Here is a 144,179-nt window from a genome sequence, read left to right as displayed (position 1 = left end):
TTCATTATCACACCCCAGTATCTTGAGGATAGAGGAGTATCTCATGCACTGAAGGATTGCCATTGGTCAGATACGGGTTTCATCCCATCAGCTGAGGATTGAGGCAGGGAGAGCAGCGGGTAGACCTAGAGAGCAACGGATCTGCATGCCATGTATGCTGGGGGCGGTTCAGACAAAGGAGCATATCCTTTGTATTTGCCCAGCCTACTATGAGATTCAAGGACGCTACCACTGTCTCTAACTAGAGGAGAATGGCTTCGGTCCTTTGTCACGACTGATCCATTTCCATGACTAGGTCTGTATCGGACTCTATCTGATGGAGATGCGGCAGCACAGGGAGGCTTCTCTACAACAGATCAGAGAGCAACAGGGGTTAGTAAGACCACTACAGGACATAGAGGCTGACCAGGCACAGCAACACGTCACAGACTTCTATACATTTGAGTCAGCCCCCGGACACAATGGAGTGGAGGAAGAGGAGCTAGCCGATATGAGAGCAGTCTAGATGAGCAGCCGGCACAGTACTGCCAAGAGAGGGACGCAAAGGCCACATGTGCGACAGAGAGCCCCCAGAGTACACTCTATTGAGGTCCGACATATCACAGCTTTACTCAAAGGAGACCGACAGAGACGAGGGATCACTCTAGACATAGCCCAGAGAGTCCAGAGAGCAAGGAGACCGTGCCCCCCGCCACAGCTCGACAGACGCAGATACGAGATATTTTCGCAGCCCAGGCTTCGGTTTTGTCCCAACGCCTGGATAGATTGATTGATATGATATGATATGATTATGATTATGTTTATGTTTATGTTTATGATTATGCTAGCATAGATTAGTACTCAGCAAGGGTCCTAGTGTACCCTTTGCTTCAGCCCACCAAGGCTTGTATGAGTTTGCTTTTCTGTGCGCTTTGTCCCATAGGCCCGCGAGGTCTCCCGTGGACGTTAATATATCTTTCTTTCTTTCTTTCTTTCTTTCTTTCTTCCTCCTCCTCCCTCACTTCTAACTCCTCCACCTTCCTATCTCTTCCTCCTCCAATCTGCCCCTACCTCTTTCATTGCACTTTCAAAGCTTCCCTCTTGCTCATGATTGTAGACCTGTCCATTGCTGTCCCGAATTTCATCACTAGTGGTCTTGTAGGCAGCTCCATCTTACCAACTCTCCAGGCTGTTTCACATGTAAGGTTGACACCCATTTTAGTGAATGAGGCTTGGGCATCTGCAATAGGGGTATCTCCCACTATCATGCCTCTTACTAAGACCTTCAAAGCCTTGCTGGTCCTCCTTTTCTCTTCTTCTAGAGTCTTGAGATGACCTCTTTTTCGGGGCTGTAGTTCCCTTTTTCACTTCTGCTGTCCATTCAAGCATCTCTTGTTTCCTCTTCGTGAGCTGTTGTGTAAATTCAGCATGTTTCCCTGTTCATGGTGGCCTGCATGGCAGCCATTCTGGCTTGTATCTTGTCCTAGAGCTTGGTTTTCTCGCTTGCTCATCCTGCCTTCTCCTTTTCCCAATCCTCTCTTTTGGCCTTCTCTTTCCTCCATTTTTCTTGTATCTTCCCTCCTGCCTCTTCATTTCAGATAGTACCTTGTATACTTGTGACTTTTCAGCTAACAGGGTCACATTTATAGCTTCCAGTTTCTCAATCAATACCAAGCAGATGTTATTGAGGTGTGTGATGACTTCAGAGCTATTTTTAGGTGGCCCTCCTGCCAAGTATACTGTCACGACTCACAGCATTTTTCAGAGCAAGTTTCTTCAGTACAGCTTCGTGTAAGCATCATGTGAGACAGATCAATTGAAATCCCCTTTGCCTTCCTGTGTTTTCAGAGCATGTACCTTGATTTGACAGGTTCTTGATGGCATGGTTCTTTGCAGCTTCCAAGAGATTTGCAGGTCTTTGGGATGTGCCAGCAGGTAAGGTTCTTGCCTTTCTTGATTGCTGGGTGGTTGTTTTTGCAGGTGTAGGTGACATTGACTGTTTGCAGCAGCTCCTAGGGCCTGGAGTGGCCCATGTTGTCGAAGGGGGAGAGGGGGGGGGGGATGTGTTTGAGGGCCAAGAAGGCCCTTGCGCTTCCATGGTAGGCCTTAGCAGGCCTGGGGATTCTCCAGCAGCTGGGGCTTGGCCTGGCCAAGCTTATGGGCAGCCAAGGGGTGCCATAGGCTGCTGAGCAGCCTGACTCACTGCCCCTAGCTCTGAGGACACATAGCAGAGGCACAGGATCGCGGGGGCACAGGATTGAGAGAGAGAGAGAGAGAGAGAGAGAGAGAGGAAATCATGATTTATGCTACCTACAATCTCCATTCATTTCTGTTGGGACTGGCAATCACCAGTAATACCCCACTGTACATCTGTTGTCCTCCTCATTAAAGGCATGTCTAAGTCCCACAGAAGGGCTATGTTGAAATAGCTTCAATCCTTTTTAACACATCATTGTAGCGCTTTGCGCACCACTTGTGCCACCAAGTAACGGCTTCACTTGTCACGTGCATGGAAGCCAAGATGCACTTCTCGTGGTCCTAGTCTGTACAACAAAAAAGTAGCTATTGAATTGGTTGAGCCAAAACAAGAGAACTAATGGTCCTGTCGTTCCGTTGTAAAGTTTCCCTGGAAAAGAAGGCCTGATCAGATATGGAACTGATCTGTCAGGCTCTCTTGCTTTGGCCTAGAGCATTGAAAATAGCAAAGGTTGATCCCAGTCCTCCTTTTCTGCTTGCGCTGCCCGGATGCCGTCTTCTTTGGCCTCCTGGGCAGCTTCGTGTTCTTTCTATTTTGCTCAGAGATGGTCTTCTCTAGCCTCCTGGACAGCTTCTCTTGCTCTGCTCGAAACATCCTTCCCTCAACTCCTGAAGTTGTAACCTGCAAGCAAAGCAGTTTTCTGTCTACTAGGCATGCATCTGCATCATAGAAACCATGTCTACAGGAGATGCCTGTGGAGTGTTGTTGCTAGAGATACTAGAAGGGCAGACTGGTCTCCGAGACCCATGGTTTTCTTGCCAAAAGCGGGTCATCACAATGTACTAGCTGTGCTATCTGCTGGATCCTAGGAAGCATGCATCTGCATCATGGAAACCATGTCTACAGGAGATGCCTGTGGAGTATTGTTGCTAGAGATACTAGTGGTGGGGCATCCACCTGAGTTAAATCTACCTCTTCCTCCATGCCAAGGGAAGACTGGTCTCCGAGACACATGGTTTTCTTGCCAAAAGCGGGTCATCACAATGTACTGGCTGTGCTAGCTGCTGGATCCTAGGAATCTCCTATCGGGACTGAAGGAAGGGAAGTCATGGAGAGGCTACCTGATGTAGAAAACACCTAGGATGTCTTGCTTCCACTCCCTTCCCCTGCTGCTCCTTACAACATCAAGGAAATTTTTGAAGCTCTGATACCAATGTAATGGGCAAGGGGCCTGGAATACTCTCTTACTAGAGAGAGAGAGAGAGAGCTGTGGACATCATGATTTATGCTAGCTACTATCTTTTGTTGGGGCCTGGCAATCCCTACTTATATCCCTCTGTACATCTGTTATCTTCCTCATTAAAGAGGGCATGTGGGCAAGTAAGTCCCACTGAAGTGGAAAGGCTATGCTATAGAGGCTATGGCTGATCGATCCCCATGAGAGAAAGGATCCTCTAGAGGCTACCATGTGTGCTGCTAAAGTTGTTGCTGCGTCTACCGCTGTGGCAAGAGCTGCGTGGGCTCTTAGAGATGCTGCATCTACAATGGTTGTTGGACTGTGCAGACTGTTGCGGGGGCTGCTGCATACTGCTGGAGGTCCTTCTGTTGGTGCTGATGCTGGAGATGGAGGTGGAGCCACTACTAGAGATCCTGGAGAGGCTGCTACTGCACTGGGGGAAGCTGGAATGAAAAGGGAGCACATGTACACATAGGGATAGGACTGGAACAGGGCCGAGTCAGTCTGTGGCCTGCAGGATCCCACAGACTGAGCGGATTGGGTCTGCTGACTGCTGAACTGACATGTCATACGACCACTGTTGCTGACCCCTGCCAAGAGGCATCCTACACCTGCTCCTATCTACCTACGCCTGTCTGCAGGCTTCCGAACAGCTTGTAAAGCTTCTGTACAGAGAGTATATATATATACCTTTGTAAGACTAAAATATATCCAATCGTACAAATTAAGATTTTTGTTGTTACAAAGAAGAATTTTTGATTGTTGGGGCTTCTGCACCCGCATAAGATAAGCTGATCACCACTTGGACAAAATTACGGAATACTCTCGTACTGATTTGAAGGTCAACCTTGGCAAGACCAAGGTTATGATCTTCAACACATGTCAAGCAGTCATGCATAGAGAGCACTTCACATTCGATGGATCACCGGCCGAGATTGTCTCCTCATATACCTACCTAGGTATCATCTTCTCTTGCCTGATTTTCACGATGAGACCAGCGATGCAGGCCGGGGTATGCCTCACTTGCTCGCCTGGAAAGACAGTGCTTCCACTCACACTTTCAGGACCTTTGGACCAAGGATCTTCTCTTTGATTCCTTAATACTCTCTCTCTCGTTAGCATTCCTTGCTTCTGCACTCAATAATTAGGGCAATCATGGTTAGTGACAGTATTCCAAGCCCATTGGCCATTCATTGTGAACTCTGATACAACCCGTAGTTCGAAGAAGACTTTATGAAGTTCATCTATTCTAAAATGTATCCCAGTTCTAGTATGTTGAAAGCTTTGCAATAGTTTGGGTTTGTGGCGTTGCAGTTCTAACATAAGTAGTTGGGTAGCTTGTGATCTCCCAACTCGTAAACCTTATTATATTTTCTTTATATCTTAGAGTTGGAATCAAAGCCATAGATGCAACACCAGCGACTGTTGCTTGGTAAAGTTCAATGGTAAAAATGTTCATACTTGGTAGGTGTTGCTTCACATGCATTTGATGGAAAAAGGCGTTTGGGAACAGATACTGTTGAAAATAGATGTAAGGAATATGTAGAGCAATGCTTGGTTAATTTTTATGCATTATCTCTTGCACACAAGAATTTTGGAGGCTTATTCTTTTCATTAGGTCTTATTTGAAGAGAGGCAATACCTTAGCCCATAAATGATTCTCCTACTTTGTCAGAATGTATTTGATTTCTATGTTGCACTTGATGTTGTGAGGAAGAAAGAATTGAGCTAATCAAGTGTGGATGTTGAGAAGTGGAGCCTTGCAAAACAAACTGAACGTTGACAATTGCAAATAATGGGAGTGTACAACCTTGTTTTTTATACTGATTCCAGAGGCTAATAACATTACCCATATTATTGCAAAATCAACTTAGAATTGAAACACCAGAATATCTTCACAATGACATAAAAGAGGACAACTTAACAATGCAATAGAGAAACTAAACCAAAAAAGTAAAATAGGGTTCAAAGGAGGATGGATCGAGCAAGGTAAGGTGTGGACGAGGGTCCATGTCACCATCAAGGATAAGTCCATGGTGTATGTTCTTTTATAAAAAGCAAGAGATACAAAGTGAAAAGACTAGAATGGGACAACTAATGACCTAACTCATGGCTTAAACTACTCCAAATTTACAAAAGAGACTCCTATGTAGGAATCAATAGATATGTACAAAATCGACTTCAAGATGTGTAGAACATGAAGAGGTCTCTAAAGACACCCAATTGCATCGAAAGGCAGTTCTCCAATTAAGCTATGGCAATAGCCATTCTCAATCAAAATAGTTACTGGGTACCATGGATTGATCCTTGTAAATAAAGACTTGTGTTGCACCTAATTGCATCGAAAGGCAGTTCTCCAATTAAGCTATGGCAGCAACCATTCTCAACCAAAATGGTTATTGGGTACCATGGACTGATCCTTATAAACAAAGACTTGTGTTGCAAAGAAAACTTCAAGATCAATCCTTATAAACAAAGACTTATATTTCCAAGGAAGCTTTAAAATCGTTGGCGGGGCTCATGTAGATATTGTAATAGTAGCTTGCATTTTTTATCTTCCCTTTTTGATCATGTAGATAGTGTGGGCTAATCATGCCAACTTGCCTTTTCAACCTTTTGAGATGGTGCATCATCTAGGAGAGCGCTTGGTAACATGTTGAATATTCATCTCAATATTACGTGATATAATGTGGATAGCTAAAAAGGGAAAAAAGGGTTGAAAACTCTAACCCTAATCATAAAGAGTTTGTATATATAGATTCTTCATAATTTATCTAAGTTGTATGGTCTCTCTTCATCTCCACTCTTCTCCTCTTCCTCTTCATATTAAATCATAGTATTAGAGTCGCTCTTGCCTTCCAATGAGGAATTATGTATGCATGCAAGGTGGGAGAGAGAAGGCGGATGAATGCAACGTGGTAGAGAGAATGCTACGTGAGATTCACAATGAAGGGTGATACCCTTTCATTAATGTCCCTTGAGATTACTCAAGTTCCATCTTCCCATTTACACAACCCTTATCCTATGACCCATGCACCTACCATTCAATGCACTCTAATGCACCCTTCCCTTTCCTATTGCCCCTAGGACCTAGACACGTGTGTGCACATCTTTATTACTAATCATTGGTCAATGTTACATAGTTTGGCAGTACTATTTACACCACTTGATCGATCATAAATACAAACATATAACCGCACCATCAAATTGGAGAACCTAGAACTCCCACAAACAAAAGAACAATGACCAAAACCAAAATCCTCACAAGAGATCTCAGGAACTCAAAATGACATCCTAAAGCTCCCTAACAAAAAATCCATCTTATTTCGGACCTTCTAGATTGCCTTCACAACCTTGAGGATCTTTCTTCTTCTTTTCCTTTTTTGATCTCTTATGCTCGGCTGGGGAACCAAGCGTGAGATAAGAGACATAGGCAAACATTGAGGTTATATGCAAAAACGTAGGAACGTATTCGTCCTAATACAAGTATATTCGTACGAATACTTTATTCAGTCCCCAAAGTTCATATCATCACAAACTTGCTTAACTAGCCGGCGCTCTTCCCCTTTGGAGGGCCAATTGGCATTCAAATTCTGCATGCATTGCACACATTTGCATTCTCAAGAAGTCTGGTTCTTCACATTTGGTATCAGAGCGGTGGCAATCCATGACCCGTACGGGAAGAGAGTGAGGGAGCAGTGGGGGCGGACAGAGGTCGTTGCGAATCGCGAAGAAGTGAGTAGCATGCAAAATTGTGGCGGTCGTGACGACGGAAGCACTCGTGCACGACGGAAAGAACGAACGAAGTGACGGGCCGACGCTCCAAACCAAGCAGCGGACGACGCGCAAGAGCAAGAAGCAACAATATGGGAGTGCGAAGCAGAGAAATCGAGCGGCGAAACCCTTCTTTGGCACGTTTTTGCTGCGAACAGTGTTTTCTGTACATACTCCTAATATCGGGCTGCAAACAAACTTCTTCCCCCCCTCAAACCCTGAATTCTTGAGGGCCCGAGACAAAGCGTGTGAATGTACCCTTAAAATCCTTAAACTGTAAGGAAAAGAGACACCCCCCCCTGTTCTCCCCAACGGAAAGTCGGATCAGAACAAGATTTTAGGGGGGTGATCCACCCACCAAGTACCCCCTATAACAGTATCTAGAGCTCCAATCCACACAGTTCAATAGTAAGAGAAATGCAGATTTAACAGCCAGGTTTTGGAAACTCTCTCTAGAGTTACCCGAAAAGAGTGAGGAAGATAGGAGAAAGAAGTATTTAGCAGCCTTAAGCCCAAAAGTAAGATACGAGGTCGAAATGCTTAACCCGACCACGCTTAAAGACCTCACTAAGCTAGCTGAAATAGCTGAATCCTCGTGAAACCTTCAATAAGGAGGGTGGGTCAACATCTAAGACCAACAACAGACCCACTTTTAGGAAACCAAACCGGTTTAAGAATAATAAAGAGAAGGGTAAAGCTCTTTTAAGGAATGTGAACAACCAATCACGTCTTGGATGGGTGCCATTTCCTTCTATGATGGACGAAGAGAAGAAGAAGTTGATTAAGGAAGGAAAATGTTTCGGGTGTAAGAAACATAAGCCAGGGCACGTATGGCATACGTGTCCCGTTCTCTTGGCTAAAATTGCCAAGACGAATTCAAGAAAAGGGAAAGCCAAGGCATCCAAGCAAGAGGGTGAGGCTTCTACCTTGTCACCCTCGAAATCTACCATGACTATTGAGCCAATAGTGAATGTTGTCCATTTGGCCAATACCTTTGGGCCTCATGATCTTTTTAAAGTGTAGGGATTCGTGAATGGATAGAGAATAGTGGTTCTCCTAGATGATGGATGTAGTTATGACTTAGTGAGTGATAGATTGGTAAAATTACTCCATCTTAAACCAAAACCTGCAAAAAACATGTCACTCTCAAGATCTTTTAGGGGACATAATGAAGAAGACATATCCATAGTATGGAATATCCCTTTTTGTATACAAAAATATAGAGATCGAAGGGATTTTCTAGTGGCTCCGTTACAAGACATTGACATAATTCTAGGTAAACCATGGCGGTATGATTTTATCCCTGCTATTCATCCTCATACTCATCATTGTTGCTTTGTACATAAGGATGAAAACATTAGGATCATAGGGGATCGAGAGTCGAGACGTGTATACAATTCCATTGATTACTCCTACCCAAGCGAAAAGATTAGTAAAAAGAGGAATAGATTGTAATCTTGTGTATATACTGGATTCACAAGATCTTCATATCTCAAAAGAAGATCAGGAGAGAAATGAGTTCCTTAGAGCTTATGAGGATCGATTTTCAAGAGATGACTCATTCGAATTACCTATGGAGAGAGAAGATAATCATGCCATAGACTTAGAGCCAGGAGCTTCTCCTCCATGTAGAGCCACATACAGGATGAACACGATAGAAATAAAAGTAGAAAAACAAATTGAAGATCTATTGCAAAAAGAATTGATTCGACCAAGCAGTTCTCCATTTGGAGCACCTGTATTATTGGTCACGAAGAAGGATGGATCATATCGTATGTGTATAGACTACCGTGCTTTCAATAAACTTACGATTCAGAACCAGTATCCGATTCCAAGAGTGGATAATTTATTGGATATGCTTAAAGGTACTAAAGTTTTAGCAAATTGGATTTGAAATCTGGTTATCATCAACTTCAAATGAAAGCTGGAGATGAACATAAGACTGCTTTTCGCACTCTCACTAGACATCATGAGTTTTTGGTCATGCCTTTTGGCCTAACTAATGCTCCAGCCACTTTTAGTAGGCTGATGAGGAGGGTTTTGCGACCCTACTTGGGAAAGTTTGTCATAGTCTTCTTGGATGACATTTTAGTTTTCAGTCAGACTGAGGGAGAGCATAAGAATCATCTTGCTAACGTGATGGAGCTCCTGAGGAAGGATCGATTAAATACCAAGAAGAGTGACTTCTTCAAAACAGAAATAGAATATTTGGAACACATTGTATCTGCTAAGGGAATTTGGGTTGACCCAAAAAGGTCAAGGCCATAATTGAATGGCCAATACCCAGAAATATACATCAGCTGAGATCCTTCCTATGGATGTGTAGTTATTATCACAGATTCATTAAGAATTTTGCACGTCTTGCTTCTCCTCAAAAGCTACTTGGTGAACCTCTCCCCACTCACGTCTTGCACGTGGTGGGGAGAGGTTCACCAAGTAGCTTTTGAGGAGCTTAAGTGAACACTTTTGAGTAGCTTTTGGTCACTGCACCAATGTTAACACCTTCGGATATGGACAAAGAGTTATTTGTTGTATGTACAGATGCAAGTGATACCTCAATTGGGATAGTGTTGATGCAAGGAGGGCATCCCATTGGTTATGAGAGTAGAAAGCTTCAAGGGGCTGAATTGAAATATATCACGTATGAGAAGGAGTTACTAGCAGTCATTCATGCTTTGAAGTTATGGAAGAATTATCTATATGGTTCTGGTTTCAAGATTAAGACTGACCATCAAAGTATCAAGCACTTGTCTTCTCAACCCATTGTTTCTTCAAGGCAAATTAAATGGGCTGAATATATTCAATCCTTTGGACAGCTAAGAAAGGAGAATTTAGTAGCTGATTCTTTGAGTAGACAGCCCCAAGTTAATCACATTTTTGAGATTAAGGAGAAATCATTAGGATCGATGGTTGAAGCTTATCCTTTACATAAGAACTTCGCTGAAATTTATGGAAAAATTCATCGTAACGAGGTCAGGGGTTTAGAGGCCTATTCCATCGTGGATGGATACTTATTGTTGGGATGTGTACCCAAAACATTTCGGTATCTAGTCATGAGTGAGTTACATGCGCTCCCATATTCTGGACGTAGAAGCATTAGAGGGACCATTGATATATTGAGAGGTACTTCCATTGGCCTAAACTTCGCAAAGAAGTTTCAGCCTTCGTTCAACAATGTGACGTATGTCAACGCATTAAATCTGACACAAGTAAGACTGCTGGTCTTTTGCAGCCTTTGCCTATTTCCTCTGAAAGGTGGGGACACATTACAATGGATTTTGTGTCAAGTTTTCCCAAGGTTGGTCAGTTTGAGCAGATTTTCACTGTTACATAGATAGGCAGAGTAAACAGACTCATTTTATTCCTTGTAAAAAGGAGTTGTCTACTCCTGAAACAACAAGCTTATTCATTAGGGAAACCTTACGAGATTCTATTGTATCCGATAATGATGGCCGTTTCATTAGCAACTTTTGGACAGCTCTATTAGAGAATCCCGGAACCAAACTGGAATTTACGACAACCTTCCATCCTCAAGAAGATGGACAAAGTGAGAATGCCAATCAAACCATAATTACTTTACTTCGAGCTTATGTCCATGACCAACCTAGAAGGTGGCCAGAATTCTTACCCATGTTAGAGTTTGCTTATAATAACACTGTACATACTTCCACCAAGAAAGCCCCATTTGAAATTATGTATGGGCAATGTTTACCCACTCCAATAACACACTTGGGGGAACGAATGTTTGCTGCTGACCAGTTTACTGAGGATACGTCACAAGTTATTGAGTAGGTAAAAGAACATATTAAGAAGGCCCAGGTTCAACGATCCAAGACAGCCAATAAGAAAAGAAAAGAAGTTTATTATAAGGAGGATGATTGGGTTTTACTGAAGATTGATAAAAGAAGAATCAAGTCAATGAGAGGAAGTAAACAAAACATGTCAAGTTAGCACCGAAGTTTTATGGTCCATTTCAAATTTCAACAGCTTTATATCCAGAAGAAGGATCCAGAGCGTATGAGCTGAAATTACCAGCCCACTAGCGTATGAAGAATATCTTTCATGTGAGCAATTTGAAAAGATACCATGGCGATACTTCTGCGTTTTTGGATACTCAATATCAAGAAGAACCTGAACTTGAAGATGGGACTGAAGTTCTTACTCCGGAATAGATCGTGTACCATAAAGAGAAGAATACTCGTGGAAAGAAGAGATATATATATTTATTGAAGTTGAACAACCAATCAACTAGTGATGCACAATGGATGGAAGAAGAGTTCTTTACAGATTTTCCACATATACTTGTAGATTATAAAGAGGCGATGCAATTGCAAAAGTCACGAGAGAAAGTGCACATAAGGAGACAAGCAGTAATCCAGAAGAGGATTTCAAGCAAGAGGGAGTGTCATGACAAGAGAAATGATTATTTAGTTAATTAATAGTCATTAGAATCTTATTATTGTTAGGTGCCAATTTGATGGTGCGGTTATATGTTTGTATTTATGATCAATCAAGCGGTGTAAACAGTATTGCCAAACTATGTAACATTGGCCAATGATTAGTAATAAAGATGTGCACACACGTGTCTAGGTCCTAGGGGCAATAGGAAATGAAAGGGTGCTTTAGAGTGCATTGAATGGTAGGTGCATGGGTCATAGGATAAGCGTAGGTGTAAACGGGAAGATGGAACTTGAGTGATCTCAAGGGACATTAATGAAAGGGTATCACCCTTCATTGTGAATCTCACGTAGCATTCTCTCTACCACATTGCATTCATCCGCCTTCTCTCTCCCACCTTGCATGTAGGTCGAAATAGAAACAAGTACTCTCACCAGGGCGCTCTTCCCCATTGGAGGACCAATTGGCATTCAAATTCTGCATGCATTGCACACATTTGCATTTTCGAGAAGTTTGGTTCTTCACATTTGGATCTAACCTTGATCTATGGACTAGACTGAAGTACCTTTTGCACTCATCCCCTCCCTTGGATCCACACCTTGATCTATGGCCCAAATTGGAGAGCATTTTACTCTCATCTCCTCCCTTGGACCACCCCTTGATCCATGGACCAGATTGAAGCACCTTTTTCCCTCATCCCCTCCCTTGGATCTACCCATTGATATAATGGCTGGGAGTGCTCTATCATAAATTTGAATGTGACCCTTGGATTGGAGATCAGATCAATGGCTAGGAGTGAGGACCATGGGTCTAAACCATGGGTGAAAGGTCTCCCCAACCATAAATGCTCAACATGTCCTTTTGTGCAACACAATATATCAGTGTCCCACACAAAGAAGCACTCTCATTGGTACACCCCAAATCCCTCTCTAATCCCTTGAAATTAGGAAACACTAATTAGACGCCCTTTTGAGATCCCATTTCTCCCCTAATGCAGCAACTACTAATCAGTCCGGTAGGAGATAGGGGTGGTCCTGGACAATGCTTTCAGGCTGCCATGAATTCTCATCCTTAGGGAGTCCCCACCATTTGATAAGATACTCTATGTAGACCTTTTTTCAGAGTACATGGTCTCTGAAACCCATGATGCGCTCTAGAACATAGAGGATGTGGCCCTCCTCATCCATAGGTGGCAACTCACGAAGAACATGGTCATGCTGTCCCACGTGGTTTCGGCGAAGGCACATGGAAAACATCATGGATCTTGGAGGTACTGGGTAGCTGCAGCTGATATGCTGCTCTCCAACCTTCCGGATGATCCTGTAAGGACCGTAATACCTATGAGCAAGCTTTGTGTTAGTATTACCTTTCAGCGAGGAAAAACGGTTCTTATGGAGATGCAAATGCACATAATCTCCCTCCTTGAAAGACAAATATCTCCTGCGTTCGTCCACATATTTCTTTTTCTTGGCTTGGGCATCCTGCATATTATTTTTAAGAATTCCAGATGACCTCCACTAGAAGGCTTCTTTAAATCTGAAAATATGGGAGCTGCCTTAGAATTCTGCATATACTCTTCCTGAATGCCATGAATTCACTCTTGATATATGGTAGAGATAGCAGACAAATTGCAAGCCCACACATCCTAGACAACGCATCTGCAACCACATGTCTCGACCACATCCAGCGTGCATAGCATATTGCTCTCTGCAGCTCTCCCTGCCTCAATCCTCAGCTGGTGGCATGAGACCCGCATCTATCTAATGGTGATCCTCAGTGCATGTGAGACTCCTCTGTTCGAAATGTATGGAGTTGGAGGAGATCTAACCATCTGATACAGTTAATCTCGTCTCGTGGGATCAACTCAGGTGGCGCATGCATGATGTACTTAAAAGGGGGGAAGCCTATCCATTTGAATACCGTGCCTACTAAACCATGTGGATATGTGTGCATACCATGTGTCTACCCCGCTCTCTACTAGCAATCCGGATGACTGTAAAGCCAACCTCGGTAGTCTCTAGAGAGGTAGGACCCAACTCTGTAAATGAATGTCATTGCTTGAAAGATGGGATCAGTCTGGAGAGGTGTCATGACGAACTCTGCGTATACTACCTCATGTGGGACTGAGGGATTACTTTGGATCATCCTAGACCCCATAGTCACCTGTAGCCGCTCAAATCTCCTCCACTCTGTCACCGTGAGATCACAACCCCAGAAGGATGTTGCATACATGGCAGTCAGCTGCATTAAAGTGTCAAAGAGCTATCCTTTCCTTGGATCCTTGATGTGTGCATGGAAGAACTGTCTCTCTTGTTGGGCCAAAGCACTTTGCCCTGTGTGAGTCGTGCCTTGGCTGCCTGGGTCATCGTGAAGATGGGCCTTGTGAAGACTGTCCCAAAATATGTGTAGAACTGCACTAGCTCCATTGGCTCAGCACAGTAAGTGAAGCTATGTCGGCAAAGCGCTGCACGTGAAGTGTTGAAGATCATTACCTTGGTCTTCCCAAGGTTGATTGTCAAGTCTCTCTCTCTGCAAAACAACTTTGTCCTATCACTCAACTTGGTCCACAGGGGTAGAGCTGTAGCATTGCATGGCATTGCCACTCCTAAATTGCAGGTCATTTCAGCAAGGCAGTTGGCCAAAGAGCTCAAGAAGGAGAATGCCCTCCATGCATTGAATGTGTTAGTATGCCAGGGGGGTAGCATTCCTTGTGTTGAGGATTGTGATATGCAACACTTGCTCTCGGACTTTGCTGATGTATTTGTTGATATGCCATCCCAATTGCCTCCCAAGAGGGATGTGGATCATGTCATTGTTCTAGAGCCTTGACAGTAAGCCCATAAACAAAGCCCCGTATTGTCTTTCTAAGGTTGAGCGGGAGGAAGTGGCAATACGAGTTCGAGAATTGCTTGAGAAGGACTTCACCTCTCATAGCACTTCTCCTTTTGCTTCCGCGATGCTTTTGGTGAAGAAGAAAGATGGATCGCATGTGCATTGATTACATGGATCTAAACAAGGCCACTATCAAGAACAGGTTTCCAATCTCCAAGATAGATCACCTGTTGGATGAACTCAAGATAGATCACCTGTTGGATGAACTCAAGGGTGCTTAGTTTTTCACGAAGATAGATTTAAGGTTTGGTTACCATCAAATCAGGGTGAAAGAAGGAGATGAGCACAAGACGGACTTCTGCACAGAACGGGGCTTGTATGAATTCAAGGTGATGCCTTTTGGATTGACTAATGCACTAGCCACCTTCCGGGCGCTGATGAAAAAGATATTGTAGCCACGTCTTTTCATACGCGTGCTGATGTTCTTTGATGATACCCTCATTTACAGCAAGGATAAGCAGAAGCGCATTAAGCATGTGAAGCAGGTGCTAGAAATTTTGAGGATGCATCAGCTTTATGCAAAATCCAGCAAATGCACTTTAATGACAGAGGAGGTTGAGTGCCTGGGGCATATTGTGAGTAGACATGACATTCAGATGGATCGTGCAAAGGTGAAATGCATCAAATATTGACCACAACCACAAAATCCCACTCAGTTGAGAGGATTTTTAGGTCTTGCCTCCTTCTATTGCAGAGGGCAGCTCCTCTTACTGACCTCTTGAATAAGGATGCTTTTCTATGGTCAAAGGAAGCAAAACACAATTTTAAAGACTTGAAATTTGCTCTCATTCATGCACCTGCCTTGGTATGCCCTGATTTTTCACGTCCTTTCATTGTGGATGCAGATGCCGATGGCATTGAGGCAGGAACACGAGGTAATAGCCTTTGAAAGCAAGAAGTTTGATACCAAAGAACTCAATTACCATGTTTATGATCAGGAGATATTGGCTATCTTGCATGCTTTCAAGAAATGGCACCACTATCTGTACGGGAGTAAAATTAAGGTGAAAACAGATCATAGGACACTCAGATTCTTCCTCACCCAGCCAAATTTGTCATAAAAGTAGAAGATGTGGTTGGATGCAGTCCAATCCTATGATTTTGACATTGAGTACAGAAAAGGGGGAGGAGCATTTTCTATGCATCTACCCAGCCTACTATGAGATCCGGGGATGATACCACCGCCTCTATCAAAAGAGGAGTGGCTTCGGTCCACTCTCATGATTAATCCACTTCCACGATCAGGTCTACATCGGGCTCTATCTAATGGAGATGCGCCGACACATGGAGATTGTTGCGACAGATCAGAGAGCAACATGAGGTGACAAGGCCATAGGACATAGAGGTAGACCGAGCATAGCGGCCGTCATGTTTTAATGCATTTGAGTCAGCCCCGGGACGTAGTAGAGTGGAGAAGGAGCTAGTTGATATGAGGACATCTTGGATCAGCAAGGAGAGAGTGATGCAGAGACCACACGTGACACAGAGAGCAACCAGAGCACACATTGTTGAGGTCCAACCTATCTCATATCTCGTCAGGGGAGGCCGCCAAAGACGAGGAGTCACTTCGGACATAGCTCAACGGGTTCAGAGATCGAGGAGACTGCATCCTCCACCACAACGTGAGACAGCTCGACAGACGCAGATCGTGATATCTTCACAGCTTACCAGGAAGCCACCACAATGCTGAGCTTTGGCTTCAGAGTCCCAGCTCTTAGTCTTTCGTCTAGCATGTATTTGATTTTGTTTGAGCGCTTGAGCTCTTTAGCTTAGCATAGATTAGTACTGAGCAAGGACCTTCGTGTGCCTTTTGCTCCACCCCACTAAGGCTTGTATGAGTGTTCTTCTTTGTGTGCTTTGTCCCATAGGCCCGCGAGGCCTCTCGAGGACATTCTCTCTCTCTCTCTCTCTCTCTCTCTCTCTCTCTCTCTCTCAAGTTTCAACTTGTAGCTCTTGGAAGGAAGGTGCAGAACATGGAGAGCAATGGAAAACAAGAAATTATGGCATAATTATTACACAAATGCAGTGTATCTCCACCATCACCACAGTTGCTCTCCACGGTTAAGGAGACGATTACAAATCAAGCAAGTCCTATCAAAGCAGAGATGACTTTGCTAATGCTAGCAACAAAGTAAATAAATTTGACCTTTATATGGAAGTAAAAGAGCACGAATCTAGATTGAAAAATAAAACAATCTTACATGTTGGGGTTTGAAAGATGGTTGCCTTCATGATGATGATAAGAAAGACACAGATGATGTAATCATATGCCTTAAGAAGAAAGTTTTGCAGAGTGGGATGAAAATAAATATGCAATGTTACTATCTGGTTGATGTTACTATCTGGTTGATCTAGATGTAGTAAGTCACTCTTTGGTTGTCTATACTTTGTCTCATACACCTGTGAGGTCTTTTGTAGATGTTAATAGACACCTCTCTCTCTCTCTCTCTCTCTCTCTCTCTCCCGTAGCCTCTCCGCTCCCCCTCCCGTAGCCTCTCCGCTCCCCCTCCCCCGTAGCCTCTCCGCTCCCCCTCCCTCAGCCTCCCTCACCCGCTCAGCCCCCCCGCTCACCCCTCCCTCACCCGCTCAGCCCCCCCGCTCACCCCTCGCTCAGCCTCCCTCACCCACTCAGCCTCTCCAGCTCACCCCTCGCTCAGCCCCCCGCTGCCTTTCTCTCTTTCTTTTCGTCTCTCTCTCTCCGTCCCTCCCCCGCTCAGCCCCCCGCTCAGCCCCCCCGCTCACCCCTCGCTCAGCCTCCCTCACCCGCTCAGCCTCTCCCTCACCCGCTCAGCCCCTCCTCTCACCCCTTGCACCCCTCCTCTCACCCCTCCGCTGCCCCCCCGCTCACCCCTTGGAACCCCCCCCCTTCACCCCTCCGCTCAACCCCCGCAGCCCCCCCGCTCGCCCCCCCTCCCTCAACCCTCCCGCTCACCCCCTCGGTCAACCCCCCCGCCCACCCCCCCGCGCCCCTCCTCTCACCCCCCCGCCCCCCCTCGCACTTGCAGCCCCGACCCCCCCCTTTTTTTTTTTAATATAAATAAAAATAAAAACTTTTCTTTTTTAATTTTAAATCTCTCTTCTCTTTGTCCCTCTCTCTCTCTCTCTCTCTCTCTCTCTCTCTCTCTCTCTCTCTCATCGCACATTGGCAGCGCTCGCCATCTCCCGCTTTTCAATGTTGCCAGTTTCCCGTAATTAAACATGGCCGACACCATCGAGCATGTTACAGAAGCTGCAACAGCAGCAACATCAATGGCCGCCACGACCGATATGCTGCACTATAGTAGAAGAGGACTTGCATCTTCTTCAAAGGACAGCGCAGTGCCTGCACTTGCCGCACTCCCAGTCGCAGGTACACCGGTTTCAGCTCCACTATCTCATCTTCCGCCCAGCGCAGTGCCCGCACTTGCCGTACTCCCAGTCGCAGGTACACCGGTTTCAGCTCCATTATCTCATCTTCCGCCCATAGCCACTTTGTACCCGCAGTTTTTTTCACCCCTCCCCTCTCAGGTTCCTTCTTCTCCTACCCCTTCTCCACCCTTTTTGCTCCCCCTCTCACAGCCCTCTGTCACCTCTTCCCCCCCCTTTGTTGCCTATTTTACCTACTTTGCCAGAGGCTCCCTCCTCCTCATCCTCTCTACAGACTTTACCCATCCCCTCCTCTCCATCCCCGGTACCCGCTTTCTCTCCCCCTTTCCAGCCTTCTCCTTCATCCCCGCTACCCACCTTACCGGTTTCCCCCCTTTCTCCCACTCTTTCTCCTTCCATGCCTTGTGCTGTTTGTCCTTGCCGCCACATCCTACCAGAGCTTCAACACTTTGAGACCCACCTCCGAGCTGCCCTTCAGATGCTTCACAGGAAGGACGAGACCATTTCTCTACTTACAGCTCAGGTTGCATCTCTTGCTGATCGAGTGACACAGCAGGATCGGGAGATCTTGTCTATTAGGACAGATCTTCAGGGCTTACAGGCGACTCATAGGACTCTTGCTGGAGAGATTCATGGACACACAGAGCGAGTGCAGCAGATCGAGACTCGCATTCAGCACATAGACACATCTCCCACTACAGCAGTAGCAGCGGTTGAGGAGCATTTGACCTCCCTTCAGACAGAGGTACTAAAAACTGAATATCAGGTCGTGTATTGCAGAGATAAATGAGGCATCCAATAGCCTGACTATAGAGTGTGACATCAATTGATTCACCCGCATCATGCATTGCAAGCTTCAGCCCCGGCTCCATGGGAGTGGACATAGGCTTGCAATCATGCATGTTGAATCTGTCCAAGAGCTTTTGAACATACTTGGATTGAGACATAACAATGCCACGTTTTTCTTGAATAAACTGGATCCCCAAAAAGAAATGTAACAAGCCCAAGTCTGACATATCAAATGTAGCTTTAAATTGGGCCTTGAAATCTGCAATTACTTCCTCATTTGATCCGGTGAGCAGCATGTCATCTACATAAAGAATGATGACCAGAATATCCCCCCTATCCTTCTTGATGTAGAGGGTGCTCTCAGTTGGACTATTGTGCAGCCCCTTGCTGGTCAGAAAGGCATCAATTTCGGCATACCATGCACGTGGGGCTTGTTTCAGTCCATACATAGCTTTATTCAGCTTGCATACCTGAAGTGCATTTACTGAAACTTCAAAGCTCGGAGGTTGTTTGACATAAACCTCTTCCAACAAGTCTCCATTAAGGAAAGCTGTTTTAATGTCCAACTGATGAACATTCCATTCAAAATTTGCAGCCATGGCTATAACTGACCTGATGGTTGTCATCCTGGATGTAGGAGCAAAAGTCTCCTCATAATCTATGCCCTTTTTCTGAGCATATCCTCTTGCAACCAGCCTTGCCTTGTACCGATCAATGTAGCCATCTGGCTTTCTTTTGACTTTGAAAACCCACCGTGTACCTATGGCATTCTTACCTGGTGGCAAATCCACAACATCCCAAGTCTGATTTTTATGAATGGACTGCAACTCATCGTGCATGGCATTCATCCAATGCACATTATCTTTTGCTTCTTCAAATGTCTCAGGCTCCTCCTCATCAAGAAGAGTACCTGCATAAGCTGATTCAACTGAATGAGCTCCCCCCATGTGCCTTACTGCACTACGAGTTCTGCCAGGCAATGGAGCTTCAAGCCTACTCTCCCTGAGAGTCTGAAGCAACCAATGCGGGACTGTTTTGGCTGCGTGTATCTCTTGAATTTCTTGCCTGACAACTTCATCCACACCCTGAGGTTGTACCAATTCAGCTGGGGGCTGAATTTGTACTTGTGGAGCTGGCAGAGGTTGCTGTAAATTCTGATTTTCAGCGGGGGAACCAAATACTATAGGAAGCATCCCCTCAAACACATCATCTGAAGAGGCCGGAATCTGAAACTCAGCATTTGTATATGCAGAATTTTCAGAGAATATGACATCGCTACTGACAAAAATCTTGCGTGTAGCACGATTGTAGAGACGATAGCCTTTGCTTTGTGAACTATATCCCACAAAAATGCAGTTTAGTGCCTTATCTGACAACTTGTGTATGAACTCCCCAGACACGTGGGCATATGCTACACAACCAAAAACTCTGAAGTGGTCCACTCAAGGCTTTCTCCCATGCCATGCCTCATAGGGAGTGATTGTCTTCAAAGCCTTTGTAGGAGCCCGATTTAAAATATAGTTGGCACACATGAGGCCTTCCAGCCAAAACCTGTGAGGCAACTTCTTACTTGTGAGCATGCATCTATCCATTTCCATGGGGGTGCGATTCTTCCGCTCAGCTTTGCCATTCTGTTGAGGTGTAAACCTCACTGTTAGCTGATGCATAATGCCTTTTTCTTTCAGAATTGTCTCAAATTCATGAGACATGTACTCCCCTTGTCACCACAATGTAAATATCCTAAGTCAAAGTACAGTTGACCATTTATTTGATCATAATTAAAGAGTTTTATATGTGTTAATTACGGTCAAAGAGTTATTTTAATGGTCAAAGGATTGACTACGGTCAAAGATACTTGACTCTAGTCAAGTAAACCTGACTACGGTCAGAGAGTGTTGACTTCGGTCAACAAGACTTGGCATGCGCCAAGAGGGGTTAACCCCGGTTAACCAAGATGTGCCAACCTCGGTTGGAGAGACTTGGCTATAATTAAGGCGCCTTGACCTTGGGTCGAAGCTCTTTAATTATAATCAAGAGTGTTGACTCCGGTCAACCAGAGAAAATATATATATATATTTATTAATATATATATATATATATTTGTTTAGATGTGTACATGTGTTCAGTGGGGACGCCCACCGTGACTAGGATTAGTCCACAGTGTGTTATTTGCATGCAAAGCGCTAACAATTAATGGGTACCATGGTGGTGCGCTTTAATTAATTGTTGCAGGTACTGGCAAGGATTATTTTTCCTACGCGAAATGGGAGCCTGACAAGCACCTAGGAAGCGGTTCGTGTGACCGAGAGCTTTGAAGACTCCAGAATGGCCCTAAGTGGCTTGTAATAAGAGTTAGTCTAGATTGTAGACAAGTGGCATGTTGCCAATTTGAATGGGGTTTGAAGCCCTTGTAAAGAAGGATTTCTTTTCACGTAGAAAGAGGGGGAGAGACTTACGAGACAGCTTCATGCTGAACTTTTGTAACAGATTTTCTGAAATGAATAAATACCTTCGGGGGGGTCCAGCCCGACAATTTGTCCTGGGCCCTAGTGTATGTTCAGAGAGAGAGAGAGAGGGAGAGCTTTTGGAGAGTTAATTTCCGTCGTGGAAATAAAGTCAAAGCTGTTTCGTCAGTTTGGATTGTATAAGCCATAGCTGTTGTATCACCCTTCGTCGAATACGGGTTGTATTGCTGGTTGTATTGGTATCAGAGCGAAGGTTCATAACCTTCTCAGGTTGTGACGATTCAGCAAGAGAGAGAAGATCCAACGTTGACCCCGAAGAAAGGATGGCGTTGCCCAGAGAGGTGGCAGTTGGAAGGCTTGGGGCTTCAAATTGGACGGGGCAAGAACATTAACTTTGAAGCCTAGGTGATAAATCGATGAACGTACTACAGGGAATGACCTCTGTACATCGAATTTCAAGCAAAGCACGAAGGTGTGGACACGCCTTCGCGATGGAGGATTCCGAGTTTGTGATGAATGTGTACGCCTCTGTTGCGCCAATATTTGGGGTCCCGTGAATATCAGACGGACGGACAAACTATGGAAATTGGGAAGGCAATGCGCGGTGAGTTATTCCGCTGTCTAACAGAGATGCCGACGAAGACTTTCAGCGAATATTCGTGAAGGCTTAGATCGATGGTCAACAAGGTGCAGGCGCGACGCGCGATGATTCCTGCATAGCCAAGGTTTGAAACCTTTGGCTGAGCTGACGTGGCCAGGGTGCCACCTAGGCAGACACGTGGCATACACAGAGCTGACGTGGCAGGCACGCGTGGGTGCTGACGTGGCAGCATGTGCAGGCTGATGACGTGGCAGTACACGTGGCATCCAGCTCAGAACTGACGTGGCACTCTGACACGTGGCAGCCAGGCTGGCAGACCTGTGGTTAGTGTGACCTTATTCAAACTAACTGCAGTTAGCTGACCCTGGTTAGGGATTTGGTCAGAAGACAGCCTGACCAGACTGGACTGGTGTAGTTAACCAGTTTGCTTCAGTTAGGGGCCAAGTTACAATCATCTAACCAGACCAGAACAGGACTGATCTGGTTAATGTAACCACTAGTTACCCATCTGGTTACTGTTCTTTCAAAAAAAAAAAAAAAAAAAAGAGACAGTTGCAGAGACAGTTTTGGCTATCAATTTTCTCCTGCCTGTCAGACTTTTACTGTCAGAAAAGTAGCAGAAAACCAGAGAAAAGCAGAGAAAACAGAGATTTGCAGAAAAAGGAGTATGCATGCCTTTGAGCAGTAAAAAGAGGGAAAAACAGATGCCTTTTGAAGCCATCTGCAGCAGCCAGAAAAGGGCAACATAGTTGATGATGCTTTGGCAGTTGTGTGGGTACATGCCTTGAACTGACAGCCCGTACTGGCCTAGATTGTGAATGCAAAACACCTCTTGTTGAGGTACCTTTTCTGTTGGAAAAGCAAAGGTAGTGTGCATTAGTTACTTGCACAGTGTGAGAAAAATCTGCAGATCTCAGAATATGGATCAATCACCTATCCAGTGGGATTCTCAAGATAGGGATGTGCATCCAAGACAGAGGAATGTGCCACAATCTCAACAAGAATTTGAACAAATGGTACGCACTCGTATACAAGAACTGGAAAATCTTAAAAGGGATCCCAGGGCTCAGCATTTGTTTCCAGCAGAGGCTATGCCTAATCCAGTATATGACGTGCCAATGCCAGAGGCACACTCTCGTGTACAGTCTGAGAGAGAGAGATCTCATAGATCTCATAGGAGACGGTCCCATAGTAAAAAGAGATCGAGGCGTCATCACCGATCTCCTAGTCCATCACCGTCTACCTCGAGTTCGACTTCTATGTCTTCTTCTTCCTTATCAGATAAACCATCCAGGAAAAGAAGGAAACACGAGAAGTCTGGGAAGAGAAAATCTTCCAAAGCGACCAGGGAATTTAAAGAGGGAGGAAAATCTGTTAAGTTTATGACCTACAATGGACAGTATGGTCATACAGACAAAGCATTGCAGTTTATTAGACAGTTTGATGCTGCATTCGGTACTGAGAAATTTTCAGAATCCTCCAAGTTAAGAATGGTCAGCCTACACTTAACAGCAACGGCTAGTGCATGGTGGAGTGCACTGACCACAGATGGGTCAGCCCCAAGAAAGTGGAAGGGCTTCAAGAAAGCCTTCTACCAGCAGTTCATGCCTAAACAGTTTAGAGACCATGTTCTTCAAGACTGGGACAGCTTGCACATGGATGCAGGAGATACAGTGGATGGGTACAACCAAAAGTTTTGGGATGCTTATTTGCAGGTTGCACCGTTCAAAAAGATCTCCAAAGGTACCCAGATGAGGAAGTACAGAGCAGGTCTCACTCCAAGAATTCAGGCAGTAGTGAATGCTTTGGGGGCAAAGAATATTCAAGATCTTATGCATTCAGCCTCAGTAGCGAGTCTTGTGCCGCTACAAGATCCATCTACAGTGCCATCCTTGCATGCAGGACGTGCTGATAAAAAGAAAACTGATTTTCAAAAATCAGAAAAGAAAGAGTCCCCTAAGGCTGAAAAGAAAGGGTTTCAGCCTCAGAAGCCGAGGGGTACTCAGTTCTCGAAGACCTATAAGGGCAAATCTCTATTTACCCCTGAACAGATAGCGGAATTCCGTAGAGATGGGAAATGCTTCAGGTGCGGTAAAGAGGGGCATGTGGCTGCCCAGTGCCCAGAAAAGCCTTCATCATCTAAGGGAAAAGAGGCAGAGAAGCCACGAGGACCGCAAAAGCCAATGGCGGGGGGTATTCCTGATATACTGGGTCATGCTTTGAACCCAGAAGAACGAGAATTGCTGCTATCATGGGGCAAAGTTAGAGACCAGCAAGCGCTGATTTTATTTGATCCAGGGGCTACTAATAATTTCATATCAGAGGATCTAGCCCTGAGGCTGGGAATAAAGACGGAAGAGCTAGGCAGGGCTTTGGATGCCGATCAAATGTTTTGTGGGAATCCTATGCCAATTACTCCCTTGATAGGGAAGCTCCGTCTTCATATTCAGAGTTATGTGGATCAGGAAGACTTCTTCATTTCTCCACTGAAACATTATGATGTAGTTTTGGGGATGCCTTGGTTTCACCGCAAGGCAGTGAAGTTGATTCTTCCTGAAAGAGTGCTGGAATTTGTACATAGGGGGAAAAATCAGCGTGTAATTGCCAGGAATAAAGGGGACACTATCCCCATTGTATCTGATGTTTCATGCGGTAAAGCAATAAAGTCTGCAATTTCTGCGTACATGGTTTTTGTAAAAGAAAAAGAGAATGATACGCATGCTGAAATGAATGATGCAGACAAAGATAAGTTTCAGTTTTTGGTAAACTTTAAAGATTGCTTTTCTGATGTTTTACCAGGGGAGTTACCCCTAGAGAGACCAGAAGATCATCAGATAGAATTAATGCCTGGTAGTGAGCCACCAAACAGACCCCCTTATAGAGTCAGTGCGACTCAGAGAGAGGAGATTATGGCTCAGGTACAGGACTTGTTGTCCAAAGGGTTGATTCAGCCCAGCTCGTCTCCTTTTTGTTCCCCTGTACTGTTAGTACAGAAGAAAGATGGTTCATTCCGTATGTGCGTCGATTATCGCGCACTGAACAAAATGACCATCAAGAATAGATTCCCTATTCCGCGTATTGATGATGTCTTGGATCAGCTAAATGGAGCTTCAGTTTTCAGCAGGATAGACTTGAAGAGTGGCTACCACCAAGTGAGGATACAGCCTCAGGATGTGCACAAGACAGCATTCCGCACTACATTCGGGTTGTATGAATACTTAGTGATGCCTTTTGGGTTGACAAATGCTCCAGCCACATTCAATAGAATGATGGATCGTATCTTCCGGAAGTACAGGCATTTTACGGGTACTTTCTTTGATGATATCTTAGTTTTTTCTAAGACAGAGGAAGACCACAGAGAACATCTTGCTATAGTGTTTCAAGAGCTGAGAAATCATCAGCTCTATGCCAACAGCAAGAAAAGTGAATTCTTCCTGGAAGAAATCCACTATCTGGGGCATATAATATCCAAGAATGGGATACAAATGGATCCAGCGAAGATCCGTGCCATTCAGGAATGGCCAGAGCTGAAAACTGTGCATGAAGTTCGAAGCTTTTTAGGCTTGTGTTCTTACTACAGAAGATTTATCAGACACTTTGCTGATATCGCAGCTCCATTACATGACCTCACTAAGAAAAATGCAGCTTTCACATGGGGATTATCACAGAAGAAAGCATTCAATACACTCAAGGAAAAGTTGACTACAGAGCCTATTCTGGTAGTTCCGGATCTGTATCAGTCTTTTGATGTGGATTGCGATGCTTGTGGAGAATGTGTTGGAGCTGCATTGCATCAGAATGGTCATGTAGTAGCCTATGAAAGCAGACGACTTCGGGATGCGGAAAGATATTTAGGAATCTATGAGAAAGAGTTATTGGCTGTAATTCATGCCATCCATACATGGAAACATTATCTTTTGGGTGCAGATTTTACTGTCAAAACAGATCACCAAAGTCTGAAATACTTTTTGACTCAGACCAAGCTTTCAGAGAAGCATATGAAATGGGCAAACATGCTGTCAATGTATCATTTTCAGATTGTCCATACTCCAGGAATTCGGAACAGAGTGGCAGATGCCTTGTCCCGAAGACCCCAGGTCAATAATGTAACTATTGCATATCATCAGGACCTGGAAGGCATGAGGGAACAATATGCTCATGATTCTGATTTTGGTGAAATTTTACAGCAGATGCAAGAAGGACAATCTACCAGTCACTATTCCCTGAAAGATGGGTATTTAATGAAAGATGATTGCCTATGCATCACCCAGGAGATGAGGAAAAAGATTTTGGGGGAATGCCATGCACCTCCCTATGCTGGACACAGAGGAATTACAGCAACAACTCTAGCACTAGAGAGGTATTTCTTTTGGCCAGGAATGCGGAAAGATATACATCAGTTTGTTACTGAATGCCTTACGTGTCAGAAAATGAAGTATGATAGACAGAAGGCACCTGGCCTACTTATGCCTCTTCCCGTGCCTCAGGCACCATGGGAAAATATTACAATGGACTTTATTTTTGATTTGCCGAGATCCAAGTCAAGGAATGATGGGATTTGGACTATCATTGATAGATTCAGCAAGCAAGCTCATTTCATTCCGGTTCGCAAAACCATAAAGGCAGATCATATGGCTAAGCTGTTCATGGCACAGATCTTTAAACATCATGGTATGCCTAAGTCCATTGTTAGTGATCGAGATCCCAGAATGACCAGTCTATTCTGGAGAGCTTTATTTGATAACATGGGGACGAATCTGAATTTTTCTTCTTCTTTCCATCCCCAGACAGATGGTCAAAGTGAAGTAGCAAATTCTACCATTTTGGATATGCTGAAATGCTACGTGGGTGACCAGAGTTCAGACTGGGAAAAGTACCTACCCTTAGTAGAGTTTGCTTACAATAATACAGTACATAGCTCTACAGGGAAAGCCCCTTTTGAAGTCATATATGGGAAGGTGATTTTGCCACCTATATTGAGGACTAAAGATGAGATATTTGCAGCTGATCAGTTTGTAAGAGACCTCCAGACAGCTTACAGCCAAGTCCGGACAGCAATTGAAAGGTCTCAAGAGAAACATAAAAGGACTGCAGATAAACATAGGAGACAGCTAGATCTCAAGGAAGGGGACTGGATACTTTTAAGGTTTGAAAAAGCTAGGCTCCGCAAGTTTAAAGGCAAACAGAAAGTGTATGCAAAGTTATCTCCCAGATATTATGGCCCTTTCAGGGTTACAGAGAGAATAAATGAGGTTGCATACAGATTAGCATTGCCAGAGCATTGGAGGATTCACAATGCATTCCATGTGAGTCTTCTAAAGAAATTTCAGGGACCAGAGCCTACAGAACCAATATCAGAAGATCCACCAGAAGTGGATGAGCTGGAGGAAGTCCTTCAGCCAGAGCAAATTGTGTACCATACTGTACGTAAAGGCCCTCAGGGTAAAGAATTTTACAGGTATCTTGTAAAATTCAAGAATTATACGGCATTAGATGCCAAGTGGATGGACGAAGACATGTTATCCGATCATCCACAGCTTTTGGATGTTTACAAGGAAGCTTTTCAGTTGAGGTCAACTGAATAGAAGCCAAGAGAGCTCCACAACTCCTCAAAGGAGAAGGCAGGAAAGCCTTAATGATCCAGCTAGTGTACAGCTGCAGGGAGCACAACAAATGCCTTTTGAGCAGGCCACACATGAAGCTACAACTGAGCTCAACGGTGATACTAGTTCTAGCAGTGAGTCAGATGATGCTACTATGTTGAATGCACAGCTTGCAAGTGCAGTGACTGCTTTGACTCAGCTGGCTCAAAATTTGGCTCAGATTGTGCAAACAAATGCCAAGAAGAAGAAGAAATCAAGAAAGCACAAGCACGGAAAGAGTGAGTACACACATGCATCAGCTTCTCATGGCGGACCGCACACTCATGCATCAATTTCCCATGAGGGACAGCCATCAAAAATGACTCAGAAAGTGACTTCCAAGAGAGAGGAATCGCCCAAAAGAGCACTTGAGAAAGAGGTACAAAAAGTACATCCAGTGCAACAGTATGAGCAGCCAGCACAAGGCCTTGGTTTGGGTATTTCTACTCCTCAAAATAATAATGTGCAGTCCATAAATGTGGCTCAACCACCTCAGTCATATTTGAGGCAGCAACCTGAATATTTTGGTACAGATTCTATCTTTGATGCTATGTTGATTTCACCGCCAATTGGGCATAGAAAGCAAGCCATGTATGACAAGGTGGGCATGCAGCCAGGCATGCAAGCCACAGCATATGCTCCCATGCCTAATGTTCAGCCAAGCATGGCTCTCCCTAGTGAAGGGAATGCTGCAAATATACAGCCATCTTTGGGACAGCCAATATCAAATGTATATAAAGAATATAAGAATGGTGATAAACAGGCTGATCGGAAGGGCAAAAAGCCTAAACCTTCTGCAGGACTTCTTCCAGATGTGATTGGGAGTTTGCCACATGCACATGATGAAGAGGAAATGAAAAAGACTGAGATGTGCAGAGCATGGGGAAAAATCAGAAATCAGAATTGTTTGTTTTTCTTTGATTCTGGGGCAAAGGCAAATTTCATAACTCCTGATATGGCAGGAAGGCTTGGCATCTTTTCACCTAATCCCAATTTGTACAATCCGGGTACCGGATCTAGATCCGTAGTTTGACTTGATTTGTCAAGAAGAGAAGAAAGTTGCCCATTGGATGACCTCCGCTTCCAAGGTTATTTGCTCTGGATTTCTATATTTTGATTCTCTTGTCTGTCATGGTCATCTGCAGCCAATGGCTTGGCTGCCTTGCTGGCAGCTCTGCAACCCACTGCATCCCATAGCAGCAGCAGGACAACACTTACCTCCATAGTCCAAAAGATGTGTGAACCTGGGACTCGGATCTAGTAAATCTGGATCAAGTTCTCAGCATACGGAATCCACAATCCGGAACAGGAATCCTAGTTTTTCAATTTTATTCCAACGTTCACAATCACTAATTTTGTCATGCACTTTCAACATTCAAACCGTTCTTGAACACAACCATGACCTCCAAATTTTATGGTGAATCATTACACAAAGTGTAATTTTAAACTAATATCTCCTATCCATCCTCTTAGTCGTGACTCATAAAAGTACCTATTCATAGATTCCTCTTTTCCTCCCAAAATTGTTACATTGGATGGGGAATCAGGAACAAGAATCTATGGGATGCGGATCTAGATTGTAGACAAACATATCTCTTTAGTCCAAAACCACAACTGTTTTCAAAAAAATCAATAAATAAGTAATAAAGTATAACTGACCCTAACCCAGTCACATTCCATCCCTCTTCAGCCACCTAGAGCTGCCCTCTTCAGCCACCTAGAGCTGGTAGTGTTCATTGTAACTTGAGTTTTGGAAGGCCATGCTCCTTCCCATAGTGTCATGCTTTGCCTCATAAATGTACACATGTATCCAAAGAACGTTGAAGGTGGACCAACTCACCTACCACCATCCCAAAAGTAGATAAATTTAGTACTCTATCATATTTTCTTGGGGAAGAATGGCTTCAATCCCATATACCTTTGTAAGACTAGAATAAGTCCAATCATACAAATTTAGAATTTTTTGTTGTTCTAAAGATCAAAAATCTACAAAGAAAATAAAAGAAAAAATGAAAGAGAAGAAAAAAGAGGTAAACAAAAACTTTTATGAAAAGCAAAAGGAAGACATACTTAGCAAGCAAAGCAACACTTATGTCGTCATCAGTGCCCAAGCATAAGCAGCTATACTGGGTTTCTAAAGACCCGCGGAGTCTCTTGGGCAAACCCAGTGCTTGCTAAAATACGTCAAATAAACAAAAGAGAATGAAAACAAGAAATAAAGAAGAAACGAAGCAGGTGACTTAAGCAAAAATAAACAAGCAAGTCAAGAAACAAAAACTTCCAAAAAACTAGAATCTCTCTCTCTCTCTCTCTCTCTCTCTCTCTCTCTCTCTCTCTCTTATTTAAAACATAAAAAGTTAAAAGGCACTTTACACTTATGTCTCGTTTCTCGCTTCAATCCCAACCCACAATCGTTATTCCTTCACCATCAATACAATAATGAATGATCCTTTACTATTGCAAACTTAATGAAATCTCTAGTGTTTGAACTAATATAAAATAATAAAGCAGTTCATCCATTATCATTTCCTGCAATGTTTTTCATCAGTAAATGCACGTCTCTAATTCGTAGGTGAATCATATAATGCTAATCCACTTTCATTCACTGTATATCTTAGTTTAAATCATTGTTGATGAAGCAAATCTGAGTTTTTAATATGCAATTTCCTCATAGAATAGGAGAATCAGTTAACATAATCAAAATTACAAGACATAGATAAGAATGCACCCTTACACCTATTTCTCTAACCTAATTGTAATAAGGAATGCTGGCATGCATTTGGTAACCGAATAGCTAAAATCAAATGAAAAAACTAAAGAACCTCATTGTTCAAATGCCGCCATGCCAAATCATGCTGTAGTGGTACTTGAACAATCGGCACAGTTCCTCGTTTGATACTCTAGTCTAAGTTCAAGGACCTTCTTCATGTGTTACTAAGCTTTCTCCATTCCAGTGATAGGGTGTGACAATTTTGAACTGTTTTAGAGCAAGCATGAGACAGTGATCAAAAGCTAAGAGTCTTTAGTGGTTCAAAACATTGTTACTTAAGAAGATCTCTCTCCCTGTCTTGAGTTTGCCACCTCGATAGACCTCTGATTATCCATTCTAAATTGTGTTACTTGGTGTCTTGGCAAAACTGTTAGAAGTCAATGGCCCCACCTGTGAGCCCCCATATGAGGAGAACAAAGGGGTCATTCGACTAAAAGGGGGTAGGGTAACCTGGACCTTGTGATTTTCGGGGCAGATCTGGAACCCCGATCCCCATGTGTGTACCTGCAGGACTGACGCGACTGGAAGGGGACCCTGAGTGGTACAAGGTCTGCAGCAGCCAGACGTACATCTGACAGGGCCTATATATAGCCCTGCAGAGTCGAGTGTTGGGCAGACTGATCTGCCGACCTGGCAGGTCAGGCAGATATGGTCCTACAGACTGACTAGTCTGTTGGTTCAGTCAGCCAGCAGGTTGGCTGTTGGCAGCAGCCTATATAAAGGCCCTCCTACTCCACACTTAATTCTCCATTTTGACTGAAGCCTCAGCAGCAGGCAGCGCACTAGATAGTGAAGTGTTTTCTAAGCAGGAGTGCTCTTAGCAGTGTTTAATCCCAGCCCGTTTGCTGGATGATTGTTCTGCTCACCTTTGAGCCTGTTTTGCCAACACCTTGTGGAAGAATAAAGCCTCATCCATCCTGATATCTTGCTGTTGCCGAGGATGATGATGATATTGATGATGATGCTGAGATTGATATATACTCGACCATCGACATGACTATGTTGTACTTAGGACTTAGTACTGCCATCCTACATTTTTGCATTTTGCATTGGTATGGATGGTCGTTTAGTAGCTCCACTACCATAGCTTGTTGTATCAGGATTTTCACAATCTCATAGACCCATCGGTCTTCCGAAGACTTTAATAAACTTTCTTTCTCTCTCTCTCTCTCTCTCTCTCTCTCTCTCTCTCTCTCTCTTTGAAAATACTAGACACAGGCTGGGGCAAATACTATCACTTTGAAAATGACTGCAGGCACACCGACACTCGCAATTGGAAGATTCGGAACATTTTGTTTGATGCATATGTGGTTCAAACAGTACTCTATGGAGTGGAAGTATGGGGAGGCAGCATTCCCCCATCGACATGGAATGAGATCGAAAAAATGCAGAAGGCTTTCTTACACTGCCACTTAGGTGTAAAGGCAACTACTCCATACTCGGTGCTACTATTAGAAACAGGCAGGAGACCTATCGAGTTCCATGCTTTGGTTAGAGTACTGCAATACTTAGTGGAGGTACAACAAATGCAAACAGATAGACTACCTCATAGGGCATGGATGGCCAGCATGAAACTTCAAAAGAACCATAAGAGCAAGATCATTTGCACAGGATGGGGGACAGATATAAGGAAGTGGTTCAGCAGATGGAATGTAGACTCATACCTGACTATGCCACCCGCAAGAATTGATATCCAAGAGTTTCAAATGTCCCTACTGAGCACTCTACAGACTCAATGGCTAACAACAAAGAAGAGGGTGAAGCTGGAGTATTACCAAGATCACATCAACCCCACATGTTGGTCCACATATATGACAAAAGAGGCCCCTGCTCAGGCATACATCAGCACTTCCATCCGCTTGCTCTATCGCAGAAATATTGCTAGATTCCGGACTAGATCTCACATGCTTGCAATTGAGAAGGGAGCGTGGTTGAATCTTTCGCGACATGCCAGAATATGCAGATTTTGTGACTCTCAAACAGTGGAGACAGAGGCACACATAGCTCTGCAGTGTCCCAGTTATGCACACATTAGGGAGGACTACCGGAAGTTACTGGGAGACTCCACACAGTTAACATCAGTCCTTTCCACTGCCTCGCCGGCAGCATTAGGATCTTTTGTTACCCGCCTCTTTTTGTACCGTCAAGAACTTGAAAATTCTTGACCCCTCCACACCGGAGGAGACTTTTCTTGTACACCGTTCGGGTCCCATGGGTCGTTTTCGGCCCCCCGTGGACGATAATAATTTCTACTTCTACTTCTACTTCTACTTCTCTCTCTCTGACACACGCAGCCCATGCACGGCTCACATGGGGATGAGGTGCTCTAGCCCGACAGTGCTTCCAGGCACACTTTAAGGATCCGCCGACGAAGTGTTGGCTCTTCGATACACTAGTGCGGCTGGCTGCCATGTACGCAGCACCCTTCTGGGGATGTGACCTACCGATAGCAGAGTGGAGGAAATTTGAGCGGCTACAGGTGACTATGGGATCTAGGATGATTCAGAGCAAGCCCTCACTCCCGCATGAGATAGTACAGGCAAAGTTCGCCATGACACTACTACAGACTGATGCCATCTTCCAGACAGTGACTTTCATTCATAGAGTCTGGAACTTACCCCACTGGAGACTACCGAGGCTGGCTTTGGAGTCATCCAAACGACTAGCTAAGAGCCAGGCGGACACATGGTATGCATCAGATGGACAGGCTCCCTCCCTTTCAGTATAGTATGGATGCACCCCCTGAGTCGATTCCACAAGATGAGATTAATCGTATCATACAGTTAATCCTCCACCAGCTACATACATCTCGGGCTTGGGAGGGAGATCAGGACCTCCCCACCAAGATCCAGTTCTACCGCGACCATTTCCAGAGTGTCTCAGAGGAGGGCTTCATCATCAAACCCCAATACCTCGAGGACAGGGGAGTCTCACACGCACTGAGGATCGCCATTGGGCAGATGCGAGTTTCATCTCATCAGCTGAGGATTGAGGCAGGGAGAGGAACACGTGTACCTAGAGAGCAACGGATCTGCATGTTATGCACACTAGGAGAGATTGAGACTGAGGAGCATTTTCTCTGCGCCTGCCCAGCCTACTATGAGATCCAAGGGCGATACCACTGTCTTTATCAACACAGGAGTGGGTTCGGCCTGCTATCACGATTGATCCACTTCCATGACCAGGTCTGCATTGGGCTCTATCTACTTGAGATGCGCCGCCACAGGGAGACCTTGCTACAACAGATCGGGGAGCGGCAAGAGGGGACCAGACCACAGGATACACAGGCTGACCAAACACAGCGGCATGTCGCAGATTTCTATACTTTTAAGTCAGCTCCAAGACACAGTGGGGAGGAGGAGCTAGCTGATATAAGGGCGGTATGGACTGCTGAGAGAGGATTGCAAAGGTTACCCGTGACACGGAGAGCAACCAGAGCACACTTGATTGAGGTCCGACCTATCACGGCTTTCCTCATAGGAGATCGCCCTAGACGGGGGTTCACTCTGAACATAGCTCAGCAAGTTCAAAGATCGAGGAGACCACGCCCTCCTCTGCCATCACAACGTGAGACGGCCAAACAGACACAGATCCAAGATATCTTCGCCGCTCATAGACGAGCCACCACAGTGTTGGGTTCCGGTTCCGGCTCCAACAAGAAATAAAGAAGAAACGAAGCAGGTGACTTAAGCAAAAATAAACAAGCAAGTCAAGAAACAAAAACTTCCAAAAAACTAGAAACTCTCTCTCTCTCTCTCTCTCTCTCTCTCTCTCTCTCTCTCTCTCTCTCTCTCTTATTTAAAACATAAAAAGCTAGAAGGCCCTTTACACTTATGTCTAGTTTCTACAAAGAGGCAAAAATACATTTCTACTTAGAAAGCACAAGTATACTCAAATAAACTCTCTTTTGAAACTAAAAGAAAAACGGGCTATTCAGCTCCCCGCTTTTTGTTTTCAGCTTATGTTCAATCATTCTAAACAAACCTAAGGCCGAAACACCATAGATAAAAGACTTCATATCTAAGAATGTGCGAACTTTTTTCATTATTTTCCTTGGACTATCCCTCTTGTGTAATAGTAAAGTGATCAAATTACTACATTGAGTGATAAAAGACTCCTTAGTTGTACAAAGGCGGGAAAATCTATGGAATTGGGAAGAAATGACTCCATATTTTGCCAAATCAGAAATGTTTGAGTCAATGTGAGGCATTTTTATAATGTGTAAACCACTATATTCAGGTTGTTCACGTTTATCGTATATATCAACCTCTAATCCTATGGTAGCATTTATCGTATATATCAACCTCTGATCCTATGGTAGATTGAGAAAGTCTAAGATCTAAGAAAACACAAGAATCCCCTCTTGAAGTGCAGTTCAGTTCACAAGAGTCACGAGGATAGATTCCTTCTCCAAAAGCTATAGCGTCTTTGTACATAAAGTCTTGAAAGTTAGGAACATCTGGTACAAATAAATCATCTATAAAACGCCTAACTTGACTAAGCTTATGTAAAATGATAGGGCAGGTATTGATAGAAATAAGACGTTGCATAAACTCAAATTTATAAGTGAAAAGATAAAAGTTTGCTAAAAAGACGGCACAATTAGTGCCCATGGGGATTCCTATAACTTGTTAAAACAAAGAATCACCTATTGTGATGTAAAGATTATCTAAAAGAAAATCTATCCAAGAGCAAACATCTTCTACACTTACTACCTTTGTGTATTTTTTCTTTTTAGAACCTATGTCATGATCTTTATTTTTTAGCCACAAAAAGTCAAAGCATAAGGCTGTTTTCTCAACTTTTAGCACTTTACATCTATCTTTGTCAAATCTCAGCTTGAAAACTTCAGCCACAAGCTTTTTAATTCTAAACTTCAAGTCTTCCAGCTCAATCTTTGTGTAAAGCGTGGTAAAATCATAGGTTTGAAGGAGAATAGGAGACTCTTTTTCATGAATGCTTCGAGAGGAATTAAAAAATTTTACAACAGGAATCACTCCTACAGAGTCATTTAAAATCCAGCTTGAGTTCGAGGCGACATCTGCCTCTTTTAATAAGTCCCTCCAAAGTTCACGGACACTAGGCAACATGGCTTTGAAGCAGTAGCTTAGCCATTTAGAGACATTCGTCAAAGTAGTCTCACAAGCAGCTGCAATAAATCTTGGCTTTTTTGGAGTTTTGTGAAACTTCCGAGCAGCACAAAGGAAAGGTATGCTTGGATTGCAAACAAACCCAGAAGACTTGCAAAAACTCTGATGTTTTGAGATCAAATCCTTTTGAGAAACTAAGGCAGGGGCGTAAGTTTTGGCAGACGAGTTCACTTCTCTCAAAAGACATTCTAAGTAAAACTTTTTGCAAATAAAAACAAAGTTATTGGAACATTCGTCCACATAAGAAATGACAAAATTCCTATGGAATTTTCGAAGCAGAGTTTCATCTTCTTTAGAAAGATGGTTACTTTTCTTTGAGCAAATAACCGAAGGGACTTCTTCTAGTTTCAAAGCAACTTTCTTCAAAATCTTCCCTTTCCATTCTGATAAGATATTTTTAACTCCTAAACATTCTTCTAATTGCAAAACAAACTTTGATATTCCCTTATCGATAGCTTTTAAAAGGCAAGACTCTTTAAAAGAGTACAATCGAAATTTCGTGCCTTTCATGAAAAGGTCTCTTAGGTTACTAGAAAGCAAAATTGAGGTATCAGTTGTGGCTACATGTCCTAAATCAGCATCAATAAAGCTTTGGAATCTCTTACTTTTACAACAACAAGGTTCTTTAAGCATAGAAGATTTTGAATGCTCTGAAAGCCTTTTACCTATCTCTCCATAGTTGAAAGCCTTTTGTCCTAAAGTTTTTACATACTTCCAAGCTACTACTGGATGCTTCCAAATTCTTCTCACAAAATGAGGGAGAGAATCCATTACTTCAAGAGACTTCAAAATGGAGTTTAAGCCTATCTTGTCAAGTGAGGGAGAAGTAAAAATACAATTCAAGAGTTCCTTATTTAGATAGACTTCTTTGCTTTGAAAGGAAGCTTTTACTTTTAAGAAGTGATGCAACGAAGTTTTAAGTTGTATATAATGGAGCTTATTTAGATTCAAATCCTCAAAAGAGAAGTTTTCCAAGATGTACTGAAGTTTAAAAAGAACTTTGACATTATATTTTTCAAAACTTTTATTGAAAAAAGACCCAGTGACATTAATCTATCTAGGTAGAATAGTCTTCTTTTATAGTCTCGAGAAGCAAAAACTCTTGGAACTGAGGAAAGGAACTAAAGGAGAAGGAAGTGGAGGAAGAGGAAGTGAGGGAGGCAACTCACAAACTAAAACGAATAAAACCTGTCCTATAGGTTTGTCCTACATAAAGCATATTACTACTATGTATGTTATAGACAACATAAATTACTTGCGTGGCATGAATAAGACTAATAGAAGTCTTAAGATGCTTGTTTCTAAGACGTCTTAGTTTATTAAGAATTCTTATGTTATTATTAGTATAATGAGTGCTAACTAATAAAGCCTTAAAGTTAGACCAATTAATGTTACCTTCCCCAAAATCATGAAGATTATTCATGTTTGACCTAGCTAAAAAGTTATACCTTTCTCTATATATGTTTCTTCTAACTTTTTTGTTTTGATTTACCGAGCTAGACCCAACTAAATCACCTACCAAAGAGACAAGACCATCACTAGAATTTCCAATGTTGTTCAGTGAGGTCAAACAATCCAACATTGGGGAACTTGCTTGCACTCTCCCTGCCCATCCCAAGGCAGTTTCTCCCTTGCTATATCCCCTAACTCTAGCAGGAGCGAGACTAGTATTTAGGGGGGGGCTTGCTTGCACAGTCGTTACTCATCCCAAGGTAACTCCTCCCTTACTACTACAAGGGAATGTCACAGGAGCCAGATGACATCCCAGGAGATCGCCCTGTTGGTTTCCAAAAGGCGAATTCATCATAGCATGTATCGCTAATGCCAATATACCCCCAAACTGGCGATTACAGTTAGGGTTAGCCAGGGCCCCAAGGCCACTGTAAGAGCTTAATCAACCTAGAAGCACCAAAGAAAGAGAAAGAGAAAAGGAAAGTTACCAATAATTTAAAAAATAAATAAATAAATAAATAAAGTAAAATAAACAAAAAATAAAGCGATCATACAGTGAGATAAACCAAGGAGAGCAACTAAAACAAAACACAAAAGCATACTTTTTAAAGAAATAAAATTAAAAATAAAATAAAATTAAGGGAGAGATACAGAGAGAGACAAAATTAAAAATTTTAAAAATAAATAAATAAACAAAAAGAAAAGAATTAAAATAATAATAAGAATAAATGAGAATAAGATTAGCTGTTGGGGCTTCTGCACCCGTGTAAGATAAAACGATGTAGTTGAACAGCTGATCACCACTTGGACGAAAATTCAAAGAATTTGCATGTCTGCTAAGGCGATAGAAAAATATACCTTTGTAAGACTAGAATAAGTCCAATCATACAAATTTAGAATTTTTGTTGTTCTAAAGATCAAAAATCTACAAAGAAAATAAAAGAGAAAATGAAAGAGAAGAAAAAACAGGTAAACAAAAACTTTTATGAAAAACAAAAGGAAGACATACTTAGCAAGCAAAGCAACACTTATGTCAACATCAGTGCCCAAGCATAAGCAGCTATACTGGGTTTCTAAAGACCCGCGGAGTCTCTTGGGCAAACCCAGTGCTTACTAAAATACGTCAAATAAACAAAAGAGAATGAAAACAAGAAATAAAGAAGAAACGAAGCAGGTGACTTAAGCAAAAATAAACAAGCAAGTCAAGAAACAAAACCTTCCAAAAAACTAGAAACTCTCTCTCTCTCTCTCTCTCTCTCTCTCTCTCTCTCTCTCTTAAAACATAAAAAGCTAAAAGGCCTTTTACACTTATGTCTCGTTTCTACAAAGAGGCAAAAATACATTTCTAACTTAGAAAGCACAAGTATACTCAAACAAACTCTCTTTTGAAACTTGATTCCCATAAGAAAACAGGCATCACAACACAGCAAACACTATGGCACTCACACATGTACCATCCCTCTCGCTGCCTAGCAACCACTGCCTGCATGTGACCCATCTCCTAGAGAAACCAGAAACATATTCCCACACGGAACATGTTACCAGCCAAAGCCAGCAAATAAGATACACAATGAATTCAAAGCTGCTTGCATTCAGTACTCTTTCCACTCTCAGTAGGCATCAATATTCCAAACATTAGCCCTACGGGACTCTGCTCTCACACCCATGTGACCATAGGCATCCATACTCAATGCAAACACCTGCATTTAACCCGAGAGCGTTTACTAGCAGCCCACACAAGGCCACATGCTCCCCAGACAAATCACAAGTGCCCTTGACTCACTGGAATACCCAAACAACAGGCATAACTGAACTGCCCACGGTGCTCAGAAGCACATTGTAATCGCCCTGCCAAGCAAGTCTCTTCAAAAACACAGCCCAATTCTCACGGGCCATCACGAAAAGGGATGGGAGCACCCTTCACGGGTAGCCACCTTTTGAGTGTACGCATAGAGTCGATGGTCAAGAAAAAGGTGACTAAACCCAGCTTGTCACAAGCTCCAACAAGTGGCCAGTGATAATGTCTCCCCGTACCCAGACCATACAACATCAGGACTGCCCTGCCAGCTTTGCATCTGTACGGGTACTACTGCTGTGTACGACAACTTGCACGTAGGAGCATTGACAGTACGGCCGTCCATACAATCCCGTACGGACAGCAGCCCAAAAGCCTTCCGTACCTTTCTACCAAGGATCTCATACGGTTTTTGTGACCTTGGGAAGGCCACATCAGCCAGCACCCGTGCACAACTCGCTTCGTCCCCACTCACGTGCCCGTACGTCGTCATTGCAAGAGTTGCACGTGAAGCTCCCGTGTATAGCCACAGCCCCCAAGCTTCTTCTATACCCGTGAACCACCGCCCTCATGACGATCCGGCTACGCACTCTCCTTTTTTCCTCTCCCTTCTTCCTCTGCTCCAAGGTCTTCTGTGCGCCCGTCAGCCAGCCAGCTCCTTCCATAGAGTTCCTTTCCAAAATGGACTTGCATGGGCATGCCACATGGTAGCCCATGCCTTAGGATGCCCCTAAGGGCTTTCATTTTCCCTGAGGCCCCCCCCTCTAGTGGGGCCTTTTTAAAACCCCACCAAAGACCAACTTCAAAACTAAGGGTGTTTTGCCCCCTTTCTGGTCCAAACCACAAAAATCACCCCCAAGGCACAATTTCTAGGGGTTCTAGCACATCAAGCAACCCTTGACCATGCTCTTTGCTTTCCCACGGTCCTGCCCACATGTAGGCACCAAAAATCACGCCCTCATGACATACCCCTCTCTTGAAACATTGCAAGCATCTTTGATTGCATTCTGAAATACATGTGAATATACCATCATTAAAGCATGTATCACAAACTAGCACTGCATATATGATTGTTCAGAGCGTAGGGTAGCAATCCATATACACTGCAAAAATCTCATAGTCATTAGTGCACTGATCATAAAAGTCCCAAGGCAGATATACTGTCAGCAAGCAGTACCTCGGGTGAAACATACAATGTCTACCAAGTGACCTCCAGATATCTGAGCATGTCTGTAACAAAGAGACAATCTTACTACCCCTCTCTTGAGAATCAGGCAATGCTCCAGACCAACCGAAGTTGGCTCAAGCTAAAAAGCTTCTAAGTAGGTGTTTCTGCCAAATCACCCTCTTCCAGCCACTTTGCATACAAACCAGAGAAAATTTACCTCTGGCTTTCCTTCCCTTATGTGCCAATACCTGCTCTGGAACTAAGATATCATCAAGTTTCCCAACTTCTGGCTACACACAAAAAGCATATCCTCTGGCCCATCTCCTGAAAAGGTTTGAGAAGATTCACATTTCAAGCATATTTGAATCCTCCAAAGATCTGGTAGCTTCAATCAGTAAGCTACATCAATGATCTGCTAGCATACAATGCAAATCCCTACAAAAACATCCATCTCTTGTCACAAAGTTGGCCAAAGAAAGTCTCAACTGCTTTCAATAAAGCATCAATATGTCAATGCCCTGCACGCTAGACCCGACCTGCTTGTAACACCAGAGACGACCATGCCTCTGAAGGAATCCATCTCTGAAAGTATAATGCAAATGCTGCTGTGCTTCTCAGACAACCTAGTCTGAGTGAGGAAAATATCTCAAGGTCTGATGATCTGTCTGTACAATGAAATCAGCCCCTAGCAAGTAATGCTCCCACACAGAGAGAACAAGAACCACAGCCAGCAACTCTTTCTCATATACTTGCAAATTTATTTCGGCATCCTGCAACATTCTACTCTCCAAGGCAACAACCCGTCCATTCTACATGAGGATTGCACCAATTTTGTTTCCATATACATCACAGTAGACAGCAAAAGCCTGACCAACATTGCCATTAGCCATAGCAGGGTTTGCTATACCAGCCCCAGTGCCCTACATACCAAGCATGCCTATAGGAGCTCCCATAATGCCATGCATTCCACTTTGCATTCCTCGCTGCATGCCAGTGTTTCCATTCATAACTCTCTGCATTCCAACCTGCGTTCCCCAAGCATAGTGCCTTGCATACCTTGCGTTCCAGGCTGAAAACCAACAGGGTGATTTCCAAGCATTCCTTGACCATTCCCAAACCTGGATGCACTAAGGGATAAGGAATGACTTGCTGTCCCTGATTTGCATGCTGAAAACCATTGCCTTCGCCATGCAAATCAACACTCAGACTCATGAATAAACTGTTGCAATGGAGCATCCTGTCCATTTGGCATAGAGATTGGCTGTCCATTCAATGGCATAGGTCCATAAGGCTGCCTATCAGCATTCTCATCATCTTCAACAGAAGCTCCCTCAAACAAAGATTGCCCATCTTGGGAGGACTCATGTTCCCTATCCCAATCCTCGTCACTATGTGACATACTTGCCGAATTCTCCTTGCTGCAATACAATTACAGCAAGCAATACCTGCAGCAGAGACTACCACAGGTGCGCGATAATCAATTATGTCTCAAGAAAAGTGAGTTCGGCCTTATGGAAATCCAATATTTGGAATATACCATAAGCGCCAATAGCATTCGCTCGGACCCTCAAAAATTTCAAGCAATCCCCACGACGGCCCAAGAGATCCGATCTTTTGTAGGGCTTTGCCAGGCCTATAGTTCGCATGACCGGATTCTCCACCACCTCAGCACCCTTAACCGAACTATTAGAAGGGGCAAAGACTTGCCAACAGAAGATTTCCGTGACTGGCGCAGCTTTGCGAGCCTTCCACGACCTACAACAATTGGCCACGACAGCTCCAATGAAAATCGCATCTTGGGATGATCCATTCTTGGTCATTACTGATGCAAGCAATGGAAGTGTTACAGCAAGAAGAAAGACCCGTGGCATACTACAGTAGAAAGCTCAACCTTGCCGAAAAGAATTACTCGGTCTATGACAAAGAATTACTCAGCGTCATCCAAGCATTAAAACACTGGAAGCTGTTCCTTTATGGACGTACCTTTACAGTCAAGACAGACCACCAAGCCTTAAAGTGGCTGCAAACAATGCCCAACTCACAGTGGAGCGATCGGCAATCCCGATGGAGTCACATCTTCCAACAATTCGACAGCATGATTGAATATGTCCCTAGAAAGAATAAACCCGGCGCCGAAGCTCTCAGTAGAAAAGCCTCCATTCAGCCAATCGAAAAGGCCACTATACTAGAGATTCAAGGGAAAGACCTTGACTCTATGAAAACACAGTACGCGGACTCCACAGAGTTTGGCACTCAATATTAGTTTGCCTTAACTCTTGCGCCCGGCCATTATTCAATCCAAGATGGATGGTTATTCTACAAGCATAGACTTTTGTGCTCAAAGACAAGTGGCTAGCTCTGCTCCATGACACCATGACGCCCTCACAGGTGGCCATAGAAGCATAAATAGTACTTTGGAAAAACATAATGTTTTCCATGTGTCCTTGCTAATGCCACATGTCGGACAGCATGTCCAAGTCCTTCCTGAGCTACCACCTATGGATGAGGAGGGCCACATACTCTATGTTCTGAAGCGCATCATGGGTTTCAGGGATCACGTACTCCGAAACAAAGTCTACACCGAGTATCTTACCAAGTGGCAAGGACTCCCTGAGGATGAGAACTCATGGCAGCCAGAGAGCATTGTCCAGGACAACCCCTATCTCCTACCGGCCTGACTATTATTTGCGGTTTGCTGCACCTATTTAACAGCCCGCATATGAAATTTTGAAGGCAAAATTCTATGGGAAGGGATGGCTATAATGAAGGGGGAAAAGAGGCCAAGTTAGACGCCCTTTAGGTGGAAAATGTGGAGGGACTACATAAGTCTCCATCCACCCCCTACTATGTACCTTTGGATGTGACATCTAATCCTATCTACTCTCCCTTCCTCCTTCCTGCCTACGCTCACACTCTCTCTCTCCTCCCTCTCTCTATCTCTCTATCCCCTCATTCTTCTCTTTTCCTCTCCTTCCCCTTCTCCTCTCTTCTCCTCCCTTCCTTCTGCTATTCTCTCCCCATCTCCAAATTTGCCCTTCCACCCTTCTCTACATGGTTCATGCACCTATCGCTCCGCCAGCAACACATATAGCCAAACGCAGCTAGTGCATCTGATGGCAGCAGCTTCTACGGAGCAGGGAGTGGGTGATGGGCAGCAAGCCACTTTTGATGACATGTTGGCAGATTCTTTGCGTTCATACAAGGCCCTACCTAAGGCCATCAAACTTGAGATGCCCTTCTCCGATTATGTGAACCTCAAGCGCCGCACTTCATGTAGGGGGTGGATGGAGACTTATATAGTCCCTCCACATTTTCCACCTAAAGGGCCTCTAACTTGGCCTCTTTTTCCCCTTCATTACAGCCTTTAGTCAGTTTTTGCTTTTTTTGAGAAGGTACATCCGAAGACTTTACTTCTCCCGTGCTAGAAGCTAGATGAAAGAACTTTCTTTTGTTCTTCCCTTGCATCTTGGTCATAGCTGTTTTCTTGGTTGATTCCATAATATGCACGCAAAATGAATGGCTTCCTTCAAGGTAGAGCTTTTGTTATTCTTTACTTGCAAACTATATACATCGGGTAATCCAGCTACAGAAACCCAAGAGGGTAATAGGATCCATCTTTGTAGCCCGAGTCTATAGATCCCTGCATTTTTGTAGGTATGTCTCAAAAGTCAGATTCTGCTTGGTCATATCGAGAGCTTTAAACTTAGCCACAATATCGTAATCGTCTTCCTTCTTGAGAAATTCAGCTCTGAAAGTCTCCTCAAACTCTGCCCAAGTGGTTGGCTGAGGCCTCATTCCTTCCACCAAAGAAGAGCTTTTCGTGCTAGGTATCCAACTCCTAATTGAATTCTTTTGTCCTCAGAATAGGGATCGAAGTTGAAATGTACTTGTCATTTATGGAGCCAAGTATCCACCACTTCTTTCTTGCTATCTTTTTGTTCCCCAGAAAACCGAGGTTGGAGTTACGCCATCGCATCCATGTGAGTCAAAGGCTCAAGATGAGTCTACATCGCAGTGATTTGCTGAAACATCTGCTCATGATTTGAATTCAATACTTCAAAGTTTTGCCTCCAGACCAATGAGGAATTGGTTGAAGGCGTCTTTGGTAACTAGATCTTCATTGTTGTCCATATCGACTTCTATTTCAGACATCTTGGAAGGCTAGCTGGAATTCACCATAGGGTGATCTGCCTGAGGAAGATGATTTCCATCAGCCATGCTAAAATCTAGCAAAAAAAAGACTCAGAAGGAGGTAGAAGGCTGTAAACTGCAATAAACCTGCCAAAATTGCGATTGGAGAGAGAGAGCCGGCTAGTTCACAAGCTAGTCGGCAACTGAGATAGCAAAGCTGGTTCGAACACCTAGTCGACTGAATGAACTGCTGCTCGTCGGAGCTGTAGACCATCTTCTCCCACATCTAGTGATGCCCTATGGGCCCTAGTATGTGCCTTGCAGGCATAGTTATAGGCACTCTAGTGTTTTAGTGCCTTTTATGCCACATAGGACATTTAGTCGTATGTGACACCTAGAACACTTAGTCCTAGGGTCTACCTTCAAGTACCTTGTACTTTCTTTTCTCTAGTACAGTTGACGTGACGGCTTATCACTCTTGAATCTTGTGCTTGCTCCCACGCTCACCGCACCTACAGTGGTATCAAAGCGGGCATTACTCACTCCCCCAGCCTTCTCCAGCCTCCCAGAGCCCCTCCATTGCTCTTTGGGAGCTAGTCACTTGCTGGTCGACTGTTTCAACAGCTCGTTTTTGAAATTGTGAGCAGTTCTAGGGACTTCCAGGAGCTTTTCATCGCGGTAACTTGGCTTCTCCAGCTTTCTCTTGATAGGCGGCTGCACTTCGAAGATCTCCATCAGCTGGCTTAGGTCTTGTACGGCTGTCCTTCCACCTCGGGTCACTTCTACAGCAAGCGTATGCAGATCACGACCTGTCTAGTACACTCTCCAGGGACCTCCAGCAGCTACATCTTCAGTTCGAAGCCTTTTGAGGCAGTTCCAGCCACCCTATAGCTGCTCCTTCACCTCGACATGCTGCTGCTGCCGTGCTGGAGACTCTATCTCCATCCTAGATACCTCTACTAGCTAGGTGACTAGCTGGATACACTTTTCCAGCTCGCAATCTGCACAAGGCTCTAATTCGAGGCACCTCCAAGTGGCGAATGCTCATCTACAGCGGGCGCCTACTCCACGCGAGTTATCTAGGAGCCTCTCTCAGGTTGTCCAGCCTGTTCTCAACAGGATCCGCTCAGTTTCAGCCCCCCCTTGCTGAACCTACTGCATTTTGACAGTATTTGACTGTCAAACCCTAATTTCCAACAGGAAAATTTAGGGCTTTTGACATTTGGACCTTCAACTTGTCAATACAACACTTTGGACAAGGTTGACAACTGAAATCCTTCCAAAAATTGAAGTTCTCAGTCAAATTCAGGTTCAGGACTGTCACATTGTGCCACGTCATCACTCAGGCCTTCCAAATTTGGGGCTTTTGTGTTGGGAGCTCAATTTCAGCTGGTAACTCTGTTCCTATACCTTGCTGCACATATTTTTAGTCTATTTGCTCTCTCTATTTTATCTGAGCAAGAAAAGGCACCGTGTTGCCTTGAGGCCCAGTGCAGCCTCCTGGAAATATCTGTTGTTGGCTCATAGGTATTTGGGACAGTAAGACATTTTTTTGCAGTTTAAAGCCTTGAGGCTATCCTTTGGTCACTTTGTCAGTGCATTTCTGTCTGTACTATTTACAATGGCTTGGAACAATCACGACTTATTTGGCATTCTTCGTGAAGATGATAAGTTGGATGGGACCAACTATCCGATGTGGTCTTATCTCATGAAACATATTCTTGTTGCAAGGCACTTTTGGAATATTGTTTCTGGGGTTGATCTGAGGCCAGCCAATGCTATAGTGGCTGCCCCTACTGCTGGTCCCTCTGCAGAGGGTACTCCTCCTAAAGCGTTATCCTCTAGCACCCCTGCTGCTGCTCCCCCAACTCAGGAACAATCAAGATGGGATGCAAGAGATGCAAATGCACATTCTTGTATTGCTTTATCATGCAAGAGAATCATTATTCCACACATCCGGTCTTGCATGACAGCAAAGGATGCTTTTCAGTTTGCTCATGTTGAGGGGGGTATCATGATGTCACAGTCCAAGTATATTGGACAGCTCCTTGATCGTTTTCAGTTTGAGGATTGCAAGCCAATCTCTACTCCAGTGGACCCTGGCTTCAAATTTTCAGCTCATGATGGGAGCCCACCATGTGATATCACTCTTTACCAGCAGGCTGTTGGATGTCTCATTTACTTATGCCACACCAGACCTGACTTACAATATGCAGTATCCCAAGCTTAGCAGGTTCATGCACATGCCCAGTTCACAGCATTGGCAGGCAGTGAAGAGAGTCTTCAGATATCTCAGAGGCACTCAGGATTTAGCCCTCTTCTATGGTGATCAGGGTTCACTTACCATGCATGCTTACACGGATAGTGACTGGGCAGGTTGTTCCAACACCAGAGTGTCACATACCGGCGATTGTTTTTTGCTTGGCCATTCATGTATCTCTTGGCTCAGCAAGAAGCAACCAACAGTTGCCACATCTAGCTGTGAGGCTGAGTACAGGGCAGCCTTCACTGCTACAGTAGAGTGTGTCTAGCTTCGACAGTTACTTACACATCTTGGTATTCGCCAAACATCCTCCACTATGGTCTACACTGACAGCCAGAGTGCTTTGGCCATTGCGCGTAACCTAGTGTTTCATGCGCGTACCAAGCACATTGAAGTTCACTATCATTATGTTCGAGAGCAGTTGTCAGCAGGAGACATAGAGTTGTCCTACCTTCCCACAGAGGACAACATAGCAGATATGTTTACAAAGGCACTTCCTCGTCCCAAGTTTGAAGTCTTCCGACAAGCTTTACACTTGGTTTCCTTTGTTACATGATCTGACATACCTTGTACATTCATAGGTGGCCATATCCTTTTGGATGAACATGTGCCACCATGACCAGAAAATACTAGGTATTTTGAGACGTTTCCAGAATACTTCAGCCCATACCATGGAGGGGGGTTTGTAGACATCTTCTCCCGGTTCTAGTGATGCCTTATGGGCCCTGGTATGTGCCGGCATAGTTATAGGCACTCTAGTGTTTTAGTGCCTTTTATGACACATCGGACATTTAGTCCTATGTGACACCTAGGACACTTAGTCCTAGGGTCTACCTTCAAGTACCTTGTACTTTCTTTTCTCTAGTACAGTTGACGTGACGGCTTATCACTCTTGAATCTTGTGCTTGCTCCCACACTCACCGCACCTACAATAGCTAAGGGCAAATCAGCTGGCCGAATAGCCTGGCGGTCCAAACAGCCAAAGGGCTGTCCCAAAACAAGGAGGCGATTGAACTAGCAGGGCGAAGAATAGCCCGGACAGCTATGCGACTGTTGTCCAGAGGGAAGGGATGGCGAGAGAGACATTTGAGCGGCAAGAGGCAGGAAGGAAAAAGGGCAAGTCCAGAGCTCAACCCAATAGGCGCATGGCAGATCTTGGGCAAGATGCCTCTAAGCAGGAGGGCTCCTATATTTATAGGTAAGTCTTGAGCTTTGGTTCTAAAACCGGTGCCATTACTTCTTTCAAGAGGGCAAGGGTTCAGTCCACTCTCCCATTTGATCCATTTCCATGACCATATATGTTGGCCTCTTTTTGATGGAGATGCGGCTACACGGGGAGACCCTGTTACACCAGATTAGACAACAAGAGGGGACAATACCACAGGATACTGATCGGGCGCAAAGACACGTCACTGATTTTTATGCCTTTGAGTTAGGCCCGAGACACATCGAAGTGGAGGATGAGGAGATACCTAACACGAGGGCAGCTTGGGTTAGTGGCAGAGACGATGCAGAGTAGCGGAGCAAGAACAACAGAGGATGACCAGAGCACTCAAGATAGAGGTCCAGCTCATCGTTGCTCTACTCAAAAGAGACCGACAGACCCGAGGTGTCACCCTTGATGTTGCTCACAGTATATAGAGATCTCGAGACCATGCCCTTGCCACGGCGAGAGATAGCTTGACAGAAACTACAATGCGCGGCATTATTGTGTCTTATTGGAGGGACACCACGACTCCCAGATATGTCCTCGGAGCTTTCACACTACCTACCGGAGTCTCTTAGAAGCCTTAGAGAGTGTGCTTTTCTAAGTCTCTAAGGTTTGAGTTTTTTAGATCATTAGCTTAGGCCTTAGCGCGCTCTTTGCCTTAGCCAATGGCGGCTTGAATGAGTTATTCTGCTGATTATACTTTATCTCATAGACCCGTGAGGCCTCCTGAAGACGTTAATACAACTCTCTCTCTCTCTCTCTCTCTCTCTCTCTCTCTCTACTATACCATTCTTAAACCCAATTTTTCAATCAAAACTGGAAGCAATCTAAGGTTTTTTTTTAATGCAGCAAGCTTACCAACAAGTCCTCAAACTAAGTGGCAACTGTTGGAAGTAATTCTTGCACGTTTGTCCTGTCTTTCAGTGTGCCCATGCAGATGATAGAACTTTGTCATTCAATTTTTTACTTTCTATCCATTATTCCAATTGCCAGCTGCAGAGCAGAGGTTTGAAAGCAACACATATGGCACATAATTTTCATGAGCCAATTGAAAGGCACGTCCTGCAACACGCTGTCCTCTGTGTATGTCTAAGTGTGTCCTACATGAACTAAGTAAAGTCATCCATGCTGTAGCACAAGGTTGGGATGGCAAACTATTGATCAAGTTCTCCGCTTCATCCAACTGTCCTGCACGTCCTAGAAGATCAATCAAACAGTTATAATGCTCCGATGTTGGTGTAAAGCCATGGCCTTCGTTCATGGTAATAAAGCAACAAAGGCCCTCATCTACAAGTCCAGCTCGGCTACAGGCAGAAAGCACACTGGAGAAAGTGACCATGCTTGGGATCATGCCTTGCGACAGCATTTGGTGGAACAATTTATAGGCCTCCTTGCCCTCCCCATGCTGGGCATGTGCTGTAATGATGGAATTCCAAGTAGTAAGATCCCGCTTTGTCATTTTGCTGAACATCCTCCATGCATCCTCCAAGCTTCCACACTTGCCATACATATTGACAAGGGCATTGCCCACAATGAGGTCAGACTCAAATCTGCTGCCCATGATGCGAGCATGGATCCGCTTGCCATCTATAAGTGCTGCCTGGTTAGCACATGCATCAAGAACCCCGATAAAAGTAACCTTGTCTGGTCTAATACCTTCACTGTCCATTTGCTGAAAAAGGTGGAGCACCTCCTTGATCTGGCCATGCTGGGCGTATGCTACAATCATAGCAGTCCAAGAGACCACATTCAAATTTGACAATTTCTTGAATATCCTCCATGCATCTTCCAAACTGGCGCACTTGCCATACATATGCATGAGGGAAGTTCCTACAACAACATCAGATTCTAACTCACTTCCCACAATGGAGGAATGGATCCGTTTGCCTTCAGCTAGATCTTGATCTTTGCCAGAGGCATCGAGGACTGCAATCAAGGTGGCTCTGTTTGGCATCATGCATTCAAATTGCATTTGCTGAAAAAGCTGGAGCGCTTCCCGTCTTCCATATTGCGCAGAAGCAGAAATTATGGCGTTCCAAGAAATGAGATTACGGTCACGCAGATTGTCAAACAGCTTGCGTGCATTGTCCAGACTCCCACATTTTGCATACATGCTAACGAGCGCTGTCCCGACAACGACGTCTGACTGAATTCCCCGGCCCGTAAGGCAGGCGTGTATCCGCTTGCCTTCCACTAGAGCTGCCTGGATAGAACATGCAGATAGAATTGTAAGAAAGACAATCTTATCGGGAATCACATTCTCCAAATGCATTTGATGGAAAAGTTGTAGGGCATCGGCGGCCTGCTCGTTCTGCAAGTAGGCTCCGATCATGATAGACCACGAGAAGACATTTCGTTGAGGCATTTTGGAAAAGACCTCGAGGGCATCCTCCACAGCCCCGCATCTACCGTACATCTGTACAAGGAGATTCTCCAGAAACGCGTTTCCACAGTGCCCACTGCTGATGCTGATGTGGGCATGGAGCCGCTTGCCTTCTGACAAGTTTACGCACTGCCTCAACAGAGTCTTCATTGTCTTTGCAAGTGCCCCCTTTCTTCTCAAAGTCCCGGAGTTATTATAATGCTTTAGTTATTGTCGAAATCCCAAGGCAGCACTCCTGCAATCACTATTTTCTATGTTGTTGCAAGAGACCAAAACCACATCATCGATGCCCATAGAAAATTTGTCATGCCATCCTTGATATCTATTGTTGAGGTCAATGCCCATTGAAAATTGTTCATGCCAACCTTCTTGAGGACTTACTCAAGACTACATTTTACATTATCAATGCCCATTGAAAATTTGGTCATGCAGTGTGTGTGTGTGTGTGCGCGCGCGCGCGCATGTGTGTATGTGTGTGTGTGTGTGTGTGTGTGTGTGTGTGTGTGTGTGTGTGTGTGTGTGTGTGTGAGAGAGAGAGAGAGAGAGAGAAGGGGGGGGGCTTGGGGTGGAAGGAAACAATACTTAAATGAGAGATGGAAAGGCTCATATTCATTCATCAAGTATGAAATGACAAGTGAAGTACAAGCCTTTATAGGTCACTCACACACATACAAGCACCAAGTGCATATGGGATAAGTCCCATGGTGACACCTAGCAGTCACACATCAACCCACTACTAGATCTCTAGTACAACACATCTCACACACTCTTTGGCTATGATATCTCCAACACAAATGTCTAAATATGATGGGCATGATGGGCATGAAGGTTCTAGACCTATGTTCTTCGATGGTCGGGCCTCGTTCAGGGATGTCCTTCAACAAGATAATTAGTAGTAGGAAAAAGTGGATGGAGGCCACCATGGCAAGATAAAAAACTATGGCATATGTATCGTTTTGCAAATGGTAGACAAGTAGATCGAAGGTAGCGACGGGTGAAAAATTGAAGCTAAAAAAGTTCACCAAAAATCTTGTTATCATTGGTCAAATGGCTTATGAAGATTATCAAGTGCGCTTGAACAAGTTTGGATGCTTTATAGAGGAGTTTCATAATGGCATTGTGGGCAAGATTCTTGCCACAGAACAAAAGAGAGGAACATTGGTCACATGTGATGCAGGAAAATACTATTTAAAACAAGGCATGTGCCAATAATGGTCCCAAACAAGATCAAGAGGCTCAACTTTGGCACAAAAGATGGGCATATTAACTATAGATGTTTGAAGGAAATGCAAACAAAAGAATTGGTGAAAGGGCTGCCCATATTTGGTCATTTAGATTTCAGCCATGTATGCCCTACATGCCAATTTGCCAAATAAACAGGATTTCCATTTCCAAAGAGAGGTAGAATGAGCAAGTACCCCTACGACACATTGGGATCGCTTACTTGCAACATCTGAAAGTTGCTCCATTTCCAGTAGCATGACAGAGGCATATATATGGGATGTACCCGTGCTTGTGCTTGCATTCAGTATATTTGCCAAAATTGAGGCTACTTCAAAAAAGGGCTGGTTGTAATACAATATCTACATATAATTGGAACATGTGTGGATTCGGAGTGTGATAGCCGCCTCATTTCTCTTTTGGGTTGGAGGCATGTCGAGGGCAGAAACTTTCTTCAAAATATGTAGTCAAGGCCCACACCTCCATTATGTTAGCAGCCTTGACATCAAAACTTTATAACTTTCCCTTCCATTGGTTTAAATTGTAATTTCTTTGAAGGAGCCGAATTTTTGGAGGACCCGATGCCATTGGGGATCAGTGGGATTGATTTCTTCATTTTGCTAATCTTCTCCCTATGTGGGAAAATTGTTGAGCTTCTCGACTAGTGGTGGGATTAGAAGGGGCTCCTTGGAGAAGAGAGTCGGCTACAAAATGTTTTGGATGTAATCATGAGTTATACCAGTGGGGGTGGAGTTTGAGGGTAGTGGAAGATCGTCTATGGGTTCTAATTGTGTGTGTGTTGAAGGTGCTGGTTTGTGAGGTGGATGTGTGTGCGCTGTCAGAGGTGGTGTGCAGAGCATGGATGGATTAGAGAGGAAAATCAAGATAAATTTTGAGTGGAGAAGTAATAGGGCAGGAGGGGTTAGGGTAAGGAGCTAGAGGAGGATTGTAGGGAGAGGGATGTTCGGTGGGCTAAAAAATAGCGAGTGCTATGGAGATATGTTTTGAGTGGGAAAGCGGTAGGACGAGAGGGGTTAGGATAGGGAGGTGGGGAGGGGGGGGATTGTAGGGAGAGGGATGCTTGGTGGATTGAAAAATAGCATGTCGGAGGCCACTCGCTTAGAAGAGTTGGATAGGCCACATGCCCGATTTTGAATTGGCCTAAACCTATCGCGAGCATGTTGCGCATGGCCTCAAAAACTCCATTGTATAGAAGAATGATGCTAGAGGGGTAACACCAATCACGTTATTATAGAGGAGTTAATTCCTCATCTGCTCAGCTTCTAGGCAACTGCCACCTACAACCACCCAAGGCCTTTGGCCAAGGAATGTGTGTTGCAAGCCCATAATGGCAAGTCAGCTGGTTTTGCGAGCTCCAATATACCTTCTTTAAGGGGAAATATAAATGACTCTTGAAGAATGTGAGAGCGGGCTCGCAAGTTAAGGAGAATTGGATGGAGTGGAGATGGACGGGGAGCAACTGGATGTTGGCATCCTTTTCAAAAGGCATGTGTCCCTACTAAAGAATGCCATGGCGAGAATGGGGTGGGAGTATTCTAAGTGGCAGCGAAGGATTTTGAGAACGTAAATAGGCAGGAGGACGTTAATGAGTTTAAGGTGGTATTATGCAAAGTATATTTTTAGAACATTTACATGGAAGTGCAGTGTATCTTCTATTGGGCATGGTTCTAGTGCATATGCGCCTAAATCTAAGGGTGCTTCCATAGCACTTTTGTATTTGTCTTCTCACTGGCTTTCCCTTTTTGGCTCTTCCTGAGGCATTTACCGAGCATCTAGGAGTTGGTTTTGGAGTTGGAGAGTGCACTCCCATTGGGCCAAGAATTGGGCATCCATGGCCTCTAATTGCTTGGTCTGGTTGAATTGTGCTTGCTCGGTGGTATTGCGATATGCCTCAAACTGTTGTTCAAGGTCCATATAAGCTTATTGTAGCATGTTCGCACGAGATTTTTTAGAGGTCAGATCTACCTCTACATGAGTGAGCCACTCCTTGATTGCAATAGTTTTGGCTTTGTCGGTGCATGCTCTCTCCTCTAGTTCCTTATTGGATTTCTTGATGAGAGATTGTCTTTGCTCGTTCCACTTGCAGGTCTTGGACTAGTTTGAAGTCTCTCATCTTTGCGAGGGTCAGGCCGATGGAGGTGCAAAGTTGAGTTTTTTATAAGCGATATCTTGATGATTAATAGTGCCCTAGTACCTCTAAGATTTCAATCCAATGCAGTTTGGGTGGAGTAAGTTGGGGCTTGGGAGGGTCCTTGCCCTTGAGATTGGCTAGCAAGGCTGTCACCTGTTGTGTAATTTAGCTTGAAGGGCCTTGAGATTGTGGAGCAGGTGGGTCATCAAATTCGAACAATAAGCTTGGGTCCAGTCGATCGTTGTTGAGGGGGGCCACCGGATGCTATTGTTCCTATATGAGTCTTTGAGGTCACCCATGGTGGGGTGTGGGAGTTGGCTAACTACTACTGCCCACTTGAAGAGTTGAGATTCAAATCTAGATGGTAGGGATGGTCGTCTTGCGCTGTGTCGTAAGGTTGACCAAGTGAGGTGGAGCTTTATCTCTTTCTTGTTCCTACCAAGATTTGTCTCAGCCATCAACATTAGGCTAGTTGCTCGGAGGAGTTGTAGAAGTGGTAGGGGAAGTCTTGGAGTTCGAGCTACTACCCTGAAGTCTCCCACTAGGAATTCTTTCTTCAGCATGTGCTGGATGAGGCATTAGTAGCAGCATCAAGTTTCCAATGTTGTGGCTGCACTTAGCATAACAATAAATTTTTCATTTGGTAATGATTGTTCACAATGCCTAGCTCTCGTTGCTCTTCTAATGTTGGATATGTGAAAGCACAAGGGAAGAGGAAGAAAGAAGCACCTATATATGTCAATAGAAAAGTGACAAAGCTTGTGAAGAAAAAAGTATTATTCTAAGGCAAAAAGCTAGGATTCTCTACTTTCATTGCTTGCAATATGCACTTGTATGGTTGAGATTTATAGCCATTTGTAAGAGAGCAGACACTTCCTACACATAAAGCTAAGACCCTCTCATGGCTACCTTTAAGATAGCCAAGGCTTCCATACTTGGAAAATGAAAATTAAATTTGTGCTTATGAAGGAGAATTTGTGAAATTCAGTCAATCCAGGGAATCGGTTATCATAAGAGGGTGAATCCACCACAACCAAAGGAAAGGGGAAGGCAAGTGACTCTACTTCAACAACACCAGCAGATGCTAAAAGGTTAGAGAAATCCTATGAAATCATTGAATTACGTTTGGGAGATGATTATGTGCAATATATTTAAGATTTGGAATCTCCTTTTGAGGCTTGGCATAAGTTAGATGTACTATTTGGTGCTAGCTCTCATAACTCTAAATTGACTTTGAAGATTAAGTTCTTTAAACTTAAGATGGATGGAGACTCTATTGCAGCTCATGTCAACTATGAGGAGTCTTATGACACAATTGGCCTCAGTCAACTCTCCAGTCACTGAAGATGATGCAATGGCTATGCTCTTGAAGAGTATGCCTTAGGATTTTGACTATGATGTGACTACTTTGAAGAATCTTCCCCAACCAACACTAGAGAGCATCATCAGTTCTCTACAAGCAGAAGAATTCAAGGAAGGTAGAAGATCAAACTCAAGTTTTCATCAAAGGGCAAGTACAAAGCATGCAAGCATTGTGGAAAGACCAATCATCTTGATAAAGATTACTATAGGATCAATCCGTGCACTTATCATGGCAAAAACAATCACCTTGATAAGTTTTGCAAATGAGAAGAAGAAAGTCAAGGCAAATATGGTTGAAGAAAGAACTCCATTAACCAATGAAGTAACAAATATTGTGGTAGCATCAACAAATGAAGAAACAAATTTTATGGTAGAGGAAGATAAAAATTAGACCTTCTAAAGTCCAACATCTTTGAACTTTTGTCATCACTTGGTCATGTAGTCAATTTTGACGTTCTCTACTTGGAGTAGTACTCCAAAAGGAATGTTATGTGTTTTTAGTTCTTATAGTCTTTGTAAATCACCTCTGGTCACCATATGATGTAGGCCATGTGATATGTATTAGCCTCCATGGTACCTCTTGCAGACATGAGAAACTAGGTCCACACAAAGGCCTAAAACTAATCCTTGTACATGCAAAGGAGATAGCCATTTGAGGGGGAACTATCCCATTTTTTGTAAACCTTGACTCTTGGGAACCCTTTCTAGCATGAGATCCTAGCCATAGATTTATCCTTGACCACCATGAAATGGCATGTCTAACTATGTGACTAGATGTATCCTTGACATAGCATGAGGCAAACCCTTGAGGGGCAGTATGTTGGGATATTTGTGATCAAGGGCTTGCTCTAAGGTGCCTATGTGCATCTAGCACCATTCCCAACAAACAATAATATACCAAGCGTGTGTTCCCTTGGTCATTGGACTTATAGGTCCAATGAAACCAATGCCCCACTTTCAAAAGGTTGGTTGGTTAGCACTCAATTGAGGGGCATATAGTCCTCCTTTTGAGGTATGGAGGATCTTTGTGCAATTGTCATTGTGTTTAATGAATTTGACCACATCTACAAAAAGAGTAGGCCACTATAGGTAGGCTTGTAATGCCTTACAAGTAGCAATTACTCTTGCAAAGTGACCTCCTATTATTTATGTGTGTGTTGCTTCTAGCACAACAACAATCTCATCCTCCCGGCGGGGGCACAACGTCGCATACGAGCACAATGCTATAATTGATCAAAAATTAGTTGGTATGGTGTTGCATCTTTGATGATTTTTTGGACCCTATCCTTGTTAAGGACTTTGTGTTTTCGAAACCCATTAGCTAGGAAATTGCCAATCTCCACCCATTTTGGTATTAAGTCAACAAGGAACAATGAAGCATTGGGGAGATCATTTGTCAATGCCAATTGCGGGCTCCCAATTGGGAATCATGAGACATGTGGTTTGCTATGTAATGAATTTTGCCCTAACAGACAGCAATGGTGGAATCAAACTCTAGAAGCATTAGGATCCACCATGTAATGTGTCTAGTCATGCATGACTATTGACTATAGAGAAGTGCTTGATTCCATGAATATTCCATAAAAGCTTATAGGAAATCTCATAGATATTCCTTAAAAGCTATTGTCATCAACCTTTGGAATGTAGTCATGGCATTAGTTAGCCCAAAAAGCATTACTCTCAATGCAAATATTCTGCATTCCATGGAAAATGCCATCTTATGTTGGTCTTCAACCACAATGAAAACTTGGTTGTAGCCAACAAACCTATTCAGGAAGCTATATGCTTCCTTACCAGCTACTTGTTCGAGTACATGTTCAGTAAAGGGGAGTGGGTAGTGATCTCAACAAGTGGTGGCATTAACCTTTTTAAGGTCCACACACTTGGATCTTGCCATTCTTTTTTATCACAGGGACTGTCAGAGACACCCATTCCATATGTTTATATATGAATCCTCCATCAATTAGCTTTTGAATCTCATCCTTAATGATGGTAGCATATTTATCATTCATGGGATACAGACTTTGTCTAATCATCCACCATTGGGATAGAATGTTTTACTACTTCACGCAAAACACCTTTCATATCCAAATACTTCCACGCAAGGTAGTCCTCATATTCTACAAGAAGTGAAATCAATGCTTCTTTTTGCTCCCGTGTGACATCATCAATGATGTAGACTAGTTTAGGGTCTTCACCAGATTTTGACTGGTCAACCTCTTTGACCTTGGTAGGACCATCAAAACCTTGATGATCTCCCTTGTGCCATTCTCTTGGCTTGTTCAAAAGAGTATCTTGCAATCTTGAACTGTATATGGTTTGAAATGTGTGGGGACTTGACATAAATCATTCGTTTCATCGTTGTTGTCCACGATGTCCTCTCTAGTAGGCTACTTATTTCCAGTAGGAGTGTCCTGGCCCTTAGCCTTTTTTGTCTCAACCATTTTGGGAGGATCTTCTTCTGCCTTGAGAGATCCTACAGGGACCTTTACTCGATCTAGCCTAGAGCCCCAATTTGGTGAGACTTTGTAATGGGCAGTGGCATCTTTGACATACGTCAGCCACATAAGACTTTACTTTAACTTCCCCTTTCCTCTCCATATATGACCTTAAAACATTAATCATATTAAGTGGCACTATATGCCTTGGGCACCTTTGGATTGGGGACCAAAATCTATGTTCCCCGCTTCTTGGGAAGGTCTATGGTTATGAGAATATGCATCCAATTGTGAGAGAATTGGGGTTCAGGTAATGGAGCATACCAATGTTCATCTTTGTCCTCACTCGTGACTTTCTCATTACATGCTTGGAACACATTGACTAATGTTTTTTGTTGAGTGGTATCTGACTCAGTATCATATAGATTTTCTGATAGAGAATGGGCCTTCCAAGTTTGAAGATCAACCCTCATGACATGATAATCCTTTCATAGATATATTCTATTGGTGCTCCAGCCATGGGCCAATTCATCCATACGCATGAAAGGCTCGCCCAATATAATGTCATAGGAGATGGGTTGGTTGTGGAATTCCATTACCACAAACCACACCCTATAAATAAAGCCAAAAATTTTAATCTTAATACCTCTTAGCACTCCTACAGGTTGGGCTCATCGGCCAGTTTAACCACTAGGTTAGTGATGTCCATTTGAGGTTGTCCCCATTTTCCCACATTTGCTTTGTGACTATGCTCACACTCGCTTCTCCATCCAATATGGTTGTAATCTTCTTATCATGGTAGGAGAGTTGTAGTACTACATTTGTCTCACCGCTCTCAAAATATTGGCCTAATTTGTCAATGAGTACCTTTGGAATATTTTGGTCCTTGACTAGGGATTCTACTTACTTTAGAGTCTAATGGCTCTTGCATTCCTGTTTCCCCATTCATCTAATTAGAGAGATCCTCTAGAGAGTTGGGTTACTTCTTAATAATGTTGCAAGGGGCATTTTGACTTTGGTCGATAGGAATGTAGCTACTTTGTCACATCACGAGGTTGGGAGATTGGCTAATAGAGCCAATTGATTGTGGCTATTCAAACCCATAGAAGCACATATTGTCCCTTTCTTTTGCTTGGTGGCAAGCGGGGTCATCCTCGAACATCTTGTGCAATAGAAGTGACTGACTTGCTGATGAGCTTTGTGTTGGTAAACTAAAAAGAAAGCATGGAGTGAACACAAACTCAGAATACTTGCATATAGAACGAAGAAGAGTGAGGTCCTTATGTAGGCACCTCTTACATGCTCACTGACATCACTAATGATTTCAGAGCTCCACAATCATCTCCTCAATCTGCTTCTAGATTCTCTCAATCATCCTATGTGGCTTACCACCGCCTAACTGTGCTTATGGGCACCTAACTGTGCCTCTAGCACTCACACATAGAAACCAAGGTGTGCCTGAGGCATACACCTTGAGATATCCCAACAAACCCCCCTCAAGGGAATGCCTCAGGCTATGTCAAGGATACAGCTAGCACAAGGTGTCTCATGCCATCTCATGGTGGTCATGGATCTATCAATGGCTAGGATCTCAAGCTAGTAAGGGTTCCCATGGGTGTAAGGTAAACAAAAGGGATACAAAAAGACCTTCCAATGGTTATCGCCCTTGCATGTAGATGCACACAATGTCTACAGGAGGTACCATGGAGCAAAACACATACACAGGGCCTACATCATAAGGTGACCAGAGGTGTTTACAAAACACACAAAACACAATAGTTTATTTCATTCATTTTGGAGGACTATCCAGGGTGAGTACCTTGACTCAACATAAAAAGAGAGATCTAGAGCATACATAGAGATGATTTAAAATGCATAATCTTCAAAGAATGCCTCATCTTGTGGAGGCACATCAACTGAAAGTAGATTGGCATATTCTGTCTTTGAAGTTGCTTCCTTTTTGCCTCTGGTCAACCAATTAGCTTTTTCTTTTTAAGACTTCTTTCCATTCTCAACATTCCATATCTTCTTTTTCAAAAGCATAGACTTGGCTTTTGTTTGCCAAGTATGGAAATGAGTTCCATCCAACTTCTCAAAAAAGGTCTTAGCTTCCATGGCAAGGTCTTACCCGAGGGCAGTGTCTAGTGCCTTACAAGTGAAATATGAGCAATAAAAAATAATCCTTCAAAGAGTAACAACTTGAATACTTTGACTTGGATTTCTCTATGTGACTTAAGTAAATGTCAAAGCATAAGGCAATTAGTCAGAGCAATATTTATGCAAGATGTTAAGCAAAAGATGACCAAGTAGATGCTAGAAAATGAGCATAGCAGACTGAAAATAAATCTTGGTCAAACTACTAGTCAACAAACTTTGACTGTCCAAAGTCAAACTTAGACTTGCATAGTCAAGCTTTCATGGCCAAAGAGGTAGCTGAGAAATCTGCTTCAATTCATCATGCAGAGGTTAGAATTCAAAGGGCTTTTGTACTGGAGAGGAGGGCAAATAGGTAGAGCTTCTCCCTCAGAAAGGAATCGCACTGAAGACAGTCACGTCACCCAGCATTGTAGAAGAACTGTGGACTGGTTTTTCGATGAGAACTACCCGAATGTTGCTCCAAAAGAGCTCAGACTTGATGAACAGCAAGGTCGTGATGTCGCCCAGCTCCCTCTGGAAGGAATTAGACAATGTAGCTCTCCACAGTGAGAACCAGGAAGAAAGTCGTCGCGGCTTCCTGAGACAATGCCGCCCCGAAAATGGCGAGATAACTTGTACAGCTCATTCTGCAGATTCGTGCTGCCCTTAGAAAGACTCTCCTGAAGGATGAGATGTTGAGAATACAGGTTTGAAGAGAACTCTCACTTCCAAAATCGACTTTGGAAGGGAAGGTGGAAGATGGAGGTGAGGAAGAAGATGATGATGTGGCACCTAATTAGGGCTCAAGGAGGATCAAAGTGCTCTGATACCATGTTGGTAAACTGAAAAGAAAGCATGGAGTGAACACAAACTCAGAATACTTGCATATAGAATGAAGAAGAGTGAGGTCCTTATGTGGGCACCTCTTACATGCTCACTGACATCACTGATGACTTTAGAGCTCCACAATCATCTCCTCAATTTGCTCCTAGATTCTCTCAATCATCCTATGTGGCTTACCACCACCTAACTGTGCTTATGGGCACCTAACTGTGCCTCTAGCACTCACACATAGAAACCAAGGTGTGCCTGAGGCATACACCTTGAGATATCCCAACACTTTGGGCACCTTTTTCTTCTACTCCCTCAAGCACATTAGAGGCCTTCGATGCTCTATTGGGCATGCAGTGCATAGTGTAGCTAGTGTCTTATACCTTACTTGCCCTAAGGCATTGTTAAAACTTTTCTAGGCAATTGCATAACAATTTTTGTGCTTCTATAAGGCATTTCTCCATGGTGGAATTGGGGTATTCCTCATGCCCCTTGGGGGTGGTAGGTCTTTTATTGGTCTTCCCTACCCTTGAGTGGTTTAAAAAATGGGTTATCATTTGGAGGAGAGCTAGCAGATGAGGATGTTGTAGATAAGGTAGCTGTATCCTCATCTTTAACCCACTCTAAGTTATTACCTTATCATAATCCCTTCCTATTTTAATAGCACCCTTTTTGGTTGCCTCTTTAGGCTAGCCTTATTTCTTTTGGCATGCTTACAAAGCTCCTTACTAAAGGCCTTAGCATTGCCCCTTGTAATCATGTTCAAGGAGACCAAGGATAATTGGCCTCTCTCAACACTTGATAGATTGATGCTAGCCTTAGGGTCAGCAGCAGTTCTAACTGGCCTTTGCATCGGGCAGTCCTTGTAGAGGTGATCCACCTCGCAGCCAGAGCAGAGTGGTGCCAATGTATTAGATGTGGTTGTTGCCATTGTCGTGACTTGGTCATCCTTATAAGGGCACATTGTTCTGCCTCACAATGGGTTTACAATAACCGTTGGTTTAGATAGGCCAAACCTTCCCATCGTATTGAAGAATGTTTCCATTAATCAAGATGTTGTGGTGGAAGGAGTAGGGGACTAAGGCCTCGAACCAAACTAGAACTAGGGTCCATAGAGGCTCCAATATTATGGTTTTCACCCATCTCTCCATCGATGCTCATGGAGTCTTTGGAGCTAAATAATTCAACTAGAATAGTTTGTGTGCTAAATGTGAGCTTAGCGCTGTGTTTCCAGAGTGGATTGAGGAAAAGTTGGATAATTATCTAGACAAGATGTTGTTGGAGGCACTATCCTTAGGCTTAGGTTCAATTGCAAGCACCCTTTTAGATCTGAGGTGCATGTACACTAGTACATGTGGACAACTTAGTCATGCACTAGCCGTCAAGGTCAACTGAAGACAGTCTATTAGTTTAGTACACTTGATTATCACTAACTCGGTGTGTGATGAATTGGGTTAACCTTGTGCACACTAAATTGTCAATTCGGTGCACTAAATTAACCTTAATCCAATAAGACACTGAAGTAGGCCTACTTTGGGGAAATATACACTTGTCTAATCTTAGACTCTTACTTGATTTTTATAGGTCTTAATAGACAATTATGTGATTTCCCTGATCTTGGAAACTCTCAGAAGCACTCACTTGCATAAATATCCCTCAATTTTCATAGTATATCTTTCACTCCTTTTTTGATGTTTGTTGAATCTAGTTGTGAATACTGCATTAATAAACAACCAACTGATGATTAGAATGGGAGTCTTGGTTCCAATTGAAAACCCTAGCTATGTTAAATAGCTAATTCAATGTGAGCTGAATTAGGCTTATCCCAGTGTTGAGCTAACCTATTGCGCTATGTTATGGACAACCCTATCTGCACTTAAATATGTCTAACCCAGCGTTGCCCTAACTCAATGCACACTAAAATGAATCTAACCCGATGGTTGACTTTTTCTAGGTTGCAAAGGCACATTAAATGTGCCAACTGGTATTTACATTAGAGTATCACATGCAAGCATGTCATAAGGTGTTAGGGTTAATTTAGTGTGTGTTGAATAGCTAATTCAACATGCGTACTGAATTAGTCCTACTTCTGTGCCACATTTTTTGTAGAGTTCATCGATGGACTTTCTAAGAATTTGAGAGGTTTGTTGATTTCTATGCAATGTTTGTTGGCCTAGGGTTTGCCCAAGAGACTCTGTGGATCTTTAGAAACCTAGTATACCTGCTTATGATGCTTAGGCACTGATGACGACATAAGTGTTGCTTTGCTTGCTAAGTATGTCTTCCTTTTTTTTTTCATAAAAGTTTTTGTTTACCTCTTTTTTCTTCTCTTTCATTTTCTCTTTTATTTTTATTGTAGATTTTTTATCTTTAGAACACAAAAGTTCTAAATTTGTATGATTGGACTTATTCTAGTCTTACAAAGGTATATTTGTTGGCCTAGGGGAGAGCTACACTACCTCTCCTACCTATTGCCACCCCAAAAAAAAAACTTTACTATCAAATTGGGGTGTTTTTAAAAAAGGGGACTGTCTTGTCTTTCCCAAGATCTCAAAAATCTCCCACAATCATCGTTTCAAAATGTTTTTATTGGTATTTGGCAGCCTACCAATTTAGCAATCATCTTCACAACCTTTCCCTATGATTTGACAATTACAAGCATCAAAAAGCATCACCAAAGAACTCAAAATCACTTCCGCTCACTCTCACACTCCCTTTTTCACTCCATTTGACTTGCACCTTCCTATATACAAAAGCGAACAAATTTACACCAAGCTGTGGGAAATGAGAGATTAATGTGCAAGCAAAAGCGTGCGTCTAGCTCCCCTATTTTGGTGCCAAAAATGTGTGGTCTCCTATGTTGACTCACGTTTCATGGGGATCTTGGAAGAATGCCAATGGAGTCCTCTACTCCATGCTAGTACTTGTGAGAGCAATGCAAGCATAAATAGTCCACAAATGTCACCCAAGTGGCTCCGGAGTTGTTGCAATCATGAATCCACAAGAAGTGAAGGGAATGGGAAGGGGATATGATAAGATAAAAGGGGGAAGTGGGAGGAAAATAGTAAGGGCTGATTGGCATTCACAAGAGACACGAGCATGAAGGAAACAAGACACAACTCATGAAAGAAGGAAGCTTGTATTCCATGAACTTTGCATACAACAACTAAAGAAGAAAGTCAAACTTTTGATCTTTTATTTATTCCACCTTTTGAAGGGAGGGCCAACCCTATGCTCTCTTTCTATATCACTAATCTATTTCTCTTAGTCTTACAATGTTTCTGGGCCTATCTGGCTCCAAGGGAAAATCCTAGTGCTTGACAATATATAGGAAGATACAAAATGTGGCAGTGCCAACTGATGCAATTAATAGGATTCAAGCTTGAACCAGTCCTACCAAAGGATATTCCTTGTGCTAAGCCTATAGGTGGTTGTACAACACATGAATGGTCCAGAAAAAGCCATTGCAAGGATACTGAATGAATTGTTTAAAATCAACAAAGTCAAGCTAAGGACATCATGGATGCAAGGCATAATACAATGGAAAAGGAAGGTGTGCATGAGTGTCACATGAAGAAATGAGTGCTCAAAGGCGGCATGCTTATACTATTGCACTGTTGTAGGTGAAATTTGCTCGGGAAAATTTTGCTAAGGAAATCCCAAAGTGCAAAATTGAGATGCCCATGCAAAGGAGGCGCTACACATCAAATCGATTAATAGGTTGATCATGTGGAATCATGACTAAGGGGGAGTGCCAAAATTTGGCATCGATTTCCAAACAAGTACTACCTTAATTGGTCACAATTTCTGAGAGGGAGGGCCTGGTCGTAGAGGGAGAGGCATCAAGGGGGCAAGAATGGACCAGTAACTAGATGTTGGGAAGGCAAGTCCTAAAACACACATATATAAACTACCTAAGGCAAGAGAACTCACTTTCTACAATCATGAGCCAAGCAAGAGGTTAGACTCTTTTGTGTCCATAGCCTCTACTCCCCACCAACTCCCTCAAAACTCCAACCTACAATGACCTTGTCAGCCCCACCGAAGTGCAAGGGTACAAAGGCCAAAGGGACTGCATGAAACAAAGTAAAGTCGGGGATACCAAAGGCCCTGAGTTAAACCCACCCACAATTTTCTAATGGCCCACTGTGTCTTTTAATCACCAAGATCCATGAATTTCATGAGCTACCTTGGAACCAAGGACTTGCCATTAGGACCATTGACTTGTATATAGGCACATGACGATGTTCTACACAAAAAGGTGCATAGTTACCATTAGTGATGATGAACTGCCATGGATGCTCAAGCTTCCCAAGATCGATGATGACACATCTAACCCAGCAACGGTCAGTTGTGACACATTATTCACCAATGATGTTTGTTTGGCAAAGGCATGGCTATGTCACTAGCAAAGCAGAGACACTGACACCAACACATTCTTTTGATTTTTGTAGAAAGTGTAGTCAAAATTATAAGATAAGGGTGTGGATCACATAGCAAAAAAGCAGTGGATATATTGCTTGTATCAGGTATCTTGTATCGTCTCGCTTGTTGGATAAGAAAGATGCATGACTAGTTGTTTCTCCATGGCCATAGCCCACATTGGGTGAACCACATATATCGGTGTCTCTTTCTCTCTTCCATTCTATGCCCTTTCTATATTGTGTGTTTTATGCATTTCGTGTCTTGCATTGTTGCTTTGTTTTATAAGGTTGCTCCTAACAACATCTCGAGGTAAGGTAGCGGTATTGCCACGAGAACCTACCCCTAACATGGGGGTAGAGCCACAAGAACCTATTGCTAGCTTCTCCAAGAATACTTACACTAGGTTAAGAGCATAAGCGACCCCACTCTACCCACGAGTCCTCATGTTTAGGCAAGGCCACCCCCTACAACTGCAGGAGTAACACAAGAACCTGCCATTACTCCCACAAGGGAAACGAGAATCCAAGCCCATGAAATGCCTCGATGGGTACCTAAGAAGAAGTCATTTCGTCAGATTACTCCTATCCCAAACACGGGTGTTACACAAGAACCTGCTCCTGAAAAGGGAGCAGAACCACAAGAAGCTACTGGTACCTCCATGGAAGAGTAACCACAACAAGCATCTCCAGAGCATCTCCACAAGTGCCATGGACTCCCGAGAACAGCCTTAGGTTTATATCAAGATCTCCAAGCCATACTCCTTCCAATAGATGCTTGAACCCCATCCACGCGACTTGACACATACAAGTTGAAAACATCCTCTGTTCATAACCCTAAGCCATATCTCTCCACTCTCTTCACCAGTGCACTTAGTAAATATGTAGCTTGGAGAGATGCAGGTATGCGAAGCCCTCACAAGATTGACTCCACTCGTACTCCTGGTTCTAGGTGATAATAGGCAGTCCTCCCTATAGGTGAAAATAGGAGTTTCCCCACCTGACAGAGAATGACTCCCTAGGTGAATAGGACACCACCAGCACCCCCAACAGTTCACACTCACGAAGCAGTTAAGTGGATAGGTCCCATCACCCCATCAGTCAATTCCACCACAGTCACATCCCCTCTCTCTCTCTCTCTCTCTCTCTCTCTCTCTCTCTCTCTCTCTCTCCCCCCTCACACACACACACACACATTGATCTAATCCTCACACTGTCTTAGAAAATTAAAAAAATGTTAAATGTGTCCATAAAAGAATAAAAAAGAACTCCAGAGTAACCTTTTAGAAAGTATGTTGAGCTAGCTCTATAACACCATGCACCCGTCGGCTTAGTATCCCCACGCACCCACTGGGTTACCATCGTAGCATATGCAGGCTTAGTATCCCCACATCACGCACCCGTCAGCTTAGTATCCCCATGCACCCACTGGGTTACCATTGTAGCACATGCGACCTTAGTATTACCATTGTAATGCTCACCATCTTAGCTCATTGTCCGTCATCGCTAAGATACCAATGTGATTCACATTAAAGTAATATCGCAATGCCCATCGAGTCATTAACGCAACGCGTGCCAGGATAGATTTCTATATAAACTACACCCTTGGGCAAAAATCCATTGCATTAACACGTTTAATAGAACTCTTGCAAAAAAATTTCAAAAATTCCCAATTGCCAGATCTGCCTCCATAACCTTCTCATCTGCCCTCTTACACCCCAGATTCTCCCGTTCAGCATGAGTTCATCCTCCAAGATTTCCACTACTCCTTTGGCCCCATGGTGTCCAGTCAAACCCATGTCTCTACCTCCAATCTGTCTACTCCCTCCACCACTACAGTCCACCCATCTTCTCCCCTCTCCACTCTGTCTGTTACGCTCCCTCTCTCTCTACCCCTTCCCAGCCATATAACACAGCAATAGCTTATAGAGGAGACTCATGTTCAATCTCACCTAGAGGAGAGTGGTCAAGTCTCTCATCCCATCCAGCCAAGCATCGAAAGGTCATCGTTGTTGCCCCACTTTACACTGAACATTCTATTACCACTTCTTACACTTCTCCCCTTGGCCATGATTGGCTTACTACCCTTAACAGATGGTCCATCCACTCATCCTTCTGCTACAAGCCTAACCTGGACTTTCGCATCTCTTATCATACCTACACATGCTACAAAGGCTGCTGTGATTCCGAAGTCTAGCCCTACCTCGAAGCTGTCGGCTTACTTGGTGGAAATGCTCCCCTACTACCTAGATCTCAATCTTGTTATGTAGTTCATCGACATCTACAGCCATGCCACAAAGCTAACATTGTTCACAGATGAACAGGGTCTGAGTATTGATGCCATTTGGGTGGTCTTTGGATTTCTTGTGATGGACAAGCCCTTCATCAAAGTTTGATAGTTGGAGCAAAAGCTCGTGGGTAAATTATGACATCCGTCACCATAAGAGAGGTATCCCATTTGATGACATCAAGGATGGTAGGGGGTCGCCCACCTATATCAAGCCTGATCAAGTGCTCAGAATGCTCACCAAGGTCAAGATGTTGGACCATCACAACGTAGTTGCGAACCCATTACTGCGACTTTTAGAGCCCATACAATTCAAGACAAACTAGCCAGATTATTTTTAGAGAGAGATGGATGGGCAATGCCACAAGCCCCAGCAAAAGATTGGCAATCCAATGCTCTTCATGCCCATGATCAAGCACATCATGAAGCCATGGCACTATCCTGCAAGACACTATGGGGCAACACACCGTGGAAATCCACTAGCTCCAACCCCACAGGTGTCATCAGCAACCGAAGAAGCACGCCTGTGCAAGATGGAAGAGGAGGCAAAGGTAGCCTCACAATGGGAGAAGATTATGCTCGACCGAGCTCAACAAAGGAATACTGGCACTGGTCAACATGGCGTTACGATGCCTCTCACAGCACCTCAGTCAACCATCTCGATCACGTAGAACAATAAGATCAATAAGAGCAGTAGCAAGGGGGTGACCACATCGGGGAACAGTTTTATGATGACATTCTAAATTTCGAAGATCTGGCTATCCCAAAGACTCATTCTTAGCAGCCCAACCTCGATTTTTTGAGACAGATTACCTCTTTACTTTCATCTCTCAAGGGCAAGGATCTAATTGGAGAAGCCACCGGACCCTCCGCCACCAACTAGATACATGTACAAAAAGCCCTTGGCCACTACACAAACCCTACCTATAGATCGCCAACAGAATATTGACAGCTATGGGAGCAAGCACACCCACACGTCGAGCTAATGCAGGAGGATCGATTCACATTTCATCCGCTCTGTTTTTTAGAATGGACAGTTGAAGCTAGAAAAGATACACACTAGCTATAATACTGTAGACATGTTCACTACGATGGTAACTAAGGAGAAGTTGAGCTCACGCTCAACTTCAATTAGTCTTCAAGAATAAGAAATAATATGAGAGATCGCCATATCCAAAGAATTTTAGTGAGTGTAGTAACAATGGAGTTGCTATGACCAGTCTGCAAGTGAAAGATTATTGTATGTGGAGCTTGATCCTTAAGGTCTTTAGAGGTTGTTTTTTGGCCATGCTTTTGACCCATACGTGTTTATACCCACTCTATTAAGGGGGGGCAGCCCCCCTACTAATGTCACCAAGGGGTTGATGATAACTATTTAGGCCCCCCTTGGCGAGGGTTCAGGGGCAGCATCCCCAAAGTGGAAAATAGTTGAAAATTGGTGCGTGAATTGTGTGGTCAAAATTTGTGAAAAGACATGTGGGCACATAGCATGAGAGTAGTGGTTATACTGCTTGTATCTTGTATCTTCTCGCTAGCTTGATAAGAAAAACATAGGACTAGCTATTTCTCTGTGGACATAGCCTACACTGGGTGAACCATGTGTATCAGTGTCTCTCTTTCTCTTCCATTCTATGCACTTTCTGTATTGTGTACTTTCTCGCATTGTTGCTCTGTTATCGTGTTTCTCCTAATAGTTTCAAGCATTCATAAATTTGGTTTCTTTGTTTAACTTATGATGAATGTGATATGGTAAAAAGTGAAGGATATAGATATTCTCTAAGGCCTTTGTATAATCATTATATTTCTTTAAAGATTGCCTTATAAAGCAAATTTCTTGTTTAGATAACCCCTTTTGGTTCTTCTCATATCCAAAATTTTCATCAAAACTATGATGCAACATAGTTAGACATAGTTAGAGGCTCTTGACAAGCAATTAACCACTCTTGATGGGACTTTCCTTTGGGGAGGTGACAAAAAAAGAAAGAAGTAACCCATGGACAAAACTTAAGGAGACTATTAAGAATTTAATTCTGGATGTCCTAAATGGAAGAAGTATTTATTCATTCATTCTGATAGCTTAGCTGAGAAGTGTGTACTGACATTTGGAGACCTTATGAATGGCATGGGATGTCTAGATAGGGTGTCCACCATGCCTTTCATTTGTTTTCTAGTAGAAAGAGACTCTTTGTTTGGGATGATGGATAGGTTATTTTGAATCCTTGTGATTCAAAGATATAATGAGCACCTTACTAGTAAATGGAAAAAGAGGGAGAACCTTCAATGAACCCCTCATTCAAACTCATATGGAATTATGAAATCCTTGGTCTCTTTACCTCCAATGTTAGAGCTTAGAAAATTTGAATGTTTGACATTGTTTTTAATAAGAGGTATCTAGGTAACCAAAAGTTTGTTTTCCTCCTTTTTATGACATGCTTGTTAGCCACGAAGGTCTGGAAAATTGTAAAAGAATGCACAAGAATCTAGCATAATAGGGATGTTTGCTTATTGGGTGACTGCAAAAGAAGACTAAACAAGACTCAGAGGTCACTACAACCTTTACACTTTGGTTCCTATTATAAGCCATAGACAAAATTTGGTTTGATGATGTTTCTACTAACCCGTTCCATGCTTGGCAATGTTGGTTTCAAAGGTATAGCAAGATCCGTGTAAGAAGAAACTAACTTGTCTTTGGAGGTTCATACTTATAGCTTGTGTATGGCAACTTGTTGCACAATAGATTGCATCCTTGCCTTATAGATTGATGCAATTTAAATCTTCCAATTAGACATAGAGGCATTCCCAAACAAAGCTCCCACAGTCTTACAAAATCCTTAACCAAAGCCCAATCTTTCCAATGCTGCTAAAACAAAGTCCTATCTGACATGGTCACATGCTTGATCAAAATCAAAGCCTAATAATATGCATTTTTGTCCAGTCACGATCGCAAAATCCCAAGTAGGGGAGACATTCAGAATAAATGCAAATATAACCCTTGATTCAGTAAATCCATTTTGCTCCTTGTTTACCACAAGCTATAGTCATACAAATCTCCATGATCTTGCAAGCCAAAGCCTTTGCAACAATTTTATATGATGTATTTAGCATCTCCAATACCGCACTTTCAATCTATTCTTTCTTTCAAGGAAAAAACTTTATCATACTAACATTAATGTCTTTAGAGAGTTGCCATTAGCCCTAGCAGAATCAACCTTAACCACATTCCAAAATGCCACATAGAACTCAGCTTCCCAAATCAACCAACCCTCTCTCCAATTCAACTCTCTTAGCAGAAAATCTAGGTGAGATCCCCATCATCACATAAGTTAGCATAGCTTCCCATTCCTCATTCTTCTCCCCATTAACACCAAGAATAGTAGCCAATTTCCTTCTAAAAACTTAAGCAATACGCCAAAATTTAGATGCAATGTTATCTTGAGCATCCATAACACGATCTTCTGCTGTCATAGCTTGCTTCTTCTCTAAGCATGGAAAAAGAACTTAGGCAGGCAAACACCCAATGAGAGCTAGAGGAGCCTGCTTTGGATCCTGGCCATCTATGCTCTCCAACTCCTCAACCTTCAATGCATCCTCCAGCTCGACCGGTCCCGAGGAAAAAGCTCCAACACCTTCCTTAGCTTACTCCTAGAATCCACAAAGAATTCATTAGCAATTTTCTTTTCTGACCAGACCCTGGTATCCCAACTTTTGGCCACTTCGAGGATAGCCCTAATAGCCATATCCCATATAGCACAAGGGTTGGCTAGACTAGAAGATTCGATTGCCTAAACCCTATTGACTTACTCATAGAGCCCAACCTTCTCAAGAATTCTTATTAAACTTGAACGGGATACAAATGATCTTCCCACCTCCCAAGACAACGAGAACAACCAACCTTTAGGTACATGATCATAAATCTCAAAGTTGAGCTACACCTTGCCACCCATGGGCACCCCCCACCACCAACCCTCCTCAGAAATTTAATACCTATCAATCCCCTTGCTCTAAATTCTTTCACCTTTCTCTTGTTGCTCAGGAAAACCCATTCAACCCTTCAGGGTCCAGCTCAATGCAAACAACAAGACCCTTATCTAGACACAATTCCTCCCATGCTTTCAACTCCATGTTTGACAACCCCTTAATAGAGTGAGATTTGTCATTCAAGAATTCAATCATATTCCAATCCCCCCTAAAACCATCTACTCCTGGAAATCCTCTCATTAAGCTCCAACACTCCCCATGGACCTAGGCATCATTTGAGGTATAGATGCAAACTACATTAAGCTGGAAACTTGAGAGGACTATAGAGATAGCCAAAAATTGACCCAATGAATCCCGAAAGAGTTCTTGTCCCCTTGATTGGTCTTTTTGCCAACAAGAGAGCACCCCGCCTCACAAGGGAGTTAACAAAGTCCACTGTAGCTAATAAAAAGGAGAGAGTTTTGGCGAGTCGGGGAGGAAAACGAGGAAATAAAAGCATAGAATATATATGGGGAGCAAGGGTTCAGCGTGGGTTGGGTTAATGGATGAGAGGTAGTAATCATGTTGTGATTTGCAGAGCAGAGAAGCGCATTGCTTGCTATTTCTGTTGTTGCGTGCTGCTGCTGCTGCCTTCTCAGCCTGCCTGCCTGCCTTCCTCTTGCTTGCTTGCTTAAACTACTAACTAAGTAACTCAGCAACCAAGCAACCAAGGCACTCTGCTCTCTGCCCTGCCCTGCCCTTCCCTTCCCTTCCCTTCGAAGCCTTCCATTCCCCTTTCCGCCTCTCCATGCCACTTGGACTCTCAATTTCGTCCTTATTCGCAGCCACGTCCCGCATTTCTGAGCTGCTTGGATTCGATAGAGTGGCGGACGATTTGGCCTGGTTCTGGCGGGAACAATTCAGCATCCTTGCGCGACACAATTGCTGATTCTGGGAAGTTGTGCCTCCATGGATTTTTTTGACTTCCGTAAAATCTGCATAACTCATCCGGACGCCCCGAGGTACGCGTAGCTGCCTTGCCTGAATCGTGAGGTTGGATAGCTTTGAAGAAATGGATGCTCCCGAGAACGATGGATCAGGATGCGCAGATGAGGAATCCTCTATCACGAGCCACCCGTCCGTACCACGCACAAAATGGAGGGGTCACGCCTTCAGTGCCTACCTTCCGTCAACGCAGGGTCGAGAGCCAGATAAAAAAAACCCGAAACCTCTACGGGTGGTTGTTGATCGCACGGTACATTTTATATACTTTGGATAACCTCAAATTCTTTGTTCTCATTGAATGAATGGTCGAAGTCATTTTTGTATGCCCTAGTACGTCAGCATACTTCCCCAGCTCGATGTGTAAATGGTGAAGAAATTATAAAGTGGGACTTGCCTCAATGCGACACTTTCAAAGGCTTAAACTTAAAGTCGTTGTTTGCCGTGATCTGCATCATGGGCATTGAGGTTAATTGGAACCGCACACCGATGAGGCAACAGCTTACTCCCTGCTTTGACCCTGTAGAGTTTTTTATTGAACTTGATAATCAGATTCGAGGAAACGTGCTCTCACGGTTTCATGTTAGCAATTAAATTCACGGAATCGACATTGCCCCTACTTCGTCCTACAACAGAATTGGGGAAATTCCTCTTATTTTTGGGTAGGTTGATGGCCACGGCTCTTCGTTCGAAGCTTCATCGCGCACTGTTTTATTGAGACTTTTGATAGTCTAAGGATATGCCGGGAGTCAACTTCTTTGAGTTGGGAGGGTTTCAGGGGTGAAGGTGGAAAGTTGAAAGTCGTGCTGAGAACTTTGAAAGTTGTTTGATATTTTGAAGTTATAGGATCCTCAGAGCTACAACTTAGCAATGGCAAGCGTTTTAAAGCAGTTTTACGCGTGAATGATTAGTTTTTGGACTTGAAAAGAGGTTTTGTTTTACACCTCGTCAATGAGTTCAGTGGGATATGTTTTCCATTGATTCGGATTCCTGCATTTTCTCTGCTTATCGTCTTTTTCTTATTATTACACGTTTGAATGGATTCTAGTTCCTGCATTATTTTCTACTGGATCTGTTTTAAAAGTTTATTGCAGTGCCAAGTACTTCAACATCTTGGCAAGCATCACACAAGCTCTTGCTTTTGATTGGGATTTTCTAAATTGACATTGTGTAGCCTCTGGTGAAGCTGACAAAGGACATACTAGAAACTTTTCAAATTTGCAACACAACCTTCACGTACTCGGAGGCTTTCAATCCCAAACGCTACTTGACAAATCCTTCTGTGCCCAAGTCAAACAGTGGGCTCGATAATGAGAACCACGACTTGATTCTTGCTGTGAATGGTGTGATCGTTAATGGAGAATCAAGCCACAGGTTTGGATTATTTTGTTGGCAACTGCTGTTTCATTGTTGGAATGGTTTGGCTGCTAGTTTATAAGAAATTTAATCCGTTATTTTTGTGTTGTTTTGAGAAGGCAAATGGGCCATACCATTGTCTTCAATGTGATGTAAGGATTCTGTTGGGTTTTGCAGGTATATAGTCAAAGACCTCCTAGGCCAAGGGACTTTCGGTCAAGTTGCCAAATGTTGGGCAGATGAAAGGGATTGTTTTGTTGCAGTGAAGATTATAAAGAACCAACCAGCATATTATCAGCAAGCCCTTGTAGAAGTTTACATACTGAACATGGTGCATCTTTTTGACCCCTTAATAATGAAGGGCGCTTGTAGAAGTTTACATACTGAACATGGTGCATCTTGCCTGACCCCTTAATAATGAAGGGCGCTGATGCCTGGCACAGTTATCTGTAGACAACCTTAGTTTTTGCTAGCATGACAAGTGTTCAGTTTTTCCCCCCAATTTGGTGTTGTTCTGACTTTATGAGTTTTTCCTTTCTTGTGCAGCTTAATAATACGTTTGACCCAGAGGATAGGCATCACATTGTTCGCATCCTCGAACATTTTGTTTATCATGGGCATCTATGCCTTGTTTTTGAGATGCTTGGCGTGAACTTGTAAGTTCTTGTTGGAACTCGGAATATTTTTCTAGACGATTGAAGTCTCAAATCTTCAATTGATGTTGCACAAATGTCAGTTTTTAATACATGTGCAAAAGAGAATGGGAGGGTCATTACTTTCCTCAGAGAAGCTCAATGTAGTTTTACATAGATTTACTAAGGAATCTGTGTGTGTGCATGCGTGCACGTGTATCCATGGTATCATCTATCAGACTGTATGGGTTGCAAATTGTAAGATTTTGAAGGGCAATGCAACTGGATAGATTATATGAGCCGCGGAGAGGATGAAGCATAGTGATCCAGGGCTCTGGTGACAGGACTCATGTGATGACAAAGGAATTACTGGCAGATTATGCCAAACCTCATGTATTCAACCCCTAAATAACTGGAGGATTCCAAAATATTGGAAATTTTTGGTGCAACGGGGGAAAAATATTAACTAGTCTATTTCCAAGAGAAAAAGTGTCCATTGCTAGCATTAAAGGTGGCTACAAGGTCTGTAATGAAGGGGAAAACTGTATTGCCTTTGTGAGATTGTTACTTAGCCAGTAACAGGATCTGGTATATCCCAAACTGATATGAACAATAGCAAGTAAGCTGAGGCGATGTAAGCCGATGAACAAATGTCGTATCCAAGGTGCTCTCTTAAATAGAGAGTGAAGAGTTTTTATAAGAGAAGACGTGTACAAACAGGTGTGTGAATGAAGGGTTACACGATGTGGAGAGCCTATGAAGGGACACTCTCTGTGATTACATAACCCTTAAATAGTTACAGAGGTCCTTCAGTGTTGGGACACATTTGATCTTGAGTCGCAACCTTCATGGACGGATATGCTGTGTTGGATGGGACACATCTCCTGCCTGGTACCTGGCAGCTTGGTGGACAGCAAGAAGGAGAGAGAAGTTATGACAGACTTTTATTGCATCTTGTGCCTTGGATCTAAATCCGTGAGCAGGCTGTGCAAAAGCTGAGATATGGGCACTTATGGGAGAGGCTCACACACATAACGCATGTATGAAGTCGTCATGCAAGCGTTGGGCTGATGATGTCGCTGGGGATTTATAGTAGCTAGCCCATGCTATTGTTGATGGAGTTTACAGTTTTCAACCTTTTGACTGTCATGAGAGTGAAACTGCGCTATTTGATGTGTTTTTAGAGGATGAGTTTGGGCATGTTCCTCCATTCATCTAGATATATGAAGTCATCATGCCACATGACCCTTAAGTGACCACCTGTAAGGGGTATAAGGCTTTTGTACAGACAATTCAAAGGTCTCATGGTTTCTCCATGAATGTTCCATGTTCAAGATAATGGATATGTCGATTATTTGATTGATGAGCATTTTGGGATTGAATGTCAGTTGGAAGAATCTTTAAGTTTAAAGTCTTTTATCTTCTGTCCTAGTACTGTTTGTCTAGCTTAGAAGCTGCTTACAAACCACACCAGCCCGTGCATTTTGAATCTGTAAAGGGTGTGGTTGTCTTTGCTTTGATACTGTTTGTCTCATATTCCTGAGTAGACCTGTACGTCTTTATGGTTGCCAGATTTGAGCTGCTCAAAGTCAACCAGTTCAAGGGAATCTCGTTGAATCTGATTCGACTCTTCATCAAGCAGGTATGCTTTTGTAGTATTTTGATTACTTATCTTATTATTCTGGTATTTATTTATCGCATTGGGTCTGTAGCTGCCAGGCCCTACTTATTTCATGTTTGTATCCAGAGAAAAAGATAAGCCAACAGCATTCTAAATGTGCCTTTGGCCTTTAAACATGGTTAAATGAGGAATTACTGACAACACACCCCCTCCCCTCCCTGGGGGTCTCTTCTCCCTTCTCTGTGTGCTCTCTCTCCTCTCGCCACTATGGAATCTGCCCCCCTTCCTGGTCCCCCACCCCCACAACCACCTTCTCTCTTGTGTGTGTGTTCCATCAATTTTTCTATTTCTCTTTTTTGCATCTGTGGAAAAGTTCTGTTTGAAAGCGGATGCTGGAGTAGTAAGTACTGATGAGAATCCTCTTGCTTTTGGTGTCACTTTTTGCAAATCTCTCTCTAGATATCGTGCTTAATATATTAGGAAAACGAACAGACAACACAGTGGGCGCTCAACAGCAGTCTGCCTTTATCTATTTTCTCAATAGCATGTCTTCACCCCTTTTCCCCCCACCTCTTGCCCCCCCCTCCCCCCTTCCTTCTTGACAGTCCACCTCTCAAGGGCTCTCAAAGGCTACAGATGCAATAGTTCTAGAAAATTCTGGGGCAGTGTAGTGAACTACCTCGTTGGTCCCCCTCCTTTATTGATATCACCCTCTAACACCAAGAGCTGATCACACACATCTATCTTTCACCATCTCTGCCAGTCACCGTTTTGTAGCGCTTGCACAATCACCTCATGACTTAGACGACATCTACAATGCCAACCTATCTCCCATTAGACAAGCGCTACACGATCTCTTCCCTATACTGTTAAATCCATCTGAAAGATCTCCTATTGGAGCCATTGTCGAAACAATTGGTATGATGGGGATTTCAAATTCCTATTTCATAATCTCCTCTAGGATAGGGTCAAGGCATCTTTTCTGCCAACCAAACTGGGGCAGAATCAGGCTGGTTGATCTATTTGCAAGATTGCAAAAGCTGTGGAGAAATTGACGGAGCTTTGTTTCAGCAGATGACTTCTGGCTAGATTTATTAGAAGAGATATCGTCATCACCCCCTCACACTTGGAGTATGCTAGTTGTGTTATGCCATCCCTAAAGGGCCAGTGCTTAATTTATCGTTATTTATTCAGGCTTTCCCTTGATATGGACTACACATACATCCGCAAGGCTCTCACGGTGGAGCGAAACAATACCTTACGATGATGATCAACAATACAATTGCCAAGGTTTTGTGTAGCAGTGTTCGAGACACACATTAGTGGTATTGTAAGTCATTAGATTAGAGAGCATGAAGGCATACATTATAATACCACCAACTTTTATTTTGCAACTTCTTGACTCAGGAAGTCAATCTTGTCCATATACAGACCAAACATAGATAAATATAGAGTAAACTAAAGAACTTGTCCATATACAGACCAAACATAGATGAATATCGAGTAAAGCTTATTAGACTCCTAGGTCTTCCAATCTCCCTTGTCTAGCCTTCTACTATACGGACTTCCCTTAAACCTCACACAAATTGCCACTACAACTCTCTCAAAATCTGCAACTCATGTAGTCTCTTGATAACTGATTTGTCAAATGCCTTCTTAAAATGGGTGAAGCAACAGTGTACTACATGAGCTCATGATCTATTATCCTCTTATGATCACCCTTTAAGTTACGATTTGGTCCACATGTACCGTACCTCTCTGCAAATCCTCCGACTATCTTCTGGGCATCTCTTCCACATTGCATTAGAATCCAATTGGCAAGGCAATCTTAGGCATCCACTTCTGACTTGACTCAATTGAAAGGCATCAAAGCATCCAAACCACTAGCAAACTGTGCGCAAAGTGCCTCAAGGCTTTCACATGCATCACACTGGCCCTCTGGCCTTTCCCTAGCACACCCTTTGCTTCTGAGTGCTTGCTTAAGCATGTGGGGACCAGAAAGGACTCCAGTCTCCAAGCACATGAAATACACTGCAGATAATTCCAAAATAAGAAATAACAATCAAATGGACAAAAACCAAATACCCGCTGTTCGTGGCAGAGGGGCGAGCTCAGTCCTCGTGCCTATCCCCCGGCCAGGCTCCCAACAGGTCTTTCTCAGTCGTGCTTTCTGGAAACACAGCAGCACACAATTGCCCTCCTTCAAGAGTAGCTCATGGCGATGTTTATCTACTGCCCGTTTGTGCTTCTCCTGGCTTTTTTGGAGGGCTGTTTTGACTTTTTAATTGGCAACATCCAGACTCTCCACAAGTCTGTCCGCTTCAAGAATCTTCTCTTTCGTATGCAGAATGGGAGGTACCTTCCGTTCTCCTGCCACAATCTTGAAGGGTGCTTTCCCTATGGATGAATGTACAGTGTTGTTGTACGCAAACTCAACAAGTGGCAGAAATTCCTCCATTTCGATTGCTGCTCCGAAACATAACATTTGAGAAGATCAAGGGCCATCAGATTCAGGATGGAAAGAGGATGAAAAATTCAGCGTGGGACCCATATTCTCGAAGATACCTCTCCTAAATAGACTCGTCATCCGCGAGTCTCGATCACTAACAATCGATTGAGGCATCCCGTGATGTTTGAACACATGATACATAAAAAGTCTTGCCATCTGGTCTACTGTAATCTTCTTCCGTACGGAAATAAAGTGGGCCTATTTGCTGAATCTGCAAATAATGGTCCATAGTCCATGGCGATGCTCTACCAGGGTCGATCGGGAATAGGTAAAGGCTGCAGCAGTCCAGCCGGCTTTTGTCTGTCATATTTCACCTTTTGGCAGGTGATGCATGTCTTGACATAAGTCTTGACATCCCACCTCAATGTCGGTCAAAATAAATAATGCTCCACAGCTTTGATGGTGGAATCAATGCCTCTGTGTCTTGCATAAGCTGGGGCATGACTCTCGGTCAAAACTTTTGGCCTCAATTGGTGCGTGACACACAGTCTGCCATGCATCATGAGAAAACCCTCCTTGAGAGTATAGTGCTCATGCCTCTGGCCCTTGACCAATTGATCATAAATCTGTGCAAAATCAGCAGCATTGGCATATTGATCCTTCATGGCATCAAGCTCATCATGATATGCAATGGTAACGGCTGAAACTTGCGGCTTAATGGACACTACATCTTGGGTGGGCTTTCGGGAAAGTGCATCTGCAACCACATTCTTCTTTTTAGGCACATGCACAATCTGAAAATGAAACAAAGAAACTCATGTGCTTCTTGGACATCTTTTTCTGAGTGAGAGTATCGCAAGGATTGGTGATCGGTCTGAACATAAAAATCAGCACCTAGAAGATAATGCTTCCAGGTTGAAAGAGCATGTATGACAACCAACATCTCTTTCTCCTAGATGCCAAAATTCATTTCAGCATCTTGGAGAACTCTACTCTCGTATGCCACCACTCTGTTGTCTTGCATAAGTACCGCGCCTACGCTGTTCCCACATGCATCAGCTTGAACAGCGAAAGAGTTGCGAAGATCGGGCATTGTATAACAGTATCGGAGCAAAGTTTCTCTTTCAGCTTCTCAAAAGCTGCAACCTCGGTGGTATCCCATCTGAAAGTGACCCCTTTCTTCTGCAAGGCACGGAGCGGCGATGCAATCTCTGCAAGATATCGGATGAATCTCCTGTAGTACGAGCACAAGCCCGGAAAGCTACGTACCACATGGATGTTCTTCAGATGTGGCCAATTCTTGAGAGTCTCTACCTTGGCGGGGTCCATCTTGACTCCATCCTTAGAAACAATATGTTTGAGAAAATGGATCTCATGCATGAAAAATTCACTTTTGTTGTCATTGACAAGTAGCTCGTGCTTTCGAAGCTCCTAAAAAACAACTGCCAGGTGCTTCTTATGTTCAGCCTGATCCTGAGAGAACACGATGATGTCATCAAAGAAAGTGCCAACAAAGGCTCGGTGTTCTCTAAAAATCATGTCCATCGTTCTGTTAGAGGTGGCAGGTGCATTCATTAACCCAAATGGCATGACAAGAAACTCATACAGACTGTGGTACGGAATGCTGTTTTTTTGCACATCCTCTGGCTTAATTCTGATCTGGTGGTAACCACTCTTCAGATCAATACGGTTGAACATTCTAGATCCTTGTAACCTATCCAAAATATAATCTATCCTAGGTATAGGGAATCTGTTTAATTGTGATTTTATTGAGGGCTCGGTAGTCACTGCACATCGGCGAGGACCCATCCTTCTTCTGGACCAAAAGCACGGGTGAAGAGCTGGGCTGAATTAGCCTTTCTCTAACAGGTCCTTGACCCGGTTTATAATTTCGTTTTGTGAGGCAAGGAGCACTGTTAGGTGGGCTGCTACCAGTGATTATGTCTATCGTATGGTCTTTTGGCCTTTCAGGGGGGCAACTCCGGAGGAAGAGAGTCAGAAAAGCACTCCTTAAACTGAAAAAGAAAGTTTGTCTGCTGCTTTTCCAGCTTAGAGAAATGAGACTTTTCTTCTACTGACTGCTTTTCAGATGCAAACACTTAAGTACGCTGAAAAGTGTTTTTTCATTACATTGCCAATGGCAGAAGTAGATACAGCAGGAATAGATTCTCCCTTCAGCTTAGCATCAAGAACATGCGTTTTGCCACGGTGAGTGATTGTGATAGTTTTATCCTTCGTATCCAAAACAGCCCCAACATGGAAGTGCCAGGGTATTTCCAGTAACACATCACAACCATTCAGCAGCATAATGTAGAACTCTTTCGTGTCCACTTAGCTCTGAATGTGCATTCTTAGCTTGCCTATCACTAGAGTAACTGATTGGCTGAGCTCACGGGCAAGCCATGTCCGCATCACACAAGGCACCCATCTCTTCTGCCTTTATTCCCAATTTTCCAGCCAGCTCTAGAGAAATGAAGTTGGCTTTGGCTCCCGGATCGAAAAACATCAAAGCTGTTTGGTCTCTTATTTTGCCCCATGCCCGACACAACTCTGTAGCATCCACATTTTGAACAACCCTGATCAAGTCTGGCATGAGACCAGCAGTAGGTTTAGGCTTCTTATTCTTATGATCATTCCTCTTCTCTTATGCTCACCCTGCTCAGTAGGAGATTCCAGCTTGCTGCCCTTTGACTTTGGTGCCTCCTGGTGGCTACCTCTAAACCCAGAAACCTTCCCTTGCATGAGTGCATAAACCGTAGTGGCATTCTCACTCAACTGAGACATGTTGGAGACCTTTGTCTTTGTGCAGTAGTCCCGAATCTCCTTTGGCAGCCCGCAGCAATACCTTTCAATTTGTTCGGACAGCCGGTACATGCCTGTAGGAGTTCACTGGCAACAAGGCTTCCCAAAAATTCTTATTGTATTCTTCCAAATTCCTGCAATTCGCTGCATCTAGCTTGTACCAAGCGGTCATGATATCTACCTCGAAAGCGGTGGTTAACCACGTGGCTGAGAACACTTGTTTGAATTCAACCTAGGTGGTAGGTGCTCTGCCCTATAAAAGTAAATTGGTCCACCATTGGAGTGCATTGCCCTTTAAAAAGGTGGCTGCCTTTCGAACTTTGGAAGACTTCGTGGAGTGTCCACCTGAATAGGTGGCATCAAATTGTTGCACAAATGTCAAAGCCTTCAATTTGTCCTGCATCCCATTGAAGGTTTCAAACTTCACAGCTGCCCCTCCCTCCTTATAGTCCTTCAGCTTGCCTTTGGGGGTAAGATCATCATAAACAGGGGGCTGTAAAAACGGTGGAGTCATCATTGATCCCGCATTTGGAGCCATACCACCAGCACCCATGGTGGGGTTAAACATTCCGGGTCCCACTCCTTGCATCTGTGACATATTCCAAGTATTACCCATCATTCTTGGCAACCTTGTCTGCATTCCGGGCTGCATCCCAAGATTTGCATACATCATGTTGGCATTAGCAGGGGGCATTCCTCCCATCATATGCTGCTGGAAATTCTGCATTCCAAGCTGCATGCTGCCTACAAAACTGCCTGGCATTATAGGTGCTTCCGTGGGCTGTCCCACCATTGCTTGGAACATTGAACTCCCTCCAAAATACCCTTGATGCATCATAGTATGCAGAAAAACTTGCTGTCCCTGATTCACTAAGTGAAAGTTATTGGCATTACCCATTCCAGGGGCAACTGAGGGCACTGGTGGCTGTTCGCCTGAGGGAGCGTGCTTGTGAGTCTTCTTATGCTTCTTCTGCTTCTTCTTAGATGTCTTTTTGCTTCTAGGAGGAGCAATATTGCTAGGAGGAGCTTGCATAATCTCCATGAAAGTATGTTGCAACGGTGACAGGGCTCCTACTACACTTTGCATTCGCAACTGAAAAAGGGCATTGGGATCAAGCTCCTCAGCCTCATTTACCTCATCTTGTGAGTCCTTGGTGGCATGCTCAGGAGGAAGAGGCTGTCCCCCACTGTCCTGCTCCTCATCACCCTCACCGATACTATGCTCCTCCCAAAGCTCTCTGATGCCCCGTCTTCCTCTTGCTCCTTTTGCTCCGATATGGTCAATGACCTCTCACGGTGTGACATGCTTGCTGAGATTGATGGCTATAGCAAAAATTGCAATGAAGGCTTCTTTCACCCAACACTACCAGGGCTCACCTCTATAGAAAGATGGTGATGATCTCGGCAATGGAACCAATGTAAGCGGCCTTCAGGAATCCAAAGGGTTGTAATCCTCGTCTACTCAGTCATAAACCTCATAAATAGCCACAATGCAAGCTTTAATCACTTCAACCACTTAACAGTACTTAGAAATAAACTTCAACAACAACAATGGGGAGGCTAGAATGCCCCTGCTCAGTGAAATAGTACACAATACACCCACTGGCCCCAAATGCCTTGGCGCCCCTTTCGGTATTTATTTAATGATTCTGAATGGAAATGCTTTACACCAGGGGCTCACCTTTGTACCGTACCTCTCTGCAAATCCTCCTACTATCTTTAGGGCATCTATTCCACAGTGCACCATTAGAATCCAATTGGCAAGGCAATCTTAGGCATCCACTTCTGACTTGACTCAACTGAAAGGCATTAAAGCATCCAAACCACTAGCAAACTGTGCTCAAAGCAGCCTCAAGGCTTTCACATGCATCACACTGGCCCTCTGGCCTTTCCCTAGCACACCCTTGAGTGCTTGCTTAAGCCTGTGGGGACCAGAAAGGACACCAAGCACATGAAATACACTGCAGATAACTTCAAAATAAGAAATAACAATCAAATGGAAGACAAAAACCAAATACCCATTGTCCGTGGCAGAGGGGCGAGCTCAGTCCTCGCGCCTAGTAGGGTGCAGGTGTCTTCTAGCCTCCGGGAGGAGAGAGAGAGAGAGAGAACCGGATAGAAGGTGGAAGGAAGGCAAGAAAAGAGTTGGAGAGGCTAGGGCCACAGATCTGCCACGAATGGCAAGGAGAATCATATAGAAAGGATGATCTGCCTTGGGATCCGTGCCTTGTTGCAAGCACCTCAGGATCCGTGCCTAGCAATCCGTTCAGTCACCTTGGGAGTTGCGCCAATTGTTTGTACAATGTGTACGGACTGCCTGAAAGCAGCCTAGGGATGCGTGCCTACAGCCTGCACCTATGTGCAGCAGTAGAAAAGGACGTAGAACCCAGCAAAAGCGTGATGGAGAGCAGCCAACAGCAAAAAAGGCAAGCAAACTGTGAAGCCGGCATGGAATTCTGCTCCAGGCTCCCTCTGCAGACCCCGATATGCTTCAGGAGGGTGAGGGAGAGAGATGGTAGGTTGAGGGGAGCACATGCATTTGCATGCATGCCACTTGGCGCTTCGTTAAAGTCCTAACCACCATACCAAGGACAACGTTGGTTGTCCTTGGGCCCAACTTTATAGCCCCTCTTAAATGCCTATGCCTTATCCCTAGGACCTAGTGGGTGCACTTAGAAATTGCCCCTAGGAACTTATAGGAAGTCTGCACTTCCTCTAGCCAGTCCCTCATGGCCAAACTATTACTAGACTTAACCAAGGTTAACCTTAGGTCTGAGTTACATTAAACTTTACATCACTTTTCACGTCACCGTGACAGTCTATGTGGAAAAGCAACTAGTGCATGCATGCGCACACACACACACACACACACGCATGCACGGAATGTGTTTGTGAGGGCGAGACAGCATCATGCCCAAACCTATTAATTGTGTTCGTCCATGTGCAGATTTTAACAGCCCTGGCAGTCCTTCGTGATGCAAGAGTAATTCATTGCGACCTTAAACCAGAGAACATTCTTCTCACCACACGGTACTTGCAAGCTTGCTGTTTTGTTACCAATTAGTACATTTGTAGCCTTGAAAACAATTTACTTTATTGTTATACTAATTAGGATTTGAACTTGGGCATTGCAGTCCTGCATCAGCTGAACTCAAGCTCATTGATTTTGGATCTGCTTGTATGGAGCATCGAACTGTCTATTCTTATATCCAGGTACAAGAGCTTATATGACATTCATAATTAATGAATCTTCCAAAATGTTTTGGCAATATGTAGGAGCAACTTTATTGCTGATGTGCTGTTATTGGTGGTTATTTGACACAGAGCCGCTTTTATCGCTCCCCGGAAGTTGTTCTCGGCCATGAGTATCCTACTTTGAGATCTGATCGATGCTTTTCTGTTTGAATAGGCCCCTTTGAACTAAGGTTTTGTAGTAATAACAAATAGTGCTGAATATCATTTGCTACGTTCAAGGGTAAGAAGCCAAACTCAAGTGCTTTCAGATGGAAGAAATGAGCAAGGGATTTTTGTATGGACTCAACTCATTCCAGCCTTTTGCTGTGTTAGGCTAGAAATTAGGATGTTAGACAGTGGTCACTAGTTAGTAAAGCCTAATTGGCCTAAAGGGAATAGTAGTGCCTAGTTAGGACAATTAATAAAGTTAGTACTAAATGAGTGTCTATTGTTAGATAGGGTCCACCTTTAGGTGGGGGATCTCCTACACCATGTAATGTCACCACCTATAAATATTTCCACTTTATCGACTCTGCATTGCTCCCACGTGAGGTAACAAGAGCTTTTCTCAATAAGATTATAGACCCTCTGTTTTTTCAAGGTAATCTGTGCCTGGATTTTGTCAACGCCCATATCTAGAAATATTTTCTTGATAATACAACAGTCCATGCTTGATCACAGTCTGTTTTGTAACCTCTCCTACATAGGTAGGTCTCAGTATACTGAGAATTACTAACTTTTTAGAAGCTCCCTTCTTGGGATTCATATTGCATTTGCTTGGGAGAGTGGTATAAAGTGACACATAGTTTGAAGAGCATTGCAACTAAACTGAGTCATGTCCTTTTTGGATGAAAATTGTTTACACGTATCTTCTATTTGAAATGATGAATTTCTTTAGATGGAGTGAAGCAACTTGATCCGCCTTCTCTTAGAGATGGTGGTACGGCTATTTTACAGCTGAACCCATTCCAACCACTGCACTTAGTTTAGATTGTGATGAACAAACAGGACAGTGCTATTGTCCAAGCTCCACCTCAAAGCTGAGAGTTCAGCTGGAATCCTTAGGTAATGTTGTTAAAAGTGATGCTATGAGTCTGTTAAGGACTGATTGATTTATGTGGACTGAGGCATAGAGTTTGAGGGCTGACATTGATTTTAAACTGATGCTAGTAATATCTTTTGCTGAACACGTTCATGAATAGCTAAAGTACGCGTTTATTGAGATTTCCTTAGGTGTGTAAGTTCTTAGAAAATATAATCTCAATTAATTGAGTCGCAATCGAGGAACAAGTATGCACACCATGAACATCAGTGGGGATGTCATAGTAGCTAGTCCTTGCTATGCGTGATGGAGTTTATGGTTTTCAACCTTATGAGTGACTATCATGAGATTGAAACTGCACTTTGTTGTGTGTTTAGAGGATGAGTTTGGGAATGTTCCTGGATTCATCTAGGTATATGCACACCATGAACGTTGGATGTGGTAAACATTGTAGAAAAGATGAGTATATGGATTGCATTAGTGAATAGATATTTCCAATCTACATCCAATGTAGTCATCGAGTTATAATCTGAAGTCTTTGTTGAAACAGTTATGAATTTCAAATCTTGTTTAATGAACAGTATAGATAACTGTTCCTTTTGAGAGTTCTCTAGCAATTTGGAAACTTGACAAGATTAAGATATACAACATCAATCGATATGTGGTCTTTTGGGTGTGTTGCGGCAGAGCTCTTCTTGGGCATACCATTGTTTCCTGCTCAGTCTCAGTACGACCTCCTCCACCGTATCATTCAGATACTTGGGTAAGTTTGTTTTCCTGTCTCCATTACATATATACGAAGCTCAAAACTCCACACAGAGGCTAGATATGAAAGATTTAAGGATGGCTGGACAATAGACCAGTAACTGTATTCACTAGAAATAGTCTGTTGATGGAGGGAAACCTATTTTTTTTCAGGGAAAAACACCGAAGGTCTCTTATTTGTGAATAGTCTGGACTGTCCATTGGAAACCTATTGAACCATCATCCTTTGGTAGGCAAGATCGGCACTATGTGGAAGTGACCTGTATGATCTCTTTGCACACCATTGCCATAAAAAAATCTTAGCGATACTATCTCGGCCTTGAACTAAGCCTTTGGAGTTAACGCTACGGTCCACACATGCAGGTGCACAATAATCCTCGAGTGTGCATCTCAAGGTGTCCTAGGTGGTCAGACAGACCTTGTTTTGCAGCAATAAAATGTGCCATCTCATCCCATCTGTTCAAGCCAGGGGGTGATGGGGAGGCCTTAGCTAGAAGAAGTAGATCTTCCATCCAAGTGGATGGATCACAATTGTGTTCAGAATCTAGAGACAAGGGATGTTCAAACATGTTGCTGGAGACAATGTCTTTCCCACTAGTACGTCCCTGGAGAGGGCGTTAATTGGAGTTGCTTGCCAATGCAGGTGGCGTAGGAGAATAAGGGTACTAGCTTAGATTATTGAGTCTGCTTAGGCAATTTCTTGAGTGCGACTTCACCTTTCAAGGAGAGCAGCCTTTTGATAGTTAGAATTGCCTCAAAGTGCGAACCCTATGGCTAGTTGGAGGTGGGCCAGTAGCCCATCTGTTGTCTTGTCACCCAATGACTCTTATTCTCTACAAAGATACCATATCCAATAGTGGCACAAAGGTAGCCAAATTATCTTACAAAGGGGACATCTACCACTATGTATAGTAATGTATCTGACTTTGAGACGGATCTCATATGCGCTAGTATTGTCATATGCAGGGGGTAGCAGCAAGCCTCGGGGATGGTTGCGTCAAGTTGTGCTGTTTGTCATCTCGCGCCTCTGAGCTGCATCTGTGCTGGCAATTGTGCTACTTGGTTTTAGGATTCAGTGATTTGATTGGGCCATTGTCCCATTGTGCCCAACTAAGAGAAAACCAATTTGTGTTAGAGTTGCCATGCTCCCCTAGTCCAAGGGTTTTTTTAAATGAGATTGTGCTATAATGAAGCTTCTATGATTGTAACCTTGGAAGCAGCTCTTGACACCTCAATTCACAGATCTTTGACTAGTTTGCACATGTTGGTAACTCTCATTGGTGAAGTAATAACAACGAAAGTGAACTCCAAATCAGGTAGAACAGAGGGAGAGAGGAGTGCACACACACTAGGGGTTAGCCAATGCATTCATACATTGTACTATGGACTAGTCTTGGTTCTCTGTGAGCGCCCCTCTATGCACATATACAAATGGAAATGATAAAATGGAAACTTGCTCGAGTCGACCAAAGTCAACTCTTTTTGAGCGAGTCGAAATAAAGTATTTCTCATTATTACTTGGGATAAATACAATTCCGTGACACCTCGGGTGGCACTCAGAGGAGGACTGCAAACGTCTCCTCTCTACTCTTTGACATGTAGAGAGACTTGTCAGATGACAAGCTTCCTCTTGGAGGCTACAGAGGAGGGAGGGGGGAGGGAGTGACGTCAACAATTTGTTCATGTTGACCAGCAACATTGATCCATCACACTGATTCTTCCCTGACGATTGTTGGACGAGCTCTTCTTGTCTATCCATAGCCGACCAGTGGAGTTGGTCCCACATACATCATAGGACATCACTCGGATGGATGTGCCTATCTGAAACTGTTTTTTGTGTCTTCCCTGCTCAATTTCGAGCACTTCCTAGCATGCTTTGGGCTGAATTCCTGTCCACCACTCACCCTTTTTTACATCCACATAGTAAGAGGTGTCTCTCTGAAGCTCCTCCTCATTCTCTTTTACGTGAACTCTCATCACGTTTCTTCCTTCCTCGTCCTTCTTAGCCTTTAGAACCCTCCCCTCAACCCAATGCTTACCAGTTGGGACCTATTGGAGTGCCATGTGTCTATATTGGATCTATGCCCTATTGTGGCCTTAGCAATGCACTCCATACCATTGCCTAAGCCTAGGATTATCTCTAGAGCCCAACCCTCTAGCTTGCCATTAATGCAAGCACTATCGAGCCCTCTAGTTTCCCGCCTCACCATAACGAAGCCATGGGCTTTTGCGATTATGAATGACGTAACATTCCCTTCCCCTTAAGAATGGTTTACGTCCTCGAAAACTTGGCCATTTACTTACATATGCTCAAAGCATATCCTCAATGACTTGATCGACTCTCTCAGTTTGGCCATCACTCATGGATGATCCGCAGTGTTCATATTCAAAGTAGTTTTCAACCTCATGAATACAGCCCTTCAAAAATGGCCATTAAATTTGTTGTCTCGGTCGTTAACAATACCCGCTGGTTACCTTAAGATTACAGGAACTGCGCTACTTGATATAGCAAGGTAAGATGCCAAAGCCTCTGAAAAGGAATGCAATCGCCTCCTTTGATCTTTAGATTGAACGGTCCCTAGTCTCAAACTCTTGTGAGTCATCTATCAATCATATCTCCAATATGGAGGGACTGCCCCTCAACTTGGCTCAATCCTCAATGCATGTGATAATTATGCATTTTAGTAAAAGGAAGTTAAGATGGTAAGCTAATTCTGCTAACTCCGTAAGCATTAAGAGAGATCCATAATACCTTTGATTAAAATATTTCTTTCAAAGTTTTCATTGATGTCTAGATGAGCACAATCTCCTTCTCTTAGGCTTTAATCTCTCTCTCTCTTTGCTTGCCCAAACTTAAACCCTAGAAAAGCTCATAAAAATTGTATTTATCTCCTCCTCTCTAACTTTTAAACTTCTATATTGTTGCCCAAACTCCATTTTGTCTTTCGCGTGCTTCACATGATCTTGGTTGGTCTTTAAAATGTCCCTCACAGTCCATGGTTTCCGAACAGCAAGGAATTATGGCAAACCAGGTGCAACCAGGTTATTTTGGTGGTGGTTCAGTATTTCAGGCCATGGTCAGCCCACAAGCCCAATTTCCGAGTATGCCTACTAGTCAAACAGTTGGGTTTTAGCCTAGTTTACAGCCCATGGGATAGAATATGATGTGTGCAAATCTTGGAGCAGCCCCAGGGATGCAAATAGGTGGTATGCCTACTGTAGCAATAGGTAACCTTGGTTTGGGAAATATGCAAAATGTGGGTGCTGGTCTGAATAATACAGCTTTTCCCAATGCTGGTAGTGTGGGAGATAGAGTGAGTGCTGTTGTCCCTTTTGCCCAGGCATCTATATATGATAATTTGGCACCTCAAGGGAAGATGAAAGACTTTAAAGAGGCTGGTGCAGCGGTAAAATTTGAGACATTTAGTGGGGTGCAGGATAGCCTTGACCTTTTTACAGCAGTTTGATGCAGCCTACACAGGAGTGTATTTCACAGAATCATCTAAAATACGCCGGGCTGCAAGTTTTCTAAAGGGGAATGAACTTCATTGGTGGACCACTATGCTTATGCAAAACACGGCACCAAACACGTGGGTAGGTTTCAAACATGTGTTTTAGGCAGCCTTGTTGCCTGTTAGCTCCTATCGGATTGTTCCTTTCGCTGAGCAGGTTGAGAAATATTACTACGGGCTGCCTAAGGAGTTGAGAGACTACTGCACGAAGACTAAAGTTTCCAATATGTCTCAGATTATTGAGAATGCTAGCACGGCATATGCTTTGATGCAGGAGAGGACTTCTGGGTTCAAAGGTGAACAGAAGCAGGAATTTAAGAAGGATGACACAGACAAGAGATTTGGGTTTCGATAGAGAAGAAGGCTAATCGTCAGAAGGCTGCGTTTGTTGCAGGGAGGCAACAAAACAATAAAAAGGCAGCTGTGTATTTGAGTCGAGAGGAGCGGAAAACGCTCTATGAAGAAAAGAAATGTTTTAAATGCAAAGAACCAGGTCATGTGTCTTCGGATTGCCCAAAGTGGAATGAGGAGAAGGTTGACGCAGGCAAAGGTGATCAGAAGGGGAAGACAATGCACAGCCCCAGGGTGAGGAAATTGAGCTTTGCAGAGCTTGGGTTAAAGTTCGAGAACAGACAGCCCCTATTTTCTTTGATCCAGGTGCAAAGGCCAACTTTATTTCTCCAGAGATGGCAGCGAGATTGGGCATTCGAGCCGAGGAGTTGGGACCGAGCAGTGAAGCTGGTATGGCTAACCCGGAGTTCACTATTCCTATCACACCTATCATAGGGAAGTTGCGCTTGCATATTCAGTCTTTCGTGGATAGCGAAGACTTTTATATTATGCCCCTTGCAGGTCATGACACTTTGTCGGGTATGCCATGGATGCATCATTGGGATGCGGTGATAGAAGCTAAGAAGAGAAAAATTACAGTTTCACATAAGGGCTTCGAAGACCCATGCAATTGATGCAAAATTAAAAGGGGAGCCTGTCCCAGTTGTAACAGCTTCTGTCATTAATTCTATGATGAAAAGTCGTATTTCTGCGTACATGGTTTTTGCTAGAGAGAGATCTCCTGTAAATGAAGAGCATACTGTTTCCCGTTTGGAAAAGCAAAGGGCTGTTTTTCTAACTGAATTTTCAGATTGCTTTTCTAATGAGTTGCCGAGTGAGCTTCCACTAGAAAGGCCGGAGGACCATGGGATTGACATCATACCTAGTAGTTGTCTACCCGATAAACCACCTTACAGAGTTAGTGCGGCGCAGTAGGAGATTACGAGCCCCAGGTAAATGACCTTTTTGAGAAGGGGCTGATTCAGCCAAGTTCATCACCTTATTGCTCTCCAGTTCTATTGGTTCAGAAGAAGGATGGTTCTTGGCGTATGTGTGTTGATTACCGCGCCTTGAATAAGATCGCCATTAAAAATCGCTTCCCTATACCCAGGATAGATGACTTTCTGGATAGGTTGATTCAATTTGAAGGGGGGAGCTGTTTTCAGCTGCGTTGATTTGAAGAGTGGGTATTATCAGGTTCGCATATGTCCAGAAGATGTGCATAGGACGGCGTTCATGACTTCTTTTGGGTTGTATGTGTTTTTGGTTATGCCTTTCGGACTCACTAATGCTCTCGCCACCTTCAATCGCATGATGGACAGGATCTTTCTAGACCACAGAGCCTTCGTGGGTACATTCTTTGATGACATGATTGTGTTTTCGAAAGATGAGGAGGAGCATTGGGAGCATCTCGCGATTGTGTTCGCTGAGCTCAGGAAGCAGAGGCTGTTTATAAACCCCAAAAAGAGTGAGTTTTTCATGACTGAGATTCATCTTTTGGGGCATATTGATTCCAAGGATGGGTTCGTATGGATCCAGCTAAAGTGGAATCAATACGGAGTGGCCACAACCAAAGAATTTGCACAAGGTTCGTAGTTTCTTGGGTTTGTGTTCCTACTACTATCGTTTTGTCCGTCACTTTGCAGAAATTGCAGCCCCTATGCATGCACTTTTGAAGAAGGAAAGACCTTTCCAGTGGACACAAGGGGAGAATGACTCTTTTGAGGAGCTGAAGCGCAAGCTTACAACAGATCTGGTGCTAATTTTTCCTGACTTGAGGAAGTCTTTTCATGTGCATGTGGATGCTTGTGGTAAAAATAGTATTGGAGCTGTCCTCACACAGGATGGGCATCCTGTAGCTTATGAGAGTTGCATTTTACAGCCAACTGAGTTATATTTACAGATTTATGAGAAGGAGATGTTGGCGGTATACACTTCATGCTTTATCCACTTGGAAACATTATCTATTGGGAGCTGATTTTACAGCACAGATGGATCATCAGTCTTTGTGCTACTTTCTGACGCAACTAAGCTGTCCGAGAAGCACATGAGGTGGGCAATCTTCTTGTCAATGTTTCATTTTCAAATTGTACATGAAGGCAAGAAGAATGTGGTTGTAGATGCTTTGTCCAGGAAGCCATAAGTTTCAGCTGTGACAATTGCTTATCACAATGGATGTAATGAAGGATTACTATGCGGAATATGAGCAATTTGCTGAAATATATGACCAGCTTAATAATGGACAGAAGGTTGTGTGTAACTAAGCAGCTAAGGTAGAAGGTCATGATCCACCATATGCAGGACATCGAGGTATTGATGCTACAGCTATGGCGGTGGAGCATTTCTTTTATTAGCCTATGCTGCATCGTGATGTTGAGGAGTATGTTTGCACATGCCTAACCCGTCAGAAGGTGAAGTATGATTGCAAGAAGATTCTTGGACTGTTACGTCCTTTGCCCATATCTGATGGACCATGGGAGAGCATAGCCATGGATTTGATTTGCCAAGGATACCTACATGTAATGATGGAATATGGACGATCATTGATTGCTTCAGCAAGCAGGCGCACTTTATTCCTGTATGGAGGAAGATTGGGGCAGATCATATGACGAAGTTATTTATGCAGAATATCATCAAGTACCATGGTATGCCAACATCAATTGTGAGTGATAGAGACCCGCGCATGACCAACTTGTTTTGGCGGGGACTTTTTGAGAATATGGGCATTACTCTCTTATTTTCTTCTGCTTTTCATCCATAGACCGATGGGCAATCGGAGGAGGCGAATTCCACAGCTCTAGATTTGCTGAAATGCTATGTTTCGGAGCACCAGTCATAGTGGGGGAAGTTTTTACCATTAGTGGAGTATGCATACAATAACATGGTACATTCTTCCATAGATTGAGATAGGGAAAGGCCGACGTAAGATTCCACCCATCTTGCAGACGAAGGATAAATTTTTTGAGGCTGATAAGTATGTGGAAAGCTTAGACATAGCTTATTAGAAGGTGAAACAAGCATTGCAAAAGTCAGAGGAGAAGCGGAAAAAGGCAGCGGACAAGCACAGGCGTGACATTGTCATCAAGGAAGGTGTTTATGGCTTGCTGCGTTTTCAAAAAGTAAGGCCGAAAAGTACACGGGATCGTACTCGGCTATTCCCTAAGCTAAGCATGAGGTACTATGGGCCTTTCAAGGTAACTCAGCAGATTAATGATGAAGCATTTCGCTTACAGCTACCTGACCATTGGAAGATTCACAATGCTTTCTGAAACCGGCCTCTAATCACGGGCAGTGGAACTAAACCTTTAATCACTTCAGCACTTATTTACAGCTCACAAAGCATATATCACAACCATTAACCATTGCATGATCACCATTTGGCATTTACCCATTTCTTCACAAACAAAACCACTGAAAAAGGGATGGAGGCTAGAATGCCCCTGCTCAACATCTCTCTCTCTCCCTCTCTCCCTCTCTCTCCCTTCCTCCCTCCTCCTCCTCCCTCTCCCTCTCCCTCTCCCTCTCCCTCTCCCTCCCTCCCCCTCCCTTCTCCTCTCCCCTCCTCCGTCTTGCTCTTCCTCCTCCCTCCTCCCTCTCCCCTCCTCCTCCTCCTTCTGGCTCCTCCTCCCTCCTTCCTCTCCCCTCCTTCTCTGGCCACCCGGGATCCCTCTCCTGTGCTCCTCCCTCCTACAGAATCTCTCCCCTCCTCCTCCCTCCTATAGCATCTCTCCCCTCCTCCTCCCTTCTACAACAGCTCCTTCCCTCCCTTCTACGCGTGTCGCCCTACTCTTCTCCTCCTCTTCCTCTTGCCCTCATCTGCTTCTCCTCCTCCCAGAATGACTCATGTAGCATTGCCTGAGCACTTGTGAACCTAGAAAGAGGCGGCACACGAGGCCAACCAATAGCTTATGGCAAAAAGAAATTGCAGCAGCAAAATCACAACTTACCAAGCCCTGAAAACTCGAACCAAGTCCTCAATCACCAAGAGGACATAGTAACCAATGCCCAATTGCATTCTCAGCTAAAGAGGAGTGCAAAGGCATGAAGAAAGAGCATTTACAAGAGTCGACCAGCAAGAATTCCACTGAAAAATGTGAAAAGAAGCACTTCTGTCGCGAAGAAGTGGGGGTTCTTGGGCTCAAAAGAAGCGTGCTTCAGAGAGGAATGTATTGAGAAGGTTTTGGAGAAGTTTTATCGCTGGAAAGTCATCCAAAACTGAGAAAAACCAGTCAACCAGCGCGTAGGACTACTCGAAATTCAACAGAAAGTTGTAGCTTTGCAAGAGGAGAGGCCTAGGAGGATACCATGAAAGAGTATACAAGAAAGCCGCACAAAGATAGTGAAAATATGGCTAGGAGAGGCATGCGTCCATCCATATACACTGCTCCAAATCTATTTGATCCTCGGCGATCAATAGTCAAGATGCATCAATATCATGAAGTCTCACAGTAGAAATACTGTCAGCTCAGTATCTCGGATGAAACATACAGTGTCATCAAGCGACCTCATGAAATCATGGTGAGCCCGTTTGTACTGAGGGAGTGGAGGTGCTACCCCCCTCTCGTACACCAAGTAATGCTCCGCTCGCTCTGCTGAACTACCTGTAGGAGCCTGGACCGTAGTCGGCTCTAACTGGAAAGCATCAAGGTAAAGCTGCAATAGCCTAGGTGAATCTGTCAGTTCACCTTCCTCCATCCATTTCGCATCAAGTGATGGGTAATTTTGAAATTTTACCAAGTAGCGATGGATAACTTTACCCTTGAGCTTTCTATCTCTGTGTGCCAGAATCTGCTCTGGGACCAGAAGTTCATCCTGTTCTTCCACTTCAGGCTGTACCTCATCATGTAAATCCTCGGGAACATCTCCATGATATTGCTTTAACAAGCTCACATGAAAGGCATTATGTATCTTCTAATGCGGAGGCAACTTCAGCTTGTAAGCTACCTCGTTTATCTTTTCAGAAACCTGGAAAGGACCATAGTAATGCATGTTCAGCTTTGTGTACAACCTTTCCTTGCCTTTCTTATTTTTCAGCCTTGCCTTTTGAAAACGCAGCAAAACCCAATCACCTTCTGTGAATACCAATTCCCTGCGGTGCTTATTTGCTGCTGCTCTTTTCTGCTTGTCCTGACTTCTTTGCAAGGCATATTTGATCTTCTTGTAAGCCTCTTTAAGGCTTTTCACAAAACAATCAGCTTCGAAGATTTTCTCTTTTGTATGCAAAATGGGAGGTATCTTCCTGGCACCTTCCACTATTTCAAAAGGTGTTTTACATGTGGATGTGTGCACCATATTATTATAAGTATATTCCAGCAACGGCAAATAATGCTCCCATTTGCTTTTGTGGTCTGAGACATAGCATTTAAACATATCCAAGATGGTAGAGTTTTCTTGCCTCAATTGTCCATTAGACTGAGGGTGAAAAGATGACGAAAAATTCAGCGTAGTGCCCATATTTTCAAACTGCCCTTTCCAAAAGAGGCTGGTCATCCTCGGATCTCTATCACTGTAATTTTCTTTCTTACTGGCACAAAGTGGGCTTGTTTGCTAAACCTGCAAATTATTGTCCACAATCCATCATGTCCAGTAGGAGTACGTGGAAGATCAAACACAAAATTTATAGCTATGCTTTGCCATGGTCTATCCGGAATTGGCAAAGGGTGTAACAACCCAGGTGCCTTCTGCCTGTCAAACTTTACTTTCTGACAAACCATGCATGTTCTCACATATTCTTTCACATCTTTCCTCAAAGATGGCCAATAAAAGTATTGCTCCACTGCTGTAATTGTTGCTGTAATTTCCCGATGTCCTGCATATGGAGGAGCATGACTTTCCATTATGACTTTCTGTCGCATCTGATCAGTGACACAGAGTCGTCCATGCATCAAAATGAAACCCTCTTTCAACATATAGTGATCATGCCTTTGACCATTAGAAAGCTAAAATTCAGCATCATTAACATACTGATCTTTCATCACATCTAACACATTGTTGTAAGCAATGCTCACTGCTGAAACACTAGGTTTCTTGGAGACTGCTTGAGGCTGTGGTTTCCTGGAAAGTGTACCAGCCACGACATATTTGTCACCCAGCACATGTACAATTTGAAAATGAAACATTGAGAGGAAGTTAGCCCATCTCATGTGCTTTTCATATAATTTTCTCTGCGTGAGAAAATATCTAAGTGACTGATGATTTGTCTGCACATAAAAATTAGCTCCAAGAAGGTAATGTTTCCATGTGGTCAAAGCATGTATCACTGCTAACATTTCCTTCTCGTATGTCTGCAAGTACAATTCAGCATCTTTGAGAACTCTACTCTCATATGCAACCACTGTGCGATCCTGCGTCAAAGTGCCTCCTATGCTGTTCCCACATGCATCACAAGTTACAGCAAAGGGTTTTGCAAGATCTGGCAAGATAATAACAGGTTCAGAACACAGCTTTTGCTTCAGCTCTTCAAAAGCTGCATTTCCTTTGGTCCCCAACGAAACGGTACAGCTTTCTTTTGTAAAGCATGCAAGGGAGAAGCAATTTCTGCAAAGTACTTTATAAACCTCTGATAGTATGAACACAACCCAAGGAAGCTTCTGACTTCATGCAGATTTTTCAGAATTGGCCAACTCCTTATGGCCTCAACTTTTGCAGGATCCATCTTGACTCCATCCTTTGACACTATATGACCGAGAAAATGAATCTCATGCATAAAGAACTCACTTTTCTTGGTGTTTATTAACAGCTTGTGTCTTTTCAACTCTTGAAACATAATAGTGAGGTGTTTCCTGTGCTCTTGCTTATTTTTAGAGAACACAATGATGTCATTGAAGAAAGTGTCCACAAACTTTCTGTGTGCTCTAAAAATTCTATCCATCATTCTATTGAAAGTGGCAGGTGCATTAGTCAAACCAAAAGGCATCACAAGGAACTCATATAAGCCAAATGAAGTGCGGAAGGCAGTCTTGTAGACATCTTTAGGCCGTATCCTTATTTGATGGTATCCACTTTTAAGGTCAATACGACTGAACATTGGGGAACCTTCCAACTGATCCAATATATCATCAATGCGTGGAATTGGAAAATGGTTCTTAATTGTGACTTTATTCAAAGCCCTGTAATCAATACACATTCTCCAACTACCATCCTTCTTTTGCACAAGCAACACAGGGGAACAGTAAGGAGAATTACTTGGCTGTATTAATTCCTTTTCCAAGAGTTCCTTCACTTGTGACATTATCTCTTCCTGTTGTGCCTTACTGACACGATAGGGAGGTATATTAGGGGGTAAGCTTCTTGGAATTATATCAATTTGATGATCCTCGGGTCTCTTGGGAGGTACTTCTTGAGGAAGTGCATCTGAGAAACAATCCTAAAAACCTGAAATAAAAGCAGTCCTTTCTCTATCTAAAGTAGAAAGAGTAGAGCCTTCATGAACTGGTTGGCTGTCCTCTTTGACAAAAATCAAGTAGGCTGAAATATGACGCTTTATTACATTGGAAATACAAGAAATTGAAACTACAGGGATGGACTCCCCTTTCAACTTTACATCAAGTACATGATTTTTGCCTCTATGAGTTAAAGAAATCTTCTTGTTTCTCATCTGTACATCAGCCCCCACCCTGTACATCCAAGGCATCCCAAGCAAAGCATCACACTCTGGCAAAGGCATAATGTAGAAGTCCTCTGCATCCTGGTATCCTTGGATATGCATCCTCAACTTGCCAATGATAGGAGTGACAGGTGTGTTGAGTTCAGGGTTGGCCATATCACACATGCCAAATGGCCCCATTTCCTCAAGCTTGATGCCAAACCTTCCTGCCATATCAGGAGTTATGAAATTTGCCTTTGCCCCAGAATCAAAGAAAAACAAACAATTTTGATTTTTGATTTTTCCCCATGCTTTGCACATCTCGGTCTTTTTCATTTCCTCTTCATCATGTGCATGTGGCAAACTCCCAATCACATCTGGAAGAAGTCCTGCAGAAGGTTTAGGCCTTTTGTCCTTCCGATCAGCCTGTTTATCACCATTCTTATCATCATCTGACCTGTCTCTTTTCTTGGATAGGCAATCATAAGAGCGGTGTCCCTCTCCTTTGCATATAAAACATTTGTTTTGCATCATGAGTGACTTTTTCTCTTCATCAGATAACTTGGTACGGGGCTGTTTATTAGGCTGTCCACGCCTTTGACCAGCTTTGAATTGGGCTTTTCCTCCCTTTTGAAACGGTCGTTTGCCATAATTTTTATTTTCAGATTTGATGTCCTTATCTTGGTGTTTGGCAGCCCGTTTGCTGTCTTCTTTCTTGCTGTCCATAAAGCCCAAATTCTTCTCTTGCATCCATGCATATGCTGTCCTTGCATTCTCAATTAATTGGCCTGTAAGAGCTCAATGACAGCAAAACATCCCAAAACCTCTGGGTGTAATCATCAAGATTCTTGCAAAGTTTGTATGACAAGTCATGCTAGTGTGAAAGTACTTCAACTTCAAAAGTTGGAGTAAGCCAACTAGAAGAGAACACTTGCTTAAATTCCAGCCAAGTAGCAGGTGCATCACCATGAAGCATAAGGTTGGTGTACCACTTAAGAGCATTGCCTTTCAAAAATGTGGCAACCTTCCTCATCTTGGATGCTTCTGTAAACAAACCCCCAAGAAATGCAGCATCAAACTGTTGAAGGAATGTGAGGGCTTTGTACCTGTCCTATACTCCATTATATGTCTCAAACTTGACATGAGAACCACCATCCTTAAATTCTTTATATACATTTGATATTGGCTGTCCCAAGATGGCTGTATTTTTGCAGCATTCCCTTCACTAGGGAGAGCCATGCTTGGCTGAACATTAGGCATGGGAGCATATGCTGTGGCTTGCATGCCTGGCTGCATTCCCACATTGTCATACATGGCTTGCTTTCTATGCCCAGTTGGCGGTGAAATCAACATAGCATCAAAGATAGAATTTGTACCAAAATATTCAGTTTGCTGCCTCAAATATGGCTGAGGTGAGCCACATTTATGGACTGCACATTATTATTTTGAGGAGTAGAAGTACCCAAACCAAGGCCTTGTGCTGGCTGCTCATACTGTTGCACTGGTTGTACTTTTTGTACCTCTTTCTCAAGTGCTCTTTTGGGGGATTCCTCTCTCTTGGAAGTCACTTTTTGAGTCATTTTTTATGGCTGTCCTGTTGGAAAGGTCACCTCCCCATCTGTAAGCCCCCAAATGAGGAGAGCGTGGGGGAGGGAGACCTAGGGTAGAAGATGCAGAGAAGAGAGAGAGAGGGGGCTGCCACATGGGCAGCACCTCACAAGAGAAGAAGGCTGCAACAGATGGCGGGAATTACAGTGCAGATGGCGGGGACAGCAAGCCCTAGATCTGACCTGGCAGGGCGCGATGACATCAGCAGTGTACGGCGCTGCACACGTGGCTGGAGAGAACCTGGCAGAGGGCAGAACCAGCAGGCCTGGTGGAGCAGCAAATGGGGCTGACAGTGGGCAGTGGCATGCCTTATATAGGCTGGGACCTTGCCTAGATTGGAGGGCCAAAAGCCCTAGAAGTGTGGGCCAAAGGGCCCTAGTTTTGGAGCCCTTAAAGGGCTGGTTTTGGGGCAGACTGTCTGGCCCATTTAGGGCTGGCTGGTCGGTTACTTCAAGGGGCCCTTGGCCTCATTTTACATCCAATAGTGCAGCTTCCAGTAGAGCAGAAAGGAGCAGCAGAGCACAACCCTTGGGGCCTACATCTAGAAGCTGAAGGAGTACCAGTGTTGCTGCAGACTTAGCTCAAGTGTGAGGCTGAGACTTTGGCTGTCTTCTAGGGCAGCAAAGAGCTGAGGTCAAAGGACGGAGAGTCCACATAAGCTCGAGGTGGAGCACGCTGGCTCGAGTCTAGAGATAGCCAGCAGATAGGAGAAGGACCTTGTGGTAAGATCAGAGGACCACACCATTGGTGGGACTCTGGATCTATCTCTCTTGTATTGTGTCCATAGTTTTGGACGGAAATATATATTTTGGTGGTTTCTCTATCTGGCCAGTTCATTGTCTATTGATGAGTCTGCACATCTATTGAATCTACATAAGTAAAGAAGTTTGTGATTCCACACCCCACACCACACTGTGTGAGCTCCTGGGCATTACTATAAGTCTTCCGCTGTGTGTATCCTCTGTTGGGTAATTTCTAACATGTCCCTCATGGGAAATTGATGCATGAGTGTGCGGTCCGCCATGAGAAGCTGATGCATGTGTGTACTCACTCTTTCCGTGCTTGTGCTTTCTTGATTTCTTCTTCTTCTTGGCATTTGTTTGCACAACCTGAGCCAAATTTTGAGTTAGCTGAGTCAAAGCAGTCACTGCACTTGCAAGCTGTGCATTCAACATAGTAGCATCATCTGACTCATTGCTAGAACTAGTATCACCGTTGAGCTCAGTTGTAGCTTCATGTGTGGCCTGCTCAAAAGGCATTTGCTGTGCTCCCTGTAGTTGTACACTAGTTGGATCATTAAGGCTTTCCTTGCCTTCTCCTTTGAGGAGTTGTGAAGCTCTCTTGCTCATGGGCACTCACCATGTTTCTTCAGCACTTATTTACAGCTCACAAAGCATATATCACAACCATTAACCATTGCATGATCACCATTTGGCATTTACCCATTTGTTCACAAACAAAACCATTGAAAAAGGGATGGAGGCTAGAATGTCCCTGCTCAACAAACATAGACAAGTGCACCGGATTGGTCCCAAACACTATGGCGCCCCTTTCGGTATTTCTTTATATTTCACAGTGAAATGATTACAAGTTGCATCTGGGAGACCTTCCCTGCAACTGAGCACGCAGCCCCAATTCACTGAGCCTTCGCAAGGCTTTCAAGCATAGAACACCATCACATAAGTGCACTTAACCCATACGCTCAATCCAAAGGCATTCTCTTTTCCAAGTGCAATTCCATTGGCTGTTCAGATGCAATCACACTGCACCCCAGCTGCACTCTCTTTGAGTGGTTTCCAGATGGCATTCACAAAGCTTTTCAAAGCTCCAAAATAAAATCAGCAAAGTACCCAACCGAAGAATGACTCATGTAGCACTACCTCAGCACCTATGAACCTAGAAAGAGGCGGCACACGAGGCCAACCAATAGCTTATGGCAAAAAGAAATTGCAGCAGCAAAATCACTACTCACCAAGCCCTGAAAACTCGAACCAAGTCCTCAATCGCCAAAAGGACATAGTAACCAATGCCCAATTGCATTCACAGCCAAAGAGGAGTGCAAAGGCATGAAGAAAGAGCATTTACAAGAGCCGACCAGCAAGAATTCCACTGAAAAATGCGAAAAGAAGCACTTGTGTCGCGAAGAAGTGGGAGTTCTTGGGCTCAAAAGAAGCGTGCTTTAGAGAGGAATGCATTGAGAAGGTTTTGGAGAAGTTTCATTGCCGGAAAGTCCTCCAAAACTGAGAAAAACCAGTCAACCAGCGCGTAGGACCACTTGAAATTCAACAGAAAGTTGTAGCTTTGCAGAAGGAGAGGCTCAGGAGGCTGTAGAAGCAAAAAGGTCCAGAAAAGCCACTTTTGCAAATTTGACCAGCAAAAGAAGTGCTCAACTCTGCACGCTCTACCAAACGCACGGAGGGAAAAGCATATCACTGCGAAGGGGAGGCATAGGGGAAGCCATCGGGCTACGGAAGTCGAGGAATCCAAATGGGTGAGGAGTTATGAAGAAAAACGGAATTTAGCTGAAGGAGGTTGAAAAACCAGTCCAAAATCTCAACAAAGGGAGAAGATGAGAGAGAAAACCACACATGTGAAGTTTAGAAGGCCGAGGAAGGTCCAGGAATGACAAAGGAGCATGTAGAAGCCACTAGAGCCACCTGGAACTCTAGGGGGGCGACTGAAGGTACATGGCCCTCTAGGGGGCCCATTAAACATGCCACGTCATCATTTTCCAACAACCACTCTTTTAATTCCTTGGAATGTCTTTGGGCCTAGGGATTAATTACGCTTATGTGCTAGGCACCATGCCGCGTTTAATTACACATTATTAAGCCCATGCTTGGACTTTTAAAACCAAAGTTGTCACAGTCTTGTAGTACATTAAAGTACTTAGAAGTTCATGCTCCCGTGACACTTTCCATGTGAGTCTCCTTAAGTCTTTTCAAGGTATGTGCCTACGGATTTGCCTCCGGAGATCCAGCGAGAGGTGAAAGACATGGATGAGATCCTTGTACCTGAGCAGATTCTAGCACATAGGGAAAGGAAGGTAAGAGGTAAAGTTGCACGACGCTACTTGATGAATTTTGTAATTATTCATCATTGCATGCGAAGTGGATGGACGAGGACGAGTTAGCAGATACTCTTCAAGTGTTATAGCTTTACCTTGAGGCTTTCCAGTTGGAGCCCTATTTGCGTGGCACTCATTCAACTTCAGCAGAGTGCAGATGTCTATAGCATTACTTGATGCACAGGGGGGGAGTTAGCACTTTTATTCCTTTTGTATAGACCTGCTCATGTATCTAGAGGACACTTGGTGTTGCATTTTGTTTCACTCGAGGTACTGGTTTTTGTCGACAGTATCTTCGCTGCGAAGGCCTCTATGATTGGTGTGTGAGCCACTTGGTTTTGATGCATCTTATGTGCAATGCATTTTTATTTGTTACCATGGCTCTACAGATACAAATTCATTGTTGGTTGACCTATTGGCGGCATTGGTACGCTGTCCTTTCAGGTTTGGTTGGTTGGTTGGGTCGTTCTCATTTCAGACTTGGTTGATCTGTTGACGGCATTGTTGGCTGTCTTTCAGATTTGGTTATTTGGTTATTTGGTTATTTTTCTATTTCAGGTTTGGTAATTTCATTTGCTTTCAATTTTTCCATTGCGATTGGGGTGTGTCACAAGGACGTGAAATTATGGGACTTTTGATTTGCGACTCTCGTAATTTGCGCGTGACTGCCTTGAGTCTTTGGGGCGTGAGGATCCGGCGATGGGGCGGGTCTTGGAGAATTAAAACTCCCTAGTGGGCCCTTGGCGATTGTGAATGTGCGCCCAGTAACTAGGCAGTTAATTCCTGAGGCCAAAGTGTGCAACATTGGGGCCAAAAAAGTGATGAAATTAAAATTGCTAATTTTAGCACAGGACTCCTAAAAGAGCAGAGAGCCCTGTTTTTGGGGATAAAAGGCCAAAATCAGTTCCAGAAGGAGCCAAATCATCAGTTGCGAGCTGCTAGAGCCTGCTAGGTGCTGCCAGAGCGAAAATCGTCATCTGCCAAGAGCTTCCAGAGCCTGTTAGGAAAAATCGCCATCAGCAAGGGCCAGTTTCAGTGCAATCAAGGCCTGCCAGATGAAATCGCGCCTGATCCAGGAGCCTGTTGCAGATTGTGATTTCAGTCAAGGTGTCTTTTTGCAGATTGCGATTTCATCTCCAGGTTTTTCAGGCAGTGCCAGGTGACTGCGACCTGTTCTAGGGCTGTTCTAGGTGATTCCAGGATTGCGATTTGCTTTTTCAGGCTCTGCAGGATATTTCAACCTGATTTCTGGAGCTTTCTGGGTGTTGCTGCTGATTTTGGTAACTTTCCAAGCGTGGGTGTTCTCTTCTAAGCTGCTTTTGGGGCTGTGCCAGAGCAGAATTCTCTGCAAGATCTAGGGTTTTTCAGCCCCGGTGACCTATCTTCTGTGGATACTAAGTAGAAGAAGGCTTGCTTTTGCCGTTTCCTGATTGGTTGGTTGCTAGTTAATTTATTTGGGTTTCTTTCCTTGTGAAGAAAGGTTGATTTATGTTGTTGGGCAGTGGCCGGAGAGGCTATAGATTGAGGCAACCTGTTTGGAAGTGCTTTGTCGATTGATTGCACCAGAGTTTGGTTGTTGAGGGCTTTGTCTTGCAGTTGTTCAGCCGTGTCTGGTTGGTTGGGTACTTGGTTGTGCAATTGCAAGTGTGGCACAGACAGTGGATGCTTTTGGGGTCTCTGTTGCATGCTTTGGTTGGTGTTGAGTTTCAATGCACAATGCTCGATCTTTGAAGTGCTATGTGATTGAATAAAAAACAGAATGGGAAAAGTACCTTCCTCTAGTGGAGTTTGCTTATAACAACACACTCATAGCTCCACGGGAAAAGCACGTTCAAGTGGTCCATGGGAAGGTGATTTCGCCACCTATCCTTAGGACCAAAGATGAGATAGTGGTAGTTGATCAATGTGTCTCAGACTTGGATACACATTTTGCTTAGATTCGGAACAACAATAGAAAGATCTTGAGAGAAGCATAAGAGGGCTGCTGATAAGCATAGAAGAAATGTGAATCTTTAGGAAGGGGATTGGGTTTTACTCAAGTTGAAGAAAGCAAGGCTCCGAGAGACGAAGGGCATAGAGAAGGTGTATCCAAAGCTTTCTACAAGGTACTACGGACCTTTCTGGATCACTGAGCCAATCGATGAAGCTGCAATATCGGCTAGAGTTGCCTGAGCATTGAGCCCTTGCTGTAAGAGGAGCTTCCAAGACTCTGCACCTGGTGTGTGGCCACGAATGACCAACTTGCCCAAGAGGGCTCTGCTCCGTATCTTCGGATCAATTTTACCCAAGTCTCCAAGAGCTTGCGGCATGATCTCCGTCTGCCAAGCAACCTGGGTCCTAGTGTTCCTCGTGTTCTCCGAACCTACCCAAAGGAAGTTTTGAGCCAACCATCAGAGTTGCCCAATGCACCCTCTGTGAAAACACCAGCATGAGGCAATATACCAAGCCGTGACAAGAAGGACGTGGTTTGCCACTAAGGCACGACCTGCTAGGGAGAGTTTGGCCGAGCTCTAGTAGAGAAGATTGCGCCGAACACTCTCAAGGACTAGGGCGATTTGCTGCTATGCTGTAATGTCAATACCAACCTGGCATCCAAGGTATCTCGCCGTCTAGCCCCGCGGTATCCATCTGAGTCGCTCTCCCACTCACGAATCTCCTGTGTCTCCTCAAAGCCTGTGAAGAAACCTATGGACTTAGTCCACTTGATCCGCGCACCCGAGGCCTCACAATAGATAGCTAGGGCTCTCTTGACTCTCTCCAAACTCGCTGTGGTGCCCTCTACATACAAGGCCGTGTCATCTGCAAACTCGGAGTCTAGCAGCTTCTCCTTCTGCCTGATTGGGAGCCTCAACCCTGTGAGGTCCACTACCTAAGATCTCAAATAGTAGCCCAAAGCCTCCGCCACAAACAAGAAGGCTCCCAGGTGCTCCGCTCTGCTGCTGCTGGCATCTCAGAGAAGGAGAAGCCGCCCTGCTTGTCCTCCCCAAACTCCAGGTTGTTGAAGTCCCCTCCAACAATCCAGGAATCTACATCCGAAAGACACTCTGAAAGCCTCCTCCAAAAGGTTGGACGGTGCTGTATGCATGCTGGGGCATACATGTTCAGGATCCCAAATCAAGGGTGCTGCCATAGAGCCCCTCTGGCCAGACTAAGGGTCGCCACCACGAAGATCTTCCTCGAAGAGAAACAAACCGCTTATGGCTGCCCTAAGGGTGGGAAAGAAACCTAGGGCCAGCTGCGGGGGAACACACCCTTGCAGTTGGCTACCGATGGAGAGGGAGAGCCCTCAAAGAGGAGAAGGCGAAGGGGGGGCGAAGAGGGGACGAACGGGAGGCGAGGTGGGAGTCGAGGAGGCAACGAGGTAAGGCGAGGAGAGGGCGGAGGGAGAGCGGTTGAAGGCAAGGTGTAGGAGGAATGGAAGCGGGGAGGTGAGAAGATGCGGAGGCAGAGGTAGGCTGCAAGGAGGCGGAGGGGCGGAAGGAGAAAGAAAAAGAGAAATTTTATTAGAGTCTTTGGAAGACCGATGGGACTATGAGACTGGAAGAAAACCTGATAAATCACAGTAAGGGTGGAGCTATTGAAACGAGCATCATCACCCGTGCTGAATCCTAAGTCTGATCATACATAATTAAATACATCTGAGTGTAACGATGAAAAGAAAAATACTGGAGCGGAGCGGAATCCTCCGTATGTCATGTCGCCTTGGTTGGTGCATAGCCGGTGATGGGACGCTGGTGCCCGTCAAGGGGTGCCGTGCGTCTCAGTCTCCTAGACGAGACTCGACGCAAGACTAGAGCCACCGTGACTCCTGTGGGACGTATCCCGAGTCTAAACAATGACGGGAGGTCCCCCAGAGTGATCTGTGTCCCCCCTCGATGTCTCGTGTGTCGTGCTGTGGTCGTCGGGTTGGGGTCTTTGTCACGTCTGCGGCTAGAGACTAGGACGATCAATGTCACTCGATGGGAAGAACTCTATGATCTTGCTCTGAGAGGTGTTTGATGATGTGGCCAAGCCCCGTCGCCTGAGTAAGTACTTTCTGTGTCGGACCCCCTCGTGAATGAAGGCCGCGAGGCATCTCTGATCTGGGTAGGCGAGGAATCTGGAAAGGAGCCCGGAGCTGTCTCTGAAGAGGCAGTGGTAGCGACCTCGGATCTCGTAGTACATTGGGCACCTGAAAATAAAATGCTCATCCGACTCAACCTCATGACAGTCGCACAATATGCATAAGTGATGCTCCCTAGGAATCCCCTCTGCTCTGTTGCTCTCTATGCGGAGGCGGTATGATGATACCCGAAAGTGTCCGATGGAGATCCGTAGTGAGTGAGGCATATGAAGCTCAGTGTACCCTGGTGGTGTGAGGAATCCCTCCTCCGAAATACGAAGATAGTAATCTCTGTAGAAACTCAGCTCACTGGAAGCTCCCTCGGCTCCAACCAGGTCCTAAAGGTGTGTAGCTGCAAGAGATCCTCTCGAATGACCTGGTTGGTGTGTGGCCCGGTCGAGATGGTGAGTGGGAGTATCGGAGGGGCATCTAAACTGTACTGAAAAGGAGGTATCCTATCGATGTGAAACCCTAGTCTCACAAACCATCTGTGAGTCTGTGCATACCAGCATCGCTCATCTCCCTCTGTTGCCAACCTCATGGAGGAATCGAGAGCCAACCATGGCAACCTTTGTCTCCCTGATGTGCAGTCCCTATATGATCTAACCCAGTGTAGATATGTGATGGCCTGAAAGGCTGCATCTAGCTGGAGTGGAGAAGCACCAAACTCGGCGTGAATGATGTGATGTGGTACAGACGGTTTCCCCCGGATCATCCGTGAGCAGTCATTTCTTTGCTTCATTGGCATTGTGGAAAGGCCTCGTGTTGCCTTGGAAGGCCTTATGGGAATTTCTTTGCAGCAGGTACACCTTGAGACAGCCAAGCATTTGCAGTGAAAAAGCTTTGAAGCTTGAGCAGAAATTTGCCTTTTGGTTTTGAGAGGTTGCCCTCCTCTCTTCTGCATTGATGCCAAAGCACATGCCTTGATTGCTCTTTCAGTGAAAAGGGTCATTATCCCTTATATCCGGTCTTGCAAGACAGTTAAGCAAGCATGGGATCAGCTTGCATTTTTATATTAGGTGTGGAATGAGGCGAGGGTTGTCTATCTCCGCAAGCAGTTGAAGGACTTGAAGCTTGAAGAGGGTGGTAATATGGATGTCTATCTTACCAGTGAAGGATTTGAAAGAGTAGTTGGCCAACGTTGATGAGGTGGTTCTTGATTCTCCGCTTGTTTCTAATACCCTTGATGGCTTGCCTGACTCCTACCAGGGCTTTGCTACTACTTTGAGGTTGGTTGCAGGTGGCAATGCCAACTATTATTCCTCTGACCAGTTGGTTGCCCTCTTACTACAGGAGGAATAAAGCCGTGCAAACAGAAATGCTTCTATGGCTAGTGTTCAAGCCTTCGTTGCACATCATAAAGACAAGGGCAAAGGCAAGGTTTCAGCTGGTAAGCCTCCTCATACACATGCTCCCTCCCTCCCCTCGCTGCCCTCCCCTCCCCCCCCGCCTGCTGCCCCTGCCTTCCTGCCCCCTCCTCCCTCCCCGCCGCCCTCCCTCCCTCCCTCTCCCCCGCCCCCTCCTTTACCCCCGCATGCTCCCCTCTCCCGCCCGCCTGCTTTCCCTGCCCTCCCCGCCCCCCTCCTCACCCCCTGCCCCCTCCTTTCCCCACGCCTGCTTCCCTCTCCCCCCCCGCCCCCTCCTTCACCCCACCCTTCCTAACCAGCCCCCTCCCTTCCTCTCCCCCGCCCACCCTCTCCCTCCCTGCCAGCCCCCTCCGTCCCTTTCTAACCCGCCCCCTCCTTTCCTTTCCTCTCCCCCGCCCTCCCTCTCCCTCCGCGCCTCCTCCCTTCCTAACCCGCCAGCTCCCCTCCGCCTCCCCCTGCAGCCTACCTCCTTCTCCCCCCCCCCCGCAGCCCCCCCCGACTCCTTTCCTCCTCTTCCTCTCTCTCCTTCCCTCTCCTGTTCTCCTTCTTCCTGCGCCCGTGTTCCAGGGCATCCTGGGCAAAAGTTTCACGGACGGAGCTTTTTCAGTGTTTGAATCGGCCCTTTCACTTCGATTGGCGAATGGATCTCCACTCAGCCAATCATCGTCCACCTCCACCGGCCGCGAGAACTGTCATTTTCTTAGAAGACGAGTTGCAGCAGCTCAAGAAAGATGTGGAACTAGAAGGCTCCACATCACTCTTTGCCCGCATCTTTGGGTCACACCCTTCCAGATCACAGGCGAGAGACTAGATGCTGGCGGCGTTACTAGGAGATCTCGCCCCACAACTTAGGGATATTCAACTTTTGGGACGTGGATTCTTTCAAGTGGTTTTCGACTCCCACGAGTCTACAGCCCTTGTTCTCAAAGCTAATCCTCTGGCTTTGGGTTCGAGGAGGATTTTTCTTTTGTCCTACACCTTGGGCTTCAATCCGGTCGAGGAGGACAGTCAGGTCACATCACTGTTCATTAGACTTCCTGGTCTTCCTCAGGTCTACCATCGACTTCTTGCTACTATCGGAGCCACATTCGGAGTGGTTATTGAGATCCCCCCCCCTTCCTGGCATGCCTTCTTCCTCGGCAGAGGCAGTCAGAGCGGACGGGGTGCCTCGAGTTAGAGTCATTGTCTCTGACCCTAACATCTCATATGACCACATCATGCTTCAACGCCCAGATGGCTCTCTCTTTTGACAGAGAGTCGAGATTGCAGGTAGACAGGACCAGTGCAGGATTTGCAGGACCCTTGGGCACTTTGCTAGAGATTGCCCAAGGAAGAGAAAAAGACCCAAGAGGTCTTTTGGTACGGCTCCTTCACATACTGTCCCAACTGCACCTCCCCACCGACCTGTACCACGCACTTTAGGACCACCAGGAGCAACAAAGCGCCCTGCTTCGCGCACCCCAAGACCACCAGGGGCATCAGGGTGCCCAAAGCCCGCAGCACACCCAGTACCCCGATGGAGAGCGATCAGAGCGGCTCCCTTATCTCAGGAGGAGACCTTTGATCCATTTCAGACAGACGCCATACAGACTCCAGAGGTAGATGTTGCTGCAGCTCTAGACACTACAGTTTCACATCAGGAGGGGCCTTTAGATGCACCAGTACCAGCCCCAGTCACTTTGGTTTCTGATCATGAGGGGGCTACTGATACTTCTTCCCCACAGACTGTTCCTACACAGTCAGGACGACCGAGGGAATGCATGCACAGATGAGGACTCCAGATTCCTCTTCAGCGCTGCCACAGGCCTCCTCAGCCCCTAGCTCCAGTTCTGCTGATAGAGGCTTGGCAGGTCCTTCTCCTCCATCTTCCACGAGTGCAGGTCTTCTTCGCACTCCTCGGCCAGACCTGCTTCTCAGGAACTCTTTTTCGGCACTGGTAGACTCGGCAACTTTCATGGATGAGGAGGAGTTTGTGCCCTTCACCTTAGGAGTCCCGGTCATTGGGATTTCTTTTGATAGGGCCTCCCCCTCAGTAGGTGTGGGGATCCTATCACCTGTTGAGTTTTCTGCCCTGAGTAGGAGTGTTTTGGCCCAGGGGAAGCTGGTCTCCTCTACTAGGTTGGGTAAGCCTTTCCACCCAGCATTCTCCTGTCGATGAGGATAGTCAGCTGGAACATACAGGGCCTAGGCGGAGTTCCACAGTCGCCGTAGGCAGCTGATCCGGAATCAGCTTCATCCATGTGTCACTGGAGGTGCTATTGATATCCTTCTTATCCAGGAACACAAGTTGGATGCCAGTGATTACTCTAAATCTGGCAAACTTCTTTGAGGACATACCTTCTGATGGCTTGCTATAGGCACAAGGGGAGGTACTTGCATTTCGGTCTCTCCTTCTATTTTACCCTTGGTTGTTGGTCATGGTAATATCTCCCCCTCTAGAGCTCAATGGACATGTGTGGCCTGATGGCTGGACGGCTTCAGATAGAGTTGGCACACCACCAACTAGGCTACATGCTAGTGCGGGGAGCGAGTCTCCTTTTGGAAGGAGTTACTATCTTGGGCCCCCATTGCAGATTCTTGGATCATTGGTGGCGATTTCAACATGGTTCAGTTGCCATCAGACAAAAAGGGCGGCAGACAGGGTGGAATTCATTCTTTGGAGAGGGCAGCCTGCGATGCCTTTCTCTTTTGGTACTGTGACAGGGACACTTGGCTCGATGATGCCTTTCATGTTATGCCACAGTCACTCCTGTACTCTTGGTCGAACATGAGAGTACACATGCCCATCCATGCACGTATTGACAGATTTTATGTAGACGATTGGACACTTGACAGAGGCGGATCTGTATGCATTTCTACTGGGGTTACCACTTTAGATCATTTTCCATTGGTGTTGCAGATTCTTGAGCCTCATCGGAGAGGACACTCTGCTAGTGTCAGGATTCCGGATGCCTTTTATGCAGAGGAGAGCCTCACGGAGGATATTTTACAGATTTGGGTTTCTCACATACAGGGTGGAGTTGTCCGCCCATCTCAGGTAGCTGCAGCCTTATCCAGAATTTAGTGACTATTATCATACAGTCGTTGATTCAGGAGACGTGAGATTCTCAGACGTGAGATTGGTTTACGCCAGCAGTTAGCGTCCCTTCAAAGGGAAGAGTAGAAGAGGCCCACATATGCTTGGATTCAGGAGCGCCTTGCTGCAGCAAGGGCTCATATACAGATATTGTTGGATCAGAGAGCAGAGTATGCCTTTCATGCACGGGAATCCTTTTGGATTCAGATGGGTGGCAGGGTCAACAAACACTTTTTCTCTACTCATGGACCCAGACATAGTAGAGATAGTGTCTCGCAGCTTGTTGACTCAGACGGGGTGTTACAGTCAGATCCTGATGCCGTCATGCGTGTAACTTCAGAATTTTTTGCATCCCTTTTTACTGCAGATCCGGACACACAGGCCATAGATGATGCCAGAGAGGTTATTTGGCAGTGTATCCCTAAATTGGTGAAGGATGAGATGTATGTTTCTCTTGATGCACCTTTCACCAATGCAGAATTCAAGACTGCATTACTTGCCCTTCACAAGGGCAAGTGCCCAGGTTTGGATGGACTTACCCCTTCTTTTTTTATTACTTTTTGGGAGCGGATTGGTGATCACATTACATCAGCCCTGCAGGGCATGTCGGACTCTGGTGAGATGCCTGACTCACTTACAGATGGTCTCATTCATCTCATCCCAAAGGTGGGTAATAGGAATCTAGCGTCACAATGGAGACCCATCACTCTATTGGGCACTTTTTACAAGATTCTAGCGAAAGCCATCAGTATGCGGCTACAGGTCTTTCTTCCGGATTTGATTCATGACACACAGACAGGGTTTGTGCATGGCAGAAGTATTTTCGATAATATTTTCTCATTTTGGGAGGCCTCAAAATGGGCCATGCAGGGCCACGAGAGGATGGCCATTCTACTCTTGGACTTTGAGAAAGCTTACCATAGAGTAGACTGGGATTTTTTAGAGTGTACTCTTTCTTGCTTTGGTTTTTCAGATGCATGGATTAGAGGAGTATCCTCTCTCTACAGATCAGCCCATAGCCAGGTGCTTATTGGGGGGGTAAGAGGGGACATATTTCAGATCGGTACATCAGTCCGCCAGGGATGTCCTCTTGCCTCTTTTCTTTTTCTGTTTGTGGCGGAAGCTATGAGTATCTACCTTAGATCTCAAGCTGATATTTATGGGCTAAGGCTTCCTCTTCGCCGGGAAGAAGAGCCCCTGGATAGTGAGTTGGCAAATGACACCGCTGTTTTTTTTAATGCCTCCCCCAGGACACTCACTTCCTTCCGGACAGCCTTGGATTTACCTCATTAATTGGCATAAATCCAATGGTTTTTGGATTTGCGATGATGACACCCCGGATTGGTGTAATGATATTGGTTTCACTTGGGTACAGAGAAGTGTCTCCGTCAGATATTTGGGCTGCCAGGTTGGGGTGGGCATCTCTCATTCACAACAGTTTGCTCCGTGTTGGAGAGCATCAGAAGAAAGCTCCTTTTCTGGAGCTCAGTTAAACTTGACTTGGCATCCAGAGTGGTGGTGGTTAACCAGGTTCTTCTTGCCACAGCATGGGTTGTATGCTCTTGTTGGTGCCACTCTAGGGATTGTATCACTCAGCTTAAGAGGCCCATACGGAATTTTTTATGGAGTGGTCTAGAAGGCACAACTGATGTTACAGCCAGGGTGGCTTGGGAGACCTTGATTCTTCCTACAAGAGAAGGGGGTTTGAATATCATTGACCCGGATCTACAATGCAGAGCTTTACTCTGCAAGGTTGTTGTGAGAGGACTTATGCTAGGACAAGAGCCTTGGAAGGACTTTTTTATCAAATGCATACAGTCTCGCACACCCACTTCAGGAGATGATTGGATACACAATACCAGATGGATTTTCACCACAGCCCACGTCAGATCTCCTTCTTCCCCTCTTATGGTTGCTATACTGAAAGCATGGGCCAGCTTCAGGAGTACTCTTTGCAAGATTCCCCTGTCCACCTGTGAAGAGATTGAAAGGCAGCCTATCATGTGGAACGACAGTATTTTGGATGAGCATGGCAGACCACTTGGAGCTTCTCTTTACATGCAGTGGCTCAGATGGGAGAGGGGCCCTGCATCTACTGTGGGAGCATGGAAAGCCTTCAGGAGGCTGCCTGCAGACCGTCAGGCCTAGGTGGTTCATAATCTTAGAGGGAGTGCAGGGAGAATTCAACAGATTGATGCAGCCTTGCCCTTGGATTGGGTGGACACAGATGACATGCCTATTACTTGTTCCACCTGGATGGGGGCATTTTCCAGATCGGGCATTCCTTTGCAGGTAATTGCTTTACGGAACACAGATGAGGATGCCCTAGTCTTTGATGTTTCTTCGGGGGGCAGGCTGTTCAAGTCCACGGATGATATATTGTTGGAGGTACCGTTTCAGCCAGTCAGGGTAGTGGGCTTCATGGAGCATGGATCCATGAAGCCCACTACTCATTGCCCTGGGCTCATGGAGGCTGTGGCTCTATGGAGGTATCCCAATTAAGTTTTTGTAGTGGGACCCTGGGGAATGGGAGTGGATAGATGAAGGGCACCGAGAGAAAGGCACCCCCTTCTTTCATTGCATGGTCAGTAATGCCAGGAAATTTCAGCTCAGCTTAAGGGGTTGGAGGCCCACCAGAGCTCCTCATTGGGAGAATTATCAGATTTTTGCAGACTTGCAGAAATTTTTTTGGCAGAGGCTCTGGAAATCCCACCGGAATAGAAAAATCACTCTCTTCTTTTGGCTTTCTATTCATGGTGGGATAGTAGTGAATCATTGGAGATCGAGGTTTGGGGCTGACCCTACTTGCCCTCGTTGCCTTGCTGCTTCAGAGACAGTACAACACTGCCTTTGGGATTGCAGACAGGCGAGAATCATATGGAAGGGGATTGCAAGACTTTTCAGCACTTTTGTTCGCCTCCCCTTCTATATGACCTAGTGGCTTGGCTCACTCTTTTAGGGCCCCAGGTTTTCTTCGAGAGACATGACTCGTCTTGGGCTCTACACATGCGACGACACCTTGTGGAGTCGTGCTCTTTAGAGGATGTTCCGGCCACTCTCTTCAGGGCTGCTCATTCCTCGGTTGACTCTTCATGGGAGGTTTTAGCTAGCATTGCAGCATGGCACATTTGGAGAGCCAGATGCACTGAGGCTATGGAGGGTTCTCAGGTTCACCCTTCTCAGATCTTGGCCAGTACTTGGATAGATACGGTACACACTCTGATGGCCATATGGGCGACCATGCAGGGATCCTCTCGAGCAGCCTCCTCTAGGAGAGTAACTTTTCTCAGGGATTGGAGAGACTCTTCCTTCCTTGCTGAGACTTCTATAGGGTTGAGTTGGCATTTTCAGCCTCAGCCTTGGTTTCTTTCTACCTCATTCTTTTGAGTTGTTTTTATTACATGCTTAGCATGATGTATTTCCGCTTAGAGCTTGCTCTAGCGAGTTTCTTTCTTACTTAATAGAAGTCTCTTTTTTGCAAAAAAAAAAAGAAGAAGTCTATGTTACCCAGCCTCCTTGTTTTGAGGTTGAAGGTTCTGAAAGGAAGGTACGCCGCTTAAAGAAAGCCCTCTATGGATTAAAGCAGGCACCCCGGGCTTGGTATTCCAGGATACATGCTCATTTGCTTAGTCTTGGCTTTCAGAACAGCCCTACTACTGAGGCTACCCTATGTGGACAGATTTGCTGCTTTTAGTACTCTATGTGGATGACAGGGTTGTGACTGGGAATAAAGTGAAGCAAATAACTCAAAATTCTGGAATAGTGAGTAAATACCTCACTTGTGATTCCTGCAGGGAGGTCTCTACGATACCACACCAGGAAGGTTCAGCAATGCCACTTATAAACCTGTTGTGTCATCTTCAGGCTGCTTCAGTAGAGGAGCATCAATCAGTGAATATAATGATTATATGAGCCTAAAACTATAGCATCCACTTGATTACCATATCAACATGCATTCTGGTCTGAATGGGCGTACTCACTATTAGCTCATGCATTTAAAAGAATTTTGATATGCATTGATTATGATCTTGAAATACTTCTTCATCCCTTTCCAAAAATCTTTTGAAACCCTATGTGTGGGCACTGATAAGAACATAAGCCTAGCTTTGCTTCATAGGCCATTTTTGTTTTTTGCATTTAGCTTTGTTTCATGCCTCTTCTAATTTCTCTTTCTTGTCTCTCTCCCCCCCCCCCCCCCCCCTCTTCTCTCTCTCATATTGTTCTTTGTTTTCTCTCTTGAAAATAAATAATTGTGTAAGCTTGGATATATTCTCATCTTGTGAAGGAATATACATCTTTCATGTTTGAGTATTCAGACTCAAATCTTGTCTTTGTTTGCAAATGGATGAGAAAATTATGTTTGCAAATGTCTTTTTCAAAACTAATCTGGTCAGACGTCGTTAACTGTTATTAATTACGATTCATAGAGTGTTTGTTAGCACTGCCCTGCAGGCAGTGCTCTCCTGACACTTCTTTTAAAAGGTGTCCCTTCACTTAATTGACGAGCAACAAGTCAAATCTTAAAGTTTGTCTTGCTTGTGAAGTTTGGAGATTGAAGTCTCGACATTTTCCTGCAGAAGTCAGCCACCTGATCATATTTTACGATATGCAAAGGACACAAGAAAGTATTTTAAGCATGCAGGGGCACCTACACGCCATAATGATTCTACAGAAGGGCATCAGTCTGCTTATATATTCCTAAGCCTAGCTGAATATGAGGCAGTGAGTGTTAGCATTTGATCCAATGGAACGTTTCAAGCTATGAAAATTTGACACTCTCCCTCTTCATTTCTTGGAATAAGTTATCCACTGAAGAATTTGGTTGCAGAGGGAGAAGGAAAAACCTGCTATTGGGAAACATTATTGCTCTGGGAACTTAGAGGAGATAATTTTGAAGTATCATATGAAGAAGAGTATGAGTCGAGAAGAAAAAGACAGAGGTTTGCATTTATCTACACCACACCAGCTATTTTATGAGACATTTCTAGCAGTCCCTAATCTCTGACACCTTTATTTGCATCTTGCAGAGAGCAATAAACGAGTTGTGTTTGTGGATTTTCTCAAAGGTTTGTTTAACCTGGATCCTTCAAAAAGGTGGACCCCCAAACAGGTACTTATTGTCTATCAGCCTCAACGCATTTGTGATGGATCTCAAGTATGTCTCTAGAATGTTTGCCTTTTAGGGACTGGATTTTTTCATTAAGCTTTTACCACTTCTGTTTAATCGCTATGTTTGCTCAATAGTGCTAGACTTGGATCCAAACTGAATAAAATGCCATGTGCATCTGTGGGGCATTTGGAATTTCTCTCTGCTAGCCCCCCCTCTCGTAGTAGTCTCTCTGCTAGCCCCCCCCTCTCGTAGCCTCTCTGCTAGCCCCCTCCCCCCCTCCCTCCTGTCCGTACCTGCTCCCGTTCCTGTCCATACCTGCTCCTGCTCCTGCTCCCGTCCGTACCTGCTTCTGCTCCCGCTCCTGTCTGTACCTGTACCTGCTCCCGTCCTGCTCACGTTCGTACTTGCTCCCGTTTGTACCTGCTCCTGCTCCCGCTCCCGTCCGTATCCGTACGCCCGTATCTCTTGCTCCCGTTCCGCTTCTGCTCCCTGCTCCCCTAGCTGGTTGTAGCAAGCTCTTGAATTAGGAACCCCTAGCTGGGCTGAACCCCCAGCCCAACTAGGGGGTTAGCTCAGCCAGGGCGTAACAGGAGATATGGCCAGCAAAGCATGGCCCAGCCTACCTTCCTCCTCTTCAAAAACCCCTTCCACTCCAGCAGCCTCCAGTAACAAAGCCAGATACTCCACAGTGGCAGCTAGGACGCCTTCCCCGTATGCACATATATATGAACGAGGTGGTCTTTTTGACCGACCAATTCTTGGATATCATGAACAAATTTACTTCGTACAGGATCAAGTGAGAGACCTGAGGATGCAGCTAACGGATGCCATAGCTAGAATTCAAGTCTTGGAAGGACCTGGTAAGAAGGAAGTCATTGACGAGGTTATAAAGTCATGCAATGCTTCCCCCCCTACCCCCCAACTAGTCTCTGCAGTCAAGAATCTAGTTCATACTGAAATGCAGACAGCCAAGCAAGAAGTGACTGTGGAGTTTGATGCAAAGGTCAACAAAGCTGATATTCAGGAAGAGATTAAAGAACATGCAGCTAGAAAGGATAATGCTTTGAAAATCAGAATTGGGGGGCTTCCAGATGGATGGTATAAAGAAGAATCTTTTAGTGATACCTTAGCACATGTCCAAACAGCCATGCCTACTGTTGACTGGACAGCAGATGCCGATGACAATCCTGACAACCCAGATGATGACGGTGAAGCTTGAGTAGTTCATATCGGTCAACGTAATGGCCATGCTATCATTACATTCAACTCACGAGACATATGTATAAAAGTTATGCGACAATCTCACAAGCTGAAAGGGACGAAGATATGGATAGCCGAGGAACTCACCAAGGCTCAACTGAAGGATAAGGCAAAGGAATTAGCAAAGGTTCGGGCTGCCTGGAAGGATGGTAAATGGGCAGTCTATCGGGATGGGATAGCACTCATTAGAGAGTTTAAATCAAAACCAAAAGACTCTCAGTCTTAAACTGATGTAAGGCCAACTATATATACGTGTGTATGTTTTATCTAGGCTACAATATAGGTACTCTCTAAATAAATGGAGCTGCTTTTGCACTCCTTGGGAGCTGCCTTGCGCCCGCCCTAAGCTGATGTACTAGATGGCTTTCATGTTGTCCCATAGACCTCTTGGTCTCCGGTGGACGTTAATAGACTTTCTTTCTTTCTTTCTTTCTTTCTGGTATGCGTAGAGTAGTGCAGGTGATGCTTAGAGATCCCATCCTTGTTGAAAGCACTTGTTGTCAGACATGGAGGCCTCTCTGTACTTTAGGAAATTGGGTTTTGAATGTATTTTCTTAACACAGACAAAGCTTCGGTAATGTCACTTTAGGTGCTCTGAGCTGAGCTGCGCCCTGCTCCTGAGGCTCTCTGCCTCCTCCATTGCCTCAGCCGTCTGCTCCTTCTGCCTTCTTCCTCCACCTGCAGCCTCCCCAAGGGGCCTTCTACCATCTCCTTTGCCTCCCGCACCTTCTCCGCCTCCCGCCATCTCCGCCCCCGGCTTTCTCCTCCTCCGTCCCTTGCCTCCTTCCCATCTCCGCCCCCCGCCTTCTCTTCCTCCTCCTCCCACCATCTTCTCTTCTCCCCTCCTCACCTCCTTCTTTCGTCTCCATCTCCCCCGCCTCCCGCCTCTCTTCCCCCCGCCATTCTCTCCGCCCGCCTCTAGCTCTCCTCCCGCCTCCATCTCCTCCTCCCGCCTTCTCTTCCGCCCCCTTCCCCTCCGCCCGCCGCCTCCTCCTCCTCCTCCTGTCTCTTTCTTCCCTCCCTCCATCTCCCCCGCCTCCTTCTCCTCCACCTCCATTTCTCTTCCCCCCCCTCTCCCCCCTTTCCCCTTGCCTCCATCTCCTCCCCCCACCTTCTTGCTGCCCCCTCCCCATCCCCTTCGTCCTCCCCCTCTACTGCCCTCGTCCTTCTCCGCTTGCTCTCTTTTGGAGCCTTCTTTTTGCCTTTTTCCGCCCCTCCTTTTCCTTTTTCTTCAACAAAATTGCTTCATTAAGTATGAATGAAAACCGTGAGAGCAAGCTCAAATGCTGGAGTACATCATGCAATGCATGAGGAAAAAAACAGCTCAAAATGAGCTAATAAAAAACCAAGGGGGAGGCTGAAAATGCCACCTCAACCCTGAGGGAGGCTCTGAGAAGAAAGGAGATCCTCTCCAAACTTTGAAAAAAGTAACTCTCCTGGCACTGGCTGCTTTGGAGGGTCCCTGCATGCTCGTCCATATGGCCATTAGAGTATGTACTGTGTCGGTCCAAATACTGGTCATAGTATGGGAAGGGTGAACCTGGATACCCTTCATAGCCTTTGTACACCTGGCGTTCCAAATATGCCAATCTGCAATGCTAGCGAGAATCTCCCAAGACTTGTCTACTGAGGCATGAGCAGCTCTGAAAGGAGTGAAAGGAACATCCTGGAGGGAACAAGACTCCACTGAGTGTCGCCGTACAATGAGAGCTGGATCTGGATCATGTCCCTCGAAAAACACCTAAGGGCCAGTAAGAGATAACCAAGCCACTGAACCCTAGGTCATATACAAAGGTACTGTGTGAAAGATAATGAAAATCCTAGCAACACCTTTCCAGATTGTGCTCGCCTATCTGCACTCCCAAAGGCAATGCTGTTCTGACTCAACTGCAATGTGACAACGAGGACAAGTAGGATCAGCCCCGAACCTGGATCTCCACAGGTTCACTGCAATCCCTTCATGAATAGAAAGCAAAAGAAAAGAGTAATCTTTCTATTCCTGAGGGGTTTCTAGAGCCTACGCCAAAATTTTTTTTCGCACAACAGCGAAAATTTGAAAACTATCCCAATGAGGCGCTCTGGAGGGCTTCCAACCTCTACTACTGAGCTGAAACCTCTGGGCATTTCTAACTGTATAGAGAACGAAGGGAAAGCTCTTCTCTTGGTGCCCCTCATCAATCCATTCCCACTCCCCTGGGTCCCACTGCAAGAACCTAATAGGGAAACCACCATATAACTAGAGTCATCAAGACCCCAGCTCAAGGAGAAGAGGATCGGGGTCAAGATACCACTGTGAATCCTTGTCCCACTCCATGAAACCTGCAATCCTGACACGCTGAAAGGCAACCTCTAAAAGAATATCATCAGAAGATCTGATAAGTCTACCTCCCGACTAAACATCAAAGACTAGGGTATTCTCATGTGCATCCTGTAGGGCAATAATTTATAACGGAATGCCCCGTCTCTGACAACGCTCCCCATCAAGTGGACTCTGTGATCGGCATGGCATCTATGTCAATCCACTCTGGCGGAATGGTTGCCTGTATCCGTTGTATCCTGACTGCACTCCCTCTGAGGTGGCCAACTGCTATAAGTCTCTGATCCTCTAGAAGTCTCATAAAGGCCTGCCAGGCGCCTACTGTAGAAGCAAGTCCCCTCTCCCATCTAGATCACTGCATATAATGTGACACTCCCAAGTGGCCTGCCATGGTCATCCAAAATCGAGTCATTCCACATGACTGGTTGCCTGTGAATTTCTTCACGAGAGGTGGGTGGAACTCTGCGAAGAGTGTTTCTGAAGCAGCTCCAAGCTTTCAGAATAGTAGTCATGAGAGGGGAAGGGGGAGATTTGAGATGGGCTTAAGTAAAGATCCCTCTGATGCTGTCCATCCAATCTCCCCCACGAGATGGGGTACAAGAATGAATGTTGCGTGAGAAAAAATCTTTCCAGGGCTCCTGTCCAGGCATCAATCCATGTACTACGAAGTGCAAAGCAAGGCCATACACTACAAGTTTGGGTCAATAATATTGAGACCTCCTGTTGTGGGGAGAATGAGGGTCTCCCAAGCCACCCTGGCTACAACATCCGAAGTGCCATCTAAACCACTCCATAGGAAGTTTCTGATAGGTCTCATGAGCTGAGCGATATAACCTTAGATCTGTACCAACATGAGCAAACAAACCAGGCAGTGGCCAATAATACCTGGTTCACAACCACAACTCTGGATGCAAGGTCAAGTTTGGCTGAACTCCAAAAGATGAGTTTCCTCCTGATACTCTCCAACACGGGAGCAAACTGCTACGCCGGAGAAATGCCCACCCCAACCTGGCATCCCAGATATATGACAGAGACTCCCCTCTGAATTCAAGTGAACCCTATGTCATTTCCCTAGTCTAGAGTGTCCTCATCACTGATCCAAAAGCCATTGAATTTGTTCCAATTGATTGCCGCAATGCAAAACAAATCCAATGCCGTCCTCAATGAAGTCAGTGTTTGTGGCGTGGCATCCCTGACGGACTGATCTGGTAATCTCAAACGTGTCCCCCCTGACTCCACCAACAAGAACGTGGCTGTGGGCTGATCTGTAGAGGGCTGACACCCCTCTGATCCATGCATTTAAGAAACCAAAGCGAGTAAGTGTGCCCTCCAGAAAGCCCCAGTCTACCCTGTCATAAGCTTTCTCAAAGTCCGAGAGTAGAATGGCCAGCCTGTGGCCATTATGCATGGCCCAATCCGAAGCCTCCCAAAATGAGAAGATGTTATCAAAGATGCTCCTGGCATGCACAAAACCCGTTTGCGTATCATGGATAAGATCTGGAAGAAAGGGCTGTAGGTGAAGGCTGATAGCTTTAGCTAGGATTTTAGACAAGGTACCCAGCAAAGTAATCGGTCTCCACTGAGACACTAAATTCCTGCAATCCCTTTCGGAATTAAATGAATGAGGCCCTCCGTAAGTGAGTCTGGCATCTCACCCGAGTCCCATACACCCTGCAGGGCTGAAGTAATGTGATCCCCAATCTGATCCCAAAAAGCAATAAAAAATAAGGGGGTAAGTCCATCTGAACCAGGACACTTGCCCTTGTGAAGGGCAGAGAGAGCAGCCTTGAACTCTACGTTAGTGAAGGGTGCATCAAGTGAGACTGTCATATCCCTTGTCACCAACCCACGTAAGTGTCGCCAAATAACCACTCTAGCATCATTTGTGGCCTGAGTGTCAAGATTTGTTGTAAGAAGGGAGGCATAGAAATTGGTGGCAACCTGCAAGACGACATTTGGACACGTGTGAAGAAATCCGCCTGAGTCAAATCAAAAGTATAATCCATTGAGCTCTGGAAGGGACTACGATCCCGTGTCCAATCACCAAGGGGAGTATAGAAGAGGAAACTGAGATGCAAGTACCTCCCCTGGTTCCTAAGGCGGGTGATAAAAAAGTATGGCCTGAAAGAAGCTTACCAGACTTGGCACAATCCATGATATCCAAATTGTGTTCCTGAATCAATCAGAATATCCATGGGTCCCCCAGTAACACCTAGATGAAGTTGGTTACGAATCAGCTGTCTACAGCAGTGGTGAGATACACCCCCGAGGCCCTGAACGTTCCAACTGACAATCCTCATCTGCGAGAGGAGGCCAGATAGAAGATCCTATTCGACCTGTTAGCGGAGAAAGCCCTCTCCTGCAAAAAATTCCTCCTATCAAGAGGAGGGAAGTGAACTGGGGACAGCACACCTGCACCTGCTGAGGGTGAAACTCTGTCCACAGATGTCTGAAAGATGTGCTCCCCGAGCGTAAAGGGTACAAACTCCTCCTCTTCCTCAAACTCAGCCAAGTACCTCTAGCGCAGGAGTGCGAAGGAGCTCTGTGGATCTCGCTCAGAGTTTGGGAATAGGCTTTGCTTACATGGAAAAACATGGATTGCTAAATCTATGGACCCACACTAGCAGCGCGTGAAGCGGTAGGAGCTGGCCGTGAGGAAGGTCCAGGTCGAGTGAAGCTATGAGGCGCACCCATGGATCTTTTAGGTCTTTTCTTCTTTCTTTTCCTTGGGCAATCTCTAGCAAAGTGCAAAAGGGTCCTTCAAATCCTTAACTGATCCTGTCTCCTTGCAATCTCGACTCTCTGTCTAAAGAAGGAGCCATCTGGACGCTGAAGCATAATGTGGTCATCTGAGATGTTAGGGTCAGAGACAATGACCCTAACACGCGGTACCCCATCGGACCTAACTGCCTCTGTTGTTGAAGAAGGCATCTCAAGGAGAGGGGGCATCTTAGTAACCACCCCAAAGGCGGCTCCAATGGAATGTAGAAGTCGATGGTACACCTGAGGAAGGTTGGGAAATCTGAAGAGTGACGTCGTTCGGCTGTCCTCGACAGGATCAAACCCCAATGAAAAAGGGGTAAAAAAAATCCTCCTAGAGCTCAGTGCTAACGGGCTAGCTTGAAGTACTGTACGTGCTACCTCCGAGGAGTCAAAAACAATCTGGAAGAAACCTCGCCCAAGCAAACGAACATCTATGAGCCCTGAGAGGTCTCTAGGTAGAGCGGCGAGCATCCAGTCCCTGCCCTGTAACCTGGAAGGGTGGGACCCATGGATTCGAGCAAAGAGCGATGCCGAGCTTTCCTGCTCTGTATCTTTTTTGAGCTGCTGCAACTCGTCTTTTGAGAAAATGATGATTTTTGCGGCCGGTGGAAGTGGGAGAGGATTGGCTTAAAGGCTGAGCCATCGTCAATCGAGGTGGGAAGGCCGGCTCGAACACTGTTGAGCTCCATCTGACTAAAAATGCTGCTAGTAGAGAGAGAGGGGTGGAGAGGGTGAAGGCTGAGGGGAGAGAGGGGGATGAAGAAGGCTAAAGGAGGGGGAGAGAGGATAGGACTAGGGGTAGGAGTAGAAAGGTGGAGGGGGGGAGAGGCTAGGATAGGTAGGAGTAGAGAGGAGGAGGAGGGGAGGGCTAGGCAAGGAGGTAGGTGTAGAGAGGAGGAGGGGCTAGGAGAGGAGGGAGAGGAGGAGGCGCTAGGAGAGGACGGAGAGGAGACAGCTCGGGGGGTGGAGAGAAGGCCCCCGGGGGGGGCAGAAGTGATGCGCGGGGAATGAGGAGACCCGCAGGGGGGGCAGAAGTGCCACGGGGGGGTGAGGAGGTCCGTAGGGGAGGGAGGCCTGCGGGGGAGGGAGTGGCTGGCCGGCGGGGAGGAGCAGGCCAGCAGGGGAGGGAGGAACAGGCTGGCGAGGGGGAGGCCGGAGGGGAGGAGAAGGGCAGCGGGAGAAGGAGCAGCAGGCCGGCAAGGGGGAGCAGGCTGGCAGAGAGAGAGGCTGACGGAGGGGGAAGGTAGTGGAGGGGGAAGGGCTGAGGGCGGAGGCTTGAGGAAGGGGAGAGCTAGGGAGAAGCAGCATGGAGCAGCCGGGGAGGAGCAGCAGCTTCGGGTTAATTGTTGACGCAGCTGGAGGAGGAGGAGCAGGCCGGTGGAGAGAGAGGCTGACGGCGGGGGAAGGTAGTGGAGGGGGAAGGGCTGAGGGCGGAGGCTAGAGGAAGGGGAGAGCCAGGGAAAAGCAGCATGGAGCAGCCGGGGAGGAGCAACAGCTTCGGGTTAATTGTTGACGGAGCTTCGGGTTAATTGTGGACGCCTCGGAGAAAGAAACCTTGGTTGTGACACTTGTCTGGCCAAAAGGGCTCAATGGTAGCATCTTTGACTCCCCCAGCAGTTAAGGTTTCTCTCCTCCTCAGGACAAAAAACAGGTTAAGAATGCAGTTCAATCCCTCACGAACAAGGCAGTAGTGGGTCGGATAGTAGGGCTCACACCTTCCAGGAGTCCGATCAGAGATTGGTTACATGCGAGTTTAGCGCTAGAGGGAGACCATATTCAGGAGGTCACCATCTACGGACGAGGAGGCTTTCTTCTTCAGCTTCGCTCACCCGACACCACCCTGGCACTGGTAGAGCAGAGCCCCATCTACCTTGGCCCGCACCTTGTTTACCTTTTTCCTTGGTATTGTGGCTTCACAGTAGAGGACATGGAGTTGACGATCATGTGCCTCGCTTTTCGGTGACGATCCGCTTCCCAGGGCTCCCCACCAAGATTGTCCCTCTATTTGCAGAGCATTTGGCACAGTACTAGAGTCCGCTTGGGAGTCAGCTGCTATGGTGGTAGCAGAGGATGGTGTCCCAAGACTCAGAATGGGGGTAGAGGACCTTGAGTCCCTCCCGGAGTGAATCCTCCTTGAGACCCTTGAGGGGGTGAGCTCCGCCATAGGATTTAGGTGTCAAGTTTACCAGGTCAGTGCCTTTGATCTAGAGAGCAGGGACATTTGGCTAGGGATTGTCCTTGTGGTTACGACGGTCCCCCCCTCAACAAGATCACTAGCAGGCACTGCAGGCGGAAAGGTCGAGCCTCCCTCGTTGGCATCAGCAGCAGTAGTCTCAGACCGCCCTGCAGGTCCGACAGAGCCAGCAGCGGGAGCTCCAGGAGACTAGGAACCAACAGCCCAGCAGGCCGCCGTCGTCCCAGATCCCTTGGGTGACACTCTCAGAGGGAGAGTGGACCAAGATGGTCAAGAAAAAGCTTAGCGAGTGGGCTTGTAAGTGCCGCAGATAGTGCGCTCGACGCAAGGAGAGAGAGAGAGCGAGAGAGAGAGAGCAGAGCGGGAGGCATCCATGTAGGACTAGCCAGGGGACCTCCCTCAAGGCGATCCACCCCCGTAGGGGCAGGGGCCCAGGCTCCTACAGGGGATCCTGCTAGAGCGGAGGTCAAGTGCCCGCAACGCACGCATGCCAACAACATTTGCCCGACGTTCGGATGACTGAGGACCCGACAGAGTGCCTGACCATGGTAGTAGACGAGGCCCAGCGTTCTAGTTCACTGGAACAACAGGGAGATCCAGCCTTGCCTCCGTCTCCCCTCTTGCTACCTCCCCAGATCCACCCCTCCCGATCTACCCTCGTTCCCCCCTCCACGTCTCGTCCCTCCTGCTATGATCAGCCTCACTACCCCCCCCCTCCCCCCCGGCTCCCCTCCGCCTCTCCTTCCTCCGCCTTAGCAAGACCGTCAATTGCGCCCTCCTCCCGTCCCCCCCCTCCAAGCCCGTCCAGGATTCTCTGCCTTCCGGCAAGGACAAGGGCGCATTCTCCTCGGCCTCCTCATCGTCACAGTAGACTACCTCCACCCCTTCTCAGCCCTCGGCTTCTAGACGGGCTCTAGCATGGAGGGCGCTCGTCCTCCCAGTCATTCTCAGTTCCTTAGCTTCAGTCAGGGCGTCCATTGTCGAGAGATTTCTGGGGACTGGGGCCTTGGAACTACCTAGAGATACCAGATTCCTACCCCTTGCCATTGGAGATTACGCCATTGATCCTGCAGCCCTATAAAGGGGGTTTGATTAGCGTGGTGGGCTCCCACACCGGTTTGGGGCTTTTTGTTCGTGACCACAAGGGCGGAGAAGTGGAACCCAGAGCTATTTGATGCCATGCTGAGTGACTAGTTGTTGTGCATGATTGACAAGTGGATGGGTCCGCAGGCTTGGACTTATGGCTCGACTATGGTGCTGTAGTATATTTTCAGTTGGGTTTTGCAGCCGATCTGCGGCTTGGCAGTAGGAGTGATCCGCCTCCCTTCTGAGGTAAAACTTGATCTTGCATACTATTAGTGTGCTGAGATGTTTGGGGTACACGTCTCATTCATGCTGGAGTGGGCACAGAAGATAGGCATTGGCACGTTGGTACGTCGATAGACAGATACGGACTATTCACCCTCCAAACCCCCCTCGAAGTCGCAGAAGGTAGTTTTCCTGGAACAGGCTCCCAAGCACAGGTGGGCCTTGTTTTCTATTTTCCCCTCCCCATGAGTTGGACCATGGTGAGTTAGGAATATGCACGGGTTACACGGAGCGAGCCATAGTATCTTATACTCCGCCAAGAGTTGTAGAGGGCAGTGGTAAGCCGGACATTGGATTTCCTTTGATTCAGGAGCACATGTTTTCAGCAGTGGTCATTGGACGCCGCCATCACCTCTTGCCAGGCAGAGCCCCAGAGGTTTTGTCCCCAGCACGGGGTAGGAGTGGAGGGGTCTGTATTTCAGCCTTGCGCCTCAGTTGCCTCGGAGGTTTTCAATCAAGGGGTGCTCATAGGAAGTTGGGTATTCTGGATGCGCATTCGTTCAAGGGAGTCGAGGTTAGGGATCGTGAACGTTTATGCATCTGCTTGCCGACAGCACTGTCCCACGTTCGGGAGACGATTAGCATATTGTCTTCCAGAGGTTGACTCTTGGATTGTTGGAGGGGATTTTAACAACCTAGAGTATACGGAGGACAAGTAGGGCGGAGCCTCCTTCTCTGAGATGCCGACCGCGGAGAGGAGCACTTGGGAATAGTTCATCTTTGCGATCAGGGGTAGGGACCCTTGGTGAGAGGCTGAGTTTATGAGAGCTCTGGGCAGTCTGCAGTTCTCCTTTGAGGCAGACGAGACATGATGGCTTTTAGAGCGCTTTGATAGAGTTTATGTGGGGGATTGGGCGTTACACAAGGGTGGCTCCACAGGCATCCTAGGAGGTACCACCATGCTAGATTATTCTCCCATTGCACTTCACCTCGAGCAGCCCTGTCTTGGACTCCCTCAAAAGGGGATTCACATCCCCGACCACCTTTTGCAGGAAGAGGAGGTCCTCGAGGCAGTCGCGGGATTTGGCGAGTATGGGTTGCAGAGGCGATTCTGAGGAGCAACACGGAGCTCCAGTCCTAGGCTCTACGTCAAAGGCAGGCCCTCCAAGAGCGTGACAGAGCTCTGAGGCAAAATTTAGCCTCCATAGAGAGACTCTGATAGCAGTTTGCACCCTCTCAGTGGCTCCAAAACCGCCATGAGGCCGCACGATTAGTTCTACATGCCACGAAGGTTTGGAGGGCTGAGTTCATGTATCATTCATCTCGGGCTAAATGGGTTTAGCAGGGGGAGAGGACGACTAGGCAATTTTTCGTACGATCGGGACTGTCTCAGTAGGGACACAGCTTCAGAGATCGCGGGATGTACAAGGGCTGATGTACTTGAATCCTTAGGAGCTCCTAGAGATGACCATGGACTCCTATCGACAATTATTTCAGGCAAAGGAAACCCCTGTGATCTTGATAGCTCGGGGGGCAGTTTAGGAGCGCATGCCTTCAGCGGTCACATCGAGCCTGAGCAACATCTGGAGGCTCCTATCACGGACCAGGAGCTCAAGGAGGCCCTTAAATCCCTCCCTTTCCCAGAAGTGCCAAGGGGAGGATGGCTTGACCCCAACATTTTTCTTGAGCTTCTTGAGCTTATCAGCACGCCCCTTTGCCTGGCTTGCCAGGAGATCTTCGACTTTGGCTTGCTCCCATAGTCCTTGAGTCGAGGTTGGATTTGTTCGATCTCGAAAGGGGGGGGGGGGGGCAGGTCGGGTGTAGACCGATCACACTGCTGGACACTACTTACAAGATCTTAGCCAAGGTCTTGAGCTTGCGGTTGCGGCCCCACCTCCCAGACATTATCCCTGACATGCAAATAGGTTTTGCGCAAGAGCAGAGCATCCTGGACAACAATTTCACTTTTTGGGAGGCAGTGGATTGGACCAAAGAGGTGTCGCAGTCGCTCGTTGTTCTCCTCTTGGATTTCGAGAAGGCCTATGACAGATTGGATTGGTCTTCCTGGAGGGCACGATGCAAAGCCTGGGTTTCTCGAACAGGTGGATTTGAGGAGTATCTGCTCTTTATGCGGGGAGCTCCAGCCAGGCGATCATTGGTAGTCACACAGGGGAGACCTCCTCTTTTTTCGGGTCCGTTCGACAAGGCTGTCCTTTGACTCCCTTTCTCTTTCTTTTTGTAGCTAAGGCCCTGAGATATTTTGTGCACTCCCAAACGACAAGTCTCACAGGGATTCGGCTCCCCTTCAGGCAGGAGGAGGAGCTTCTAGACTCAGAGTTGTCAAGGGTACCATAGTGAGCCTAGAGGCGATTAGGGTCACTCTAGCCATTTACTGCAAAGAGTCCGGGGCTAGAATCAATTGGACCAAATCCGTTGGCTTCTTCACGGAATCAGAGGCAGTTCAGGAGGTTCGAGATTGGGGTTTAGACTTTGGCTTTCAGTGGATTCCGCAGGGGCAAACTATGAGGTACCTTGGCTGCCAGGTTCGGTTAGATATTATAGCAGAGCAGCAGAGATTGCCTCGGTGCTAGAGAGTGTGCGGTGAAAGCTCCTGACTGGAGCTCAGCTAAACGCGCACTGGTGGTAAATCAGGTCCTCGCCACGGCCTGGTACATTGCCTCCTGCTGGTGCTTCCACGGAGGTTGCATTAGGCAGCTGCACCGCTTGGTGCGAAACTTTCTTTAGGCAGGTTTGGATGGCACAAGGAACACAAGAGCCATAGTTGCTTGGCAGACAGTGATCCTACTGCAGGTATGAGGAGGTTTGGGTGTCATTGATTCGGAGATGCAGAGCAGAGCCCTCTTGGGCAAGTTGGTTGTCCGCGGTTTCACCCCGGGCATAGAGTCTCGGAAACTCCTCTTACAGCGTAGGCTCCTAGGGAACACCCTCGGTACAGGGAGGCAGTGGCAACAATCACACAAATGGATCTTTCGGAGGCCCTCCTCACACTGGGAAGGGCCCCCCCTTGATGAGGAGCCTCTTTCGAGTCTGGCTACACCTTTCCAGCGGACTCATTCGGGCCAGCCCGTCCTGTAGGGAGGAGTTTGAGCATTAGCCACTTACGTGGCACCTAGAGGTTCGAGACTCGGAGGGGCGTATGCTAGGACAATAGACGCACATTGGTTGGGCACAGTGGAACAACGGCCCAGCGAGGTCGTTTGGGGTCTGGAGGATGCTTCCATGAGAGGCAGCAGCTAGGGCACATGCGCTTTCTCACCTGAGAGGGGCAGACACCCGGATGACAAAGATTGAGGCAGCGATACCAGACTCTGGGTGGGAGGGGCTGGCTTGAGTCACCCTGGACCCCGCACTACTAGGCCGGTCGATTCCCATGGATAGGGGTGCCCCTTAGGATATGCTACTTCCAGGAGACTCTCCTCTCTTGCTGCTGCTGCTTCTACAGGGTGGGACTAGGTGGTCTCCTTTAGGTTGTGTAAGAAATCCTAGATTTACTATATTTAGAAATGTGCTAAGGAACAGAAAGGAGACTGAGATAGCAGAGAACAAGGAATAATTGTATTGCTTGAATGTCTGTAGGGTGGATGTAGTGTGTCATCCATACAATCGGGCCTCTCTTATATAGAGAGTGAAGAGTCACACATGAAAAGGTGTGTACTCCAAAGGGTGTGTGCATGAAGAGGTGTGTACCCCTTGTGAAGGGTGTGACCCTTGATGAGAGGGTACATTACAATAGGAATGTCTCTTCAATAGGATGACTCTTGTGAAGGGTTGTGCCTCATTAGGAAGTGTCCCGTCGAAAGGGCAAGGGTTGTGCCTTATAGGAAGTGTCCTGTCGAAAGGGCATACCCTTCCACAAGTGTCCATTCATCAAACCATCCATAAGTCTATAAATAGAGAAAGGAATACGTCACAGATCGTGACAGGTTGAGTTGGAGAGTGACGGGGGGGAGGTGGGAGATTTGGAGGAGCTGGAGTGGCAACGGATTAGGGTAGTAGGCTGTCTAGGGAAGGCCTGGCACATAGACCCAGACATAGTTCTCGTGGGATCAGAGGAAGCAGTTTGGCGCCTTTGGCTTTGGGAGGGCCGGCCTCCTCGTGACTTGCAGTGTGACCCAAGGGAGTGGTTTTGGCCTGTATGAGTGGGAGAGTCAGATAGAGTGGAGAAGGTGTCCTTTTCGTACACGACTCGCATTGGCCGTCAGGATCAGTTAGAGGCTGCAGCTTGGACCCCGTCGAGGGAGCGCCACTTGGTCAAGCAGGATGTCCCTCGCCTCTGGACCAGCTTGAGGCCACGGAGATCTGGTTGATGGCTCATGGAGGGCTGCCCATTGGTCCCTGGCTGGAGCAGATGCGCATTGATGGCAGATGCCTTTGTTGTGCGAGGGAATACTGGAGACGATCCCCTACTGCCTGTGGGACTGCAGGGCTGCGCAGGGAATCTGGCTGGTGATTTTCAGATTTTGGCCAGCACACATCAGATCAGAGGTACTTCACTTGGGGGGTGGTAGCATGGCTAACAGATGGCAGGCATGCCTTTTCCATTGACCCGGTGTCACCAAGTATCCATGGCCAACAGGTCTCCAAGATAGAGGCCTTTGACGCAGCACCACCCACATGTTCATGACCGACGTTCTCACCAGAGGATAGCGTCTGGGAGACGGTGGCTAGTATCACCACCTGGAACATTTGGGTTGCTTGTTGCGGTCAGGTGATTGGGGGGCAGCCGACGACTCCCGGCAGCTACCCTAGTGGCCATCTGGCAGGATATCATTTTCTGCACGCTACTTGGGAGCACGGTACGCCAGGGTCGAGAGGGACTGCCGAAAGGCGGGACTGTCTCTGCAAGGTTTGGCCTGCAGGGATTTTCTACACTCTTTCCGCGGGAGATATCCGTTGGATGTATAGACAACCTCTGTGGCTGTTAGCCCCTGTTCCATATGCAACCTAGGCAGTGAGCCGTTGCCTTGGGAACAGGCTGGTTGTTTTTCTTCTAACAGCCTTGCCTTTGTAATTACTGGTTTTTGAGCTCCTTTTGAGGGCTGAAAGCACTGGGGTTTATTTTCAAGCATTAATAGAAGTCCCTTTTTTCTGGGAAAAAAATGTCACTATAGGTTTTCGCTTTTTCTTCAGGGGCTTTGCTGGTCTGGTGTTAAATGTTTTGGCTAGCTCTTAGACAATGATTACTTTCGTTCTGTAAATTCTTTCTTTCATTCTCTACATGAGAGAGAGAGAGAGAGAGAGAGAGAGATTTTAATCCTGTTTTTTGGTCGATTTTGTTTCTTGATTTGTTTGTTTATTTTTGCTTAGTCACCTTCTTCCTTCTTCTTTATTTCTTGTTATCTTTCTCTTTTTTGTTTATTTGATGTATTTTAATAAGCTGGGTTTGCCCAAGAGACTCCGCGAGTCTTTAGAAACCCAGTATAGCTGCTTATGCTTGGGCACTGAAGATGACATAAGTGTCGCTTTGCTTGCTAAGCATGTCTACCTTTTGTTTTTCAAAAATGTTTTTTGTTAGCTCATTTTTCTTCTCTTTCGTTCTCTCTTTTATTTTCTTAGTAGAATTTTGGACTTTAGATCAACAAAAGGTATATAATGTCCTAGTCAAGAGATGTTCTAGTCTTACAAAGGTATATAATGTGTACTTTTAGTTTAGCCAAGAGGATTCCATTCTGATAATAATATTCCCTATGTCTTCTGTAGGCTGCACGGCATCCATTTGTTACAGAGGAGCCGTTTAGGGGTTCATTTCAGCCTCCACCAGAAACTCCAAGGCCGGTGAGCCTATGTTACTTCTTTGGAGGGCTAATGAAAGCTTTGCCATTTATTCTGACGTGGGTATTTGACACATATTGAGTTTTTTTATTGCTTTTCAGCCCATTCATCAGGGAATCACTGTGGATCATAATCCAGTCTCAGGTCATTGGTTTTGTGCAGGTCTCTCACCTCAAGTATGAGAATTCTATCTTTTGTTTCTACTGAAATTTGAGCATGATAAATTTTATAAATCTATGCCCTTACCTTTTTGAAAAAGTCAGTCAAACTTTTCCCGCCAATATTTTCACTCTTATAGCTTATGATTAGTCACAGGAAATATTCCATAGCATTTATTCTAATCTGATGCTGGTTGTGGACTTAATAAATAAGTGAACATACATACTACACATATATGCGTGCATGCATCCATACACACATCCCCATGCCTGCCTACCTACCTACCTACCTACGTACATACTGGACTGCTCTTTTTCCTCGGCAAGGTCTAATGAAGGCCTGTTACAGGTTAGTTCAAGCAATCCTTTTCAATATGGTAGCCCACAATATTCTGGGCCTCCTTTTTCTTGCGCGAGCAGTTACGGCAGTGCTGGAAGTTATGGGAGTTTTGGTGATGGAGGCGTTGGACCGGGAAGTAGTTTTGGGAGTTATGGGGATGCTTTAGGATCTTATGTGAATCATCGAACACCCTCAACTGTAGGGAATACAGGTTTTGGAATTAGTCCAGATACTTGGCGCAGAATGGGTCATGTGCCTCCTGGCGCGATGGGGCACACACATTTGGGATTGAGTCCATCAGGCAATTCTTTCATACCAATGTCGTTGGGTGCAAGTCCTTCAAATTTTACCCCACCAAGCCCTCATTTCCAGGTCTCCCCTGGATCTCCTTCAACTGGTTCTCCGAGCAGATATGGACCTACTTCGCCTGCACGCAGTGGTAATAATGCTGCATCTTCTTTAGGTAAAGCTGCTGCTTTAGGCCATTATAACAAGAGCAGGGGCTTGGGCTCACCTGGATCTGCAGCAAATGCCACCAGTGGTGGAAGTCGTAGTTCAGGGCAAGAAAATCCAATGCTTCCTTGGCATGGTGGTTATCAAAATCCGTATACTGGAAATGGTGAGACTAGCCCCAGTTCCTACAAGGAGAGCACTTTGCAAAGCAGTTATCCCAGTTCACCTCACAATTCTGCAATACAAGGGTCTCATCATACACCCCAGGCTAGAGAAAGAAATGGGATAGTAGCTGGAGCTCAAATACCAAACTCAAATGTGTTGAGCTATCCAACTGGTTCATTGGGTGCATTAATGTCTAAGACACAACCAACATCAGGTGGAGGTGAAGACACATCTCCACCACCTAATCCTGGTGATTGGGATCCAAATTACAGGTATGCAAGTGTTTCTTTTTCTTTCATTATGCCAACAGGTTGTTTTTATTATTTTAAGATGCATTCTGACTTTAAAGCAACTTGTGGATTGCAGTGATGAGCAATTTTTGCAAAATGATGGAGGGGACACTGTGTCTAGCAATATCTCAGCTGTACCAGCAGGAATTGAAGGGACACAAGGTCCAAGTTCTTTAAACATGGCACCAGTTCTGGGTGCAGATCCAAGTGGAAGAATGAACCATAATATGCACTTGCAGGGTGGATTAGCAGTCAGGTATAGATAGTTTGCAATCTGGATGAGTTGAAATCTTCCCTTGTTTACTATTTTAAAAGTTCCTTTTCAAAGAAGTTCATCTGCCAGGCAAATTAAGTTCTGTTGGAACAAAGAATTGTTTTGAAGAAAGGTTTTATGCAGGTTAAGTAGGGTGCCATTGTATACTGATGGCAGTACACAGTCATTGCAAGGCTATGGATGGAATGCACCCAAGCCGTCACATCATGGTCAGCATTCTCAGCAGATTTCTCCAAGTCGGCTAGGACAGCAACCAGCCCAGCTCTTGCAGCAGCAGCAGCAGCAATGGCAATATGCGTATCACCCATCCAATTTGCACTTATCCGAACAGTTGACACACACAAGCACACAGCAGAAAATCAACTATCAATTTTATGCTCAAAGTATATTTTCTCCTGCTGACCAGGCATTCCCGCATCATGTACATGCAAATAATTTAATGATAAACGGTAAGGCAGGGGGCCATGGCTTGCTTTCCTCAGCAAAGAGGGATGGCAGAACAGAGCATCCTCAAGTAATGCATTCTAGTGGCAACTTTAGTCTTCCTGTTGGGTTTAACACACTGAATCTGGGAAATGGTCATCCGGCAGTTTTTGAATTTTATGAGCCTCCATCTCAGCCTGGAACACATACACAGGACCATTCAAATTTCGTTTCTGAGACTGGGTCACATTGGGGTGCAGGCCTTCCCTACTCTGGTAAGTTGAACGCCTAGGTAGGAAGAACCTGGAGGTGCAATTTACTTTAAAGTAGACAACATATTAGTGTATGTAAATCTATATTTTGTACTTAATGGTCTTGCATTCTTTGAGCCAGTAGCCAAGCTTGAATATGTGCACATACTTTATTCTGGATGTGCAAACAGGCCGGAGAATAGGAGCTTCAGGTGGGGCTCTCCCACCCCCTCCAACCAGGAAAGAACGAAGGGCGGATCTGTAGGTCTTTCGGATTTCCATGGGGAGTATCGGATGCTTTTTATCTTGCTTTGACATAATAGTATCCTAGTCTCATCTAAGGCTGCAGCTTGGCAAGGTTACATCGAGTCCGAAGAAATACCAGGAGCATATCAATCAGGAGCATTTTCAAGCATGGTGATGATGCTGCTGCACCCAAATGTATGATCGGGAAGCAGATTATCCTTATGCTAATGGTTTCTGACTGGATTTTGGTGGACAATTTGCTAGCCGTTTCAAAGGTAGCATTTTTCGGGGGAAGTTACTGTTCCTTTCACCCTTTTCCTGCATTTATTATATACCTCTTCCATGGGTATGCCTAATAGCTATGCGTCCTGGTCATTGCCCTTTTTCGAAGATTCTGCTGTTAACCAGAGGGCAATGTAATTATGAAAGTCAATTCATCTTTCCCAATCTATACCTATTCCTTGTAGCAGTGGCATGTGTTGTGATGTCCATGGAAGTTTGATCCGCCCAAAGACAGGAGGTTATTATATGCTTTTGGCCTGCTGGCATTAAGTGCTACATTGGGAAATTGCGGAGGACCATGCTGACAGAAAATACGATAGCTCATTTTCTTCCAAAAACTCCTTCGTTGGTTTGAAGACACCCTTATTTTCACTTTGATCCTGTGGGGCGGATCGACATTATGTAACTTGCAGCATATGAGATTATGAACAGCCTTGATCAAAGATTCAGTATTGAGGGCATAGTGCAGCAAAGTCGCTGTCCACATCTCATGTTCAATGTTGTCTTTACAAAGACACCTGTGGAGTATATAATCCAATCATACTCCTTTTGACTCAATAGTGCCCCATATTCAATAAATCCTTTTTTTCAGCAGCCCATGACATCTGAAGGTGGTTAACAAGAGCAGAGGGCCTGGCAAAATTGGCTGTGATTTTCATCCTACTTTTGTAAACGCTGGATAGCTAAGATCTTACAGTATATCTCATTTCTACATTATGGACTTGAAGTCCTTGTATTCTATGTTGGTAGTCCCAGGTTTACCCTGGCATCCATAAAAAAACCTATTTTTAATGTGATGCAGTTGTCCGTGCGACAATTTAATGAAACTATTTTTTCGAAGATAGTGTAAACTACATGGGCATAGCATATGAGAAGCTCTTAAAAACTAAAAATATTTTCCCTTTTTGAAGGCTAGAAGCAAAGATGTTCTTAACTGGCAATTGACAGTGCTCATGTCTTATTAAAAAAGGGAAGACAAATGTGATAGAGCTACCATGGAAAATATCTTTTTTGTCTTCGTTAGCTTACTAATTATGTGCATAGCTTGGAAGGTATATGGCCTTTTAATATAGGTGGGCAAAAATTCCAAGGACCCCTCATAGGTCCTTCCTTTTCATGGATCTAAAGCCCATCTATGTATGTTTTTGCATTCACAATTGGTTCCATGGTGGAGCTTGGAGTTCAACATTTTCTTGAAATTGAAATGCATGCTAAAATTCAATCATATATACTTTTGGAGAATTATCAGGTGGGAAGCTCCTCAAGATAACATTGTCCACGTAAACTTTTAGGGTGGAGTGTTCATTGCACCATCACCAAACTAATTTTGGATCATTAGAGGCCAAGAAGAAAAAAAGTTTATGTAAAGAAATGTGTGTGTGAGAGATCTTCCTTGAGCTTCGATATTCAAACATTTGTAACATCCTTATGAATATCACCAAAACAAGCTTGAGCTAACCCAATGCACAGTCGAATCACTCTCCCTAGTATCTTGAATGCCGTCTTTAAAATCAAGGATTGAAGTTAGTGAGAGAATGATTTTGTTTGAACATAAAACATGGTCTATACTTTCCTCCTCTAACTTCTTCTGTTATATGGGGGGTTATCCACGCCTGTCCTATGTCATTATAGTTTTACCCTTAAAAACCCTATGCATGGTTGAATTCGGTTGAGGGACATTAACAAGAAGCATAGTTAAATTTTCGCTCTTTTTACTTGATGCTCAGCTGCACTTGTTCAAAAGAATTCCAAATCCTCATACTTTGACCCTTTCTCTCTCAATTGCTTAAGGGCCTTCATGGTCTCTCTCTCACTTGCATTTTTTCTTCTACATTGTCAAGAAAATGATACTCGTCAAATAATACCACTAAATGCAGTTTCCTTTTAATTGAAAACCTCTCTCTCTCTCTCTCTCTCACACACACACACACACAAATTATTATTCTTCCCTTTATAATCCTTCGAAAACCCGTTTAAATTATCTTCCCTCCCCCTAGGTTCCCTTATTTTCTCCCTCCTAATTTTTCCTAATTTCCCCCAAAATTTTTATATGTTTTGCAGAATTTTCTCCTTATTTGTTCCTACTTTTTTCTAAATTTTCTCAACTTTTCCCTAATTTTTTATATATTTTTCCTAATTCCCCCTCTTTTCCCTAGTTTTCTTTAAACCCGTTTAAACTATCTTCCCTCCCCCTAAGCTCCCTTATTTTCTCCCTCCTAATTTTTCCTAATTTCCTCCAAATATTTCCTATTTTTTGCCCAATTTTCTCCTTATTTGTTCCTACTTTTTTCTAATTTTCCTCCTATACTTTTCCCTAATTTTTTTAAATATTTTTCCTAATTCCCCCCCTTTTCCCTAGTTTTCTTTATTTTCGTGAATTCTCAAATTCTCCTAATTATTTCCTCTTTTCCCTAATTATTTCCTAGTTTCTTCTTAAATTTTCCTGTTATTCTCTATTTTGTTCTAAGTTTCTAGTTTCCTCTTAAATTTTCTCCTAATTTCTTAAATTTTCTCCTAGTTTCTAAGTTTCTTCTAATTTTTCTCTTAAGTTTCTTCCCTTTATAATCCTTTGAAAACCCTTTTTAAACTGCCTCCCCCCCCCCCCCCCCCCTCCCTCTCTCTCTCTCTCTCTCTCATTTTTCCCTCACTCTCGCTCTACCCTTCCCTCCTACTTATGAGAATATGAGGGACTCCCTTCTAAGAACTCCTAAATTCCCCTAAGAACTCCCAATTTATCCCACTGGCCTCTCCATCTATTTATACCCCCCTCACCGAATGCACACCCTCACAAAGCTCTCAATTTCCCTGTGCTTTCTCTTGACTACACCCGTAGCCCGCCATCGCCTTCTAGAACTATAAGCAGCTTGGCCTTCAAGCCACCTTCACTCCCCTCATTACTACCATGGTCCCTGACCTTTTTAGTGCAGTGTGCGTACTTTGCGTCCCCTCTACTAGGGCCAAGCTCTCTTCGATTTATGTGACTGCGACCTGTTGCTATTGGTGCCGGCTCGCGTACTTGAGCTGTTTGTCTCTGCAGTGCTACCGGACCCTGCCTTCACTATCACATCCCGTAACCCTCGTTCTCTCCTTGATTGCGCAATTTTCCAGAAACTCAGTTGTCTCTATGTACACTACATTCAGGTCTTTCACTACCCCTTTTTTCCCCACCATCATATTTACGTTAACCCCCCCTCCCCTCCCCTGACCCCCCCCCAACCCCCCTCTTTACTCTATTTTCTTCCCCCCTCCCCCTTATTTTCCCTCAATTTCCCCCTCTATTTCTATATATTTTTAGCATGTGTCTTTAGTTTATTTTCTTTCCCTCCTTACCCTTAATTTTATGCAATTTCCCACTCTATTTTTTAAATAATCCTAACTTATCTTTCTATTTCTAATTCCCCCTCTATTTCTTGATATTTTCAACATGTGTCCTTACTCTATTTTCTTTCCCTCTTTACCCTTAATTTTCTGCAAATTCCCCCTTTAATTTCTTTATAATTCCTAACCTATCTCTCTATTTCTTCCTAATCTATCTATCTCCCTTAACCCACCCCCCCGGCCCACTATTTGTTTATGCTTTAAACGATCTCTTTCCAATTTCTTCCCCCTCCTCTCCTTTTGAAACTCCTTCCAAAATTCCTCCTCTTACTTATTCTCTTTCTCACCTATCACACATTAACCTATACCCCCCCACCCCCAATTCACTATCGTTCCCACTTCATTACAATTAGTTCTAAAACTCACCTTATAATTTCCCCCTCTCTTTCTTTATTTTTCACTTTCCTTCCCCTTACTCTTTCTATAACTTTAATTTTACCTCCCCCTTTTCGATTTTTTCTTTTTTCTTTTTTGTTTTCCTTGCTTGTTTTTTCCTCCCCCTTCTCTCCTTTATATAATTCTCCCTCCCCCTTATCTTCCATCTTCCATGTTCTCGTTACTTTGACCAATTCTTTCCAGCACGTTTTCCCTTTCCCTCCTTACTTACCTCAAGTTAATTCGCCCTACCATATTCACCTCAATTGACTCACCCCACTCCACAAGTTATAAACCCACCTTTTTACACCTTTAATACCACTCGATCATCGAGCTGTTTAAGTCTGTGTTCAAGCTACTATTTTATTGTGACCTCGATAACAAGGAAGGGGTGTTTATGACACCTGTCTTCCCAATCAAAGTTAAGTTGGTTCTTACCATGTTTTCTTGTTGGATGGTGGTAGGTAGGCAGACTCCACTCTTCAATAAAAGTGATGCTTGCCAAGACTTAACCAACCTCAACTTCTATACACTTTCCACAAAGTCATTTCTACAAAATGGCCCACTGCTGGTTTCCTTTATAAACAAGGATTCACCGACTTGTACAAACTTTTCCGTTAATGCAATTAGTCCTATTCCATTGTCTAGCTTTGCTCTTTTGTCTTTTCACTATGCAAAGGGCTGTTGTCAAGTCTTCCACACATAGGTCGTTTCCCTTGCAACTTCGGACGGTTGCACATAGTACACTTAAGTCATTAAGGCCTTTTTGGCTTCTTGATTCCCTTCTTTAACTTGTTCTTTATTTGTTTTGTTTTTTCTAATAAACATCTTTCTAATCCTTCTCTTGTCCTTGCAGAATTATTCATCGGATGTCACACTCCAAATCCAAAACTCTCAACAGCTCACCCTTGATTACGGATCCCACCTCCCAAACAATACATTTAAGTCATCATGGCTTTTGGCCTTTTGACTCCTTTCATTTCTCTTTTGAGCAATACTGTTTTATTACACTTACCTTGTTAGTCTTTCCCTTTTTATATAAAACTCTTCTAACCTAGATTATTGTCATAACTGTCCACTTCCTTTACTTGCCTAATATTACTATAACCACAACTTACCCATATATCTATTAAACCAATTTGCTTCCATACTGTTTACCTACATCACTCAAGTACTTCTCTTCCACTCCTTTTCCATTACTTTAAGTTGCACTTCTCAATACTTCTTATTCTCTTCAGGTAGACTGTAGGTCAATACTTAGAAGAGGAAATGTCACAACTACACACACACACACACACACACACACACACACACACACACACACACACACATGCGCTCTCTCTCTCTCTCTCTCTCTCTCTCTCTCTGTGTCTCTCGGGGGAGGCTAAAAACTACCAAAGTTACCACCATGCCACTATCAACCAAGGTGGTCATGGAGCAATATCCATTAAAGACATGAGAGATCTAATACAATATTGGTGTATCTCGTTAGTGCATGTATGTCCCCTTAACCATATTCAATCATGAAAGAAGGATTTTACTATAGCTTGCTCATTATTGCTTTCATGGGCTACTTTCTTAAAAAGGGGGGAATCTTTCACAATAACTTTAATCATTAAAGACCAAAAAGAAAAAATGTTTATGTAAAGAAATGTGTGTTTGAAAAGTTTTGTAAGCTTCAATATTCAAGCATTTGAACATCCTTATGAATGTCACCAAAAAAATCTTGACGTATGCCAATCCATACAAATCACTCTCCATAGTAACTTGAATGCAACAAATTTAAAATCAAGGATTGTAGTTAGTCAGATAGATTAATTTTGTTAGAACATAAAACACGATCTATGAGCAAACTAAGTGACTATATTTCTCTCACCTCTAATTGCTTCCTTTACATGGGGATATCCACGTGTGTCCTCTTTCATTTGAGCTTTAACCTAAAAAAGCCTCTGTACAGTTGAATGTGGTTGGACATCGACAAGAAGCATAGTTAATTTTCTCTTGTTTTGACTAGAGGCCTAGTTGCACTTAAGTTCTAAACAATTAAAATACCCTATGCTTTGAAATTTTCTCTCCAAATTGGTTAAGGTCCCTTCATGTTCCCTCCCTCACCTCCCTCTCTTACATTTTACCTTCAGTGGTGTCAAGAAAATGACACTCACCAAATGCTACCACTAAATTTAGTTTCCTTTCCATTCAAAATATCACACACATGATGCAAGGAATATAAATAAATTGGGATGAAGGCAATTAAGGATATGAGTAGATGAGAAATGCATATGTGCTTTGAGTGTATGAACAAGAAACAAATAGTGAATAATACTATCTCGCTTGCAACCTTCGCCCTTAGAGTCGCCCCTTCTATGTTTTGATCCATGACAATGAAAGAACTTGCCGTACAATTATTTTCATCGTTTTGAAGAAGATGTTTTCTATGCACAGTGCAAACCAGTGGTCCCTATTCCGCAACTCCCACTCTGCTACGTCTTGGTATGATGTTCAAGGAGATAGTTCATACATGTGTGTATGCCCAAAGAACAATTTTGGAAAGGCTAACTCTTCGCAGTGCTTGTCTCTAAAGATGCTCAAAGGTCAAAAACCTTCAGATGGGGCTACTAGCATAGGGCTTGTCCTTGAAGTCTACAACTATTGCGTTGTGTAAATCCTAGCACGGGCTTGTCCTTGAATTCTACAACCAACACTATAGCATTGTAAGCTATGAGCCTTGGTAGAATGTTTTGCGCTATGTTGACATCTACGAAGATACTAACATCACTACCTTGTAGTATGAATTGTCCATCGTACGTCAACTCTTTGATCAGCATGAAAGGAATTCTTATTAAAAGAAGGCATGCTTCAATATCGTTCAATGCGCTTGTAACTTGGAATGAGGGGCCATTGTTGCATTCTTACATGAGAAGGTTGTACCAAGCATTTATTTGCTTGGTACATACAAGCGGGGCATAGTGACTCGTTGCCGAGCTGGTAAGGTCGGATTATTTGTTTGGAGGAAGTCAATAGTCTGGGAGGCTAGAGGGTTAGGACTTGAAGCTTTCAAAGCTAAGTGCCACACTTTTGTATCAAATGGATGTTCAAGATGCATTCTAGGCAACCATGGGCAATCATTTCTTGCTTCTGGCTTGAAGAAGCTGGGGTGCTCGACTTCTCACGGGGCGAGAGGCCTTGCTTTCACTGTTTTGAGTCCATGTTCCCCATTTTGACATTTTTCAAAAACTCTTGCTAATTTGGCGGGGTATAGTGGGCGATGCGGAGTGGGTAATTACTTTGCGATGCCTTAGAGATCATGCTCTAGGTTTAAATGTTTGGGTGAATAGGTGGCCGTTTTGTAATGGAGTGGCTCCGGTACAAATTAAACCCAGGCTCTCCTTGCAAATGCATTTCAAAGGTATCACTACTTGAAGCTCTATTTGGAATTCTTCTATTGCCAAGCTTTTACCATTGCCAAAAATCGTGCATCAATATCGGCTACTATCAGCTTCTGAACAAACGTTTCTATCTTCTACACTTGGGAGACTACTTGATAATTGGCCTACTAGAGCTGTTTGTTTATGGGCTGTTGATCTTCGAGGTTGGGGCAATCATGTGGGGAAGGATTTCTCCTGGCTCTCACGTAAAGATTTTCCACTTCCTCTTCTTGTTGATTCTCCTCATGCTACCAAACTGTGTTTTGCTCCTTAGGATTTGCTATGGGTGTGGGGATTAAGATTAAAGCAGTTACAGTCTTTAACTTCGTTTTCTTCTCTAAATTCTTTTGCCTGGAGAATTATGGTGTGCAAGCTGCCAACTCATGATGACAGACTGGCTAAGTGGAATGGGAATCTCTCTACATAATGTCCATTTTGTAAAGTTCAGTTTGAGAGTCACTTTCATCTCTTTCGGGCTTGTGCTCTAGCTAAGGATGTTTGGTGTATGGTTCCTCAGTGGCTAGACAGGGTTCACATTTGCATTTGGGTTCGGTGGAAGTTAGTTCTCTTGGGGGACAGAGCTGGCATGAATGACCCACAGGCACTTACTTCATCTTACCATACTGCAGGGGTTGAGGAAGTTAAGGAACTCTGTGGTGTTTAAGAAGGTTCCTCTTCCAAAAGATTTTCTATAGCCGTTGAAACAAGATTGTTTAGATGTGCTTCTTTACTTTGGGAACCATAGTGAGTCTGTGGACTTGGCAGCACGTCTACTTGCATTAGGAGTATAGCTGAATTGTATTTACTTCCTTTTTTCCATTTAATTTAATTCAAATTGTTCTTTCTCACAAAAAAATAAAATAACAAGGTGAATGATATATCTATAATTCATTAGGCTTGCTTGTGTGTGAGTGAAATGCTAAGAGAGAGCATAAAATTGGAGGCCCTAGGGTGAAAAGGAAGAAGGAGATTAAGACTATGCAAAGAGGAGTAAATGCGAATGGCCTAAAAGTCATAAAGGGGACCCCAAATTATCAATACTCTACAAGTGTACCAACCACAAATTAACACGTAAGAGTGCATAAATAATAAGAATGATTTTATTTTTCCCATCTTGGCCTACCCATGGAAAGCCAAAAATAGCAAGTGGATCAATAAAAAATAGAGATTTTTTGGTGAAAAAAAAAGGCGTTTTTTGCTTCTTGTTGAATCGCCTTCACTTAGACCTACCTATGGCAGACAAAAAATGCTGCGACTTAAAATTCAAATTAAAACAAGGTGGAGGGTCCACTAAGGCCTTGCTTTGAGAAGGGTGGAGTTGGTATAAGGTCAGCAGAAGGTGTATGGTTTAGGGTCTGTGGATGAATGTTTTTTTCGTTTAGTTTTTTTAAGGTTTGGTTTTTTGTTGAATTGATGGTGGGTTGTTTGAGGGAGTTAGTTATCGACATGTATGTAGACCATAGAATGGTCTAACCAATATGCATATGCTGGATCCACTATCGTTTTTTTTGTTAGGTATGCTAGTCCAAATTTGACCTAGTTGTGACCCGTATATTGTTGTGATATGATGGCATTGAAGGGTGTAGCCGAAAGTGTTCATAATGTTTTGTGACACAAATTGTCATCCATGTTTTTTCTTTTTGTGTATTTATTGATGATAGTGTCACACTAGGGAGGTGTTGCAGTTGTCTTTCTCGCTTGAGGATGAGTGCTCTATTTTCTTCTTTGTTTGTATTTATAAAGTAGATACTCCTTGTCGTTGTATGTAAGGGTAAAGACAGAGTAATGAAAGACACCAATCATTTGTTGTGCGTGTAAAAAAGTGTTTCCCATCTTCCGTAATCTTACACAGTCTTCTTGTATGCAAGTTTTAATTATGTGTTAGAGACTTTTTGTTATTGTGTCATCCATTTTTGTAATGTATGAGGTGCAGTATGTCGTCGCTGAATATGGGTCCATGATGTATTGTATGTCCATATTTAATTGCCATAGGAAACTCATTTTCAGATTAAAAGCGTTTGTGAAAATGTCTTTTGGTTGTCTCTTCAAGAATAGTGTTGATTTTCCTATCTGTGATCGTATTGCTAGCACATATGTTGATATGTCTATTTTGATATTATCAATCCACTCGATAAATGTGATATTTGTTTTGGTATTTATACAGTGTAAATGTGTAGCAATTTTTGTGTACATTGCTTTGTTAATGTGGAGATCATTGGTGTCTAAAGGGGTTAGAATCATTGTTTTATGTAGTGGAGGCTTCAGATAATGGAATCTGCAAATGATGGCTCTCTTCTTGTGGCATGTAGATGTATATTTGTGTGTTTGGATGTCCTTGATTTTTAGTGGTAGTAGGTTTTTATCACATGTTATGTACTTATAAATGAAAAGTGTGATGTCATTATTGTCGTGAATTCCATATGTTGGTGCATCTTCTATCCATATGATTCCATGTTCATGTTGGCTTCCTCTGCTTTGGAATTCGACGAAGTAATCATGTATTTTTGCGAGTATTTCATCGTCTTTCATTATTACTTTGAGGAATTCTTGGACTTTATGAGTATAATACCTTGCACAAATTGTTGGATTTTTTCTTATTAAGTCCCTTGTGTCAGCGTTTGTGTGTTGTATTATATTTTGTTTGTTTTGTTAGTTCAATATATGTCATGCAAACATTCTATTAAGGGTTCCCACATTCTTTCAGCACATGATAATGTCATAAACAAAGACGGAGGACCTAATTGCCTCATCATTGCAAATGCATCCTTCCTGAGTTTTTCTTTGTGCTCCGGAGAGGGGCATAAGTTTTCGAAGTCCCTGTACCCAATTTTGGAATTTAAAATGGATTCAATGTTCGTATCATTTGAAACATCTTTAGCGTATAGTATTTTGTTTTGTAGCGCACCTTTGCGCAATCGTACCCAAATGGATTTCATTACTTGATTAATGAGAACCTTGATTCATTTGAAAAATAGGTTGGGTATACTTTGTGAAAAGTTGAGGGATTTGTGTGTCAATTCCCATTTTGCGATGTCTTGATATGTTAGTCGAGGATTTCGAATATGTCTTTCTGAGCCAAAGAAAAGCATAGGGAAATTTGATTCTTCACTATTCTTGTCTTGAAATAGGCCCAACGGTCTATTGTTTTTGCAAGGGGCTATGTAGTTGATGTTAGTTCCATAATCTATGACTTGTTTAGCTATAATGATGTTATGGATCTCAGAGTATTTGTATAAGTTTCATCACCATCATTTGGATAGGGTTGGTCGTCGTTTTCCTCTTCTTCTATATTTTGTTGTGAGCGCAGGATTTCTTGTAAATGTTCCGTCCCCACTGTTGGTTGATTTGAACATTGTT

At 44.6% G+C, this 144,179-nt stretch overlaps 1 protein-coding gene and 1 pseudogene across 3 annotated transcripts; one reads left to right on the top strand and one right to left on the bottom strand.

Moving 5' to 3' along the window:
• Positions 1–16,703: 16,703 nt before the first annotated feature.
• On the bottom strand, positions 16,704–49,896 carry LOC147880873 (pentatricopeptide repeat-containing protein At2g13600 pseudogene; annotated as a pseudogene). 2 transcript variants are annotated; one of them, XR_015540481.1, is made up of 2 exons: positions 48,138–49,896; positions 16,704–16,877 (listed from the first exon to the last, which is right to left on the bottom strand). The product of XR_015540481.1 is annotated as a pentatricopeptide repeat-containing protein At2g13600 pseudogene, transcript variant X2 (transcript). The 2 variants fall into 2 exon arrangements; XR_015540480.1 differs by lacking the exon at positions 16,704–16,877 and adding an exon at positions 29,064–29,180.
• Positions 49,897–71,067: 21,171 nt separating this feature from the next.
• On the top strand, positions 71,068–134,436 carry LOC147880872 (dual specificity protein kinase YAK1 homolog). Its single transcript, XM_087402220.1, has 18 exons — positions 71,068–71,722; positions 72,644–72,843; positions 73,003–73,156; positions 73,372–73,481; positions 75,030–75,099; positions 83,277–83,359; positions 83,464–83,542; positions 83,654–83,694; positions 85,246–85,368; positions 114,595–114,739; positions 114,846–114,957; positions 115,045–115,127; positions 130,691–130,765; positions 130,864–130,938; positions 131,270–132,150; positions 132,245–132,424; positions 132,566–133,140; positions 133,308–134,436. Exons 1-18 carry the CDS (start codon positions 71,540–71,542, stop codon positions 133,379–133,381), a joined length of 3,243 nt encoding a protein of 1,080 aa, XP_087258346.1. The 5' UTR covers positions 71,068–71,539; the 3' UTR covers positions 133,382–134,436.
• The last annotated feature ends 9,743 nt before the right edge of the window (positions 134,437–144,179 follow it).

Source organism: Dipteris shenzhenensis, chromosome 31, assembly GCF_047967505.1.
Source record: "Dipteris shenzhenensis isolate YYH24624 ecotype China chromosome 31, Dip_SZ_1.0, whole genome shotgun sequence".
Taxonomy (NCBI): Eukaryota; Viridiplantae; Streptophyta; class Polypodiopsida; order Gleicheniales; family Dipteridaceae; genus Dipteris; species Dipteris shenzhenensis.
Note: the sequence above shows the minus strand (reverse complement) of the source record. Positions and strands in the feature narration are given on the sequence as shown.

Bases quoted from the DNA above. Each gene is read 5' to 3' on its own strand.
- LOC147880872 (XM_087402220.1), top strand. From the start codon at position 71,540: ATGGATGCTCCCGAGAACGATGGATCAGGATGCGCAGATGAGGAATCC. The intron at 83,543-83,653 runs GTACAAGAGCTT...TATTTGACACAG, and splicing joins CTGTCTATTCTTATATCCAG to AGCCGCTTTTATCGCTCCCC. The intron at 132,151-132,244 runs GTATGCAAGTGT...TGTGGATTGCAG, and splicing joins GATTGGGATCCAAATTACAG to TGATGAGCAATTTTTGCAAA.